The following is a 144,179-nucleotide window of genomic DNA, read 5'->3' as shown; positions in this document are numbered from 1 at the left end:
GGAATAGTGGATTGTGGATTCGTTCTTCTTTGGCACAGCCCCAAAAATCCATAAGGACAGGGAAATATGACAGAAGTGGAAAGAGCAAATGGGATTTGGAACCACTTCTAAAAAGGATGTTCCACCTTTTACCTATGTTCTGAAACTTGACTACATTAGAAAATGGTGTTTAAATAGAAACTAAATTAAGTAGCATTTAAGTAGTATGTTTTAAATACCATCTGAAGTATATTACCAGTAACAAAATTAATTTAAAATTCTTCATTTGTGTTAACTATTACTTAATTTAATGTCTTTGAAAAAATCAATTGCATTTTAAAGTACTTTTTCATTCCCACTGTGTGGTTTAAACTGCCCAGTGAGATTGTTCCTGCCCAAAAGATTTATCAATCTATATCAATCTTTATATCAAGCTAAAGAGAGCAGAGAAAGTGTCATTATCGCCATTTTGCAGCTGGGAAAATCTGAATTCAAACATGTGAAAACGTTGTCTAGAATGAGACATTCATTAGCTAGCACATTTTAATGAAATCTGGTTTTATTCATCTTTTGTTGACCAGAATGTACAAACAGATTAGTATTTAAAACAGGCTGTGGTCTGTGATATAGTTACTATTTTGTGAGAAGTGGTGACTTCTATTTTTCTTACAGCTGCAATTTGCTATCATTGCACTATATGGGTGTTTTCAGCTAGTACTGACATATTTGTCTCTATTGTTACTTATATGTAATACTGATTTTTGCAGCTTAGATTTTTGTGAGAGTATATATGCTATGTCTACATTTGAACTACAATCCTTTGACCAATGGGAACATGCTAGTAAAACTGTGAAAATTATAGCACAGCTGCTCAGTTCAGTACAGTATGTTTAATTTAGTAAAGAGATGATCAATACATCAAGAAAACCAAATTAAATGGATTTGCCTGATACTTTTATTGGAGTGGTTAGAGGAGTTTAACAAATGCACTTATTATTTAGGAATGCTGTCGAGTATACTCAGGAGGTTTATTGAGAGATGAACAGTTAAAAAATTCTGAAGCACCTGAGCAACTTAAAAAAAACAAACATGCGTAACCTTGATTCTTTACTGCAAGAAAGACTTGTGAGCTTGGTTTCTGTTGGTTTTTAAGGAGTCCTCTGGCCATAAATGCCCTTTTTTAAAAAAAATAGAGACTCTAAAGAAGGATTTACTAATGGCTTCCAGAAGAAGATGCTAAGTTGCACTTGTGATGTTTTTTTCCAGTTTAAAATTCTCTGACACATAGCTGTTCACAACTTGCTGGGAAAGTTTCTTGTCCTCTGGGTTAAGGAGTTGTCTTCTTCCAAATGTAGTTTTGATGAAAAGTCTTAACTCGAGTTGAAATAACTCTTCAAATAGCCATACCCAAATCTGTGAACTATTTTGGATGTGACTCTCAAGGCCTTTCATTTGTCTGTGTTCAACAGAAAGCTGGTGAACAGAGAAGCATCCTTGGTGAGGTTTCAGATCTGGTTTTATTATCTTCTAGCACAGCAGTTCAGTGACAATAGCTGAGATCAGTGCCTGAGAATTTTTCCATCTCCCCATGCATTTTCTCTTCAGAACAGTCCTTACCCTGAAGATCCTGTAACAAAAAAATAGGATCATATAATGTACAGAGGAGGAATTGACGATCAAAGGATTTTCCAAAGGTCATAAACAAGTGAGGGAAGATATTCTATCCTTCACAGAGGTGATTTTCCAACAGCAAAGTTTAAGTGCATCACTGGGCAGCTGACAGAGGAATTTCTAACACTGAACATTTTTCATCTGCATCCATTTTTCAGACTAACACATGATGAAATCATTACTCCCTGTGGATCAATGGGTATGCTGCCACTGATTTAAGTGGAACCAAGGTTTCTATCTAGAACTGTTAGTCTTGTCCCAGCTTTAAAAACAGAAGTGTCTGCTTTAACAAAAAATTTGGTTCCTTACTCAAACATTCTTCTTTCCTTCCTGCTCATTAGGACAACTGATTGATTTTTACAGAGGGGCTGACTGCAGCCAGCCAGTTGCACTGATAGGTAACTCACTTTTTAATGGCCTGAAGCTCTTGGTAACCTAACCTCAGTCAGAAAGTTGCAGAATCATGAAGGATCAGTGCAACTTTTCAGTAAGGTTATACTTTCACTAGTAGTTTATTTTCTGCTTAGTGGAACACAACAGTAAATCTAGAGCATGAGGGGGAGTTTGTTGGGTTTTTTTTTTTAAGTAAAAAATATAACAAGTCAATAATATCATGGAATAAGTAATACTTTTCTTCAATACCTCTGTCAAGTGAAATGAGTGATACTTTACTGGCAGTTTAGATGAGTAACTGCTAGGACAGGATCAGTGTCTTGTGCTTAAAAAATAAACTTCTTTGCTCTGAGTCAACATCTGTTTTGCCTTGGCCTTCATTTAGCAGCAGGAGACCATTATCCTGTGATGACTTTCTATTCCACTGACATCTCATCTGGTGCACCGATATTCTTAGTATTTTACTCCCCTGCTGTGCCCCTTCCCCTCAGCCACACACACACAAACACTCTTTATCTCAAGCCTGTAGTGTACTGTGTTCTGCTGTTTCCATGAATAGGAGATTGCACATAATGTAATCCATCAGTTGCTTCTACCACTAAGGAAAAGTGTGTCCCTCCAATTAACTTCTTACATCTCAATAACACAAACAACTGTCCAGGATAGGTGCCTAAAATCAGGAACATTTATTTAAACTGCCCTGACATTCAGAATCTAAGGTGGTGGACTAGACCATCTGAGTAGGCAATCATGCAAAAGTTCTGGCCTTTTAGATCTGGTCTGGTCATTGCAAGGGTTAAGAAAATGAAAAATAATTATGGAATAAACCAACCAAATTTTTACAAAGACTTTGCTTGTTTTGGTTTTGGGGCAAATATTTGGAATCAAACTAGTTTCCCCAGACTTACATGAGATAAATTACTATTCAGAGTCACTAAATCTTTTAAGTTTATTGTTTTGGGACAGTTAATTCCTAATGCTATGTCCTTTACTGTAAGAGAATACATCAAAGCGGGAATTTCTTCACTTGATGCAGCAGGGTTTTTTCCTCCAGAAAGGGAAAGAGAAGGACAAAAAATCAAAATGTAGAAATACTTGTATTGGAGCACTCCAGAGGTCTATTTAACCCAAGATGTCAACAAGAAGATGCTAAGGGGTTGTGTGATTCTACAGCTTTCCTGCTTTTACAATGGTGCAAGGACTTGATGAACCCTGGGGGCAGGGCAGGGAGGGAAATTGCTGTTATGGTTTGCAGAGCTTCTGGAAGCACTCAGTGCCTAATGGGGTGAGAAGTTTCCTCCTCCTGTGTCTTTTTCCCTGTCTCCTACACAGCCATGCATGTCCACAGATGCACTAGTGTAATGGAGGACCAATATGTGATGGGAGCAAGGGCATGCTTTTCTTTAAGTTGGTTTTTAGGATGCACCCAGAAAACCCTCTGGATGAGTCAATCAAATTCATCCTATTTCTTTGCATGTCCTTTTGAAGTGCCTGCAGGGTGTACCAAAGCCAAAACCTATCCTTCAGTATTATTATTTTAAATCTAAGTAGGACTAAAAGAGGATGTGTTATATGATGGGTTTACAGGCATGGTTTGAACCTGTCACCAGCAGCAAATTACATCTCTCACATTAGAATAATACCTCCTCAGTACTGTTTATTATACCTGAGTGTAAGCTGATTGTGATGGTCCATGATTGTCAACTGATGCAAGGAAGCAAGACAAAGATGGCTTTGTCCAGTTTTCTTTTTTTCTGTGAGAAGTGTAAGCTAATGTGTCTGTATGTGGCCAACTGAAAACCTCCTCCATTTACTTTTCTCAATGTGAAAGTATGATCTGTACACTTTCTTTTCTATTCTATCACCTTAAAAGAATGACTGTGGGAACTTGGAAGATAAAGCTGCTATTGCTGCCTACTGCTTCAGATTATGTAGTGCACACTGCAGAACCGCTGTGTGTATTTTTCTTGTTCATGCGTTGTTTCACTGCCTCATACCTAAACAACTGGAATGAACTGGCATTCAGGGATAGTAACTTATTCTAGGTGAAGTTAACCTACAAGTCTTTACAGTAATTTTGATGAGTTTCCTTTGAAATGGCATTTTCCTAGTTCAGTTTTTTGACTGTAGATTCCTACTTTTCATTCCTACTTTTAGTATTGTAGATTCCTTCTTTTCATCTATTGCCAATTGTAGTTTATGCTTTTGCAAAGGCAATTAAATGGGGAAGGGGGGAAAAAAGTACAGGCTTTAATATATTTCTCACAAGTATGTCCTGAATTTGTTTGAAATGTTTTCAGAAATGGTATTTTCATCTCGTGCTTGAGTAATTTGTAGTTCAGAATGTTTGCAGTCATGCCATGGTGCATATTCTGCCACATTAAGTGACCACATCAGGAGGAAGATCACCCTATATCATCCCTTTTTGTGCTCTACCTTGGGGTAGGTGTACGTGGTATCTTTTGAGATACAGGGAAAACTGTTGAAAAGTGCTGATTTGTGTTTAAAGACAACTGAAACAATTGAATCACAGGCTGTGTTAGAACTCCATGTGGAATGCCCTATTTTTTGAATAATTTAGAGAACATCCCAATCAAAGTATTATTTCTGTTAGTTCTCACTTTTTTACCGTGAGTAGAAAAGAGAGTAATGTGGCAGTGGCATTGCGCCAGCGTCAAACTGTGACACAGTGGGTAAAGGATACTCAAATTTTGGACTATTTCCATATTGTCTTGCCATTACCATGTTGAAGAATACATTTTCTGAGCTTAACCTACATGTTTCAGAGAGGTGAGCTCCTTGAATTCATCTTGGGGTGAGGTTCTAATACTTACTGCTCAGTCATCTGATTCATGGGGCTCCCAGCTTTGCACCTCTACTGGAGTTTTCCATGCAAATACCAAGCATTGGTAAAGTATATGTGGCAAGTATTTGATTCAGGACACAGCAAAGAGTTGCACAAGAGTAGATCTAATGTGTTTGAGAAGCAACTTTCTACCCTCAAATATTTATGTGCTAGCATATTTCATGGAGTACATGAGTTTATTCTGTTCTTTTAAAAAAGTAAGATTTAATATAACTTGTGGTATATTCATTATCCACGGACTTGCCTAATCCTTCCCTTTCTTGAATTCCCTGAGAATGTAGTTATTTCTAATTAAGCAATGTTGCTTTTTAAGGAGGAGGACATCTTGAGAAACTCCAGCAAGCTCTTTTTTCTTTAAACTTGGGATGGGACAATCAGTGTAGGAAATGTTAAAAATGCCAAATCTGTGAATCCTTAATTTTAAAATATGTCTGCATAGAAAAGGTATATTTAAGGACCACACAGTTTAAGGTTCAGGGTTCCATAGCCATAGGATGCCTTGTCAGATGTGTTTCAATAGCTCTGTTAATGCCTTTGACCTTGATTTTGGGAATGAGGAACACCTTGCCAAGCCAATAAAGCACTGGATACCCATTATAGTTCTTTGAACGCTCCAGTGAGGGTATAATGCTCTCCCAACAGGTAGTAAGCCTGCAAGTGAGGAAGGTGAAAAAGTCATCAATATTCACAAACTTGCAGTCTTTCCTGACATGCTTTATAAACATAGTTATTGCATCTTTCCCGTTATATAACTGTAACTTCCAGTCACAAACTTTAAAGGTATTATTGTGTGTTTAATTCTATGTAATAGTCTCAAAAATATTAATGGAGAAATTTTCTTCTCTCTGCAAATGCAAGTAATTTTCATTATTTAGAGTGTGAATGGTGAGGTAAACCAAATACCACCTAAAGCACTTTGTGGTTTTATTCAAATGGCTGTTTGTAAATACTTCTTGCAAAGGGTTTCTTTACCCTGTATTTGCTCAGCATTAATCCTTGAAAAAAAAATCTTGTGTGGTCAATGAAGACATTCAGTAGAAAATTGATCTGCTGAAGTACTTCTCTCAGAATGAAATTTGCTTATATGACATGCTTCTTTAAACCCTTTTTTCTTAAAATCATGCAAACTTCATATGTAATCTTTTCATTCAACTTCTCTGCTATCTTCCATGCTCTTATTTATCTGCCTTGTTCCTTTTCTCTGCCCATTTTTGCCTTCATGTTTTTTTCCATGCTGCTGGTTGAACACAGGATATCAGCTAATTCATGTGCAGTTGCTGTGCCTTAGCTCAGCTGACTGCGTAACATGCATCAAAAAACGTATTTTCCCAGTATTTTCCTGCGCAGATTCTTTTTCAATGTTGACAGTATGCTAAAGGATGTGTGTAAGCAACAGCTCTGCTGGGACATTTAATGGCCTGTCTGGCTACAGCTCTGTCACACACACAGACACACTCACACACGGCCAGCAATCACTCACAGAAGTTTTAGTCTTCTTCAGCAGTCATCCTTTGATGGGTCTGGAATGCAAAGGATTCATTTCTAGTCCACACAAGATATATTGCAGAGTATATAGATGTACGGAAATCAGAGCTTAGCTGTTTTTTGAGACTGCCAGAGTTTCACTGTAAACACAACTTCAAACAGAGCTGCTTTCTCTAGACTTAGGTTTATCCTGAAATTCGCAGCTTGTTTTCATTGTGAGTGTGCTTGTGGGAAAAGTCTGTTATACTGTAGATAATTTGCACGGCTGCCCAGAAATCACTGCTGTACAGCTTGGTACAAGAAGGCTGTTTGGGCAACACAGGCTGTTCTCTCTGGATTTTATTTGAATATGTTGGCGCTGGAATGGAGCCTGGAAGGTAAACTTGATGGTTGGAGTTATAAGGGCCTGTTCCTGCTTTTGCCGAGGTTGCAGCTGAGTAACTGTAGTAGTCCATAAACTATTGAAACTTCTAGCAGTTCCAACTCCTGGATCCCTGGGTTTGCTACCCAAAAAGTTCTTCCCAGTGTAGGAAGAGCAGCATTCTTCCAGAGCCTCGGCTGCCATGTTGTTAGCTTGAAGCCACCCGGATTTGTGGAAGTCTTGCCTCTGTCACTCAGCATCACCAATCTTTGCTTAGAATGCCCTTCTCTGACCTAAATTTCTCCCTTGTTTGTTACACTGTGTTTTTCATTGAGACTCAGGTAAATACAATCCTTTCAACAGCTTGAATTCTTTGACTTTTTGCAGAAAGGGTAAACAAAGACAGCAAGCTGAAGATAGTTTTGGATTGATATGCCAAATACACCTGTATTCCAGGGCGCTCAGAACCTTCTGATTGATTAACAACCATCATTAATGTTGATAAAACCCGTAATGGACATAGTAATACTTGAATTTTGTCCAATCCTATTACTCAGATAGCTGCCTACAGTCAGACAGTACTGTGTTATCCTAGAATTAACAGATAAATCTTCTCCATGCGCTAAGGACTAAGTAGCTGGAGTTTTAACAGAACAGTTAATGTGACAAGTCTTATGATGTTAATTGGGGCAGAAAATGAAATATTTCTACTTGGTAGAAAAGAACAAATATCCCAATTTAGGATGCAGACAGATTTCTGAACTTGCCAGCAACTTAAAAAGAAATGCATATGGTCATCTTTACTGTTGTGTGTGTCTAAGCTTGCACTGTGCAAGTTGTCAAAACTGTTTTTCTCAGCATGGTTTTTAAAGGGGGGGAAATAATAATTACCAAGAAAGATTTTGTCTCACACAGTATTAATCTATCTGAGCAGCTTACACATGCATTGGATGATCTGTTGTTCTTCTAAAAAGAATCTGTGATTCTAAATATGATCTTTCTTGCTCAACCATGGATTTGAATTCCTTGCCCAAATATGCATGTGAATGTCAGAACATAAAGTGCATTCATGTAGCATGTAATTTTCTGTTGATGAGCAGTGACGACTCCACAGTAAAAATCCATAGATACAAATTTTTTAATATACATGTGCATTTGTAAAGCTTTTTAAACTATGAATTCTTTTAAATGAAACAAGAAAACATTTTGCTTTTAAGCGAAGTAATCTTCAGAACTGGAGGTGCTGATAGAGTAATTATGTTTATTCTTCCAGTTTCACAATTTCTGTCTTATAAACATTGTTTTGCATTATTGGGCTCCACATTTCCCCTTCTCATCTGATGTTTTACAAATATTTTTCTAATTGCTTGAGACAGTGTGGTCCAATAAAATTACATCGACTTTCTGCTGAACTTGTTTGTCTGATCCGCTGCCAAAAGTTGTAGGCAGCTATGCAGAACACTTGGTCTCACTTTCTTTCACTCCCCCTCCTCTAAGGCAATGCTCTCAGTCAGCCCTCTACCCTTAAAAGAACATGCATGTGAAGACTTAGCATTGTGAACTATGCATTTTACGCTTCTAAGCCATTCAAATGCTTCAGCAGAGCACTACATCCTAGCAGATTTTTGGGACTGAAACAGAATCTCTTTCTCTCTCTGTAGATTGTTATGTGATGAATTTAATAGAGGTAAATGGTACATGATATTTTAAAGCAGAAGTACTAATTTTGGCTCTGTGCGTATTTATGCTTCAGCATGGGAACTATCTCAGCCTCTATTCAGTATTTCTTCATCTGATAAAGGACAAATTACAGCTTGAAGTGTCCAGAAAGTGAGGTACTGTACTGCCTTATCATCCTGAGAGCCCACATAAAGAAGGTACAAGGGGATATAAGAGTGACATACATAGCTATAAAGCATTCTATATTTTTATGGTGACAGGCATACTCAGAGGAGAAGTGCAATCCTGTGGTTGTGAGCATCTGAAAGAGCTAACAGAACAATGAACTATTATTCTTGGGTCTTGATAACTGAGTGCCTTACAATGAGGGATGAATTGTAACTAGCTGTGAACTGAAAATAGACCCTTCCCTTTCATTGTCATGAGCATGTTGCTGTTTATGATCAGTTTGGCAGACACTTTCTTCATGACATTACATCTCTTCTGTTTTGGGTTTTTTTTTTTTTTTTTTTGCTCTGATATAACGAGATGAGGCTGTAATTTCTTTCTTTACAGTATATAGATTTGTTGGGTTTTTTTTTCAAAGGACAACATGCACATCACACACCTCATTTCAGGTGCATTTTTGAGTGTTTGCTTACCTTGTGCCACATTTTGTGTAATAGAACATGATCAGGTCTGAGATCCCTTAAAATAACTGACTGCTTGATATTTGGAATAACTTTTTTAAGTACCTTGAGGAAGAAAAACAAAGCAAATAGTGTTGGTTTGCCACAGTGGAACAGATACAGTATGTGATCAGTTAGCTGCAGCCCTCAGATAAACACAGACAGACAAGCTAGCAAGCATCAACAGAAACCACATTATTGTCCCACTTAGACTTCTGGCCTCATGTTTGTTAAGTGATCTCTAGAGTCTGAAAAGCAAACCAAAAATTTTCAAGTCAGAGAGCTGAATTTGACATTATTTGATATTAGGCGTCTATGGTTCTTTTAATCTTTGGCATCAGTCATTTTTTTAGTTGTCTTTCTCTCCACTTAGTTAATAAATACATCAGCTGTATAATGGATGGTATTTATTAGTGCAACCTCATGTAATTTTTTAAGAGCTGCATAAAGCATAAACATAATATCTCTGGCTTGGGCAAATTACTTGACATCCTTAGTAACATAAGAATAGCTAATAGTAATTTCAGAGAGAGTTTGTTGAAGCCTCCAGATGTCAGGGGCTATGGAAGTGTAAAGTATTATTACAGATGTTTCTCATAATAATAATACATCTGATAGCAGGGCAGAAAAAGGAATTAAGGGCCAAGTACTTCAGTCATTAACTGAGCTGAACTCCCACTAAGGTCTATGTGAGTTTTGTTCAAATAAGGATTACAGAATTCAAATGTAAGTAATTATTTCCAACATGGAATGATTTATACTGCTTTTCCAGCCTTGTCTTTCTAGAATCTTGAAAACAGAGTCAGAGTATATTGACTCACGGTACACAGAAGGAAAGTTTGCCAGTGTGGGGCTTGGTAGCACGAGGAAAGTTTGACTCAGCCACAGATACACAAAATCAAGGGGGGTGACTTATGTCTGCAGAGCAACCAGAAGTGTGCCTGCGGCAGAAAGAGTCATAGCCACAGCTCCACGGGGTTACAGAGGAGCCCTGTGCTGCAGTCCTGGCTGCTCACAAGGTGGGGGCTCCAGCTCAGCAGTGCCTAAGCACGGCTGGCACACCTCTGGCTGCAGCACGGGCTCAGCTGCCCTTACAGACGCCCCAAAGAACCGATGGGGAGGGAAGCTGCCGTGCTGGTTGATGGAGGGAATTTCCCTGAGAGCTTTCTTAGGCTGCGAGCTCTAGGTTGTTTGTTTGGGTTTTTTAAAAGCTGTTTAGGAAATAAGTAGCTTTAAATAGCTTGTGTACTTGTGGGAAACCACCCCTAGTAAGTGCTTTGTTGCAAAGAGCAGGTACTGTAGCAGTGTACACGTTCAGATGCAGTTCAATCCTACAGTACAGACAGCCTTGTTCAAATGATGGCCCTGAAATTCTGATAAAATGCAGATGTTTAGAATTGGTCTGAAACTCTTAAAATACAACTAGGTACATATACACTGTAGAACTTGTAGGCGTGCCATCTTTCTTGAGCAGTCAAATCCTGCAAAATCCTGGTTTTTCCTCTACTACACAAGTAGAAAATTGCTGTGTATATGGTACACAAGTCTTCTGGAACACTGGTGTGCGAGATGATAGGTGGAACATTATTTTTGGCAACCCTCAGCTTTTTGAAAGCCTCCATATTGCTCCACATCTGTGTCTGGGACACAAAATTGTAGTTGTTTAGTGCTGGTATATCTGTTTATACACATGGAGAACAAAAAGAGGACTGGCATAAACAAAATGTCATATACATTCAAATTTTGATTACAATAAAATAATCATTCTGACATCATCACAAAAACCGAGTGCCAAAAATAGTGGTCTGCCAGCTCATGAAGGGCAAGCCTCAGATTTCTGTGGTTTGGTTCATTTAAGCACTAAGAAATTTAAGCATATTCACAAGACTTCTCAGATCGAGGCTCTGTTCCTACTTCTTGCCAAGTGCTAGAGGCTTAAATCATTGTGTTCCTTTCTGTCCCCCTGCAGCTCCAGCTCAGGTACCTTCTGTAGGATTCACTTTGGTTAACTGGACATCAGCAGTCAGTATAAGACCACTATAAGAACTAGTCATTAAACTTCCTAAGATCAGTTAAAAAAAAATGGGGCATTTTGTAACCCTGATTCATCAAGTCTGTGTAGCCTTGGAATGCAATGTCTCATGCCTTAATAGTCCTGATTTTTCTCCCCAGGCTTAGGAGGGATTCTTGAACTGTCTCACATGTGACAGTCTAAGTCCCACTCATCTGCTGTCTATTTTTCAGTACTCTCAGATTCAGCAGCCCAATAGTTGACTTTCTCTCAGTTTTGCCTTGAAATTATTACTGTTATGGTGGTGATGATCAGCAACAGTGAAGCAATTTGAATTTTAACATTACTGCTGGAATGATTTTTTCCTAATATTCTCAAATATTTAATGACATTTTGAATTTTTATTCTTTTCCACCCTAAGTACTCCATGCCCTATGTCATTCAGTGTAAAAAATAAATTGTCTAGCATTGCGATATTGTGGGTTTTGACAGATATATAAATAAATATATTGTTTTGTATATTTAGATATTTATTATATCAGATAATGATAAGCTTTTAGTTAAATAGATGATGATTTTTGCCTGATCAACTAGAAGGCATTTTTTGTCCAAATAGTAAGGTTTGCACTGTTTCTTTTTGGAGGTAATGTGCTCAAAAGTAAGCCAGTAGAGACTCAAAAATTTACTGGAATGGTGATGCAAGTTGGGGGATTCTTAATGATCAAAACTTTGAAGTACTTTGAAGCAAGACTCAGTTCCCCAATAATGTTATGATATAAGTCAGATGACGAGACCAAAGAGATGTACTTGGTTGTTTCATGAGCAGTGCTGAAAGAAGCTGTCATTAGTTCAGGAATGGCAAAATTACCCAAAACACACAATCTGAGCAGAGCTTGCTGTGTCTGAATTACTTCATGAGTTTTGCTAAATTAACTCAACAATGTAAAAGTGAAATGTGAAGCTAGAATATTGACAGCTGTGATGTTTGATACTATTTGTGAAAAGAAAGTGGTGATATTTAGGGAAGATTTGATATGCACTCTTCATTGAAGAAACATCTGGAAATTTCAGCTACTTTCATGAGAAATTCTGGCAACCCTAAAGAAAACACCAATCATAGGTATAATAGAAAACTCCATGGAAATTTTGGTTCCTCAGCTTCTAGCAGCTGAAGGTTCATAATTCGCCAGAGAGCTATATGGAGTCAATAATGAAGATTTCTAATTGTAGCTCTTGAGTGATCTAATATATTTGTAGCATATTTTTATTTTACTCATTTTCAGATTATTTTTGTGTTTCAAATGCTCACATTGAAAGGTAGCTTGTGTCTTATTTAAAAAACTGTACTCATAAAATGAAAATTGCCAGCAAAATGAAGTTTTCTTGAAGGAAGATGTTGGACCATGTATAGAAATTTGGATGACAAAGTCATTTACAATCATTAAAAGAAAGACGTTATCTTTTATCAAAGTGTTTTAAAATAGGTTTTGTTAAAAACTGCACAATACACTAATTTCATTTAGATTTCCATACGTAGCATCTGTAAGGTAGGTAGTTTAGCTAGGTGCTAATGTTTCTTAAGTGAGAGCAATAGCCTCAGAATTCTTACAATATTTAAGAATAAGTTAATTTTTTGAGAATTACTATTTTCTAAAGTAAAAATTGGGTTTTCAGTGAAATATGAAGAGTTTTACAAAGAGCTTTTTGAAGGCTGTGTTTCAGTTTTTAATATTTCACCAGTAATTTCAGGAGAACAGCTCACTCAGAAAATCTGAAGTCTTCTGTGAGACTTTTCCCCCTGCCCTATAACAGTACTGGTTTTAACCTGGAGAGTTATTTTGCCTGTTTGTAAATGTCTGTTGACACTTTCTCTTCCTTTTTGACTTCCAAATGCAGAACCTTGGGTAACTGTGTCGTCTCCCAGACTGCCCAGATTTTGTTTCTCACTGTAAATAACTTTTGTTACAAGAACGTGCCACTCTTAGAGGTTTTTCTACATATCAGAAAATCTTCTCAGAGCAGATTTCACTGAGTCTTTGGGAATGTCTGTAAGCATTTTTTAAACTAATCAAATGAAGTCCTTTTACTTGTTCTACTCCCTGGCAAAGGAAGGGACCACCCCTCAATAAGTTGTAACTATTTTTTATATTTGGTGCAATGAAATTAAGATTAGATTCCAGACAAAACTGTTTTACTCAACAGAAATAAAACTGTGATCATTATATACAGAGAAGTCTGTATTTGTAACTTGACTGGAAATCAGACTAAAGCTTTGAGTCTTCTTCAACTGGCACTTGAAAGACTGTGTATAGCTGAAATTAAATAAGAAATTGAAAATATTTTTAATATATTTTTGTGGTTTATTGTACCTCTATTGCTCACAGCACTCAGAATTTGGTTGCATTCCCTAATGCTATGGATACTGGAAAACCAGGGCTTTTGATATCTGTTTAAAAACAGTGCTCCAGAGAATCTCCTTCTCCAAAACATGCAAGGCCAGGTGGGAACTTGGTGGTCCATGGCAGCCTTTTCTAACTCTTGCAGGCTGCAGTGGCACTACCTCAGCTGTCACTGTGCCCTTCCACAGCAGTCACAGAGCCCTGAAAGTCTGAGCAGAAGGCACTGTGAGTGCTGTTTGTGCCCTCCATTGGTCCCTCTGGGGGTTTGATGCTGTAATGAAAATAGAGAAAATGCTTGCTCTTCTTTCGTGGGAAATAAGATGATGAAACTGTAAAAATCCCACTGTAAATATGTAAATATCCTCACTCTGGAGATAAAAATGAGGAAGAAGTAGTAGTTTCATTCATCCTATATTAACAAGATTAACTCTGTTAAAATATTGCTTTTCCCATGACTGGCTTCCTGAGTGTAGAAGCCCTGTATAATTCATGTCCTGGAAAATTATATGGGTGGCCAGGGAGAGCATCTTTGACAGAATTGCTCCTGTTTATGGATTATGGTAACCATAATATATTTCTCTTAAGCTAGACTTGGTAATTTCATGTTTCTTCTTATGTTATTATTTCCTCTGAGATGTAAAGAAATCGGAGACTTACTTTTCATATATTACAGTGCTCAAGTAAAATGTTTCATAACAAATCACAGCCTTAGAATGTCACTATATTTGTAATTTTGTCTTCCCAAAGAAACTTCTTGGGACTTTACATTTTCCTGCTCTTAAGAAAGTATTTTGTCCCGTGGGGAGAATCTGCAGAATGTAAATCTCAGAGTGAGATTCATGTTTTATGGTTTCATTTTACTTTTGGGCAAGAGATTGAAACCTTCCTTGAGGACTAACTTTTTAAACTGTCATTTTCACAGAATCATAGAATCATTTAAGTTGGAAAAGACCTCCGAAGTCATTGAGTCCAACCTTCCAGTGAAGACCACCACAGCAACTAAACCACAGCAATAAGTGCCACGTCCAGTCATTTCTTGAACACATCCAGGGATAGTGACTCCACCATCTCCCTGGGCAGCCAGTGCTTAACCATCCTTTCAGTGAAAAAATTCTTTCTGATGTCCAACCTGAGCCTCCCTTGGCTTCAGGCCGTTTCCATTTGTCCTGATGCTGGTTGCCTGAAAGAAGAGACTGACCTCCACTTTGCCACTACCTGCTTTCAGGTAGTTTTAGGGAATGATAATGGCTCTCCTGAGCCTCCTTTTCTCCAGACTAAACACCCTCAGCTCCCTCAGCTGCTCCTAATGTGACTTTGTCTCTAGACCCCTCACCAGCTCCATTGCCCTTCTCTAGACTCACTCCAGCACCTCAATGTCTTTCTTGCAGTAAAGGGCCCAGAACTCTTCTATTCCCCTATTCAGGCTTTCAGGAAAATTTCAGAAAACCTATGTAAAGGGGATAAGACTGAAAAATACAAGTGATTTTTAATTCCTATTCATTGAAGATGGGACTTGAACATAATTCCTGTTACACACAGGCACATAAGAATCAAAGCCAAGCCTCAAAATCATGCTTAAGGCAGAGCAGTGAAGTGAACTCTGCATTATTTGTTATATCTGGGGGCAGAAATTGCTAGTAAAGAACTACCGAAGATTTCCTTCTAGAATGCTGTAACTGACATTTGTGACAAATGTCATTTTACAGATACAGAAATACGTGCCCACGCACATAACTTTCCTTCAGTGTGGGGAATTTATCAGGATCCCATTTCCATGCTTTCACTAGATCTTTTAAAACTAGACAAGGAAACCTACGGAAACATGCCAAGGCATAGCTGGCTTCATGCTCTTCAAGAGGGGTAATATGTTAGCAATATAATACAGAGAATCTCTGCCACATGAACCAGGAATTCAGAACACAAACCATCAGGCCCACAGGAGAGGTTTGTTTTATCCGAACTTGGAAGAAATGGGCCTATGGAAACAAACCAGTCCAAATGATCAGCTGGAGGGATTCTTCAGCAAAAGACCAGAAACAGATGTTGATGCCTTTTCTCAGCAACTGCAGGCCAGTCAGTTCAGTTTCCAGTTTTCTCCCTTTATGATAAAGGTTCAGGTTCTCATGCAGGTCAGGCAAAGGAAAGCCTTGAAGTAATTTGACACCCCTTTGGTTTTGGGTTTTGTCCTTCCTGAAGATGCTGAAGGAGTTACTAGTCATCTTTATGTGGCATGGATTTACAGTATTTCCAGTAAATTCTCTTACGAGGAAATATTTTCTTCCTCTGCAAAAAGAACCTTTCCCCACAGAGATTTGAGAATTACATTCCATGGAGGGTAACTGTCTCTGGCACAAATGTGTCATATGGAGGATCTTAATCTGTATGGCATGTAATATATTACTTGGATTTACAATGGAAGGCTTTAACTTCTAGACTTCAAACCTTCAGTCTCTATTACTGTGTTAATGCACTGGCTTTTCACCTTTTAAAAATTTGGTTAAAACTTATTTCACTGAAAAGTGAAAATGAGTTTAGCAGGCAGGACTGACTCTGTTTTCTCTATTACACCATGTAGCACAATGAGCACAACTGGCAAGGCACCAGTGGAGAAAAAATTTGGAGACTAAAACAACCTCTTCCCTTCAGAAGAAGTGCCAAAAACCACTCCTTTGTATGTAAAAGTGAGCAACAAAGGGAAGAGATACTTAATGCAATTTCAACTACATGAAGAACTGAAGTTTTACTAGTGTCAGTTCATTGTCTTGATCCTCAGTTCTACAAGTGTATAATCCTTGTTGTGGAACACAGATTCCAAACAACAAAATGTCTCTTCATAAATAGCTCTTCAAAAATTGGTCACAACTCTGGTTCTTGATGTTTTGCATAGGAAAAGACTTTCTGTTTTAAAAACTGGTAGGGTAAAAAGACATTCCTTAAATCTTTTACTTGTTGTAATAACTAAGCTTTAGTTAAATGTGCTTCCAGTGAGTATTTTTAAAGCATTGGTGTCCAAAGTAAATTTTAAGAAAGAAACTTTTATCCCTGAGAGATACTAGGAACCCATTAAATTAGTAGGAAATACTGGCATTTTATTCAGTGGTCTGATTCACATGTACTTCTTATGATTCTAATCATAGAGAGAAAGGCAGTGGAACAACAAAAATGTTTGTATTGTAATTGTCAGGTTTGAATATTGGCAGAGAAAGAAATGGAGATTTTTATTAGTGTACAAAAATATACCAAATTCTAGAATTTGTTTTATAAAATGTATGTACCATGAAATACATGGAAAGAAGAATACATTTTCATGTGTAGGTTACTTAATACTCTGAAAAGGCAGGAAGGTACTTTTGCAAATTCCTCCTATGAGGCACAAATTGGGGTAGTTTTCTAAGATCATAGATGACCATTGGGCATCCAGCAACACAATCACCCTAGGTCCAGTCCGGTACTCAGTGAATTCTTCTGGGAATTTTGTTGTAGTGAACAGACTGTATTACATTAGCAGGATGCAACACTGATCTTTATTTCATAAAAGATGTACAAAAGTTGCTGTAGTCTAGGAAGAAATATTTTTACTTGCTCTACTTTTGAGTCTGTGGGTGGGCCACTGAGGATCCACAATTATTTTCAGGTTTTGGGCATATTTCTACAAGAGACGTTCTGGTTTTCTGTCTTTATTTTGGTCAAAACCAGTACAGTATCTGTGACAGCTTGTAACCTCTTTAGAAGTGTCTTGAAGTGGCAAATGATGAGAAATGTTTTCTGCAAGGTTTTTCAGAGATAAAAAAAAATTTGGCCAAGTGATTTTTCTTTTGGTTTTAAGGCTTCAAACAACTTATTATCAGCATCCTTCAGTTTTCTGTGTTCTCTTTTTAGTGGAAACATGCTTACTATTTTGATAGATTCAGAAGGAAAATAATAGTCTTTCAACACCTTTGGTTTTATCTTCCTCTGTGGTTATTGGCTAAGTTCAGTGGCTTTACTGTCACTCTTTAAGTCTTAATTGCTGCAGATTTTGTCTGAAACAAATGCCTCATCTAGCATATTGTATTTTGAGGAGTCCTTGATGCCATATGCACAGCAAATCAAATATATATTAATGTCCAAGTGTGATATTATCATATAAATGAAGGAGGAAGGCAACAATGAAAATCTAGAAATATTTGGTTCCTGTGGAAATGAACAGAAGTCCCCTAAGGCTTTAATTCTTGGAGAAATGCTCTGGAGAAGGCAAAGCTACCCAAGCATCTCTCTGTACAGTTGGATTCCTCTGGAGTAGGCCGGAAATGACAGACAGACAGCCTGTAGGGGCATCCCCTGAGCCCGAGAGGAGCACAGAGACACAGACACAGAGAGTTCTGGCGGAACTGTTTTGTCTGGTGGGCTAAAATTCAGCCTAGGAGGGAATGGAGAAACTCAACACTGAAAGGAAATTAAGGAAAAGCTGTTATTTCTCTGAGCTCGTCTGCAAATGGGTCTTCACCAAGTCCCAGCTAGGGACTCCCCAGAGGAGTTTTGCCAGATGGCACAGGGGATGCAGTGACTGATGTTTTTCTCTCTCTGTTCTCATGTCCTCCCCCAGATATTCCTGGATTGTTTCTCCTTTGCTGTCCTCTCTGTCCTAATCACTGGGTCAGTCTGAGAAAGAGCTGAAAGAAGGGCTGGGATGTTATTTAATGGGAGGCCTGTCATGTGAAATGTGTTCAGCAGGGAGCTGGGGTGCTTATTTAGGAAGGGTTAGAGATGTGAAGGGGTGTAGTAGGAAAGAAGAAGCAGAAGACTGGATAAGCAGCTCTTCTCTGTCTCTACCACCAAGCAAATCTCTGGTTTGTCAAGAATTTTGTGCCCAAAGCCAATTTTAATAGAAATTAAAATAGGTATAATGTGTTTCCAAAGAAATCCATCCTCCCCTGCTTATGACCACTGTTGTTTACTGGAGATCTAAAATGAGCTGGTCAAGAGACTTGTTATCAGCTTAGATTTCCTGTGCTAATAGAAAAAAATTAATGAAAAAAATTTTCAGGCGCTCTGTTGCTCTACTTCTGTGCTTTTACTTGGCTCAAGTCTCACAAACATGGATCTTGCTCAGCAAATGGGGTTTGCCATTTTATACCTCAGAAATAGGTTTCTTGATGAAAACTTTCCATTTTGCATGTTGCTATAATACAGTAAACTACATAATCACTGCCGACCTGACACTGGCCATCTTCAGAACTGAGAATGTCATGCTTATTTTCTGTTCTAATATACCTTATGGATCAGGATGGTTCTTTCAGAGAAGCTGTGGGTGCCCCATCACTGGAAGTGCTCAAAGCCAGGTTGGATGGGGCTCTGAGCAACCTGGTCTAGTGAAAGGCATGGAGGCAGGGAGGTTTTAACTGGAGGATCTTTTAGTTTTTTTTTAAACCCAAGCCTTTCTATGATTCTGTGACTGTATTATTTAAATCACCTATTTAAAGAGTTGACCAATATGAACAATTATCTTATCAGAATTCACCAGCTGAGGCATATAAATTTATGCATACATTCATGAAAATTATGGAATTCATGACATCTTTGCTGCCATGACTTCTCTTTTAGAAATCCCAAGGGCTGTCTAGTGCCAGCACAGGAAGGTGGGGTTTTGGCTAGCTTTGAAGTAATGCAGTAATTTATCTAACTATAAACTAACTGTCGTGTTCTGAAACTTATTTTCCAGTGCAAATAGTAAATGGAGATGATAAAAAATCTGAATTTTTAAATTTTATGAATAGAAGATTAATTATTTGGGGAAAAATAGTCAGCTTTCCATAATTCATTCAGGGGAAAAAAGAGAAGTATTATTAAAACTGAATCAATGGAAATCTTTTGGGTAAGTATATTTCCCATTTCATTGTTTACATTTAGTGATCATGATCAGTTCTTACAATTTTTGTGCTCAGCTTGTTTTAATTAGACTCAAAATGGGAAAAATATTTCATATGAGAATTCTGCCTTCATTTCTGATTAATTAATACCACACAGTTTCAGAAAATATGAATAATAGAGGCTGCAATGATACTGGTTTTATATTTTCTCATAGACAGTGTAGTAGTGAGCCAGCAAATGAAATATTGCATGTCATGCCACATGATGGGATATAATTCTGTTGTGGAGCTAAGTTTAAATTCAGCTTGGCAGATCCATTCCTCCCAGTGTCATAAACCAATCTATTTTTATTCTGTCATTGTGTGAACTAAAAAAAATGTTAAGTTTGAATCTGTGTGTGCTCTACCTCCCCATTAACTCAGTGTCTCTAGAACAGTGACCTGCCTTTCAGTCTTTTCTAGCAGGCTATACTCTGATTTCTATATAAAATGTGGGATGTTTCTAGCAAAATAGGAGATTTTAGTTCTTTTCCGGTGTTATTGCTGATTGAGGCCTCAGAAGTTTCCCTACTAAAAGACCACAAAAAGCCCTTGAAAGGTGCCTGCTCTGTGCCGACTGTTTTTGCCTTGGCCCTCTCAAATGAGGAGCTGACATTCTCATTCTGGTAGGAGGGAATGAGGAGGGGAGAGAAAACTTAAACCCCGATGATAATTCCTAACAAGCAATTGTAATGCTGTCTGTGAGAGGGATGTCCAGGCTGGCCCTGCTGGCTCCTGCTGTGATGCTTCCTGCCATAGCCAGGGAAGTCAATAACCAGCTGGCCAGGATTATCCAGTTGTGGCTGGTCAGTCAACACGGTCTGGCATGGAAGATGTGCTTGAGCTTTTGAACAGAAAATTCTACTCTACCTTTTTTGGTTTTAACATTTTCCTCTTTTTTTTTTTCTTCTGAATTTATTTCTTTGCCATGCACAGAAATCTCTCCACATCCTCTCTTCCCACAGTTTTTTTTTTCTGTGAGTGCTCAGCTGCTCCTTCCTGGGTATTCTGAGCAGTGCACAGGGCTGGTCACATTGCTGCCTGGGTTTTCTTTCCTGTGAAATCTCTGGCCTTTTCACTACAAGCAAAATCCTTTGGGACAGAGATTTTCTTTTCTGTCCCTGGCCTTCAGTAGTTTCTATTCCCTTGCCCTTCAGTAGTTTCTATTCTGTTGTAAGTTGTGAGATAAAACTCCAGAAAACTGCTTGCACCTATTCAAAATTAGGATGGATGAAGGATCTGGAAAATGACAGATGTAGCAGAACAAAGAGGAGAAAAGATGAGTAACTTGGCCACAGTCACACAGCCAAGTGCTGACAGAGAGAGGAATAGAAACCAGGAATGCTGGTTCTCAAGCCCGTGTTCAAAACAGTAAACCATGCAATTTTTCCACAGTGTTATCTAGAAATTTCAAAGACAGAATGACATGCTGTTGTAAAACTGATAATAGAAGACTACCATCAGCGAAGCTCTATTTATAAATGGGAGGATGGGAAGGAGCTCTCTATGCTGAATGCCATAAACAAAGAGCACCAAGGGACTAAGGAGAATATTTTTATGTTGGTGTGCTGTGGTTAGCTTTATTTAAACACAAACATTGTTAATAAACATGGATTTATGTATTTTCTTTGATCAGTGAAGTCTGATATATTTTAAACATCCTGAATATCTCATTTCTGTGTGTCCAAAAGGAGAGGAAAAAAGACTTGGGAGCACATGCTTAAATCTGTTGCAGTCCCATTTTTGTACAAGTTTATGCTGGTATTAAATAAACAGATTTTTCAAGGACAATGTGGAACTGCCTTTTCAAGCAAAGGGGACCTAAGTTGCTCCAATTAAAATGTGTCTAAGGACACTTTTTTATATTCACTTTCCCAAAAGAGATAAATAAACAGGTACAGAATGAATGTTTGGTTTTAAAACTTGATTCAAAGCCTACTTGAAAGGTCCCAGCATAGGTGCTATATGAAAAAAATTCCACCTTGAAGCTATATTTGATATGTGCTAAAATCAAAGTGAGTAACTAAAACAAAATTTTTCCCCTACAGTATGTCCTTCTCTCGGTTTATCCACAGAAGCAAAACACAGATGTATTTTATTTTAATAAGTCCCTTAACTTTCTTTTGTATATATTTTTAATGACTCCAGACCAGTGGATATTATATCCCAGGGATGTTGTTACTATTTATTCTCTGACTCTCACTCACAGACCTTTTATTCTTTTGCTTAGCATGCTGCAAATTGCCTGCTCATCTGTGTCCTTCACTGCCTGGATTACTTCACGGTGTTTACATAGCAAAGCAAACTCTACAACATCCCAGGGGCCCAATGCTGCTGCCCCGGAATACCGGTGAGTCTAATTGACAACAGGATGTGCCTGTGTTTTATGGCAGGAGAGCCAAGCCCTCAGCACAGCCAGCCAAGCTGGAGCTATAAAACCCAGACTTCATATTCTCCCACTCCTTGGTTCTTGAGAAGCAGAAATCCCTGGTTAGCACTATGTCAGATTACCTCTAGCATGATTCTTATTGTATAATAATGCAAATTAGGATCCGCATTTATACGTGTTAGTTTGAGTCACTGATCCCTTGAAACTATTTTCAACAAGTTTAAGGTTACTTAATAATTTCTAAGGTTTAATGAGAGGGTGTCACCTTATTTTGAAATATTGCATGCTGTGAGTGATTCAAAAGTGCCTTGAATGAATGAAATCCTTGCCTAAGTCTAGTGTTTAGAGCAATTTATATCTGAATTATTTTCTATTGTTCCTGCCATTTCTCCTCTTCTCTGTGGAAGGTGGGGGGAGTCTTGTTTGCCACTCTCTTGTTAATGAGGGAACCAGAAGATAATGCAACGCTAAGTAAGCAGGCAAAAGCAGTTTAGCTCTTTCCTTGAAGTTCTATTTAAGGAAAAGTTTTTATCTTCTTGGGAAGAATGATCCTCAGGAGCAGCATCTAAAAAGAATGTCTAGTTTAAGCCTGTGGCTATTACCTAGCCACAAAAAGGAGCAATAACAACTGGCTTTCTAGTTTGGGTCACTTCTGCAGAGGAAGCAGCATTTTATTCCCCCATGAACAGAAAAGGGCAAGAGTGGGTGCACAGACATGCAGTAGATATCAGACTGCAGGAGACATCCAGGAAAATCGACTTTAGTTGTTTGGAGGAAACCCACATCATCCCTCATGGGCCTTTGGAAGGCAGCATCACAGCCTGACACATAATCCTGCCTGACTGCACCAGCACTGTTTCATTCCCTCCAGTCCCTCCTTTTCTAGCTTTTTGTTCCCTCCCACCCATAAATTTACTCTTCTGCCCAAGAAAGCTGCAAACTTCTGAGATGTGAGATCTGTCTCCCAGAGGGAGGTCAATAATAAATTATAAAAAGTGGCCAAGCAAACCCAGTTCAGCATGCTGTATACCACATACAGGGGGAACAGGGCAGCATGGAAATATCACTGACTCAACTGTGACAGATTGCTCTAACATGAACTCTGACCCTTTGCATGGAAGAAATGTCCTTTCAGCATTCACAGCTTGTTTCTTTGAAATGAAACAGTGAATTCCATAGGCATTGACTGTTTACTCCAACAAAATTGTTATTCACATGTAGGTGATGCAACAATTGCTTGGAATAACCTCAAAATAGCAATATTAATATTAATCTTTCCTTTTAGTGTGTTTGATATGAAAAAAAGGCATGAGAAAGTGATGGTAGTGGTATGCTCTGTATAAAATACTGCTTTTCTGCTCCCTAGTAAGAACCTTCCCTGAAAGTCAAGTATTTCATCTCATCCTCTCTTTGCAGCACTCGAGGCCAGGCATGTGATGATAGTGGTTTTGCTGTGCAGACTGCCATGATGGGCAATGTAAGACAAATATTCCAAACCTTTTTGAGCACAGGAGTAAGTTTACCATGAGAGTAACTTGTGTGTGTTACTGTTTAGTGGCTATAATAGCATTGTTTGCTGCAGTGATAATCCAGGTGGGTGAACTGCCCATAACTGGGGGCCATTTCATCAGAGTGAGGCTAAACACTCGCATTTTTCTATTTTGGCAGCAGCACTGACAGAACCCCCTGCTTCCTCTTTCTGCCCTCCAGCCTGGCAAATGACACCATAGCAGCATATATGAACTGTCCAGGGAGAGACAGAAGTAGGCAGGGCTACTTCATAGCCTGAAGAACACAGCTACTGAATGTGTAACTAAATCCCATGCCTGAATATTGTAGGTCCAATTTAGGGGCCGTGACAGTTGTGATGACAATCTTGGTATGAATTGTTTCATTAAATATGTGTTGGATGTGTGTTTCATCCTCTCCTTGTGGAAACAAAAAAGGCGCGGTGAAATTGTGTAATGCTTCCCATCCTGTTTTTTGGCCTTTGCTGTTTCTTCTGGAGAGGATGAACGTTCAGTGCCTAGGAATGAGCAAGCCCATCTGTTCCACCCTGCTGCTTAATACCCAGTCTAGCTCAGCGAGCCTTGTTTCTAGCAGCTGGTGATTAAACTGTACCAGTCTGAGGTTTTGAGGGATGGTGTCATGATCTCATGCCACATGCATGTTGACATGTTCCTTTTGTCCCCTGATCATCTGTTCTCCTGTTCAGCTATGTCAGTGATGACAGAGGTGTGGGTCCACAGTGGAAAGGGAGCAATAAGTGTTGGAGGGCTGCACTTTTTAAAATTTCAGTCCCTTCTGTTCATAGAAACAGAGCTTGTGTATGAAGGTAATGCATCACTCAGCGGCTGGCCAGAGAAACGTCCCATTGGGCTATGACTGAATGGAGATACTATTGCAATAGTTTTATGTCTTTACTTCACAAAGTAAAAAATACAAGTGTACTCGTCGTGCCCTCTTTATTTTGCCTGTTGAGAAAAGCATATTCTGTCAATCAAGAAAAAAGCTTCCAATTGTGTAGCCTGTTAGAATCATTTCATTAATAACATGTGTTTACTACTGGGAGAAGCAGGCTCAGTGTGCTAAGATTTTGTTTGTCAGTCAGTCATTGGAACCCCACTGTTAATCGCATACAATGGTTTGTGGTTATGCCACAATTTAACCCAGGTTTAAAAATACAAACTGGAGCCTTGGTGGTCTGCTGAGAGCAGTGAGTGAAGCAAAGGTATTGGTTGAACCTGCATTGTGGGCTGCTGGCTTGGAGAACTGTAGGAGCTAATCAAATTTATTAACTCGAGCCATGACCAGAATGCGCACACGGGTGAGTGTGGGTGGGTGCACCCAGGTTAGGCTACATTTTGGCTGCTTTCTGCAGCGAGGAGGAAAAGCAAGGCTTTGGCTTCCCTTCCACAAAGACAAATTGGAACCAGATATCAACTAGATTTTGGGATCTCTGGCAGTCTAATAGCAAGAAGGTATTTCTTTTTTTGTTGTGGGTTTTATTTATTGATGTAGGGAATGGCTCAGAAAAAACTGAGGGAGTTTCAAAACTGAATGCTGGTGTCATTTGATGCATGTGTGTATCATTGCTAAATTGCGCCCTGCGTGCCACTTTAATGGCAATATTACAGGCACAATCTCTGACTACACAATAACGAGGTCTGAGTGCGGTTGCCAGAAAAGGGAGAGGCATTAGTCTACTAAGAGGAAGAATACTGGAGAGGCAGTTGTGTATCTTTATGTGAATCTTGACCTTCTGGCAGAGGTAGGAAGAGACAAAGTGACTAAGCCATCTTTCTTAATTACAGCTAGAATATGGTAAGTGAAAATTCCTGTTTGCCACAGCACTGTAGAAAGTATCATTCATAAACTGCAGGACTTGTAATATTCTGAAAAGAATATATTCCTCTCCAGAGATAATTATATCCGTTTCTCCACGTTACCCTACAGCCCAAGACATTTTATAGGAACCTCTTCCAGATTTAAGGCAATGTAAGTGATATTTTTAAATAGCAGTGTTAGGATAAAGTCAGTTCCATACATTCTTATTCAAATAAAGCACCATTAGCCTCAATTCTTTTATTCTAAATAAAGATTTCATAGTTTAATTCATCCTAATCACTGAAATGATAACTGGCAAAATTACTGTAATTTTGAAATGCCTAAGCAGATTCATTCATGAAGGCAGTGAAAAATGTATACTTGTTTTAAATTTATATAGATTTGTTTTTTTCACATTTCTAATTAACATGCAATAACCCCTCATTGCTAAGTTTTCCTACTAAGAAATTAAGTTAAATGGATTGAGGTTTGCTGAACGTTGAAAATGTGTGTCATATTCAGGGCAACATTGGGTTTAACTCTAACTAGCAGTGAGTTGAAACCACCCTTTGCTCATCAATATTCTACAGAGAATCCTTCCCCTTTGCCCTCCTGCCCCATCTCTACCACTCACAGTGTACTCCACAAGATCCTATTTTTCTGGTTTTATGGGAGCTAGAGGGGAGCTTTGGAACTGCACAGCATCTGGGACTATTTAAACTGTGGCAAGGAAGCAGAAGACAAATGCTAATAAGAGGTGAAGAGGTGAAGACTGAAACATCCTTATACCCAACCATAAATCTGCACCTCCTATAACTATTAAAGTCACTGGGAATATTGTATATGTGGTGGCCTTTAGGATAAGACGACCATAAACATCTCCTCCCTCCCAATTATAGTGAATTATAGTTTTAAAAATCTGTCTCTTGGAGCTTATTTGCATTTGTCTGCATTGCATCTATCTGAATGTCCCTTCCACAGGTACTTAACTGATTTTTCTGTGTTGTGATGATGATGTTTCTAGTTCAGTGGCAATATGCTGGTTAATTTCAGACTTTTAAGTATTTCTGAAGGAAAGTTTTTAGTAATACGGAGAAGAAACTTCTGCAGGCTAATTTCTTTCAGAGGTGTAATGCTACTTGTATGTCGCCCTCTAACTTCAGTGTTTAAATGATGGCCTAGCCATGGATGACTGAAATGTGGTAGTGGCAGCTCCAAGTTAGAAGTCAATCTAACATTTGCATATCCTGAATGCACAGTGTAGTTTGCAAACAGACTGCCTTGGGCAACATCATGAGTGCAGTGTGATAAGAGGTGACATGCAGAGAAATTCTGTCGCCAGAGTTAGCAGTGGTACTTAGATACCAGGAGCCTTTATTCATCAGTTCCCAAATAAAAGCCCCATAGTTGAAAACAGATGTCTTGCCAGTAAGCAATGTACAGGATCTCTGGTACCCATTCCACCAGGGTCAGTCATTCTTTCCAAAACATATGCTGACCATTCCTTTCCTTTTCTTGTAAACAGTATTAAACCAGGAGTGAGACAGTGGCTTGCAAGCAACTGCAGCTAATGTCAAATTTAGGAATTTTTGTATTTTAGACCCTGCGTGCCTCTGTCCAGTCATGGAATTCCCTTTTTAAGGATCTAACTTGTGTGTTAGAGCATGTTCTAAGTGAAGAGAGGAGAGAGGTTGACAGAAAGAAAGAAAACAAGGATCATATAGGCTTTGCCAGACTTGGAAAAATGTGGATGCATTAATCACCACTACCTTTGACACTTGAGCTGAATCCATACTGCAGAGAAACAGAGTCTTATCTTGGACTGACTGACTGAGCTGAACAAAACTGTGAAAATAACAAAAAAACAACCAAAGAAAGCAGGGAAATATTTCAACCAAATGAACAGCTCAAGTTCAGCCCTGATCACTTTATAGACTCCCAAGTTTTTGGCAGTGTGTCTTATGGTCCAAACTCTGAAGTCCATGAGTTTGCATTTTTCAGCAATTTAGGTTTTTCTTTTTTTATGATCACTTTTTTTAGAAAAATACAAAATAATGCTTTGTGACTGCGAATGTCTTTAGTTTGCACATTGTTAATACTTTGGAAATCACACAGTATTGGCAATGTGTACCTCTGAAAGATGCAAATGAGTGTCTGCTTAGCCTCAGTTAAGTTGTAGCTGCAGACAAGGCTAAAACACGTTCACTTGCATGGTAGAATGTATGCTAGGTTGGTACTCTGTGCATATTGTCTTACTCTGCACATGTAGAGCACAGGCTCAACTGCACATGTTTGTCCCTTGTTGATAAGTTTTATTCTAGTCTGCACAGATGTGTCCTTTAGAATGTTTGATAGCAAGGAAACAAGAATGCTAATTAGAAGATATGAAGTGGCTCTGTTGCAGATCATACTTCTGGGGGTGGGGGTTATGTTTGAGAAGCTGAACACATCTCCACTGTCTGCCATCACACAAAATTAATTCTCTTAGTTGTGTGTCAGAACTTGCCTTTTGATAGTGCTAGATAAAAAAAACTTTGAGTATGAGTAGAGAGAGACTGTGTTTTCTTCTTTCACACTGCCACTGCCTAGAAATCCAAGGAAGGCAGATCTCCACTCAGACATATGTGCATCTTTTAAAGAGGTAACACAGTTCTGACCAACCTTTCTCTCCTGAGAGGTGAAAAGAATTAAAAGTGGTGTGGAGTTCTAGTTATATAACAAGGAGAATGTTCAAGTCATTGCTTTAGCACCCTACTCTACATGAGAAGTTGCCCAACAAATTTTGGCAAGGAAAAGTTGCCACTAAAGATTTACCACTTGTTCAAGTTGCCTTTTAGCCTTGTTTCTATCAGCTGCTGTAGCAAATGCTCCAAAGAGCTGTAAGCTGACCTTGTATACTTTTTTTTTAAATACACACACACCTACATATGTATATAGAAAGCTAAATGGAGAACTTTTGCATAAATTCCAGGCAGTTTGCAGCTGTCACACACTCTCCTTCTAATGTGACTGTGAATAGCATAAACATTTCTAATCTTTCTAATATCTTTTGCCAAACACAAAACAAACAACATATTTCAGGTTGCCGTGTAAAAGAGAGTGAAGTCCTTTGGCTGAAAGACATATCAAAGCGAATATATTTAGTTGGTTCTTAAATGAAATTTAGTTTGGGGGATGGCAAGTATAGTTCTCTGTGGTGTTAAACTCAGTGCTAGTGTAAACAGGAGTTTGATTTTAGTTTCTCCCCCCCATTTGATCTTTAGATTTGTCCGTTGTTTTGCACATTGTAATAATTTTGTAATTAGCATTCCTAGGAAAAGAGCAGAATGTACAGAATTTGGATTCTATCACACTATAAAAACTATGGGTCAAGGAAGTCATTCTCCCAAAGCTGTGAATTTCTGTTTATGTGGATAAGACCAAAAAAAAAAAAAAAAAAAAAAAAAAAAGTTTATCAGAACCAGTCTGATGCAAAATATAATTACCAAAACTACAGGGACAGATTTTCACGTGGCACTAGTACAAAAGATACATGTTCCAGTTGAAACTGAAAGTGGCCTAATTTCAGGGCATCAAGAGCAACTAACATGGTCTTTTTCTTTCACATTTGATGACATTTCCCATTCTGTGTTTCAAACTTTGAATTTTGGAGGTAGAGAGGAACCCTGGTTAAAAATTCCCAATTTTTACAAAACTTAATCCATATTGGGTTTACATTATTAATCCCTTCTGCATATCCCCAGAAACATTTTTAGGCAAGAAAGTGCCTTCAGATAGTGGGCAAAGGGGCTCTGAAACTCAGCCAGATGTGGAATGACAAAAAAATACAGGGTTGAAAATATTTGAGCCATTTTTGCTGTTTTGAATGTTCTGCAGTTGAAGACTTAGATCTACACCTGTCATAGAATTTAGCACTATATATATTTATATGTAATTTTACTCATGCTAATTGGATGAACAAGGAATTTGGAATACAAAGGGAGTGGGGGAATCTGTGACATCTGAGTCGGGTTAGCACAGCCACACATGGATGTACATAAGTGCCTGCCAGCTTTCATTTTCTGATCATTTCAGCCTATTGTCAGTAACAGAACTTTCCTGGCTTGGGATTTATGGCCATGCACCCATGAAGGTCTCTCCCCCTCTAAATGCTGCTTTCAGCTCACCCCTAGGGTGGGCATCCTGAATGCCTGGGAAGGGCAGGGTGAAGCACTACTGGAGGACTTGTGCTGTGATTAAGGAGAACAGCACGTTCACCCAGTTTTACCTCTTTAACCTTTAATTTGCTAATGTGTCCCTGTTCTATTTATCACAGAGAGAAAACACAAGGCATTTGCCACAGAGATACGACACATTTAAATGGAACTTGCCAAAGCCTTGAGATGTAAGAAGTTTGCTTTTATTGGAGATTTGTAAATGTTCTGTGGACAACACAATGACTAAGATATGTTAGAGTGCATGTCAGGGGTAAATTGCTTACATACCCTTCTGGTTTTGCTCTGACTACTTCTCTCTTCTGTCAAAACAACTTGCCATAGTTAGAAAGGTGGTTCCATGCTGGCCCTATAGCCCAGTCTGTAGGAGTTTGCACACACAGAGCAATGTTTGACTAATAATTCTAATTTACAAACCATCAACAATCCTAAAAACAGATTAGCCAGTGAGGACTTTTTGTGACAAATACCATGGCACTTTTCCATACCGAACCACATAAAAGGACTCTGGGTCAGAAAAATGCATTCATTTAGGATCAAGTCTAGCAAAAGTCCCACGATTGCCAATGGAACAAGAATAACACCCCTGTTGCCAGACTTTTCCTAGGCAGTGGGTGGCCATGGATAGAGCGCTGTCCCTTCCCCCACCAACATAGTCTGTGTGTTACAAGTTGATTTCTGTTGAAGTCCAGCAGCTCCACGGTCCCAGGGTAGCTGGCTACCAGCCTGTGCTTGCATTCCTGCCTGGACTGCAGGGGCTCTGACAGTGAAGGTAACCGTGATGGTTAACTTCACTTCTGGTATGGCACAGGCCTGGTGGAAAACCCTGACAGCTTTGGAATTGCACACTAAGGTTCAAGAACAAAGCACACAGGGAATTCTAAACCGCCTGTGCCACCTCGCTGACACCGCTGTGTGCTCAGATCTCGAGATTAAGCAATTTATTTGTGCCAGGATTGAGCCTGAGTTATGCAGCAAGCCAGAGCTCTTGAGAAACACGAGCAGCCAGGTTCCTCTGAGCCAGTGTGGCAATGGGTGCAGCCTCTTCTCTTTGGGCACAGAGCCAGGCCCAGGTGAGGGAAGCCGCTCACAGCTACAGAGAGACCCCAAATGCCCAAGTGAACTACTTGTCCTGCAAGGTCACCCCAAAGCAGGTAGAGCAAGGCTATAAGGACTTGAGAAACACATTGATCCTGTCAAACCAATGAGGGTTACAGCTGCTTAGAGAAAAGGATCAGAAAACTGATGTGCTTGGCCTATCTGTTGGGTTCACCAACCTGAGTTTGTATTCTACCGATGGGAATGCTGTTTTCCAGCTGAGCAGAGCTTTCTCACCAAGAAGACATTTTGGGGGACAAAGTGCAAAACAACAAAACAACTGAATAATTGAAATAGAAACATAATTTTGGAAAATGATGAAAGAAAATGGGAAGGGACCAGAGGGATAAAATATTATTTTTGCCAGTTGCAATATTTATTTCCTCTAGTTACAGAACTCTATGATGGGTGGATGAAGGTAAATGAGACTTGTTTATAGTAGATTTATGTAAATACAGGAGAGCTTTTCCAGGACCTACATATATCCACCAAATATGAAAACTGTAATAAATTATTACTGTAAAAATGTCAGAAGCTTCCCTGAGATCAGCAAGAAAAATTCCTTGATTCTTCAAACCCAGCTACACAGCCTGTCTCATGTGCTACTACCCTTACCCACATCCACGAAGGCATGAGATGAGCTTAGCAGCATACCCTGGATGTCAACACCTCTGGATGTTTTACATTAAAGGGGAAATTGAAGGCCCACTCTCATGCCAGCTTCTGTCTTTCATGTGCATATTCATGAAATACATGCAGCAGTTCAGTGATTGACTTTTCAGTGAAGCTAGTTCAGATTTTTGCCAAAAGGGTTGGTCCCACCTGTCCCTTCCTGTGTTTGCTGTCTCATGCCAGCACCAGCATTTGTTTCTGTAGAACACACACTTGCCCAAATACAGGGTACAGGCAACAGAGAACTGAGCCAGGTGAAAGCTACATCTCTGCATAGCTGTATCTCATAATCCAGTGTCTAAATTTCTTCACTAGTACCAGCCTTTTCATGAGTGCACTAAGTAAAAAAAATAACTTTCATTTAGGTAAGTCCATTTTGGAGTTACTGGGTAAATCCTGTGGGCAGTAAAGACCATATCTGACATGTATTGATGCTGTGCATAGATGGGGTGCCCAAAAGAAGCCAAAAGCAATGGTGAATTCCCCCAGTTCTCAGCTATTGCTGGTGCTTTGTTCTTCCAGTGTGTGTTGGTGTAAGGGATATCCTGGGCTGGGCTCAGGCATGGCAGTACTGTAGGTGTGCCATGTTATGCTCTGCTGACACTCAGCTCACATTTGCTGCACGCTCCTGAGAGAAGGGGGAGGAGAAGGGAAAAAAAGCCCATGAGCAGAAGCTGCAGGGGCTCACAAGAAAAGACCCTCCGCAAAGTTCTGTGTCCCAGATCTGATGCCTGACTCACAAAGCTTCACAAAACCCCTTGATACTCCTCCCTGCTGAGCTGAGCTGTCTTCCCTGCTTACCTTTGATCATAAGTAGTGCATTAACTTATATATTGCAGTTTTCTGGGTTTGTGTCTTGCTCATACAAGAATCTATAAGATGTGGGCTAGACTCACATGTGCTCTCACATTCCTTCCAGAAGAATGCAGAAAAATCAGAATGTAGCCAAAAGTCTCCATCTAGTTTGATTTTTCTTTTCTTTAGCACTATCTAGGAGTTGCTACATGTAGGGTATTGTAGGGCAAAGTTTATAACACTGCATTTAACTGCACCTTTCACACAGCTCGTAAACCAGATTTCCAATAGCTGTAATTTTAAATTTCTCTCCTTGGATGCAGTGGAAAATGTGACTTTCATGCTTTTCTGTATGTTTACAGCATCATAAATAACACGCAGATCTGAAGTGTTTTAAGTACATCAATATGCTGTTTTAAACAAAGTAGTGAAAATATGTAGCATATAGTGTCTAGTTGTTTTTATTTCTTTCAAGGCTAAGATTCCTCCTGCCTGCATAATTTTTAACTTTGCATCGTTCAAGACTTCTCTATGTGCTGCACCTCAAAGTAAATGAAATTCAAAGTCAAATGAAACTTAGGTGAAGAAAGCAAGTGTGCAAAAAGTCTGTGTGTTATTGCTACTTCCTTTAGGTTTTAGGATTTATAGAGTTCTGATAGACTTTTCACCAAAATTTCAATCTGTGATAGGTTTAACATCCAAAATTTTATGAAATCTTTTGACAAAACAATCCTTGATATTTGACACGATAATAACTTTCAGTGAACCAAGAAGTCTTTCTGTTGGCAGAATTTCTTGATTATAATCAGTTTCCATAACTGCAGCAGTAAGTTTATTACACATTATATGTTTATTGCACTGTACCAATCCAACACTTTTATAAAATGAATCATTGCTAAAAAAACCTGCTTCTTATTTAGGATTATGTTAGTATTGTGCATTATATAAATAACTGATAAGTATATAAACCTGGTTGTTAAATTTAGCTACTGATTTGACAGAAACATTTGAAGCATATTTTTGTCTTTTAGAGGTTAAAATCTGGATATATTTTCTCTAAAGGAATGGCTGTGCTCTAGCATGGATTTCTAAGCATTTCCAACCCTCTCTATATGCAAAGAGGACTTTGGGGTTTTTTGGTCATAAGTGTCACTCATAGAAATGGAAAGCCTTGAATGTATTAAAAGATGGTGTGGTCTCTTGGTCAAAAAATGCAACTGATGTTCTTGAACGTTCTGCTTCAGTGCACCCCTCACACAGCACACATGGAACCAGTAAAGGAGCACTGTTTCTTCCTTGAAATGGGCCATGCTGTTTCGTTTGAAACAACATGTGTTTCTGCTGGGTGTTCTGTGGTTCTGTCTCAACAACATTACTCAGAGCTCAAATACAGCAGGTATCAGCCAAGGAACTCTCAAGTATCAGAGGGATGAATAAATCATATTTTCAAGAAACACCCATCCCTTTCAAATAGATACACATCTATACATCTGAGACATAACTTGCTTGAAAGAAATATTTTTATCTCACTCTTCCAAAATTCGAGTTGCCAAAGGACTTCCAGTAACAACTTAAATGAAAGTCTCGGGAGAGGGATTGAGGCCTCAGTACTACTGGGGACTATAAAAAACAATCCCTTTCCTCGTGTCTGTTCCACTGGTGACCTCTAGTGCCCAAGAAAAAGAACACGTATTCAAAGTTTCTCCAAAGCACTGCTTTGGGAGAGCGGGCAATAAAGTAGCGACCTTTCTTTCAGTGTTAAAAATTCTGACATGGGCTTTCAGTTCACAGTATTTTAAGTGCAAAATAATATTATATAAACTTAGTGTACTAGGGGAAGCAAAATATTTATGCTAATTATATGACTAGAAAGCTTCTTATTTGTAAAAATGGATCTTGTGCAAGATTATTCACATTTGGACCATCTGTTTCAGGCATTTGTCTTTTCTTCAGGCTCTGAACAGGAACGAAATCTACGCTCGAAATATTGTGCTTCAGCCAGCACATACTACTGAGCAGAGGACCTTCAAGCATAAGGCCTAAATAGGTAACATTATCAACTAACTGGAATTTAGCTGAGAAAATGGGGTGCCTAGGTACCCACTCAAAGACCACAATGATTCAGATCTTGATTTTTTAGTTATTATGGTTATTTATTTTAATGTAGCACACTCTGACATGAGACCAAGCTGTTTTCTATGGGAAGGCATACATTTAGGAAAATATATCTTGGGTATTTCCTTCACGACAATATTGTTGAATGGAGATTGAAGAGAAAAGCAGCTCTGAACTTCACTGCTCTCCTGTCAGCTATGGAAGTGATGGGCAGTTACAAAGGTCCAGGCATTCCATGTTTCTTGGGAAAAGTGCTTTGGTAGATCTAACTTCCATGAAGTCCATCTCTGCCTGTGACTCAGACTTTAGGTAATGAGAAACTTTCTTTGGCTAATGTTAACTCAGTGATGTGCAAATAGCAGACAGCTCATGTTTAACAGTGTTAACCGGAGTAGATTAAACTGTGCTCTGAGAGAAGCACGCTAGAGAGAAGCGCTAGAAAATTGTGTATGAAGGAGCTAATCACTGAATGCATGCATTAGCACTTTTCAGATAGATATTTTAATAGAAACAAGATAAGGCACAGCAGTCATGCTTACAGCAAGGCTGGAATCTCAGCTCTCTCCTTCCAAGACAGAACCCCAGAATATGCTGAGTTGGAAGGGACCATCAAGTCCAACTCCTGGCCCTGCACAGAACACCCCAAGAGTCACACCAAGGGCCTGAGAGCATTGTCCAAATGCTTCTTGAACTCCATCAGGCCTGTGCTGTGACCGCTTCCCTGGGGAGTCTGTTCCAGTGCCCCCCCACCCTCTGGGGGAAGAACCTTTTTCTAATGTCCAACTTAAACTTCCCCCGAGGAGTTTTGCTCTCGCATCCTGCCCACCACTCTTAAGTATTTTGCTGCACTGTAACTGAGTTTTAAAAGACTCCCAGTAGTCTCCCAGTTAGTGGTGTAGGACATTGGGAATGTGAACTTAAGCCACTCTGGCAGTCACACTTGCACAGCCTTAGCTCGGACCAAGGCCTTTTGTAGTGACACTCCCCAGACTCACAGAGACAGGTTTCCGCAGCACCACCAGGTTTCCCATAGCAGAGTCTCAGATCCTTAAATTGCTTTAAGAATCCTTAAATTGCTTTAAGGATCACATCTGGATCCTTAAAGCAATTTTATCGTGGTGCAACAACGAAATAACAGCTCAAGCTAGCACCTCCAAGGAGGGACCCCACACAAAGGAATCCCTGGGCTTTTATATTCCTCAATATTCATCATATTGATGAAGGAATTGTATCTCTGGGTGCTCTGAAATGTAATCTCTTACAGGAGAGATGGGCAGTTGTCCTCTTCTCTGATTGTGTTTTAAAACAGAAGGATGCTGCAATGGATTCTAAATTGAAAGTCCTGGATGAATGAAGGCATTATCCTGCAGCTCTGTACCAGGAGTCTGTGTCACAGGGAGCTCAGCATTGTACTGCTGTTGCAGAACAAACCTTTGCTGTGATGTGGTGGCACACAGCTCAGCCTCCAGGCAGGCTCCGTAGGTTGCCACTCTGACCTGCCTTCCTCTCACTCTTCACTGCACGGACATCTTCTACAAAGTTCTGATGTTTCCCCCAGAGATCAAATGCCTGAAGCCCTTTGCTGTTTCAGTTGTTTATTGGGTGTGTCCTGAGAGGGCTAATGGCCTAGGGTGGAAGAATTCAGCCTTGTAGTTATTGAACATCTCCTGAGTAAAAGCATGTGTATGGATGTGTAAGAGACAGAAGAGAGTGTGGGAATGGGAAGGAGAGGAGGTGTGTACAGAAGCTGGTCTTCCCTGTAATATAAACCGTGACGAATGCTCTTACACATAGAGAGATCTAAGTGCAATCTTAAAATCTGTGTGTTGGGTGGCAAAGCCAATTACATTACTTCATTCCTGATGTCATTTGATGGCTGTGGGCAGTGAGCACAAGCCACCTAGCTGCAACCTTGTAAGCTTTCTGCAGCTTATATGAGAATTCAACAGGAAAGTAAATTGCAGGAGCTGACTGCATACAAAGTACAGGAATGCTTTGGAATGGGGAGACTTTTTGTATTTTAATGAAGGCATGGGAAATAGCTGACATCTTAATTCAAACATGAGCAGAATACTCTTAAGGTAAACAATTTTACCCTGTTATCACATTGGCTGTCCAGCAGCAGTCCTCTGGCCAGTATCTGTAAGGTGTTAGTGACCCAAAGTGCTGCACACACTGCCTGAGGAATTCAAGGAGCATTGGTACTCAGGTAGTGAAAGTGTAGTGCTGGTGTTTAAAAGAAAGCCAAAGTACTGCTCTGCTGGAGGCATCACTGCTCAAGCACCTAGAGGCTCTAAGTACCTTTCTGACAACAGCAGCCTGTTCAGAGGATTCAGAGGAGGTATTTCCTGCCTTTAAGATTGTTTTTGTGGCTGAATCATCCATAGTCTGAGCCAGAAAGAGAGTAAAAATCATAAGATGACTCATTATGAGTGTAAGATCTACTAGTTCTAGAACCTTTATATGTGTTCAGCTGGAATCTAATTTTCTTTCAAGTGCAGTTTGAGAAAAGAAAAAAACAAGTAAAAAAGAACAACTTCAGATGGCATAGAAAATGGGTCAGTCAACATTTTCAACTAGCATAAAAACTGTTTCTATGTTCAAACTATATTTACTTGTATTAAAATGTATAACTATCCTCCTACTTGGCCAGAAAGTTGGAGGTATTCAGTTACATCAATTAGCAAGGTAAGATAAACATTTCAGATAAAATTTGCTGCTTTAAATTTTTAATCATAATTAAAATTTGAAGTTTAAATCAGGGTATAGTTCCTGCTCTCCTCCCCTATGGCTCAGAGCAATACAGACCCAGTGCTGGCCTCTGAGCACTGGGGTGAGCGCACATAAACAGAATCCTTTCAGGGATCTCTGTTGTGTTTTATTCATCTGAATAATAAGGGTACCCAATAATTTGAAACAACTTTCAGGCCATCAGGAACTGTGTAGATTTGCTAAACTTTGGTTTTATTATTCTATTCCCCTGATACAATTGGAGAAAAAAAAAGGTAGAACCCTCCAATTGAGAATAGGTTAAATTTAAGAATGTTGCACCCATCAGAAAAATTAAATGCTTTACTCTCTAAACATTTCTACTAAACATCTGGGAAATCTTAGCTTAAAAACAGTGCAGCAGGCACAATGGAAAATCCTTGAGAGTGATGACAGCTCTGATTTCACATGTATTTATAATCCTGCACTTCGTTTATTTTCTTGGGATTTCTGAATTTGACAGAGACAGATATCTGAAAATAACTGACATGCTAGCTGTCAGCCTGTCCTTAAAACGTGTGGTCAATAGATCAAGGGAACTAAAACACAGGGGGCACAATGTTATTCTCTGTTACAAAATGTAGAGAGGATGAAGCATTTTATAGTTCTTGAGTGAAATGCTCATATGGGAAAAAATAAATAGCTGACAGTCTCTCACTTCAGCAACTTGTATGTGGTGCTGAAGGCAAACTACTACCTGCAGTCTGTGAAGGAAGGACTTTGCCACTGTAGCACAAACATAGGAGCACAAAAATGAGAGCTGTTGCTACAGGAGGCAAACTTTCACCTGGTTTGGGGGTAAGATTTTCACCAGGCCTGTGAAAGGTCCTTCCTCAAAACGTGGGATCATTTTGTGCAGTAGCTTTGAGATAATTCAAGTCAATGTGCAGCTCAATCTCCTTTGCTGCTGTAGGCATTAGGGGTAATCCATAGTTTTGGCAAGTAGGAAAAGCAGGAGAGCCCTAAATGAAACTAAAGCTGTTTGAGACAGGAGTTTTGTTACACGTCTGCAGCTCCCAGTACAAAGAGGACAGTTTCTTCAAATTAAACAACATCCCATACAGGCTGATGTGGCAATGAGTTAACATAAGAGGCCAACGTCTTACTTTTAATTCAAAAGGCAAAGATAATAAGATTAATTTTTAAATTCTCCAAATATGAGGTGGAAGACAGCAGTGATTGCTTGCTGTCCACAATACTGAAACTTCTTGTGTGGTGTCAGTAGTTCTGCCAAGGCAAGCAGGAAGAGGAATGAATTACTTACCTCCACTTCCTATATCTACTAGGTGCTGCAAAAATTTCAGAGAGAGAACCTACCAGTGAGTGGCTGCAGATCAGACTAGACAAAATTTCTTCCACATGTTACAGCCACGTTTCTCATTAACCAGAGAGATCCATGAAATCTGCCCCATTCAGTTATCTCAGTTGTGGGTGATGGCTTTGTGTAACAAGAGATGTGCACAAAGGGCAGCTAGGGCTGGGAAAACCTGCCAGAGAGGGATCCTGGCAGCTTGTTCTTCAGAGGGATAAGCCCTGCTTTTCCAAGGAAAATTCATCAGGGGTATTCCTGGAACACCTTCTTGCCTAGAAATAGAGCTGTAAGTGTGGATGTGCATTTATATATGTATGAGGACCAAAAAACAAATGGTAGGCTGCAGTGTGTATGACTGAATCTGCAGGAGCAATGGGTTTGAGTCCCCTTAGAGTAAATATCTTGTTACAAAGACCTTTTGGCTTAGGAGATATGTCACTTACTATTTCATAAGTAAATAGAATCTGTCTTGCAAGGAGATAATGAAACATAATAGGGTTTTAATGTAATGATTATTATTAATCATTAATTAATCAGTCATAGTTCTCTGTTCATACCACAACTCCCAACCACATACAATAGTGTAGACATGAAAATTAGTGTGTGTGACCATCACATCCCACTCCTAAAAGGAAGGGACCACCCAACATTCCCAGATGCCAGTGGTGGAAAAGGAACAACAAATTTCAAAGGGTCTGAAAAAACTTATCAAGTATTTTTAGTATATTTGCTGTCACTGCAGCAACCCTGAGGTGCCTCTATTTGGATGTGTGAGGACAAGAATAGGACTGCAAATGAGAATACGGAGTTGAGAGAGATTGTCTAGGGGTTCCAGATATTTGGGCAATTTCCCTGGGGAGAATCAGGCTGACAAAATCCTTCTGAATTTTGTAGTTTCAGTAAACCTGTTTATAGCTATCTTTCTAAATTTTCTCTTCTACTTCCACTTTTTTTTTAAATAAAACACTATTATTTGTTGTACAGTGCAACTATTGCTGTTGTGGCACTTTGTAAAATTAGAAGACTGGATTCACTCTGGCATTCTTGCTAGCAAGGGCAATGACGGCAGATTTCAGAAATGCAGAATATGGCAACCAGGGCAGGGAATTCCAAAGTATTCTATTGAGAATATGGGCTCCTCATACTTGTCTCTTGCATGAATACTTTTTCTGTGTACACAGGAGATTCATGATGATATTAATTTCTTACTCCAGTGAAAATGTTTGTAAGAAGGCTGAGAAAAAACCTAATTGTTACTGGAGTTAGTCTTCAAACAAAGTCTGAGCTGAAAGTGTCTGTTACACAAGCAGTATTTGGGAGAAAGCCTTTGAAAGAAAAAGGATGCATAATTAAAGTGGTTTTTTATGCTGGTTAGCAATGGACTTGGAAGGCAGAAAACATTGTACCAGCATTTCTTACTGCAAAAGTCTGCCGTAGCCTGATAAATGTTCTGAATAAAAGATAAGGGTGTGCACTAAAAAAAAGCTGTTAATGACACATGGCTGCAAGCATTATGCTGTCCTGTGGAATGGAGATATTTGTCCAAATGCTTGTTATTCCTGCTTGCTTGTCACTCCTGAAAGTCCAGCTGGTATCTTTTCATGGGTCCAGGGGAACACAAGTACTCCCTGTTGTACTGCTGAATATCTCAAAAAAAATCATCTCAGCAGAGAAAGAGGGTGAAATTTTGATGGCAGGATGATAGTTTGCTGAGCAATTTCCTTTTTCTTGACAAATTAATTTCTTTTAAATTCAAATTATCAGTGGTTAACTCAGCATATTCTATAGTATATCCTCTGATGAAGTTGACGTCAACCCATCTGGAGCACTGACCATCAGTTTTGAGATGGACTTGGGAAGCAGCTATGGAAAGCACAATATCGTTTCTTTAAATGATCCTAAATATTTTGGTATGTGAATAGTCATTACACTTCACAGGCTGGCACTGCTTTTGCCTTGAATACTTAATTTTGCGGCGCACTAAATATTTGTGAATATATAATGATCTGTGATCAGTGCCAAAGAAAATGCGTGGCTTTTGCGGTCAATGGGCATTTCACTTCCATGTGTCCAGGCTTTTCCATCTGGCTGCATTTTCCATACTTACCAAGAGCTTTGAGATCTACACAGTCTCTTTGCAGGTGTGAGATACAAGAATATCCTCATCAAAACTGGAGTGTTTTAGGAAATGAGCAGTTCAGAACTTGTCGTACATATGAGTAGGACTTGCCGTTCACCTGTTGGTCTCGTAATTTCTGTGCTCACTGCACACTTGGTGAAGTGGGAAAATTCTTTTCAGCAGATCCAAAACTGCTGGAGTCACAGAGCCCATTTGGCATCCCAGCCCTTGCAACAGCTGTTTCAGGAGTCAGTCTGATTCAGCCAATAGGCAGCACAGCAGAATGATAAGCACAGCAGGGGCAGGCTTTTGAGGTCTGTGGCTTTTGGTGGCACTCCTTTGCTGTGGGGACGGTGACCCGGGGATTTTTCCCTGGTGCTTTTGCCCTCTCCCAGGCACAAAAAGAAAAAATGTTTAAAGAAAAGAAGATGTTTAAGAAAATACCTGTGTTCATTCTGTTGTTTACAGGTGAGTGAACATTTATTTATAATTTTTCCTCAGCTAATACTTCCTCTTTAATACTTGCAATTACTTTTTGAAAATATCCCTAGGTACATTCTAAATGTTAATTCATATGGCTAGATCTATAAGTACAATAATTGAAAGTGTTTTGTCTGTGTATTATTATATTGTACCACATGAATGGTTACTTTAGTTATATCTCTAACAGCAAATTAAGCTTAATCAGTAAGCTAATGCTTAAAAAGCACACAATTATTTTGCCATGTAATATAGGCACTCCTAATAATAAAACCTCAAAAATAATTTAGGTTGTATTTTAAAGAAATCCTCTGCAGGTACAGAAAAAGACAAGTGTCTGTATAAAAGGTAAGACTTGTTGCAACGTTAGTCATCTTAGACTCAATAATGAATTACAAAAATAAATGTTAATATCAGTTATGATCAATATTCTAACAGTCAATAATAAAACTAGAGAAATGACAACACCTACAGCTGCACTGCTGGTTACAGGTACACAGGTACAGTGGCAGTATCTCAGTGATGCTGCAAGGAAACAAAAAAATTTAATTATTTCAGGCCTTTTAACAATAAGCACCAGGCTTTCCCACCTGCCCCACAAAGACTTTGTAAATTTACTGAGTAGAAGTGAGAATGGCTGGGATCTCCCTCTGCAAGTTTCATGAACTTCCCCACTGCACCATTTGCACTACTCAGGAGCCCTTGTATCAGTTCTGTCTAACAAAAATGTTTATGTTTGATACTCAGATTTTGTGACTGAATGTTGTATTAGAGAGACCTTACATCATTTGAGTATAATACTAGACAGTAATGAAAGGGGTTTATGTTTGTGTGTTAGAATTTGTGACTAATTGTATCAGTTTCATAAATTTCCACTAAAACACTGTTTCCTTGTGAAAAAGAAAAAGATTAGGCTCAGTCTAGTGTGAAGACATAAAACGCTTTCTTCTTTACACCTCTAAAGGCAGCAGTCGAGGGATAATTTAAGAAAGTGCAAAGAGGTGGAGGGGGTTGGCTGATGGACCTTCTTATCATGAGGGCACACGTGTTCTGAAACAAGCCTGGCTGAGAATTTCTGCTGTCCCTCTTCTAAGGAGTCCATGGAAATACATAGATCACCCCTCTCTGCTGAGCTGTGCCCTGCTTGGCAGAGTCCTGGGAAAGCTTCAAAGTGACAAAGCAAGTTTCTCTCCTAACCCTGGAGTAACTTCAATGCATTGCTAACAGGTGCTGCACGTTCTCAGAGAGAGGCAACATCCGCCCATTAGTACTGCTGGGGGCACAGGTTTGCTCTCTTCCAGAGAAGCTGTGGATGGATGTTATTTCTGGAGGGGATGCTATCCTTCTGGGAAAGACTTTGTAGATAGCAAATCTCAGGGGAGACCAGAATTAAATAAGAGATTTGATAGTGCTGATTTTTTTAAACTTATGTGCCCAAGAATCTCACGGGGCAGAGCTTTGCCCCCCTGTGATGTTTCAGAGTCCATGTGGAATCTCCTGGAACTTCTGCTTCAATAGGGGAGCTTTTGTTTTTGTTTGTTTTTTATGTCACAACTGTGGCTGTGAAAAGCATCTCCTTAATGCTCCAATAACTTATAAAAGGGTATAGTTTTCCTCTCTTCCTGTCACTAACAAAAAGTTCAGGAAAAGTATCTTTCACCCCTCCCCAATTTTTTTTCATTAATTTGCAATTGAAGGGGAGAATAATGTGAAAGAAGGGATGTTAATTATATTTGTTAATTAATGCAAGCGAATGAGTGTCATCATCTCCATCAATGTGGTTGCTTCCCATTTGAGAAGCATGAAGGGAAAGAGAAGTGAGAACAAGGATGAGCATATCAATAAACATCCCAGGTGGGCTGAGCTGCTATATCCTATCAACCCCCATCAAAGCAATGGGTTTGGTAATTTTTACAGAGTGCCCAAATCTAGTAAAGGCTCTGCTACTGTTCCCTTATGGATTTCAATTTTTTACTCCAGAGCAAGGAAATAATAGCTGAAATGAATATCTGTGATTTGCTGTGTTTTGTTTTTTAAGCAAATGGCAGTGAGGGGAATTTTTCTAAGCTTTTTTTTAGAAATATCTTAACAATTTCAACTGAAATGTTCACACAAAATAAAGGGAGGGAGGGAAACATTCCAAATGTAAAACAGCAAGCAAGATTGTCCAAGTTACAAGCATTTCAATCTTATAACTGAAATTATCAAACAACCTTATTAATAAAGGGTATGGCATACTTCAGCAATAATTAATTGAAATGTTTTAATTTTAGGATATCTTTGTAATGCTCAGGAGGGAGAGACACCATCATATCCTTCACCTGTTAAAGAACTTGGTCCACCAAATTCTACAACACACTCACTGTGGAGTGATCATGATCCAGGTCTGGTTTTTAAGTTGTTGCTTCCTTTAAATCCCGAGTCAGTTCTTCCCTCAGGTGTGCACATCTGAGTCTTGGGAATATATTGTTCCACTTTTGTGCTGTTGTTTTCCAGCCAATGACTGTCCTTAGAAAAATTGTGAGCACAAACCAATTTAACAGCAGTATAAGCCTGTGATTGTTTTAAACAGGTTTCCACCATTTTCTACAGAGGTGGAAGCTGAAGCACAAAGAATATTTCAGACATCTCAAGTAACACACCTTAAATAATTGTCTGTCAAGGGGCAGGAAATGTATCATTTATATAAAATGTCAGGCATATTCCATGATCAGTGGCTAGCTATTTTGTGCCAAGAAGAGAACACTAATGAGGACTAAAGCAGCAGAAAAGGTCCCCCAGACCTGTGAAGTGTCTCGATTTTTCTGTGACACCTCTCTGGGCAGCGCCTGCCTCTGGGTATGTCTCAAATGCCGCGCTGCTCCCTCTGGGCTTCCTGGAGTGACTGCTTTCTCAAGCCCACCTGAGCTCTTGACACCACAGCTACAGGCTGCATGACACTTCCTAGCTGCAGGCTCAGAACACTAATGCTTTCTCAAATCCTACCTTTGTGGGGCTTTGGGTTGTGGTGGTGGTCTCCACAGCAGCTGCTGGGGTAGTGTTAGTGGCTGAAGTGCCAGGGATTTCACCTGCCCTCCCTATTTCCTCCTCCTGTAGTCTCTCTGCTTCTTATACTGAGATAGGAAAGCCAGCTTTAGCTTCATTGCACGTGGCTGTGCAGTTTTCTCAAATTTCTAATTTTTATTATTTTCCCTTTGGCAGAAAGAAGTCTACCAACTCCAGACGGTAAGTTGACAACTTCAACATATTGTACTTTTGTTAAATATTTTTTCTTTACCTAAGGTTTGAATTTTTAACTTCTTTTACTTCAGTTGGTTATAGAATACAAAAGCTATGTATGGACTTGTCATTGGCCTGAAAACTCTGTTTTCATATAATATTGTTGAAGACACTCCTTAAGGGCAAGTCATAGTATTTCTCTGCTGATTTAAGTAATGACAGTATTCATTACACATGGCTGTGCAGTTTTCTCAAATTTCTGATTTTTATTATTTTCCTTTTGGCAGGAAGAAGTCTGCCAACTCTAGTAGGTAAGTTGACAATTTCAACATATTTTTTTCTTTACTTAAGTTTTGTATTTTTAACTTCTTTTACTACAGTTGGTTATAGAATACAAAAGCTATGTGTGGACTTGTCATTGGCCTGAAAAACTCTGTTTTCATATAATAGTATTGAAGACACTCCTTAATTGCAAGTCATGGTATTTCTCTGGTGGTTTGAGTAATGACAGTATCACTCAACCAGACTAAACCAGAGTAATTTGCTTTCCTATTACTATTACTTTGGGCCTTTTTCTTTTAATAAAATCTGTAACACTAATACTAATTTTTGATCAGCAGCAACTTGCTCACAAAAAAAAAATTGGAGATTAATTATTTGGAGATTAATTATAGCACATATTTGCACAGCCAAAAAGATACTGTAATGATCTGTGACATGATTGGCTTATTTCTGTACAAACCCAGACCTGAATGAGATTTTTGTTTGTAGGAAAAATCAAGACCTATATTTTAGTGCCACATATAACTATTTTATGCTGCATAGTTACCCACCACAAATGTAGGTATTAATTATTTCCTTGTCTTAGTGGCTTAGAGTCATGGTTACCTTTCTTTTTGCTCTTCTAGTGGCAGGAGTCAGCATTGCCCTTGTGTTGCTTTGTATTCTTATAGTTGCTATTTTTTGGTATGCATGGAAAAAATCACAGGTAAGTCCAATTTTTTTCTTTGGGTATTTGTCACTGTGTGTATAATAGGTATATATTATAGAACACGAAATGTCAGCTTTCCACTTGTCACTCAGGTTTCTGATGTTCATTTGCACTGTAGTTGTTTTTCCACTGGGAAGGGTTTTTTGTCACCACTGAATGGCATTCTTAAAGTTAGGCAACTTATAATCAAAATTTAATTTACCTCAGCTGACCTCCCTTCCTGGGTAGGACCTACTTACATTTTTGTAGGAATGGTTTCTGGTCTGCAGGTTTTTTTCCTCTAAGATCCTGCATCAGCAATGATAATTGAAGTGTTCAAGTGAGTTTTATCTGTCTGAGTTATTTTAGATCCTATAATTACTTATCATCATTTATGCTATAGTAACTTATCATAGATAGTCTGTGATTAATATTGATAAAATATTAATATTGAGTTAATATTGATAAAAATTAAAATACTAGGTAACTTAGAATAAATGCAGTAACACTTTAGAAACAGATATGCTAAAATAGTCTGTTAATGAAACAATTTAATAATAAGGAAAAACATGAAGAGAACTAGTACTATATTGACATGACTGGTTTTCCATCTGTGTAGCTCAGTGATGATGATGCATTTGTGTTTCTTTCCCAGGAAGGTTCAATTGAGCTCAATCCCATCCCCTACGGTGAGGCTGGAGTGTCCCTACGGAGCCTTTCGGTGCCTGAGAACAAGCAGGAGTGGCCTTTTGAGAGAGCAGTGCAGTGACAGCAGGGGAGCTGCTGCACCACCCCCTGGCAGGAAAGGAAAGCCCTCTCCATTGTACATAGTTGAACAGCACTCTCAAAAGAGCTATATCTGCAAAAAAGTTACGTTCTTGAAGTTATAAATGTCCTGGTTAGGGAAAATGCCGCACTTAGACTATTTTCTAATAAATTAAACCTGTGCAGGAACATGACCACTGTTGAGATTAGCTGGAATGGCCACTGACTGTGCTTGTATACCTGTGAATTTCCTATTGGAAATGGCTCCTGGAAGGTTTTAGCTTCCAAAATATGGCTTGGGCCACAACTAGTTTACCAGCATAAACAGTGCTATTCCAAAGCCTGGGAGTTTCCTAGGCACTGTTTCATTTGCTAGTCTAGATATTGTTATCATTTACAGTTCATTTGAAATTACACAGTTGATACACCCACCCACTCCTGGTCAGGGATTATTCAAAGATGGCCACTGCAAACCTTTGGTTGCTCATTGTGCTACTCAGTGAAAGAAGAAGTGTGACAGTAACATCCAATACAATTCAGGTTTTTGGGCTTAACTGATTCTTAAATTTAAAATCAATTTAAATTTAAAATCAATTTAATAATAATCAAGAGTCGTTCTTTCACTGTTTCTCTGACTAAGTGGCACTAATGTGTGCCAGGTCCCTTCAGCAGCCAGTGAGTGCTGTGGGGCTCTGGCTGAGCAGGAGCTGGGTAACCTGGGGCCCTGCAGTACCTTGGTACAGGCAAGAGGAGCAGAGGGGCAAGGGGGTTGTCTGAGATGGCTCCGTCAGAATATCCCTGTGTGACCTTTGGCAAGTGGCCTTTATTCCTCAGGCTGAGCTCCTGATGTGGAGTGCAAGACCAGTAGTATGTCCTTAGCATATATTTATCTCTGAAGATAAATACATTTGAAATCATGCAGTGTGTGAGCCCCACAGCAATGAAGGTACCCTAGAACTCTAAATTGGCAGGAAGGCACAGATTCTGTTTTTATGTAAATCATCTCAAACCAGTATTAATTTACCCATTAATAGTGAAGAACTCTATGTCAGCTTTCAAATTCAGATGCCAGCTGACATTTTCTACAAATAAAGGCAATTTCTCCATGAGACTCAAGAGATTTTCAGATGACTTCTGTGCAATAAAATGCAAAGGAATATTTAAAAGCTTTTCCCTTTTTCCATCAGCTCCATAGATAACAATATCTTTTTCATTTCTGTTCATTTACTCTGAGTTCAATAATGTGGCAATTAATTTTCTATGTTGCAATATTATTTAGGGTGGGAGAGTTTGCTAAATCTGCTTGTATGGTATATTTTTTTAATGTGCATCTTCTTTTCATATTTCATTTAAGAGAAATTTTGTAAGTGCTTAAATGCTTTTTTAAATATTAAATTAAGAGTGCCCTGGGCAACAAACAGCATTAGTTGAATACAGAGGAAATAAGAATAACAAATATTTGTGAGGAATAATTAATATAAACAATGTTTACAGTGCTTTTTAATTGATGTTTCCCAGCCTCTTTGTGAATAACTTTGCTTTTGAAAACACTTTCAGAGTGGTTGTATTTTTTTTTCTGAGCTTTTACAGAACTTGTGTGCTAGAAATAATATTTAGTATTTGTTACTTGGTGTTCATGTTGGTTATTGCACTGTTGAAGAGGTTTGTGATTGCTGAAAAAGTTTTCCTCTACCTTGGGTGGCCAGTGGCAGAGGAGTGGATGCTGAGTACGTAGGAGATAAACTACCTGTGGGCTTGAAATTACTTGTGTCAGTGAAGCCTGAGCAGCACCTGGGCTGACACAGGTGCTCACAAATTGGGGGCTTTTGGCCCACAGCTCTGCAGTGCCCTGCAGTTCCCTGCCTGCCAAGCCGGGGGGCTGCTCCTGGGAATGATGGAGCTGTGGAGGAGAGGGCAGTCCCAGATTTCTGGGAAAGAGGGGAGATGGTATGGCCAAACTTGAGAGACACGTGTTCTGTGGCTCTGATTTGGAAATGAGACAGGAAATAAATGAAAAGGGAGAGCTCCGTGGAAATCAGGAAAGCCTGATGAGCAGAAGCTGTGGATGTGGAAGTCAGAGCAGCAGCACATCCTACCTGTGATTTGATTGTCCTTACACTCAATTGAAAGGTAAGCACGTTTTTAGTTTTTTCACATTTCTTTTGCGCTACAGGAAAGATGAATAGGAATTGCCTCAATTTGAAGGAAATGAGTTTTATATAATTTAGAGATGAGTCTTTTTGAGTTCAAGAAGAGAAAAGCAAACTACTCAAAGTGGTGTTGGAGCCTTGCCAACTGGGGATTACTTTTAAAAACAGATTACCCAAATTATCCTTATTACCAGCACAGTGTGAAGAAGATTGCATTGAATAGTCTCTGCAGGTCCCTTCAAGCTCTGAATTTCCAGTTCCCAACAACTACCACAGCTAGATAGTTGTGTTTGTACAGCAGCTTGTGTCAGTTGTGGGTAACTTGAAAAAGCTGTGAAGCCCTGTACACTGCAGCCAGCAGCACTAGGAACAGGTGCCTTAGCAAAAAAATAAGCATAGGGCAGATGTGGGTGATCTTCCTCACTTTGCATTCAAACCTTTTCAAATTTACTGCCTTTCTAAGCAGTGCAGACTTGACCAGTACAATGTGCTGGAAACATTAGTTCCACCACTCAAGATCTCTTCTCCCTCTCTTTAAAAAATCTTATAGAGCTTTTTTGTCCTTTTTATCTTTTTACTATGAGACCAGTGGACAGTTTTCTTTCCCTTTTCCTCGTCATTCATATTACAGAACCTCTAGCACAACTGGTTTGGTCTTCCAAACTAGCAGTGTAACTTATTCTCCATTGATTTCATGTTTAGCACTTTAAAAATGTGAAAGCACATCTGCTTTTAATAACTGGAGGTTAAAAATTGAAAGCTTACTGTACTTTCTGGGGTAATAATGGCAATTTTTACAGTTTCTACAAAATTTTTAGAAGTTGGTGTCTGCATTTATGGTGTGAAACATGAGTTTGAAAGAAAAATGATGTCTGGCTAAAAAATATGGTCAGTATTTTACACAGTCACTGGTATTAGTTTTGTACATCCCTGGATTTATACACATTAGCCATCTTGGTCACAGCAAAAGATTTACTCTTGCTTACCCTAAGGATGAACATAAATTGAAAGGTTCACCACAAGCTACATTAACGTCTGTCTCATAAACAGAAGAAGAAGAAACAGGAGAAAAAAAATCAGTATTATTAAAGCCAGGCTCTAAAAATTTAGACATCTTTAACCTTTAAAACCTTTCTTATGCAAAGTCATCCCTCAGGACTTCAAAATTTTATTTGTATCCAGTTGTTTTCTATTCCTCCTCTGTATATGCTAGGAACAAACCCAGCAGCAGCCAGTAAGTTTTCCTGCCTATAGAGATTTAACTTATAAAAGAAACCAGATAGAATATTGTAAAGGGGAAATTTGATAGGGGGTGATAAATTGTGTTATTAACAGTATGTGTCTTTATTTAGACAGAGAGTAGGTGCAGCCACTGCTGCCAGGCCATTTCACACCACCTTAAACAAGAATGTGCAAGCACCTTGCTGTGAATTGTCAAAACTCTGTAGGACTGCTCTGTTCTTCAGCAGTCCTTGCCAAGGAGCAGAGCATCCAACAGGCACACAGACCAACACATGCAATACTTTTCTGTCTCACAAACCTTCCTGCTAGTGAGCTTTGGGCCAGGCTGAATGCCTGGAAGCGATGGTGCTGGACACAAACTGGATGTTTTCTGTTGGCAGCACTTTTGATAGAAAGACATGAGTCCATTGGCAGGGAGTTTCCAAGCAGCTGATTTCAAAGCACCAAGTCTTGCTGTCAGACACCACTTTAGAATCATGTTTTAATAGTATTCAAATAATTGACCATGGCTTTCTGTTCCCTCCTGTGTGTGCCCAAGCACAGTATGGATGTGTGACAGAGGAGGACATCTGTGCTGTGTGATTTGGGGACTCCAGCCCTCATAAAGAGCGGGAATGGGGTGTATTCCAATGTGTGCCAGTGATAAGGCTGGTGTGAAATGCCCCTGCAGAGATAGGTTCTCCTGTGCCCCTCCCTGGCAACACCCTCTTTTTAACTTCATGCTGGTCCTAACTTCATTTCTTTGGGTATTGTTTGTTTGCATAAAAAGGATGTTTTGAACAAGAAGCAGCAGAATTCCTTTTGCCATGTTTGTGCCATCAAAAGTACACCAGACAAGGAGGACTTTTTCCTGCAGTTAGGGAGAGATCATTTTGTGTAGCTGTTGTGTAGCTTTAATAAGTGGAATGCCTGGGCTGATTTTAATGGAACAACTTTGTGCGTATTTGAGGTATACCTGCCTCCATTTAAACAAAAATGAAAAAGAAATTTCTGGAGGACTATTTACTTAAAATTTATATCAGACTAACTCCTATACTTTGTAGCAAGCTCCAGCAAAAATTCTGCAAATTTAATAGTATGGACTGGACAGGTAAACATAAAGATGTATAAACCATGTAGAAAAAATTGTGTTTCACATACTCTGGTTAATATAGTTCTTGAGTATGTAAAATCATAGACTGGTTTTAGATGGAAGGAACCTTGAAGATCATCTATTTCAAACCCCTTGAAGGGTAGGGACAACTTTCACTAGGCCAGGTTGTTCACAGTCCAGTCCCACCTTGTGCAAATAATTTGTTTTTTCATTATTAAACACAGCAAAATCAACTCTGAAACAAAGCAAAGGCCAGCTCTCTCTCTTCTCCACAGAAGGCAGAAGAATTGCTGCTGTTAGCAGAGAGTAAAAACATTCAGAGGAATCAAACCTGTTTAGACAGTGAGTGACGGTAACAGGCTTTCTGTAACTACTAAGGAGACTGTTGTTTTCTAGGGGAAAATAAAACCATTTTTACATTGTTTATTCCATCAGCTTTAATAGTTGGTAAAAATCTGATCTTTGCTCAAGGAGCCCTTCTTCATCTAGCACAGGTTGTGTAATGTTCTGCAATGCTGATGTCCATATAGACTGTTAAGCAACTTAGTGACATTTTGAGAAGCTGGCCCTGATGCTTTGTGCTTGTGGGGCTCAAGCCCAGACCGTTCAGGAGGTTTCAGAAGTGTTGCTGATCACCTCTAAACCAAATTAATTTTTGTTGTAATTGTGAGCCAAATTGTGCAAAATTTTCTCGCACCAGTAATTGACTGGAGTTGTCGAAACCACGCACAGGAGCAATTTACTGAGCTTCATTTCACTTGCTCTGTGCTACAGATACTGTGGTGCTATTCTCTTCTACCATGCCACTTCTTTATAACTAAAACTCTAGATTCAGATTCCCTTAACAGAGGAATTCCTTTTACAGTTTCATCCAGTTTGGCATATTCTTTTATGGGCTATAATTCCACTAGTGCATGTTCCTCTGAGCTTGCAAAGTGCCTTCTGACAGTAAAAAGTTGCTCTGGGATTCTTACAGAACAAATGAGCACAGACCTAGTGCCTGTGAGTTGTGTCAGAAGAGAAGTGCTGTCTGAATAATAGGAGAGAGAAATAATCTGGCATTCTTCAGTCCAGATCTGCAGTTTCAGCAGCAGATGGCTCGGATGCTGCAGGGTCTGGGTAAATGAATAGGGACATTGTTATTCCTCCCTCAGCCTCATTACACCTAGGCGGTCTGTCTGTGCCCCATTGTCACCCCAGAACAAGCCTTGGTCCAGATCTATAAGGCTAGCAGTAAATAAATCCATTTCTTAATGGGATTATGGTGAGGATGATTAACAAATCCCAAATTCTGATCTTACTGCAATTAGAAGAATTTATTAATCACCTCTGCATTTTGAATCTTAGCATCCTGAGACATTCTAGTGACTCAGGAGGCTGAAATTTGTTTCCTAAGTATATATTGAATTCCTAGATAGGCCCTGATGATAGAAAAATACTCTGTAATCATCAGAAAAATTCCCATTAAAATAATGACATTACAAAAAAAATTCAAAGCAAAAAAAAGAAGTATCAAGTTCTTGCAAGTGCATAGATTCGGCATTAGAGGGAAGAGGTTACAGAATCATGGAATGTGCTGAGTTACAAGGGACTCATCAGGATTATTGAGTCCAAATCCTGGCCCTGCACTGCACCATCCCCAAGAGTCACACCCTGTGCCTGAGAGCGCTGTCCAAATGCTTCTTGAGCTCTGTCAGGCTTGGTGCTTCCCTGGGGAGCCTGTTCCTGTGTCCAGCCACCCTGTGGGTGGAAAACCTTTTCCTGATATCTAACTGATATCCCAATGCCCAGCTTTAATTTAGGAAGAGGACTGAAAGGAAAACGGGGAACATACACAACCAAAATTAGGGCAAAGCATGTTTGAGGTTTTGAAAGAAGATTAAAGATATATTCCATTCAGGATTTGCATTTGTTTTACCCTCAGAAAAGGTCTAGAGCTGGGGAGAGGGCAGGGGAAGCTACCTTTCACAAGGTAAGGTAAAATACCTGCTACTTCTAGATTTTATTAAACCCCTCAAGTTTCTGTTTCAAACATATTTGTAATACTTCCGTTTAAGAAGCTGAGTCCATTTCTGGGATTTGTAGTGACTGAAATTTTTAAGGATTTGCTTTCAAACATGTATTTTCAGGAACACTCAGTATGGGTGAAAACTAACAAATTAGGGAAAAGACAAAGACTGAGGGAAGTATTGCCATGACATAAAAGAGAAGGTGGTCACCAGCTGCAGTAAAACAGGACTCTACAGAGTATTTGTGTCTGCTGTATTTGATATGAGCCATGACAGAAAGCTAGTTTTCCCTAGAAATCCTATATGGATTCTTTCTTGCAGTCAGTGCCTGATCAGCTTGTGCTGGTGGAACTGAGATGAAGAGACTTTGTTCTACACATTTTATACTAACCAAGCAAAAGAGAAATCTGACCCCTTGGTCATAGGCTACTTATTTATCAGGAAAATTAAACTGATTCTAGAAATGTTGGCAGGAATCACAGTATCTTTGGAAAAGTGGATCTTATTTCACACATTTTACTAACAAGCATTTTGGTTAGTGCCAATAAAGGCCATGTTTTTTTCCCCACTGTGCAGGTATTTGCTAGGAAGCCAGCTGAGAGAATGAAGCAGATGTGCATGTGCTCATTACAGATATGGCTGGGACCAAAACTGGGTTGCATGTTAGTGGGGAAAATAGCTGAAAATTTGACTTCAGGTGAAAGTTACCAAGAACACCCATAGATGGTTGGCACCTTTTTATGGCCTACTGGTTCTGCTCCTCAGTTTGTTTCCATACCAATGCCAGCTAAAGCCATCAGTTTCTCTCTGATGATGAATTAATGACAAACCTGCAGCTTGTGAGCCATGCTGAGCTGTCTGCTCTTCTCTTGTGAGCAGGGTTGTGACATGCACAAAAATGCTGTCTTGTGCTGCAGCTCTCATTTCATGAGCAAAGAAAGGGAATTCACTGAGAGTGCAGGAAGTGAGATGGAAGCATGGGTGCAGCCTAGCAGGAAGGTCTTGGAAGGAAGTCATGAGCTCAATGACAATGTTGTAATCCCTGTCTCTGTTCTTCTGCAAAATATTTGCATTGGATTCAGGGATTCTGATAACGGAACAGATAATGTCTGATCCCAATCTCCATGGACTTCATTAATGTTGCAATTAATGAGTTCTGTTTATTGCTCCATTCTGGGCAGAACCAGTCAATGAAGAAAAGTAAAACTCACATGAGGGAGTTCATCCTTATTCATCAAGGGTGAATATATCTTCATATCTTCCCCTACTAAGGCACTTCATTCTCTGCCCACTGGTGCAAATGGGAGGAGAACATGAGGAAGTAGTCCAGGCTCCTCCAAGGCGCTGTCTGGTGGCAGGATCTGTCTCTCTGAGAACGTATCTGCTTTTCACAGAATCCTCAGCTTCCTGTCTGTAGGATATATTAGGCAGATTTTAATGACAACTCCAGACTAGTGGAGGTTGGTTCTCAGCGTTTTGCAGCCACGTAGGTTATGCCAAATTCAAAGAAACCACAAGTCTGGAGCTGAATGGCAGGTTAGAGGTAGATGTGGCTGGGCTTATTATTAACCAAAGAAAGTGGATATAGCAGCAGCCCTTTGAATACTAGGGTTAGGTTGGCTTTTACTACAAAAAAGAATTTCATTTGGATTCACAGCTAAAAATGTCACTGTTGTGTGCACTCACTTCAGCTCAGAACGAGCTGTCAGTGGAAAATACGATCTTCTAAAAAAATTCCCTTGTGCTTTCTTGCCACACAGAATCCTGGAACCCTCAGAGGTGGTGCAGAGGAAGAGAACAATGAGATTTTTATGTAGTCACACAACGTGCATGACCAAAATGTCTTCTGCATATAAATAATACAGATACAGATGCCCCCTTTGTGAAGATGTAAGAAATAAAGAAGTGCAGTTCTGAAATGCTGCAGCAAAAAGCTGTATTTTCAATTTGGAGTGAGAGCTGGGAGCATGTGAAGAATAAATGAAATGGAGAGATTAAGCAAGAGTATAAGGCTTTAGTGACAATGTCAGATACCCAGGGGACAAGAATGAAGCAAGGACAGAGATCAGGGATAGAAATAGCTTACATAAATTGAAGTAATATGTCTAAGAAGTCCAGAAGATTATAAAAGCTAAAATAGCAAAAAAAGTTTTGAAAGATCGGTGACTGGAAGAACAGATGGGGAATTGAGATTTGAGGGCTGAAAGCAGCCAAGATAATAAGCAACCAACAATGATGAAGTCTCTGAAGTGAGGGAAGACAATTGGAGGTGGTGGCTTGGAAAACTGAAGGCATTGGATAAAAGGAAGTGGAAAGTAAATGCTGAGATTTAGAGACTGAAATCAAGAAATTCAGTGTTCAGCCTTGTGAAACCAAAGGTGACTACAAACCAGAGTCACAACTGTTGATTGAGGTGTCAAAATGTAAGGAAGGACCAGCATGTTTCAGAGTAAGAGAGCTTATGTGTGAGCTCAGTACTGTAACCAAGGACTGTCCTTATAATGGGAAAAAAAACCCTGCAGCTTGAAGTACCCCTGAACTTGGAGTGTTTTGGCCCAAACATTGGTGATGTAAGCATTCTTCTTTTTAAAAAAAACAGTGTTTTGTACCTTCAGCAGATTTGCAAACACAGCTGTTGGGCACAGGCTTTAATTATATTTAAGTCAGTGTATTGGTACCAGCTTGATGGTTAGAAGATACCTACCAATTTTTTTTTTTTTACTTGAAGGCCTTTGAGTTAACAGAGAAGTCCAAATGAACTGGTATTTCCAGTTCAGACTGAAATCAGCTCAGTAAAACTGTGTCCTTACAGGTGTTTCTTCACAAGATAGAATAGAATAGAACATCTTACAGTCTCTGAATGTTACATAATGGGCAAACAAGGAAAGAGGATTTTTGTCTGAAGGATGGTTCTAAATATGAGTTGTTTTTCTCCTAGTGATAAAAGCCCTTCCTATGTTAATTCCTACTCAACAGCCCTGCTGTCTGGTTGTGTGAACACATATATGGGTTTCAATAACCATGTGCAATGCAAGTTAATGATGCACACTGTAGCCCTAAGGGAAAGGTTAGTAACAATCTTTTGTTTCTCCTCTACAGGAGAATTCTTGATGAAACTTTGTAATTGGGGGGTTAATGGGGGAAGTTTTGGTTGCTGTTGGTTTTTTGTGGGTTTTATTCACCAGGAGCCAGCTTCTGTTTCATCACTCATTTCTGTGGTGAACTAACAAAAATCCCTCCCAATGAAAAAACTCGAATTCTAGAATGTGCTCAAATTTTGAGAAGCAGTGTCCGAAACAATTCCAATATGCATGGGGCTTCAAAGGGCTAATAAATTTTCTAAAAATTGGAAAATTACCTTTTAATGGAGATTTGCATTTCACCTGCTGAGAATTCCTTAACACAAGCACCCAAAGAAAAATGGACTTGAATACTATGACAGTGCATTTCCAGCAGCAATTAAAGCACCATGGTCTCTTCAGATGACAGTCAGGAAAATTAGCATCTCCCTTCAAAAAAACACAGTGAAACCAATGGACAGCCAGAAATTTCAGCGAAATCTAATTTTACACTCCAGTGTATGAAATACAGTGTGATGGCAGTGGTGAGAATGACATCAAGGTGACATGCTGCTGAGGAAGAATTCAGAAAAACCTGACTAGATGCTTGGGCAAAACACTCTGTTTTTAGTAATTCTTCCCATCAGCCTGCTGTGAACTTCTCTGAAAATTTTCAGAGGTTTTTGGCTATTAAGAAGTATATCTTTTTTGCTTGCAATGGGATACATAAACTATCTCTTTAAAAAAGAAATAAACATCAAAATTATTGTTTTTTTCAGGGAAAAAACCAGTCATCCTCTTGCCCCTACCCTCCTGTAACTCTAGAATAAGAAGCTCTTATGTGTGATATCTGTGATACCTCATTAATGGGGTGAGAATAAAAAATGGGACTCTATTGTAGGGGGGCTTCTTCCTAGGCATGTAGTCAGATGCCAGTTTCTGCTTTAGTAAAATGAAATAAGTTCTCTCAGTGTTTCCACTATTGTTCCAGTCAGCTACTGGAATTGTTTTCCCTCTTGGTGTTGGAAGGTGTGGTGAGTACAGCAGTTTTTTATAACTGCCTTCCATTTCAGTGTTTGCCCACTAATGCCTGCAGATGAAATTTCTCTTATTCCCAAAAAAACTGTAGGCCTCCTGCTAAGGACCCTGACTCCCTTTAGGGGTGCTTTGACATAAAAGTGAAAAACGTTAATAACATCTAGATAATACTGGGTTTGTTTGTAAGACTCCTTCCCTCAAAAATAACCCACTTTATGTGCTCTGAGACAGCATCTCCTGTTCTTCTATACCAGTCCATAGCCTTTGACAATGCTAGACAAGATTTCATTATTAACTGATCATTCCCACTTCTGGTCTGGGAAAGGGTAGTGGATAATAGAGCAAACTAACTACATAAAAAGAAGTTTTAAAATCATGGAAAATAATATCTGAATAAGTTGTGTTTGTTTCATCTTTACTGATTCTTAATTACATTTTATCAATTCAGGTTAGTTCACTTTCTGATGTGAAAAATTTCTTGCTTTCTTCTGCTGCTTCCAGCATTTTAACATCACTGTGAGACTTTTTGGTCGTACATTAGGGAAATGGAAGTACTTGCTGACATGCAAAACCATGCTCTATATGTGCTCTGGAGGCTGTCTGCTTTAGAAGATGCAGCAAGGATGAGGCAATCATACATAATTGCAGCTCATTTTTTTGGTTGTCAAGTTTTAGTGTCTCCTTTTAGGCCTATTGTTAGAGTTTTGATAGATTTCATTGGAAGATTACAGACTGGTGCAACAGCTTTTTGATCAAAAATTGCCTTTACTTGGTTGGAATGGAATTCAGGGCTTAAACAGGCTAAAACTCAAATTCCAAGACAAGTTCAGAAAATCATGCAGTTCTGCAGCTAGCACACTTTGTTTGAAATGATAAAGACCACACAAATCGTTTCGTGAAAGATCTTCAAGCAAAGCTTAATTTTTTCCCTTTGGAGAACTGGAATTTCTTCATCTTAATGAAATCCTTGTCTATGGCACTGGTCTTTTTCATTTCCTCCCATAAAACAAAAAAAATTCCCTTTTTTTTTTTTTTTTTTTGTTTTTTTCAGCTGTAATCTACACTGCAAATACAAACAAATGCACATGCTTATTGAACTCCTACCAAAGTTAAAAACCCATCTTTGAGCTGTTGTAGCACTGGAATCTGAGGTGAATGCAAGAAGGGGAGACTTTGCATCCAAGGAGGCTGCTTGCAGCTGTGCTGAAGTTGTCCAGCAAAACAGAGAAAATGATCTTTTGTTAATACAAAATATGAAGCCACTCCTTTCAATGTTTGGTTCAATCTGAACTGCTCTAACAGTTGTACAAAATGAAGTTTTTATACATACACCAAAAATTCAGATGGGAGCTTAGAGCAATTTGGGTTTTTTCTATCTGACCTCAGCGATTAACAGGTGGACAACATCTGACTTTCGTATATTTTAAAAAATCTAGAAATGTTTAGTCTGTTGGTGTAGAGTCTTAAGAAAAAAATCCCCTCATTTTCAAAAAAGGTTTCAGCAGGAAATTTTGATGCTTCTGTATATGTGTTGTTTTGGGGTTTAGGCAGAGCAATTTAGCTTAGAGCTGCCAATTGAAACATGAAGTGTTTAGCAAAAAATGTCCATCTCTGGTCTGACATGGTTTTCAGAGTAGTGTCTGCAGTTTGTTTTGTCATGGTATTTAGATACATATTCGACTTCTTTCCTAAGCAAGTCCAATTTTTCTTTCACAGTTAAAACTGGCCTCTGAGTTAACAATATACAGACTGGTCTGGACAAGAAGCACTACAGCTTAATTTGGACTGGAGATAGCTGGATCTGAAGAGATGATCATAGAAATGTGTAGGTAAAACCCCTGACCATGGGTAGGATACATATTTTCATTTGGTGCAAAAAGCTGAATGTTTCTAAATGTTTTATAAATATTTGGGACTTCTGCTGTATTTTGCAAAACTGTTTGTAGAAACTCTCCACAACAGACACACCCAGATCACCAACCCTGTCTGCTGGACTCAGAGCCAGGAATCCTATGCTTTTCCTGCCTGTGCCCTAGTTTCTGATTAGTTTTAACTTCCTTTTTATTTTCCTTGTAAATCTCCCCAAACCTTTGTATCCTATGTCTTACCTCGTCCATAGTTTAGGATATACCTGCCTCACAAAAAAATCCAGCAAATGGGGTTAATTTTAAGTAGTTCCTTGGTCCTCAGAACTCATGGTTGCAACTACTAACACCCAAGTGTGCCCACTTCGCTTTGCTCAGCATGGGAGGAAATGCACCAAGCAGCGTGGCACTGGCTGCAGGGATGTTGTTGGTCCATCACTGCTGTTCAGCAGGAATCTCTTTTCTCAGAGAATCTGCTGTCTCTTTTGGTATAGAGCTAGAGGCTCTGGTCCTGCTGAGGGCGAGGGGCTGCTGTGTGGGCAAACACGGAAAGCTCCCAGCAGGGCATGGCTGTGGGGAAGGGGGGAGGGCACCACAGAGCCTGGAGGGCTGCCAGGAAAAGGGATGGGGCAGCTCTGGCTGCCCATCAGCTTTGGATGGGGCAGCAGTGTGGTGATGTCCCCTACAGAGCAGCAAGGCAGGAGTGGTGGAATGGGGAAGGAAAAGCCTGCAAATCTTTCATGGAAAAACACCCTGCTCTTTCCAGCTAATGAAGCTCATTGGCTTCCCCTCATTAACTTGGATCATTTGTTTCATCCCATGTGATTTTGAAGATGAAGTGCCATACCTGGACTTGAGCTCAGTAAATCTCAAACTTATCTCAGTTAGACTCGTGGAACAAAATCATTTCTATATAAAGCAGCATTTTATGTGCTAACATGAATGTGGAAAGCTGGGGAAGGAAAGTATGACTTCTGATACTTGATCTCCTTGAAATACTACAACTATAGCTGCGGTGTATTTCAAATAACTGCCTCACTGAGAAAAAAATGTATTTTATTACTCAAACCCTTGCTACCTGATTTGAATTTATGACTGTCTAAATATGCTGTGTGGCTGAATTACAAGGCATGTGTATTAAACCTGGTGACTGTGGGAAGCAAGTAACAGTGATATACAAGGTAAAGAATGATCAAAACCAGGAGCTGATGTGACCAGTGGACTGTAATAGATGTAAGCAGTTTGCTTGTCATCTGTCCACATGATCCCTAATGCTGGCAGCCTGTGGAAAGTGATGCGTGGGAAACTAGTGCAAAGTGCTGATTTATTTTATGCTAATGGGGAGAAGTCCATATTGTTCAAATTAAATCCTAAAGCAGAAACAAATCATCCAGCCAAAGCCCATCCTATGGAGTTTCATTGAAACAGTTAGTGGTCTTTTTCATGACCTCAAAGTAAAAATTAAACAATGTTAGGGGCTGCTGTTTTCAAGTGCTTCTGGCTGCTGAAAGCAGCTGAGATTCTCCTACAGAGGGCTATTTAAGTTAAAAGCCAAATGGGGGGATCACAGCAATTAGTGTGCATTGGCTTCTAACTGCACCAGAGTGAATAATGTGGGAGAAGGGAGCCAGGACTCTGCCTCGGCCCATGCTTTTTCCCACCACAGGCTGAGTACCAGCAGTTCTTCTCAATTAAAAAAAAAAAATAGAGAGCGGGGGGAATTTCTTGCTGCTGCTTCACTTGAACAAAATAAAAGAGATTTGGAACAAAATAAAAGAGATTATGCAAAGATGGACTAAAGTGGGAGTGGGAGGAAAGAAAAAAAATATTTCAAAGAGAACAGCCCACTTCAGGGCTCTCCAACTGGATCTGTAGTACAATGTTTCTCCTACTTTTGCCATAAACTGCCTCCCCAGAGGCTCACTGCAGGGTTGTTGCTCTCCCAGGCTTTTTTAAATGTAGCCTGAGGCCTAGAAAAGTGTAATAGGACTTCAGCATTTTTATTTAAAAAGAACTGAAGGGAGAAGTGATTTATCAGCTTGGAGATTTAGAATTTCCTAAGGAAAAACAGAGGGTCAGAATGCTTATGCATAACTTTTTTTTTTTTCTCATTTGTGCAAGAGATACAAAACTATATAATAGTTTTGTATTATATAATAATCTCCCATTTCACTAAAACTCCTACAAGGTTGTCCTGTACTTTTACCCTCACTCCTGAACATCCCTGAATGTTCATTTTACCAGAAGTTTCTAGCTGTCCACTGGAATGGCTTGGAGCAGTGAGATGACGTTGGAAGATACTGATCAGAGAACTGGGCTCAGATTTCAAGTCGGAAAATGTCTCTGGAGAATGGTGAAGAACAAAACCAGCATTTTTTCCTTCAGGTCTTTTTCTTAGGGTGAATGGAAAACAATGGCAACATGTTTGTGTGTCATGGTCTTTGTTGAAGCAGACACTCAGCTTTTGCCTCTCCCACATGGAGTGATAGAAATGTGATTGCCTTATGCTCTTTCCTGGCTTGTCATTGCCACCTTGGGACTAGTAATCTGTAAATTAGAATTTATTCTGTTGGTGCTCCAGTGAAAAGGTTTATTGGTGAAAAATTAAAAATGGGGATTGCTTTCTACACTGCTATTATAGCCTCCTTAAAAATGAGGAATGAAGAGCCCACAGCTAATAAATCCAGAAGAGGAAGGCTCCTAATATTGTGTGAAGGGTGGCTAGGGGCCATTGCTCAGTGATCTTTGAGTGGTCATGGTGACGGGGTAGATTCCTGAGGAGTGGCAGCCAGCAATGATTTTTGCTAAGCCAACCTTCACCAACCCATCAGCCTTTTCCCCTGTAATGTCTGCCTTGGTGGAGGAGAGCAGAGCAGTGCATATTGTTTACCTCAACCGGAGCAAGGCTCTTGCCTCTGTCTCCCAAACCATCCTCATGGATGAGATGATGAAATACAGACTGAGAAAGGGGGTTGAGAACCAGCTGGGGCACCAGCCTGGAAGCCAGGGGGTACCCCAGGGCTTCTGGGGCTGTGTCGGTGCAGAATTGAAGATGTGAAATGTGTCCTGCCCCTTGATGGCATCTGACAACTCTGTGTCCCTACACAAGGGTGGTGCAAGGGGACAGAAACTGAGAACAGATCATTTCGAGTCAGGGTTGCTGGGGTCACAGGGGGAAGCAGCATTTGTGCAGCAGAAAGTCTCAAGGTGATTGTAAATGGAGAAAATAGACTAAATGGATGCCAGCCAGCTGTGGGAGCTGGTGACAAAGACAAGAGGCTGTGGAGCTGACCCTTGACACTGGCAGTTGCAGTTGCCTGGCACAAAACCTCCCCTATTGCTGCAAGAGAAAGACTGGGAACAACTGCTGGTGCCAGCAGGGGTTTGGGGAGAAGCCAAGCTGCATTTCCATTGGAATTTATTTACTCACAGATCAGATGACATACAGACCAGGGAGCTCAGTGTGGCAGTGGGCACTAGAACTGAGGGGTTTGCACCACTTCATGCAGCACAGGAGGCTCTTTGAGACCATGGCTGCTTGTAGGGGCAAGTACAGCATCACAAACCAGCCTGTTGTAGTGCTTGGAAGCAAGGGGATCATTCACTGTTCTCTGGACAATCACAGGTGCAATCCCAGCCTACCTGCCTGCCCTCTAGATTGGAATGTTGGTGAATGAAGGGCCAGCCACCTTCTCTAGTATGTTTTGGTAAAGAATTACAGCACCTTGACCTTGACCTAACCATTTCTTTGAATAATTCTGGGAAGTATCTTAATTTAGGATAATAAATGCTTTTTTTATATTAAAGAACATCCCATGTTCACAGAACAGTGTAGTGAAGTGCTTGCCCAAATTCTGCAGAAAGCAGTCCCTGAGGTGGACAGTTTTGAGTAGGACTTGTACACACACATTTTGGACCAGAAATTATTCTCTACAGTGCAAAACACAGACAAACACACAGACACATCCCCCAGCCCCCCACCCCTTCTTTTTCCTATGAAGTGCAAACTCCAGTGGCTGTTCAATATGTTAATAAACATACAGAGACTATGGGGTTAAATAAACCTTTCTGCAGCTTGGTGTTTGGGAGTATTGAGCATCCTCTGTGTTAGCACTGAAGCTCTCTTTTAACGCAATTTGGGATTGAAATTCAGATGAATGATACAAAAAAGATGATTCGGTGAGAAATTAAAATCAGTTATGCCTGTAACACCAGCTGTTTCTAAATGAGATTGAGGTGTTTGTGTAATAAAAGCAGTGTGTTGCCTATGAGATGGGTTGTAGAGATTAACAGTTTCTTATGCTTTGAGGGTGTTGGAGGGAATTTTTGATTTGAAATGTAGATCCTGTTTTTAATATGTATATATACACTACATGGACTATCAGAAATCTGCAGGGAGAACAGTGAAATAATATTGACTTCCTTTATGTGTGTTATAACTGCAGAAAGCAAATCTACAACATGTTACACATCATCTGTGAAGGTGAGCCGGTGGGTCTGTAGAACTTTTGAAAAAAATACTAAATACAACAAAACAAATATAAACTATAAATCAAATAATAATGTATTTACACATTCCTTTTTATTTTTGCAGTAGTACATAGAAAGGAGAACAGCAGCTGATAAACAATAGCTTTTAAAATTATTTTATTAAAATAAAATCAATATTTATCTTAAAGTTAAATGAAGTCATGAGATGACACATTCAGCAATGCACACTGAATCCATTTATTAACCCTGAAGAAGGAAGACACTGCAGAAGGAAGTCAACACAACCCACACTGGAGGGCAGTGTTGGCTGCCAGAATTACTGTCAGTTCCTGTTAACCCAGAAGGGTTTGTGCAGCCTGGGATTTGGAAAGGCTGGGTGTCCCATTAGGGGCTTCTGTGTTTTGGAAAGTAAAAGATAGCAATCTGTGAGGCATCTGCCTCACATGCTTAGACATCATATGTAAAAAATTTTTTTCCCTTTTAGGAGGAACTTTGGTGTGAGTATTGTCATTATCCAGGGCAGTATCTGAAAGATTTTTGTGAAATGTGGCATAAGCCACTATCTTGTAGTTTCAGTCATGGACTTCAACCTATGTTTAACACAACTGATGTATGGAAAAACAGCAGCCAGATGCAAATGTTTTGGAGGAGCACTTTGATACAGGTGAAGAACAACACAGATTGTAACAACACAACCCCAGGTTACATGGATAACCCTTATTTGTTCTTGCTGAAACAAGTTGTTCTTCTAAACATCAAATGTCTGCAAAACAGCTGAAGGCAAATATCTTGGTATATAACCTCACGTTTAAAGGGCAATGTCAGTGTTTAGAAGAAGAAATAAAAATTCGAGAACATAAATGTCCTTATCAGAGAAAAATGTGCAGCTAAGAAGCAAATTGATTTATTAAGCAAACATTGTTGTTACAAAAGTAGTAACGTTCATACTAAAAAAAAATAAACCAGTAGCCAAAGAAACCAAAATGGGAGTAAACATCTTGTTCTGTGGCTTTATCAGCTGATGACTGATGGTTGATTTCCTTCTCCCTAGACATGTCACACATGATTTGTACTTCTCAGCCTGCAAGTCAGAGGCAGGTGAAAGTCTCTGCTGAACATGTTGTACTTAGATATTTGTCAGAAGCTCTCTTGCCTACCTCTACCAACAAACAGAAATTGGCATTTCCAGGAAATGGGCCAGCATAGCTTTTGCAGTATTTTTATTATTTGTGTAAAGAGGTTGAGAAGGATATTCTCAGTAGCATTAACAATTTTTCCTTCAAACATTTGGCATCACAGCGATACAGGAATACCCACATTTACATATCAACCTGGCAGCCAGCTCTACTTACACCTTCCCACAGCTGTGATGTTGATGGTTCATTTTCACCCTTGGTAGCATTTTGTGAAGGTGTCAGTGCCAATATCAATTTCCCTTAACAGCAGGATTCTCTGTAAATAGAATCAAGCAGAATCTGTCATAAATCAGGGGTGTTTGGGGGTTTTTTGAGAAACAATTTGTGAGATTGTGACTTTTCTACCCTTTTCACAGTCAGAATGTTTTGGGACCTATCAAATGAGCCATGGAAAAATACAGGGAAGGCTTTCCAGGTAGCACTTCATATTCTGTTAATACACAGGATTTTTGGCAGCAGTTATCATAGTAAAGAGGCTTTTAAAATAGCTTTATATATATATAGCAGAGCTCAAGAGATTACCTTTCATGTTTCCATGTTCTTGTTGCTTTTGGTGGGCATTGTAGTGTAAGACCTTAAAGATCTGTGTCCATCAGGAATGGCCAGAGTGCACTGGTAGGTTATTCACTGGTTTAGATGGAGATTCTCTCTTCCCTAAACTTAGAAGAGGTGGTCTCTGTCCTCCATGTATTAAACTACATTTCAGGTTAGGCTTAGGGCTGCTTATGCTCATTTGGAAGTCTTTTCTATCATTTTCACACAGACCCTGGTCCTAGCCTTGGACTGGATCTCTGATTTCTCTCCTCTCTGATCTTAATTCTTCAAATGCTTTTGCCATTGGAAAGCCCACTTTCAATTGTGAATGAAGATGAATTTCCTTACCAAAAGAAACTTGTGCTCACAACAGGACCCCACATGTGAATCTCCTTACCAAGTTTATCCTTATCTCAGCACAAGCTCTGCCCCCTTCCCTGGGGCAGAAGGGACAGGTTCTCTTGGTCTTGGTGTAACCTCAACTCTGCTGACATCTTGCTTATCTCTTTCCTAAGGCCACTGACTCAGGAATAACACACCTCTGATCCTGGGGTCTGATCAGGAAATAAACACTTCTCTCACTAAATTAGTCCCAAAATAGGTCTGAATTCCTTTTAAAAAGGTTAATTATCTATCAAATGCTCTAACCTTGTCCTTGTTTCAGTCTTGGCTTTAGTTCATCTGAGTAGATACTCATCCATCAGAAACAGGATTCACCATTCCTAGTCTGCCACTCCCTCTTGTGTTCTTGCACATGGGATCCAAATGCCCTTTTCTCAACTGTGGACATTCTTAGCTGCTTGTATATCCTGCTGCTTTGTGTTGATGTGCCTTTGAAAATAACAAAATATAGTAAGGATTGTTAGAAGACCCTTTAGGGGAATTCTTCTCCATTTCTATACACTAAAACACTCACTTCAGATCCTAAGAGCAGGGAAATGTCATTCCAATGGAGTTAATTCAAATGGAGAACTGAGCTGAAAACGTTTTTAATCTGTTTTACTCTGTTGTGTCTTAGTGCTCCATTTGGATAATTAGGTACAGCTTCCTGAAGGAAATCAGGTGCAGTCATTAATGGCAATCTGGGTGTCTGCTGATTACCAAAACAGGTGTAAAAGAGTAAGAGAAACTGAAGTTTTCAGTAAAGAGAGAACTTTGTTTTTAGATGAAATCAAGCTTTCTGGCTTGTATATACAGAAGTTGTTTCCATGTTGAAAAAGCTCTCCATTCCCTGTCCCTCTTGTATGAAACAATCTGTAGTTTGCTTTAATTACTGTGTAATTTATTCCTAAAGATAATACCTCCTTTATGGTCACTGCCTCTGCTGCAAGTCAGAAAGAAGCCTTTACACTAAGCTAGTCCTGCAAAAATCTTTTTGATCCTTCTCAAGTCTAGCTGTAAACAATGAAAGAATCAAATATTCTCAGACTTCAAATAGTCCAGGACAACCTTCCTTTCCTTCATTATCTGGAGACAAGTCTTTCATTTTGTAGCCAAATAAGCATCAAAGCATCACAAACTTGGAAACAGCAGGTTATGGAGGATTATGTGGAACGATTGCAATGAACCCTTTTATTGTTATTATTATGAGAGTCAGTGCAATACTCCTTTGGCAGCTCCCAGTTCAGCATTTGTAATAGACAGAGACACTGGTAAGTGAAACATTATGGGATTCATTAAGTGTAATTTTATAGGTTGTAACTAAAACCATTGACACTCAATAGAAATTTTTAATACAATGCCTTTTGTTGTACATTATATTGAAAAATGTATGTATATCCAAGAGAGTTTGGTCATGGTTATGTTTCTGTTAACAATGATTAAGGGGAAACTAACATTTTTTTTACCACATAGTTCAACAAATTAACTGCACAGAGAGACTGAATTCTAATCCAAGAACTAATTCCACGTAAGCAAGGAACAATTGCTAAATACTGCTGAGCCAGCCAACAGAGAACGAGTGAGTGCCAGAAAAGCAACAAATGAAAGCCTGCCCTGTACACTGCTGCAGGAGCCACTGGGAACATCACAACTCTGGGTGTTCCTAATGGGGTGCCAGAAATCTTTCTTCTTGCCTGGTGGTCGGGGAAGATGCAGAGCACTGCCTTGCTGGTCTGTACAACTGAATGAAAATGCAATTTTTCTCCTTTAGATAAACTGGGGAACACATGTTTTGCAGAGGCAAGAAGAGGAGGAAGAAAATCAGCATGGGAGTAGACAGAATCTTGATTTATGTAACTCCCTTTTAAAGAACAGGAACCCCTTAGGTTCAGTTAGGGCCTTGAAGTAATTTCTTATGCAAACCAACCTAAGCTCAAAGCCAATAGAAAATAATCCTTTTAAAAAGCCCTCTAGCTTTTTTAGTGGGATCATGACATTTGCAGGAACAGGTGAGTTGATGTGAGAAGAAAACAGCTTGGTATCAATTGCTTTGGGGCTTGTCTCTCTAAGTGCAATGTACTGAGAACCTGGAAAAAACATCCTGGCATCTGCAGGGAGAACATTTCATTCCTCTCTAGAAATTTGTGATATTTTAGCAAAGCACGGTGCAGAACTGAGGAACATCTATACTGTAGCCTGAGACCATTAGTGAGGATGACTTGGATTAAAACCTTCCTCTCCCTCTTAAGCCAAGCAAAATCTAATCAGAAGGGCAGCTGAGCCTTTGCCCTACCACACTGCTTCTTATCTGTAAGAGCTGGCATTTGTTGGACCTGAACTGAAATGGTTTGTCTGCTTAACAAGATGGCAGATGACAATTTCTGTAGTTCCTAAGCTTTTAAAACAAATGATAATCACAGTGTCCAGTCCCGATGAAATGCTCCAGACTGCATCTCAAAAAAGAAAGAGGAAAGATCAGCACTACACAGCAGAGCATTTGCAGAAATACCATAAATAAACCCCTGATGGCACCTGGAGGATGAAACAAAGTCAGCCTGCCTGGGAGAGACAGTGCTCCCCTCCTGACCACAAACTGCTGCTGATAATCCACCTGCACTGTACCCTGGTGAGCCAAGTTCTGTTTGACACACTTGGGCACAATTAATCCAGACATTCCCTAAAGCTGAGGAAGGGGACACCTGGCAGTACAAGAAACTGTCCACACCTGCTCCTAACCCTAGGTGAGCCAACAATGCCTCCTAATCCATGGGGCTGGGGATGGTGTTTACTGAAATTCCAACCCCTAAGGTGCAGACCTCAGGAAAACAAGACATGAGAACTCCAGCAGCTTGTCTTCCAAAGACTCTCCCCAGCTGTTTTGGGGTTTTTTTTACTGTTCTGTATTTACCCAAACTGTTGGACTTATCCCTTGGTTGGATTTATTTGATTCCTCTTCTCTCTGCCTTTCTTCACCAAGCCCCAGGCAAACAACTGCTCTAATGGAACATGGAAGCTGCTTGGAAAAGTTAAACCTTAGGTACCCTCCTTTATGAGCTTCCCTTCCTTTCAATGCTGCTGTCACTAACATTGAAATTATTGTGGGCAGAACATGATGTCTTTGCATACATTTAATTATTTGAAGAGATACCTCAATGTACAGTCACAGAAAACGTTGGATTACTGAAAATAAATAAAATAATAATAATAATAATAATAATAATAATAATAATAATAATAATAATAATAATTATTATTATTATTATTATTATTATTATTATTATTATTATTATTATTATTATTAAAAAAAAACCAGCTTTGGCTTCACTTCTGAAATTTGGGTTTTTCCATGGAGGCTTTGCCATCTTCCCCTAGAGTCACTGGCTGTGACTGGAGTCAGGAGTTGCCTCACTCAGAGTGAGCTCCCTGTCCCAGCAGCTCTCACCTCACACCCCTGTGCAGACAAGGTTCTCCTCAGCTCAGCCTCTCCCAGCAGCTCCAGCCTTACCTGCAATTTCCCTGGAGAGAGGACTTCTTACTCTCAGTTTGCAGAGGCAGTAGTAAGAATTGGGATTTGAAGCTGCTCCTGTTGACCTACAAGGGATGGAAGGCAGAGGAGACATCAGTGCCTGCCCTTTCCCCGCCTTTCAGACAAGCAGAGAATTTCCTTGCACAGACACGCTTTCTGACAAGGAATATCACCAAACCCCTGTTCCCTGAGAAGGAGCCATTCAGGGAGCCCTCAGGTACCAGGGCCAAACTGTGCAGCTACTTTGTCCAAAGGCTCCAGCTCAGGCATTAAATGAAAAGAGGTGGCAAGAAATTCAATTTTGTGACTTGTGCACTTTCAGCAGTGATGGAAACTCAGGGAGGCTCTTTACCAGTCCACACAGGAGAACTCCTGGAGCAGGGCCTCTGCAACAAGAATTTTACATGTAAATTATTAGTTGATGGGATGAGAAAAGCAAATTGACATTGGAGTGCTGTAGCAGCCTAACTCATCTGTATGACTCACAGATTCTTTACGTTTCCTTCAAAGTACAGCTGATTCCTGAAAGAATTCATGTAAGAAAAGGCTTCTACCCATCAGATGGTGAATGAATGTGGTATGAAATCATCTCAGTCAAAGAGACACAATCTTAAAAAAAAAAATTAAAACAACACATCACTGATAAGGTACAAACCATCAATTCCAAGAATTTCTAATTTGGTGAACAAATCAGTGAGATGATTTCTTCACCTCAATGATGAAAAATAATCTCCAGATGATTTTTTTCATGAGAGCAGATTCCTGCAGCCCTGTTGCTCTACCTGTCAGCTGCATAATCTTCTTTCACATTTGATTGCTATGCTGCAACTCTGTGTCTTAACCTTTTCTGTGAAAAGAGGAAACCCCTTATTAGATTCCTATTTAGGCGAGTTCTCAATCACAACAGTAACAACACATTTTGCTGCCCGCCCTAATCCACGACACAAGAGCTACTCCCAGCCTCTTTCCACCTAACCCAGTTTCCCAAGCCTGAACTTCTACTATCATTGGAAATAAAACCAGACATATTTTTAGCTTTATGATAGAATTTTCTACTTCCTCAGCTTTAAACGTACATTTGTGTTTTAAAGGATGTAAGCCCTTGTGTCCCATTTTCCCATACTTACTGCTGGATTTATTAGGAGAATTAATTTGCCCTTGGAGCACTTAAAAAAAAAAGATACTTTAAAAAAAATCCACATTTATTTCTTTACCAATATTCTTGCAAACAAGTTTGCCATTTTCCAGTTGCCACCAGTCACTGCACTCTTGTGGTGCATGGTCTGTTCCACTCACACAGTGCCAAGGAATCACCAGAGAGGAACAGGGATGCACCAGGACCATGTCTGAACTATGCTGTGTCAGCAACCAAATTGCAGTGTGGGATTTTCTGTTTTCCAGGGCAACTCTTGCCCTTACACAAAGTAACAGCAGGGGGAAGTAATGCCTCTGCCTAGAGTGATTCTTCTCCTCCACTGGCTACAGAAATACAATGAACTGTTTGCTTCTTGTTTGATAATTATTACAGAAATGGCTGTCAAGAGACAGGTTTAGGGTGCTAAAATAAATGCTGTGCCCGTGATCTGCAGATTTCTCTTCCCCTTCTACCTCAGCCAGACTGTTTATTCTAATCTACTCCACTCAGCTTGCTATTCCACTTAGCACTGAATAGGATCAAGGTAAAAGCCTCATTTCTCTCAGCTGTGTGGGACAAAAATCTTAAAAAAGATTTTGTGCATTGACTGCAAGATTTACACCCCTAATGCCCCTCAAGTTCTGACCTGCCTGCCATGTCCTGGGATGGAGCCCAGCTACCTTTTGCCCACAGCCTCCCTGGTCCAAAATATCCCAACTTCTCTCAAGGCCCTAAATTGTCTAAGTAATTACTCCTTTACAATTGTTAAGCTGACAGGATTTTCTGATTCTTTCAAATGAAAATTTAAACAAAGACTTGAATTTACCACAGCTGTAGTTTCCAAGTAAAAAGGTACAGCATACATCTGGGAAAACCTCACATGGAACAAGTGAAAAACAGATGCATTTTATTACTTGGAAACTGAAAAAAAAAAGAATCTGAACTATTTTTTCCATTTACAAGTATTTCTTTGTACGGAACTGCCCAGCAGCAAAATCAAGATTTCACTAAACAATCTACAAGTTTTACAGATGCCTCTAACAGTGTAAAACAGTCTTAATGCTGCAACATGAAGGGCTAGATCCAAAAAACCCCTCAGCAATACTGAGCAGGAGAGGAGGAAAACCCAGTGGGAACTCTGGGAACTCCACACCTTGACAAAAGACATCACAAAGCAGCAGTGAGTGCACACTGCTCCTGCAGCATGCACAAGTTTCAGGAACACAAAAGTTATGGAAACACATTCAGAAAGGTTGATGATAGCCCAGGAACAAAGTTGGTGTTTTGAGACAGGAGTTGCTGAAACTGCAATTAATGTAAGGAAAGCACAGGCTGCCAAGGGGCTATTTTAGTGTTTGGAGAGCAGCACAGGGCTGAGAAAGTGCAATTGACTTTAACTCAGCTGTTTTGCCAAAAATGATATTTGTTTTGAAAAGGATAAGCCAAGCCAAAGGCGAAACACAAGCTCATCTATAATCAATAAAAAAATCTCAAAATAAATTAAACAGGATTGCAAAATTAGGTTTGGGCAATAAAGACTCAATAATTAAAGAAACTACAACAAACTATTAGTGGAAAAATATTTTTGGCTGTGTTAGCCATGGGGGGCCACTGCCCTGGGCAGAAAGCCAAGCTGGGCAGCCAACACTTGCTACAGCCCCACATCCTGCCTGGCTTCTGGATGCCCTCCCTGCTGGCATGTTCAACCCCATTTCCATCCCACCCCCAAAATCAACCCTCCCTGCTTTGCCCCAGCCCTGCACCAAGCACAATCCAAGAGTGCATTTCTGTGCCCAGCACCTGGAACAGCAGCAGCATTTCCAGGGGCATTCCCAGGTGTCAGCATCCCCCACAACTCACACAGTGCATGAGAAAACCACATCCATGATTAGCAAACATCCTGGGGGCACTGCCTGCTGCAGAACAGACCTGAATTCCAAACTGTATCCCAATAGTGCACAGAGATGCCAAAACCATTCTTCCAAGGAACAACTTGGAAAACAATAAGCGGGAAAAGCCTCCAATGAGAAGTACAAGGCTGTGGCAGAGATCCCCTTGCACAAGCAATGAGACCACAGCTACCACAGGGCATGAAATCCTGTGGGATTCCCTGAGGGAAATCCTCCTCACAGCCCTTCAGAAACCAACCCACAAACCAAGCCCTGCAACACCTTTGTGGCAAACACAGAGCAGGACCCTTCACAGCCACCACTTCTGTGCCTTGTCTCCTGCTTTTCTAATTACCTCATTGAACTGTACAAAACCAACCTGTGGGATGCTCCTGCCAGGGAGGGCTCAGAACCAGGCCCGGCTGGCTGCAGCAACTGGCCCAGCACAGCCTTCCCTGCATCGGATTTGGGAGGGCAGGAGGAACATGTCCAAGTCATGATGCTCCTGTCACTCTGAGCATCTACATTTGCACCACTTTGGTCATTAAGGAAAGGGCAAGGGGTGACAAATGGGGCAGCAAAGGGAACAAGAGACTTCTTGTACAGAAATTCATACCTAAACCTCATTCAGAAGGGAAACACTGAGTCCATTCAGAGAAAAACGACACTAGAATTTCTCTGCAAGAAGCTGAGAACACAAGGACTCTTGAAACACCTCATAACAAACATTCATTTATTGTTTATTTCCCCCATATGAATCAACCATCTCAGAAATTCCATCACACACAGGGCAGAAAAAGGTTATGTACAAGAGGGACATACATCCCCAAAATAAGATGCACAGATTTATCATGGAAACCAAGAGGGAGGGGAGAGGACAAAACCAAAAACAAGGACATTGCAGTCAGACTTTGACTTTCGGTTACACAAGAGATCTCTATCTCCATGTAAGTGGGGTTTTCAACTATTAAATAAATGGCATCTTAAAAATAGAATATTTGACAATTTCAATGCATGTATTATTATTTCTTTTAAATAAATATTGCATGGAAATGACGCTGCTTTGCCACCATAGCTGCCTCCATTCTTTCTGGGATTAAACAATCACCCCTGGTTTTCCTTGGATTAATGGTTTGCTTCTGAATAGCAAATGCTATTCCCTCCACTGCTACGTTTTGATTTCTGTTTTTATTTAATTTTTGTTTGTTATTTTTAAAGGCCTGAATAGGCCCAGGTGAAAATTATGAGCTTCCTTCCGAACCCTCTGCAGGCCTCTGACCTGGCTCAAGGTTGAAATATGATGGCTTTTCTTAAAATTTCCTATTATGTGAACAGTCTTTCTCTGTGTCCTGAAACAAAACCTAGCTTCCTGCTGTGGAGAGATGCTCCCACAGATTGCTTTTGAACTGAGAGCCCCCAAAGAGCCCCCACATGCCTGTGACACAAACTGCCTGTGATGCTCTTTCCCTCAAAGCCCAGGGGAGTTTGTCCTGGGAATGGGAGCAGCCCTCACACAGCCACTCCTGCACAGCACAAGCACCTCTGCTGGCAGCAGGGAGGGACATGGATGCACACAGAAGGAAAGTACCAGGACACCCCTGCCCCTGCTGCCCCTTATGCTTTCCCCTCACACTCTGCTACGGTTCCTGCAGGCTCCCACAGTGGTTTCCAAGTTCAATAAAGCTTTCATCTTTCCTCCTCCTCCTCAGTTGGTGATCCTAGAAATAGCTTTGTCTGAAGACAAAGTCCAAAGGTGGCATCGATCCACCAGCCTGGGATCAAGTTCTAAAGTGCACATCAGCCTCCAGGCTGGCTGCCCATCCCCACACTTCCTGAGAACAAAACAGTTAATGCTGAGCCCTTCTCCCACCCTGCTCACTCTGAGCAGTCGCTGCTCCAGGGGGGAGGAGTGCAAGCAAAGCTTGATAGGTAAAATGGGGAGGGGGCACATGGATCTTCCTCCCACTTGTTAGGACAGCTCATCCCTGAAATGCTCTGAGGCTTTTAACAAAGTGAACATAAAAGGCCAATCCCTTCAAGGTGCCGAAAAGCACAGCCATGATCCCGGTGGTCCTGCCCTGCCAGGGAAGGTGACAGGAGAGATCCCCTGTGCTCTGGACCAGTACACTCCCATCACCTCTCCCAGAACCAAGAAGAGCCCAGGCTTCCCTGTGGCAGGAGCCGCTTCTACAGAACCTACTTTTGGAAATGCAAACCTTTTGCTGATATTTATTCACTGTCCATTTTCATGAGTCTCAAATCCATGAGGAGGTATTTTACAAAGGGGGTACTTCTGCACATCTGCAGACCTGTTCCTCCCTAACCATGAAATTATGTGGAAAAGAGAGGTGATTCTTTCTCATAAACACAATTATTTTGGGATACCATCCTTCTCCAGTCCCACGGGTCTGTGAGAGAGGGCGAGGGATGTGAGAGGGGACCAGCGGGCTAAGGCACACTATTGCGCATGAGGACGGCAGGATGCTGCTGTCACACCACTGGGAATCCTTGGGGAGAGAAGGGTGTCATCTCACTGAATACACAAATGCCACGGCTGCTGCCTTCACTGATACTGTGACAAGGAAAATAATGCTTGGAAACAGCTCATTATTCCCTTTCTTGTCCCCTTGACAGATTTCTAAGCCACTGGGCCCATCCTATAGCATGGCTGAGAGAACACAGGAGTTGTCTCCCACATGAAGAAGACCCTACTTTGGTACAAATCCTGCTCTTAGATATTCACCAAGACACTCAATGGTTTCAGGCAAATATCCAAATGCAAAATTTATCTTATGTTCCACATTCAGCCACTTAATCCCTCCATAATCAGAAGCAATTCCTTCCCATGGAAGCTCTTAGAACAATGTCCAAGCAATCACAGTGAACCAGCGCAGCTTTCCACCCCCACCCACCGAAATGACAAAAAATCAGCCCCACAAAGAATCCTCATGGTGACATCTCTCAGCAAAGAGGCAGAGCTATTCCAAACACACCATGTCATTTTGCCACCCCAACTGTGTTTGGCTTGCAAGGCTCGAGCTGAGCCAGCCCCTCAGTAACACAGCTGGAGCATGGATGCGCATGACAGCAGAGCAAGGAGGACCAAAGCAGTGATGACTTGAAAAGAAAACTTGCAGCACTGAAGGCAGTGGCTTCCTCAGTTTTGTCAGCTGGCTGACAAAAGCAGGAGGGTGAGGCTGGAAAGCAGGCAGAGCCGATCCTTTTGCTGCTTTTCGTGTAACATAATGCTGTTGGGTGCTTGACGAGGCTGCTACTTGCTCTCTGAGGAGCAAAGACACCAAAGATTGCAGCTGTGCTTGCAAAAGCAACTCCTCTGGCATGTTGTCTGGACACACAACTGCTGCAGACTGTGGGATGTTGCATAACCACCTCTGGAGGCAGATTTCCTTCTTGTCAGCATCATGTGCAATTATTGTCCTGCTGGTTATTTGTAAAAGAAATGTTTATAGACCATCAATACATCGGGCCATTCAGACAATTCATTGCACTTTGTCGTTTTAAAGGAAGGTGCCATCCTCCGTCTCTTCTTTTTCAAGGTAGCAAAGTGCTACCCTAGAAAAACACAGTTCAGGGGTTTTCCAGTGTAGCCAGATAACTTCCAACTTTATTTAAAATATTTTCCCTTGCAGGTGCTTTGTATTGAACAATTAAAACAAAAATTAAACTGTTTCTGAGGCTTCAAAAGTGCAAAAAAACTTCAAGGTATTTAACCACCTGGAGAACCAGTTAAGGCATATTTGCTTCCAGTCTCAGCCACTGTAATCCCTGTCTGATGTAGTGTACCAGGTCTGTCAGGCTGCTGGTCAGTGCCAGAGCACTCGTCGCTCTGCTGAGTTCAGCAAAAAACTCTGGGGAAAAAAGGGAGAGAGAGAAGAAAACATTTGGTTGGTTTCATACACCAGGCACACCTGACAGGTGAGAAGTGACAGCAGCAGCACAGTCAGCTGGCCAGTCCTGTTAAACAGTGCTAGTGCAGAGAGCCCAGCAGTGTCCCAGGGCTGGGAAGGGTGACCAGCACAGCAGGCAGTGCAGGCAGCAGGAAAACATTTACACACACTGAGACACCTCCTCATGTCCTCACTTTAAAGGACACAGAGACTCCATGGTAGGGCAGCAAAAGTTTCGGTGTTTGTACCACAGTCCCTGCTTCAAGTTTCTCCCAAATTCTAAAGAGGACAAATTTGAGTGTCTTCCTGAGCAGCACCCAGAAGCACATACAGCTGTGGTCCCTTTCCTTCACCCATCCTCAAACCTTGGAGATATCGGGATTTCTCTATTTGTGCAGCTTGCCAGGCTATATACAGCTCTGGTTTGGATTGCTTTTAGCCGAGCATGTCAGAGCATTCCTGCCATCCCACCACCAGCTCCAGGCATCCCACTCCTCTCCTCCTGCACAGGAGGTGGCTCTGGCAGCACAGCTGACCCTGCTGTGAGGGGCTGGCAGGCTGCAAGCCCTGCTCTGGGCTGGCAATCATCTGTGCAGGTGACCATGAGCTGTGGGACATTCTCACATCTGTTCCTTTGCAGCCACCTTTCCAAGACATTCCTGCATGACCTGCCTCCCACTAACACAGGCTCAATCCCTCACTCTTCAGCTCAACCATGATGCTAAATAGCTTTTCAGAAACTGGCCATTCTCAGCTCTCCTTTTTGACATCCAAAGATTGAAGCTAGAGGTGGAAAAATTCTACTTGGCTGTGCAAGGAGCTCTTCAGAAGCCGAGTGCACAGCACTTCCTTTCTAATACTTGCCAATGCAGATGCAGGGAACACATTCCCTCTGATTTTCCTGCTTTTGTTTACAGAATCCATGCCCTCCATGGGGAATAGAAGGAATTCAAAGCCCCTGTCTGAGCAAACAGAAGATAACCTGATCTGTCAGCACAGCATCATGTGAAAGGAGAGGGACTTCACGTCCACGCCTGGAGCCCCAGCTTGTCCTTGCAGGGGGAGATCAGAGCACGAAGACAAACCTGTTACAGCCTTGGGATCCACAGTGCTGCTCTGAATTACAGTGAGGAGCTGGCACCTGGCAAGGGACCCTCCAGAGGGCACTTCAGCTCTGCACCAGTGACTTGGACAGCAGTTACAGCTCACTGCTTCCCAATAGCTCAGGACTTTCCTGCTTATAAGATCCTGATAGCTAAAGGCAACTGCTCTTTCTTCCTCTTCTTATGTCCTATGAATTGCATAAAAGAATCAAGGATGTGGCCTTTTTTATTTATTTTGTGTTTTCACTCTCTGTACCTCTTTGTATATTACACTGATTATCAGTAAGTTCCAGGTCTGAAATGCTCCCAACTGTCCTGAACAGTGACACCACCAGCTAAGCCTACATGAGTATTTACAGGTCTCTGCACAGATCCTCTCCCTACAGAGTATTTAGTACCCCAGCCATCATCCCCCTACGTCAGGACCAGCCAACAGAGCACGTTTTGAATTTAGTCTTGACTGATGCAAGGCTGTGGTCAGGCTGCCCTCCCACACATTTTCCTCCATGACTCACTCCTCTGGCTTATTAGCACCATCCACTGCTTCTATGTGCCAGTCTTTTATCAGCCTTTTGAGGACAGAATGCCACACATGAACTGCTGCTGCAGGCACGTATTTGTTCAGAGGGCAGCCAACAACCAGTTTTTTATTCAAAGGTGATTGGAAAGCCTTTTGATTTTCAGCAACTGCCTCATTAGTGTGAGGATTTTTACAGTCTTCCAACAATCCAGCCAGGCACATTGTGCTTAGTTTCTTTTGCAGGTTTGCCAACAGATCATGGCAATGCATCTCTTCACCCACACTAGCTCACAAAACTTTGTGTTGTGTGGAAAATGACACTGCTGAGGCCATGTGGGATGACAAGGTCACAGGCTGGACTGCACCCACCCTGTGGCTTTTGTGTATTCACCACTGCTTGGACCAAAGGACAATACAACATTTTTAACAACAAAACTGTAAAATAAAAAAGTTGGAGCAATTCTAGGAATTGCTGCTGGCAAATACTGGGCATGTGCCCAGCAAGAACTCAAATTCAAGTGCTGCTCAGATTCTCTGTTAGGCAGAAAAGCCAGCTTCACCATTTTCAAGACAAAATGACCTGGAAATTTAGCAAAAACTAAAACACAAGGCTACAGGCCAAAATGATACTTTTAAACCCACTCAGAAAAGCTCAGTGCCCCAAAGAGAAAGACAGAAAAAACCCAAACCCTTTACACTTCTTGTGTTACCACCAAGCAAGTTGGCTGGTTTCCTGCACTCAACACCCTCATGCCTTAGCTCTTGGACATTTGAGGATGCCAAGAAAACCTTTTAATGGGAACACTCATCAATATATCACCATCAAGCATCTCTGCCAATATGCCCTGGCAGAGATATTCAACATATTTCACACATTGAACTTTAGGTATGATGCTTGCTGCACTGAGTGTCAGGACTGAAGCAAATACACACATAACCATGACACATGAGACAGAAAAGACAAAGGGCAAAAAAAACCTTACCTTTATTCTTCCTGGCCAGTGCATCAGCCTTTTCCCAAATTTCATATGCATGGAGGATATAGGAGGTGATGTTGACATAGGAAGAGGTGACACTGGAGATATGACAGGAGACAGTGACAGTAGAGCCAGTGCTGTTGCCAATGCTGCTGTGGCCAACACCATTGCTATCATTTGATCCTGGCTGAGAACTCACAGATCCAGCAGGAGAGGGTATTGGAGAAAGAGGAGAAGGCAAGCCTGTGCTTCTGCAGCAGAAAAGAAACACCATCATAAACATTCAGCTTCAGAGCTAAACATCTTTCCACAAGGCTGCCTCATGCCAGGAGCTATCCGGTGTCACCCAGGCCTGCAGCATGGAGTGGACTGCTGAAAAGTGAGATGTGTTCAGCTACAGCACAAGCAATTGTACTTTGAGGGCAAGGCCAAGTTTTTGGAAGTGATTTAGAAGGACTCTACTCAACAAGAGAAAATGTGGGACCAGACATCGAAAAGGGCCACCCATCTGTCTTCCAAAACCTACACCTGCTTGTGAAAGTCTTCACCAGATTACCCAAGTGTTTTCCCTAATGCCTTCCAAATCAGGCACACTGAAGCTCCCCTCCTGAGGAGGCTGGAGCTTTTGGCAGCTCCTTAGAGCAGCCAGGTCAGCCTACACACATTTATTTATAACCCAGGGCAGATAAATGTGGTCAGCTGGCCGCCTTCCAGACACAGCCTGGCTCAGCACACCCCCATCACTTCAACCAACCTAATTTTAGTCACTGGTATGACAGGGCTTCCACCACTGCTCTCAAGAGAACACTCACTTCTCAATGAACTATCCTGTGCAAGATGGCCAAAAAAATGTAACTGGAATCAGCACCACTGTCAAAGTCCAAACAACCTTCTCTCGGCCAGATTTTGAAAGACAAAAAAAATATTTCCTGTCTGCCACATGAAATGACCACAGAGCACAGAAAAGCTCTTACTCATTGTCATTGAAACACAGACATACAACAACAAATTTTTAGATCTTACCTTGCAACACCTGGAGAAGGTGCTTGTATTACTCTGAAATTACTCTGCAGCAAGGAATAAAAGTCTAGTTAGTTTTGGATTGTTCAGCTGACATCAGTAACTACCACAGCCATCCAGCTGGCAGCTTAGTGATACCTGTGCCCTACCTTGAAGTGGTCATTCAGGAGTCTGGAATACCTCATTGCAGTGTCCTTTTTGTAACCAAACATTGCCATGTGCAGAATGGACTGGCAGCGCATGCTGTGGACAGAAACACACCCGAGTGTCAGTGTTTGTGCCCAGCCCTCATCAGCCTTGAGGGATGGAGGCAGGCATACCTCAGCTCTACTGCAAGGTCAGGAAAGCTCAAAATTTCTCCTCCTTCTGATCATGATCAAAAAAGACTTTGTGAAAAAAAAATCACAAGGGAAAGAAAGAAACTCCAGGAAGAGCCTTCTCTGGTTTTTCATACAAACAGCTGCCCAGGCTCTCAAAGGTGCCAAAGGCTGAGTAAGTCCCCATCCAGAAGTGCCTCATCCATGTTCAGCTACAGTTTCACTTACACAGCTCAAACATGGACAGCCAAATCACATTCTTTCACCTTAGGTGAAAGCCCTTATGTGCTCTCAAGTTACCAGGAGATCAAATTTTAAAGTCTGCGCCTTCTACATGTGGTCCCTTGTGATCTCCCAGCTTACTTTTAGAGATGTTTCAATTCATTCTGGTTTTTATACTGCTTTTTTTTCTGTTCCTTTATATTGGTTTTTTTCCCTTGCATACCTCTAACTCCCATTTAACTCATTCCTTCCCCCCTGGAAGCAATGGACCTTTCCCTCAGTTCCAAAGCAGTGCACAAAGGAACAGAAGCACAGTTACTCACCGTAACACAGCAAAGATTTTTCCATGTGAAGAGACTGAGGAGTCTGCAAATGGTTTCAAAGTCATAATGAATCTAGGGAAAGAAAATAAACAGGACCTAGTCAGCTACCAGAGCACTCTGAAGCCCCACAGTTCATGAAAAAACAATGCACACCATTTTCTTAAAAACAGCTGGAAAGTGAGGAAACCTGCCCCAAGTCCTTAGTCCTGGCACAAGGAACTTTGTAAGATCTTGAGCAGAGGAGAGTGTGCCAAAATGCCCTCCCCTCCAAACATGCCAAACTGTCACCCTCTGAAAGCCACTTACTTGATGAGAACTATGGTGTCACTGAGTATGCTGTAAGCTGATTTTGGTTCCAGCACATCTGATTCCAAGGCAATCCCATATTCAATGAATAGAAGGGCAGCCTCCAGGTACTGAAAGGCCTTTCCAGTCTTGTCAGTCTATTGGGAAGAAAATTCTCACTTTTTTACAAAGACCAAACACACTTCTCTCAAGCATACTTGAACTCTCTTTTCTTCCTAGTTAGGCAGGATTTGAAGAAAGAAAAAGATTTCACTCTGGTCTCTGGGTAAAAATTAAAAGAGTTCTCAGCAGAACCCTTAATGTGATCCCAGTCTTCAGCTTTGTGTGCTCCATTTGCTCAATGGTTTCCTTGAGTAATTTATTATCTTCACTTTTTTTTAGATACTGCTGTCTGGTCTTGGAGGCTTGCCTTGCAGGGGGATTTCCCACTGCAGCATTCCCTCGCTTCATTTTCACAGGTAAACACAAAGTAGCAAATGGACATTATCTGAGATAATTATCTGCCATACTTAGCAAAGCAATATGTTCACTTGTGCACACTGTTAAACTGCACAGAGCAGAGAAAATCAGATCTGCCAAAGCCATTTCCAAGTCTCAGTCACCAGCAAATCAATAACTGCCTGACTTTTCTGACTTTTTTAACGGTCTTAAAACTAACTGTTCCATCTGTTTTCCAAGGATGCTTTTAGAGCTCTTAGCAAAGCCCTTGACAATGCCAGTTCTGAATCCCATTTTCTAGATGTGTTTGCATACAAGAGAAACATCTGGCAAATAAAGACAGCCTCCCAACACATGACTGACACACTCCATGTATAGAGTATGGAGTGAACCTCATGGTAGCCAGTGAACCTCATTCCCACCCACACAGCTACCAGGGCTGAGAGCAGGAGCCAGTCAGGACTCCCAGCACAAGGTCAAGACTTACCATTGCATCAGCTTTGTGCTTCAGCCTCTGGGCCTGTTCAATGTAGTATTCCTTTGAATGTTGCCTAAATTTGGGACAGAGAGGAAAAACAGATAAAAAAGGATAGGATAATTATAAGTTTTACTTTCTTATCTAGAGGATGCTATGGGTTGATTGATCTCTTAAAAAATATATGTTGGAATAATATTGAAAATTTACATCTAGAAATAAAAAAATACCAGAGGTTGGGCTTCCATGGGAATAAGTTAAATTCCTCATTTCAATGGAAAGACAGTAGTTACATCATCTATCATTCCTCAAGTACAGACCCATAAATAAATTTTAATTGAAACAAAGTAGATTTGGCAGCAACCAAATACTTATCTGAGACCAAAACTTGTATTCAAGTTACTTGCTTACAAGAGAGAAGGTCTCTAATTTCCAGAGCAGCTTCCCTCCAACCATAACTGTTGTAAAACTTTGCTTTCTTGTAAATCTTTATTTTGATGGTGGGTGGCATGAGAAGGCAGTACAGGGCAGATCTCACACATCTCTCCCCTCTCTTTCCTCCCAAAGAAGCGCTCATGAAAAAGCAGAAGCCAGAGTGGCCTCATGGCCAGCCTTGCCTCATGCCTTCAGAAAGTAAAGATGAGGGGTGTCAAACAAAAACTTACTTTTCAAACTTGAGCAGAGGTCTGCTTGGCTTAGAGGTACCATTTGGCATAGAAGGCACTGGGAAAGGCTTTGTGACATCACCTGCAGATCCCTGGAAAAGGACAGAGATAAAGCTGGTTAGAGAGACATGCCTAAACCAATTCCAAAGCCTGGCTTTCCTAAATTTCAAGTGAAAATGTTTATCTGTCCCAAGCGTAGTCTATTCTCCAGGCTCTCTTCCCCTTGCTTCTCACCTGACTGCTTGTCATGCTAACACCACTCAAACTTCTCCCAAGCTCAGTGAAATTCAGCAGCAGGCTTCCTTGCACAATGACTAAGACAGCAGTGAGGCTGCAAGCAGCAGTTTTCACATCCTCTAGCCAAGGCAGAATGATAAGATCTATTCACACTTATTTCCACCTTAACCACACAACAATTGCTGATTCCCCATTACTAACTACAGGGAAAAGGAAAAAGCAAGCAGTTAGAGCCAGCTAATACAGTGTCCACAGTCTGGCTTAACACACAGAGCAACATCCCAGACCACACGCCTGAGCCTCCAGTAAACAGCCACATAATCAAACCTGTAACCCAGAAATGCAAATAATCAGCTGCAAGGATCATGAACCATTTTGTAAACAAGCTATAAAAGCTTACACCCGGGTTGTAGTCAATGCCATGGGTTGCTTGTTTTCCTATGTTTAAGCAATCCCCTATTTTTATAAGCACACTTATTTTTACACCAATACACCAGTATTGTATTAGCAGTTGCTTACAGTCTGAAATGGTAATTAAGATAAACATGACTGTCATGCCTTTGGAGCTTACAGAGTGTGTTTCTGAAGAGAATCACATAGCACCCATGCTGGAGGAAACATCCCACCAGCTATCCTGGATACCTACTTTGATGCCCTTGGACAGTTCCGTATGATTTCCCTCCACTTTCCTGCGCTTGGCAAACGAAGGATCCTTGTGGTTGCTCTTGTTCTTGGCAGGGTTATCCATGGCAGGCAGCTCATCAGTCTCATTTCTGGGTCTCTTTTGGGTCATCTTGGCTGACTTTGGGGCAGGTTGTGCAGCAGACATGGATGGCAGTGGTGGGAGCACTTCTTTCTTCTGGGCTTCACATGAAGCTTTTGATGCTCTGGAAACGGGAAGCAAATTCATGAATATGGTGTACACACAATGTAGGGATTTTTTACAAACTTAGTTACATCTTGAGCCAATTCTGTTAAACTGCTCTGGAAGTGGGAAATGACTTGTTAATACAAAGAAGTCAACAAAAGTGAAACAAAACTTTAGGGGCTTCATTGTGCTTTAGACAGCAAATGTTCACCTACCATCAACACACAAGCAAACTGCTTTTCAAGTAGGAATAAGTCTCAGAACTTGTCCTTGGAGCAAACACTTGTAACCAGAACATCAGGACATTGCAAAAGAAGCATGTCTCCAATACAGTCCCTTTTCATTCAGTGAGGGAGGTGATTACAGTGACTAAAATCCCTGGGACAAATCACCCAACAAGGAAAATGAACTGCAGCACTGCCTGCCTCTCCCCCTTTTGGCAGATGGTATTTTCTGTGGTCAGAGATACTCACCCTGACACTTGATCCTGCATGTGCTTTGACAGTATTAAGCTGAGTTCCTCCTTTAGACTTGCTAGATCAACTAGACAACACTCACAAAGTTGAGAGAGATTTAAAATGCTATGCTTTAAATGGCAGAGATTATCACATTTAGTAACATTAGATTTCTGATCATCTGAAGTTAGGACGAGCAGCCCTAAGTAGCACCAAATAGTTCTAAACTTCATTTCACCACTACTCACTTACATATTTTAATTCAGTTTCTCAAAGTTTCCAAGGAAACACTGAGCAGGGAATCCCAGCTTGTGGACTGCAACATCAGAAGAGGAGGAAATGAAGTTTAACCAGTGAGGAGACTGAGGTGTGATGGTGCACATCCTGCCTCATTCTGTTGTGCGTGGGACAATCCTCTCCCCTCTTTCACCAGACACTTTTCCCATGGTTTGGTCCCCACTCACATCACACACATACTCCCAAACTTCTCCACCTTGGCACAGCTGATGCTCCACAGAGCACAGAACCATCACCTGACCCACCCAAGTGCACTCTCTTCCCAAAAATGCATGCTATCTTTCCCGGTCCAAAAACCAGAACATGACTAAAACAGGTGCTCATTTTCACAGACAAAAAGGGAGGAATAAGCCCCAGAATTAAAGTTCTTGCATGACTACCACAGTTCAAATATCCCTTCACCCAACTAAATGGTAGTCCCAATTTCTCAGTGCTTCCAGAGTGTGTCAGTGTTTTCTCTTCAGAAAAGCAGTTTACATCTATTGTCAGGACACAAACCTCAGCACTACATACCAACCCAAGCCAACACCTCAAATTCAAGCCACAGGCAAGCAGGAATTGAATGCAGTAGCCCATGACTGAGGCATGAGTCTCCCTTCTTGGGAACACTGCCCAGTTGGAAGCATGCTCTTGGAAGCAGTCACTGGAGCAAAGGGCTAGCCAGAATGCTGGCAGCGCTCTGCTATGCAAATTACAGGGGAAGCTCCAGAAACACTGCAAATGCTGCACTGGGAAAAAAGAGGAATTCCTGGTCACAAAGGCCACCTGAAATTCCAGACAGTCAGGACTCAAGAGGCACACTGGTTTTGTGTCCATTGGGTCACTTAGGAAAACAAGACAAAGCCAAGAGGATGACTTTAGTGTACTTCCCTACCCACACCTACAGACCTGCTTTCTGGACTGGTTGCTTCCAGGATGTAAAGGCAAATCTGCTGTAGACCAGGTTTCAGAAGGAAAATTATGTTAGAAGCAAACTCATGAGTATAAGGACAGGAGAGACACTTCCTTGATCTTAGCTCTTCAGGAAAGACTTGGATTTATACATCCTTCTGCCATTCCACCACTGTATACTCACTTCAATTTACTGGAGTCTTTGTTAGCTGAAGACTGCAATGATTTGGGTTTTTTTTCAGATTTCATTTTCTTCCTATCAGTATCCTCCTTCTCTCTCCTCTAATAGGAAGAAAAAAAAAGGGAAACATAAAATCACTTAGGTTTTCAAAGTTCACATAAAATACAGACCAAGACAGCTAAGTCTGATTGAGTCTGGTTAAAAAAAGAAGAAAAGATACCTTATTGGAACCAAAAAATTCCAAACCCACAGCACAGAAGATACAGATTGCAAGTTCACTGACAAGTAACCTAAAATGACATTTTATCTAATTTTGCTTGGATAGATTAATTGTTTTGCAGTGGCAGGGATGGAACTGCTAAACCTGTTGCTACTAATGATAATCAAAAGCAAAACACTTTCATGTGAGATATTCCACACAGGTACCCCAGATGTGCAGAGGGTTTGGTTTTCATCACCAAGATGCTGATATAGGTGAAATTTTAAAGCACCAGTAACCTGGGGACCCCAGAGCTGATGCAGCACTGCAGGTGGGGTGGCACTAGAGAGGAGCAGAGGGGCACAATCCCCTTCCCCAGCCTCCTGACCACCCATCTTTGGATGCAGCCCAGGACATGTTTGGCTTTCTGGGCTGCAAGCACACACTGCTGGGTCATGTCCAGCCTCTCATCCAGCGGGACCTCCCGCTCCTTCTCCGCCGGCATGCTCCCAGTGAGTTCTTCTCCCAGCCTGCCCTCATGCCTGGGACACAGCCAGCTTTGTGCCACTCACAGGGGTGTGCTGTGACACAGAGTCTGTCTCTGGCAGGGTGCTCAGGACAAGGCTTCAGCACTGGGATCACATCCCTACACTGTGTTCCAGGTTACCTGACCCAGATGGCTGCATGAGACCTGAGCCCCCGAGGGTACTGATGCACTGACAGAGCTGACAGTGAGGCCCTCAGGGGGTTTCCCTGCAGTCAGGCACTGAGATTGCAGGAGAAGACATGTCTAACATCAAATAGCTCCTCTCCTCTGTCTCTTTGCCTGACTGCCTGTTTCCCTTTGTCCCATTGCTCTGCAAGAGCAGGAATTTCTGAGGTCTCTCAAGTTTCTTCATGATTTTCCTGCTCTTCTCAATTCTCCCTCACTACAGGAAATTCATAAAATGGCAAAACTAAATGAAACCCAAACCAAGGTTATTCACCCACCCATGCTGAGCCACCTGCTCTGTGAGGACCAAAAAGGGACTCAGAGACTGAAATATCCAGAGGGAATACCCATTCCCCACAAGGTCTGCAGCCAACTCTTTGTGCAGCTGACCCAGCTGGCTGGAGGTATATTCTCCTTTGGGAGTCAGCTTTTCAAAAAACCACTTGTGAGCAACTATCACCTCAGTTAAATAAAGGGCTGTCTTGTAATTCAAGGGGAAGCCACTGTTACAACTGGTTTTATTCTCTGAGAAAACCAGGATTTCAAGAAAACAGAGCAAAAATATATTCTAAAATACGAAAACATGTTGGACAGCTTACAGGGCTTTTCATTTGCTCAGGAGGGGATTTGTGACCAACAAGAAACATCTGCAGACAGTTTTGATTCACATTCCCCTTGATAATAGCTTTACAGAAGGATAATAGCTCTACTCCCAACCTATGAAGTGGGAAGTCCACATAGACTTTTCAGACATCACATCAGTCCTTGTACAAACCCACCTCCCACTCTATCTCTCACCTTCTTCTTGGCAAGGGATTCCTCAGGAGTTTCTGTGGCTTTCCTCTTCAAGTCCTGCTTCCTCACATCAGGAAGGTCCTTGGTCTCTGCTTTCCTCTGGTGCCCATTTTTCCTGGGGGGCTGAGGGACTTTTTCCAGGTGGCAGAGATCTATTTTCACCACGAGGTGCTCACGGCTTGGGGGATCCCTCACTGGTGAGAGCAACTTCTCCCCGAGAGGCAAGGGAAACTTCTCCTTGTGCAAATCCTGAGGCCTGTGTCTGCTGGTCCTGATGGGGGCTGTGCCCTGGCCCTGAGGAAGGGGACTGAGAGCATCCCGTGCCTGGGCATCTCCCATGAGCCTGGGCTCCAGGAAAGCTTTGGCCTTGGCCTGGTGGGAGCCCTTGTCCTTTTTTCTCTCAGAGGGCTCTTGAAGTCCTGATTTTGGGTCTTTTCTGTCATTGGATTTTGTCTTCACTGGTTTTTTGACTTTTGGCTTGTCCCTGAAAGACTGGTCTGTGAGCTCCAAAGGACCAGGCTCACTCTCCACCTTGAGGCCCCTCCTGGGCCCCTCGTGCACCAGGGGCTTGCTGGGCCCTTTGATCCCCACGGTCTGCCTGGGTGAGGGCTCCTGGGCGCGCGCAGGAGCCTTCGGGCAGCTGCCTTTGGTCGGAACAGGAGCCTCCTGAGGAGCCCTGGCCGCTGGGCTCTTGTGAGGAGGCTCCCTCAGCTCAGTGTGCTGCTGGCAGGAATTGCTGCTGCTGCCCCGCTGCTGCCCCTTGCCCTCCTCAGGCCCATCCCCTCGGGCAGTGTCACTGGGGCTCTCTGCTGGCACTGCTGCTGGGTTCACCTTGGTCAGCCAGTTGTCCAGCTGCCACTTATTAGAAGTTGGTGGCTCGGGCTGCAGACAAAAAGAGAAAGGGAGGATTCAAACCTGATGCCTTTATGGGCTGTTTCCATCCTAGCACAGCTTACCAGAGCCCAGAGACTGTTGCCTAAAGGTCTCAAAGCATTTGCTTTTGCAGGTGAAGAACTGACTACAAACAAACAAGCCATGTGCACTAACTTACTCCAGAGCATCTTAGATGAACAGTTGGCTGAATAAAAAAAAAAGGATAGAAAGGTCAATGGCAAGTAGCTAGGACTTCATTAGTATTTTCAGGACAAACCAGGCAGAATTTAGTAAAAGAGGAGAAGTATAACATCTTCCTTCAAAGACACCATATTGCAGTGGGCAAAGTCTGTAACTCAGCTGCTGGAGGACAAAAAGTATTAGAGTGAGATGGAAAGATGGGCTGTCTCAAAACTTGTTTTTGGCTTCTCCACTGTTCATGCACTTCTAAAATGAAAAGAAAGAGAACTAGAGCTGAGGGGAGGGAAAATAAATTACAAGGGGCTTTGTAAGAGGACCTCAAACTGCCAGTGGATATTTTTGCATTGGCTGTGGTCTGCAGACACAGCCATGTACTTCCCAGTGGCCTGAGAATGTTTTGCAAGCTGGAAGAACTGTTTGAAAGCATGGGACATGAGCACTTCTGCAGCAGATTTTTTAAAAAATGCATGGTCTCACAATTATGAAAGTTTAAGGCACCAAGTTCTGTTTCCCTGCTTTTCCCAATAAAAGCCTCAGAAATGCAATTGCAGCAGTATCCAAGCCAAATTCAACAGCAGCAAGACTTAGCATATTCCAGCCCTTCCTGCAGGTCTGATCCCTTCAGCAGCAAACTGGAGAAGCTCTTCAGACACAGGAGCTGCAGGGAGGCAGCAGCTCCTCTTAAATTATCAGGAAACTGGTCTCACCCTGACACTGCCCATAAAGGCACCCAGAAATCCTGCACAGGCAGAGGTGGGCCCCACACAGCCCAGCTGCGCTTTCCCTCTGTGCCTTCTCTTGTCTCCCCAGTGAAGGCACTGATTCCTCCAGGAGAGCTAGACAACTATGCCAAAGGACATGGGGGATGCAATGCCCCACAAAGGTTGGGCATCTGAAAGTCTAATTATGTTTGTAGTAAGGGTAACGAAGGTCGACAAACTCTAGAATGTAAGCAAAGGGCAAGAAAAGCTGAGTGATGCAGCAAAGATGTCAAGGGGACACCTGATCAATGAGAGTGTTGCAGGTGTCCTGCCCTGTGTGTATTTGACAGCAGAGTGAGGCACAGGGCTGTGGGAGCCCCTTGCCTCCCCTTTGCATTCACCTCAGGCGCCGGCGCTCTTGGGGGGTCACTCGCGTCACTGTCACTCGAGGGGCTCTCTGTCTCCGAGTCTGAGGAGCTGTCTGAGTCACTGGTGCTCCCTGACTCCGAGCTGCTGGAATGTGCTGATGCCACACTCTTGGGCTGGGACTGAAAGGAACTGCAAGGCCACCATGAGATAAAATTAGAAAGCAGCATGGCTGAAGGTTACTTATTATATTGACAGTTTTATTCAAAAACAAAAACTGAAACCCCATTATTTTGGCACTGAGATGAGAGGGGAGAAGGCCAGAGAAATACATTGGCATACTCAAAAAATAAAGCACCAGAATAGAAAATTGCTGGAAATAATAAAATCTTCAACTCCAACCCAGTCAAATATGTAGCAGGATGCCACTGCTACAATGTGGAGCTGCATTTTGCCAACCAAAGTTTAAAAAATACTGAAACTGCCCAGTGCTTTTCTGAAAAACCCAACTCTCAAAATGAAAACTTCCAATAGAAGTGAACAAGGCAGGAACATATATTTCAAGATGGTTTCTGTTTTTTCTGTTCTCCCTCTTAAGTTTTCACTTCATCTGTGTTACTTGGTCATGCTGCTGTAAGCACTTCATTAATAGCCACATCAGGCAGCATCATTTCTTGCAACACTCTGCTCTAACAAGAAGTGGTTTTCTTCACACTGACAATGGAGTGGATGAAATCAAGGAAGAGCTGTCCCTTTTATGCACTGTGTTTTTCTTTTTGAAATTGGCTCACAAAATTAAAATGTAGATATTTTAATTTATTTTTTTCTACTTTGGTTTCCCACATCAGTATCAACACATTTGTATGAGATGGAAGCAAACTCCTTGCTGATGCAAGACAGATATCATGAGAACACTCCTATTTTAAGAGTGTGCAGAGACATAGATCATGCCAAGTATTGGTGCATGTCTGCAAGTCTGACTTTGTAGACCACTCTTGTGCTTGAAGAATATACATATCAAGCCAAAAAAATCTATGTCAGTGCTCTCATATAGGAAAAATTTTGAGCTTTTCCATCTTTCTTCCTCAAATGCTGGCATATGGCTGTTCAGTCTACCTTGAATATTGCCTCTGACTAACAATACATAGCAGGAACTGCTTACAATCAGCTTCCTTATCAAGAGGAGCTGAAACAGCCTCAATGAGTCTTCCTAACCCTTTCCTGTTCTTTACCCACTTGGCTGTTCTGGGCTTCCTTCTGAGCTAAAACTGGACTCACATCTCACCCATGGCGACTACAGCTGAAAATCCCATTAGCTGCAGGGTGATCTACATCCACACTGGTGGAGGGGAGGAGGAGAAGAGAAAGGAGCAGTTGAGGAAATCCAGTTCTGGTTCATAGGCAAGATCCAGCATGCCTGGATAACCCATTTCTAATTGGAGCTTTCCTGAAAACCCCACACAACTAAAGCTGACTTTCAAGAGCAGCCAGAAACCAAAGTCTGTAGCTACAGGAGAAACCAGGAACCCTTACCCTCCTACCCCACATATAAAAAGCAGTTTTGTTTTTCTCCTCATGGAGTCTAGCTAGTAGTTTGGGAACAAACCTGTACCTTGGAGCAGCAAGTGAAGAAGGTGACTTTTCAACAACCTGTTTTGTTCACAAAGACAAAGAGGAGAGGGGGAGGAAAGGTTAGCTCAGAACTCAGAACAATGCAACAAGTGGTGATGTTTAAAGGGAAGTCTGTGTGCCTAGTGTATAAAACAGCTAAAACCGACTTGATCGTCACCACTCTCTTCACTGTCACTGAGCTGCAGGTCGTCCTGGAGCATTCTGAAAGACAACCAGAAGATAAATATCAGCCAAGGCAGACACATTTTGAAGCAGCAGGCAGTGATAAAGATTTGGTTTGTACTTGCCAAAGCAAAACAACCTCCCCCATATTTTCTGAACATTTGGCATGCTCAATCTACTAAACCCTGTCATTACCTGAAATGAATGGTTAAAATGTTTTACTTTTTTTTGGTTTTTTTTTACTGGTACAGTAAGAGACACTCATGCTGTCAGCCTGCACTGGCTCCCCAAGGAACAGAAAGTATCAGGAGCACCAGGAGATGTGCAAGGTTACACACTCTGCTCTCAGGGGCAGCAAATTTTTCTTCTGCCCCAGGGGTTCTCATTTTGCTGCTCAAGTCTCCTATCACACATGTGTAAGTCAATGCCAAGGTCAAGCCTATCTTCCATCTCTTCTCTACTCAAGGAACTCCATTCTCCTGCACATTTCAGCAGTACCGTCAAGCAGTTCAGGTACTCAGAGCAGTTTACAAGTGGAGAGGCACAAGCTCTGTTTCACTATTGCTAGAGAAGAGAGCAGGCTGCCCACAAACATTTCCAAAAGCATCATTTAGTCCTGCGGTTGCAGGTGGTAACTACTGCTTGCAATTTTTAATTAAAATGCTGGAAGGGAAGGAGAGGGACCCAATGCTCTCTCCCAGATTGTTATCCCCCTCTCTGGCAATTGTGCAGACATCCCAAAGGAGTTGAAAAATAGGCAGGTAAAACCTGGCTATTCAAAAGTATAGTTATTCAAATCTTGAAACTAGCTGGCAATTGACTCCTCAACCCAGATGATTATTCAAGTGTCCTTCCAAAAATGGGATCAAAAGCTTGGGAGCTGAGACAGAGATTTTAATCCATCAGGACAAAACTCGACTCCGCTTATTTCAACCTCATTTCAAACCAAGGGCTTTCTGTGAGAAATTTTTTTGCGGCCAAAAAAGAAAAATAGGACTCTGACCCCTCATGACAACATGTTTTATAGCAAGAAAACAACTATAAATGATCCCCAGTGAATCACATCACCCTGGAAAAAGGGGGAGAAATTAGGAAAAAGTCGGTGCTTTCTTTGTTCATTTTGACTGCCATTCCCCTGTGATCTACCCTCCACTGCCTCATTTCCTCACACACCTTCTTGCTGGAAATCACCTCTTGCCTCTTCATTTAGAGTAAACACTGAAGGGAAGCACTATGAGACACCACCTTGGAAAAGGAGAGCTCCAAATTTCCTACAGAAGGCAAACAGCCTGCAGCAATCCTGCACGAGCCAGCTCTGCTGTGGGCCAGAGCCCAAGCTCACTGCCAGACAGATGAGGCACAGAAATGGAAAAAGAACAGTCACAGCACAGGCACTCTCCACACTTCTGGGCAGTTTGGCTAAGCATCTACTGGTATCTCAATGAACCCTTTTTATTTTCTTTTACAACTCCTAAGGGGAAGGAGTCCTTCAAAGATGGTCGTCAAGAAACTTTCAGGGATGCTAAAACATGCTGAAAGGTTTCAAGTTTGGTTTTGGGGTGTTGTTTGTTTTTATAGTTTTGTTCTGCTTTAAGAATTGTGGACTAAAGACTTATTTCATTTAGAGGTAAGAGGATAATCACAGAATCATAGAATGGTTTGGGTTGGAAGAGACCTTAGAGATCATTTAATTTCAAACCCCTGCTGTGGACAGGGACATACAAAGACACTACCTAGATCTCCTTAAATCTGATTTAACTGTTTGTAATAAAAAAAGACTACCTTTTCTACATGAGCTGCTAGTAAATAAAATATATCAACATTAAAGAACGCTGCAATTACTTATGCCCTATTTGGGATCAAGGAAGAACTCTAAAACTTCATGTCATACTTCTGCAGGGGTAGACAAAACCAGTTTCCCCAATACAAGATTTTGACAAATTGTTAAATAGTCTAGTTAAAGAAAATAAATCTGCCTTAATAATTTTAATGCTCCAGTTAGCTCAGGAATAATAGATGCCAAGGTTGCATTTGCAGGACCTGTGCATTTGCAGCTTACGTACACACCATTAATCTCCCTAAAGCTATTTAAAAAGAGTTCTTTTAGTGAGAGAAGCAGCACTAAAATTATTATCACTTGCCAAACAACCTCACTGAAAGCACAGGCTGGTCCCTCCCTGCTAGCCAGGTTAAAGATGCATCACCAAGAATGAGCTGGCATGTCGCCTTTTCAAAGAAGGGCTGCTTCCATTCCAGCACTGCCAGGTGCAAACTTCAGGGCTGCATTCAAGAATGAAATCCATCTGGGAAATCCCTGCACGCTCTGAAAAGCTGAATGCTTAATTTGGGCACACAGATGCCCCGGGATTTCATCTTCTAATTAACCAGCACAATCACTGTTTGTTTTCAGCCAGCTACACTTTGCAACACAAGCTACTCCAGGCAGCTGAATTTTCAGACAGTCATGTGCACTTTGAACAGCACAGAAAGCCAGGCCTGTTGTGCCAGAGAAAACAAACACAGAAAAGAAGGGATGTATCACTTCAAGGGAAAGATGTAGAAGAAATCCTCGGGCAAACTTGACTCAGACACAAACCCAGGCCACCCTGTTCCTCCTGCTTCCACTGCCTTTGCTGACCATGGGCTCATACATCCCTTGCAGATGCGCACTGGCTCTGAAGTGCCCAGCAAGGACACTGAGCAGAGAGGGGATCACAGCTAAGGACAGAGCTCCAGACAGTGCCAAATTTACAATTCTGGTCCCGTGGGCTAAGGAAGGAGTCCCTTCCAATTCCTATCTGCTGGAAAAGTCTCTTCTCTCTCTGCCGCCTCAAAAACTGACTAAAGGGCTAAAGGGATTTTTACAAGGAGCTGTGAACTGAAATAATGATGATGGTCATGGAGTAGCTGGGGAGGAAGGCACAGCCTGGAGCAGTTGGAACTACTAGTTTTAGTAGTGCAATGAAAATTTTCAGACATTATTGAGGAGGAACAAACTGGGGTGGATGAAAGTGAAGCAAAATAAGGAAGAGATTAAGGGAGTAGCTGAGTGCTCAGCAAGATATTCTCCATGCTCCCCGTGAGTGAGGGCTCCTCTGGATTATGCTAGAACAGTAGGAAAAGGGATGTTTAACAAACCCTACAGGGCTTAAGTGAAAAATTCTACAATCTCAGCCAAGATGGCGACATGGTTTTGCTCTTGGGACTAGCCCAGTTTTGTTTGGTTTTTAATTAAATGATTTGTGATAAGGAAAAGGCAAACAAGTGGAGTAAGCATTGTAGTCTGTACTTTGCAGCCTTCCATGGAAGAACATATCATGGAGTAACAAGATCTTTATGTATCATATGAACTGACAGACATTTAAATTTAATGGCTCAGCAAGTGCCTTGCGCACAGACCCCTGAGCCCTCCAGACATGGAAAGATTTCTGTTTGTTACTGAGGGCTCAGAACCTAGCAATGCTGCATTTGGCCAAGTAAATCCTGAAAGATTAATGTCAGCCCACACAAAACTGCTTTAAAGCAACTTCTGTAATTAACCTAATTAACAGATAACCACTCTCACCTACAAGGACAGCACCAAGTAATCTACCTTTTTTTTGTTCTCTAAAACTTCAGCCCTATTTTTTATAGTTCTTGTAGATGTAGCTTTACTAGCCCTCCCTATTGTCAAAACAATATCCAGGATCAATCACATTCAGTTTGGATCTTTTGTAATTTGTGTCAGTTGGATGCATTATTGTAGGTCGAACAGCACAAAATTGTGATGTTAAATAGCCACAGATAAAAAGAACAAAATACCTTTAATCTGGTGCATTAATAGTTGGGCTTTTTCTTCAGTTTTGTTTTGGTTTTAACACAGTCATTGTAATCATTTCAAGTACACTTGGCATCGTCAGGTTAAGAGTTGACTGGATGATCTTAAAGGTCTTTTCCAACCTAAATGATTCTATGATTCCATCATGAAACAATAATGTTTCTATTGGTGAAAATTCCCTGCATTGGAAGTTTTCTAAGAAAAATCAGACTGATGAAACCTAATCTTCAGAAACATCGAGTAACCCCAAATCTAGTTCTTCCCAGATTCTTTAATTAACTGCACAGTAGAGATGTGGGCAGGGTCTGGTTACTTACGATGTTCTTGGCTGAGAATCTGGCAACGTTTCTGAAGGTGCTCCATACTGCTCTGTAAATCAAAAATGAATAGGTTGGGTTTATTTGCCTCCTTTGTAGCCTATTTTGTCTTATGTTCTCTGAGCACCAGATTAGACTCATTACTTTCTTCTAGAACATAATTGTCATCAGATTATTCATCATTCCAAATGGGATTTCCTAATGAAATACCATTTGTCCTCTGATGAACAGCTGCCTTAATGTCTAGGTAATAAATGTACACAATCTCTTATGCCATTTCTAAATTCATCACTGTTCAACACAGCACAGGAAATCACACCTCTTCATCAATGTCAATCAATTGACATGTCATGTATAACACACAACACACAAAACTATCTGTCAATAAACATATTGTGTGTGTTTCCTTTGGCTATCTACTTACTCTGATCCTTTGCTACAGATCCTTCAGGTTGCAATTCCTAGGAAAAAAGGACAAAGTGCAAATTGAGAATAAAATAAATGAGCTCTCTCATAAGAGTTGTGTACTGACAATTTGTTTTCCATGTGTCACTTTACTGTAATAAACATTTCAACTAGCTTGTCAAAGTGTCCAATAGTCTAAGCTGGCCTGACATAGCTAAGCATGGACAGAAATGATAACGTGCTATTGTCACCAAAAACCGGTTGTTAGCACATTAGGAGTATGTGCATTCTTGAAGAAGTATTTTTAAAATTTCATAAGATCTGCCAAGCATGTCTGTTTAACACAGTCAGCAAATATTTCTGTTGACAAAAAGATAAAATATATTTTGTGCTTCAGCAGAGACACTTAAAATGTCTCAGAAAAGTAGTTGTATGTGAAGACCACAATTACAACAAATGTCTAAGTTACTGAAGCACTTTTTATTCACCCCCATTGTGCTTTAATTTATGTGACTACTTCTGAAGGTAACACCCCCTAACAGCCCTTATTTATAGAAGGGGGACAAAATCAGATGGAAACACATGCAAGAGCCAGAAAGCTCTCTTCTAGTTTATCAAAAATCCTGGAAGAAAGAGGGTATCTTACCTTTGTAGGGAATGGAAATTTGGAAGGCTCTGCTTTAGTAGGTGTGTTAAGAGCTGTCAGGGGAGGTGGCCAAGAGCGGGTCATTTCCTGGAAAGAGATTGAGAGGAGCAGCTGTCAGGAGTTTTGCTGATAGGCACAGAGATTTGGATCTACCTCTTCATGCATTTGAGCACGTTTCCCCACGGTTGCTACAAAAATAGTGATATGCATTACTAACAGGCCAGAACACAGGATATCCCTGGTGAAACACAAAAACATGCCAGACTTCTAGGAGAAGTCCTTGTGCTGCAACCCCAACCAGCACGGAGTAGCCAGTGGGCACCTGTGCGCAGCTCCTCTCCAGCTCAAACACTGCTGCAGCAGCAGCTTCTGGAGAGCTATCGAGGCATCAGCATTTTGTAACCTCAAGCAACAGCACAGGAAGTGAATTGCAGAAACCAAACTGTTCCACCAGGACTTCAGCATCTCAGAACAGCATTTGACATCAAGGAACCCTCTCCTCAGGATCAGCACCACTGGCTTGGGAATCCCAGGGCATTTTCACACTGTGCACAGGGAAGGGATCAGATGGACTCAGCCACAGCCACCTGGAGCCTGTGCTGCTCCAGAGGCAGTTCTGACACAAGGTTACAGCATCAGACGCGGCTTTGCTCTGCATGAGCAAACTGGAATTACAGTGAGGGAGCAGCAGTGCCATGCACAGGCAGGTGAGGAGGACACAGGTGTGTTCCTGCTCAGAGCCACGCTGCTGGGGCTGGCAGCACAGACACAAGGCAGCTTCTCCAGAGCCTTTGGAGGAAGGGCACTTGGGAATGGCCAACCCCTGACTTGATGCAGGAGTAGCTCATGGCTGTCTCGGATGACTTGTCAGTCTTGAACTGCACCAGAATGTATTACACTTATGTACTGATAGAAAGACTGATCTTACAACTCCTGCTGTATTCGAGGCTGACTCTTATCTCTACTTCTCCTCAGCACACCCCAAAACTAGTGACAGCTACATCTGCTGAGTGAACAGAAGCAGAGAGGTATCTTTTCCCCAACCATTACCTTAAGGCATGCAAAATCTAAGCAAAGACAGAGATCTATTATTTAAGAGTACCTACCCTCAAAATTTCTTCAATGGACTGCACATCAATGGGGTTGGTTTGCTGTAAGAAGAAAGAGAGAAGCAGCATGAGTTTGTTTGGGTTTTTTAGCAACTGACATGAGATAGGCACACACTCAGTGAACATTTGCTTACCAACAGCTCAATAAATTTAATGGAAGCCCATTAGTAATAAAGTGCTAGTAAGGATTAAAACCCCCATCAGAAGGACAGTTTATAATGCAGTTCTGAAATGCCTCATTTTCAAGTCCTGGGCAGAGGTGACTGCAGATTCTGCCAGGACACTCTGCCTGGAATGAGGTAAAATGACTTGAGCAATGCCACCAATGGTAAATGGTATTTGCAAAGCTACTGGTGGTAAATGGAAAAGGGGGCATCACAGGACTTTTGGTGTTGAATAAAGCTGAAACCAGTCTGACTCATCAGTCCCAAAGTTAAACATCCTGACGGTGAGATAAAGATGTGGTAGACCTGGTAAAGTACTTGATAAAGGAACAAACATTCTACTGATACTACCAATAACTTATCTAAAGCTGCTGAGCTGACACAGCTGGCCTGCGGAGATCTGACAAGTCAATCACTTGATACTATAAAAGCCCAGTCCCAAATTTTAATGGCAGGGTCTTCTAATGTATCCTTTCTCAGAGTGGATGTGTGCTTCCACCCACTGATGTGCCCCAGCCATGGGGAACACCACTTCCCTTCCACACATCAGCTTCTCTTCTGCTAACAAGGCATGTGTTTTAAAAGTATCTGTAATTTATGTGTCCCTTCCTAATTGATATCATTAAAAGAGTCTGAAAAAGAAAACAACCAAAGAACTGAGTAGTTGTAACAAACAAAATGCATGCTAGGTCAGTTTCTTGTCTATAAACAAGAAATTCTATGGAAGTGTTCAGTCATCAGAATAATTGCTGAAGGGGAAAGGCCAGGAAGAATTCATTCACATTTAAGAAAGTGGACAGTGAGCTGCAATGCCCAACCAGAAGGATCTTCCCCAGAAAAGAGTAAGGAGCAACGCAAGCAAACACTTCAATAAAGTCCAAAACTGTCATCCTTGGCCCTTTCACAGGAAGTCCACTCATCTGTTTCCCATATGCTGCACTATTTACATTGGAAGGAGAAAAGGAGATGAGGAATGCCTTTTCCTTGTAACCTCATTTGTCTGAGTCTACATAAAGCTCTCATTGAAGCAGTGCTCATTTGACAAAGCCTTGAATTTCTTCAGAAAATCACACAGGGAGAGCTGCCTCTGACCTTACACACCCGAACAAACGAAAGCTGAGGCATGGCCAGATTAGTCACACAAATGAAAGCAAGGCCTGCAGATGTGTCCCACAGCAGGCAGGAGGAGGGGACAGGGAGGGCAAACTGCAGGGAACTACCACATGGCAAGAGACTGCAATGCTTCATAACTCATGGTGCCAAAAAAGGCACCCCTTTTCCTCTTTTCATTCTCAGCAGGCTTAACCTGGTAGCTCAGCCTAGTTTACTTCTTAATTCAGTAAGTGGTGAACAGCAGACACATTCACTTGCATCCTCCTGTGCAAAATGCTTCAGAAACTCCTGAGATATCCCATGATAACACCACAGAAATAAACTTCCCACAAAATTGGTAAGAAATTAAGATCCTGCCTGGACAAAGTATTTCAAAATTCTCTCTATAATGGATTGATTGCAACAAACCAAAGCCTGTTTACTTCACCCATTTCAGAAACTTAAGTTTTATGAGGTGACAAGTGATGACAGAGTGGAATGCAATTAACCTGAGAATAAGAGAATATCTGTAACAGCCAGTCTGGACCTCTCTTATCCTTGCCAAACAACCCACATCTCCCTTCCTGGTGTTCTTTCTGATGAGCCTAAAAAGACTTTGACATTGATACAGGTTTACATACACAGAGTATTTATAGTTCAATTGTCAGGAGGATTTATCATAACCCCCAAGGGTTCAGTGACTGGTTCTTCACAGGTCCAGGGGCTCAGCAGAAACCACTTTCTCCCTCATGGCTCAAAATTTAAAGGAAAACAAACACATGACACTGAACAAGCACCACACAAGTCTGCATCAGCAACATAAGGACCTCTGGTTTTGTTGGGTTTTTTAGGACATCGTAATCAAATACATGGTGAAATGATTGCTCTAGAGATTACAGTCACAGATTATTTGGAACAAGCAGAGGGTCAACACCACACCAAAACTGGTCAGAGTCAGCTGACTGCACAAGGGTTCTGCTCTCGGCTAGGACTGTGACTGTCTCTGTGCCCCAAACCTGTGGGGCACACCCCCTTTCCCTCCATCCCAGCCCCAGGGACTAAGGACACTTCATCTATTACAAAGCTATACAGTACCTGAAGGAGCTGGGCTTTTCTGCATCCTGAATATTTTTACCCCTTTTGTTTGTTTTGTTTTGTTTTTTTTTTTTTTTAAAGCCACATCTTGGCTGTGTTTCAGCTTGTTAAACCACTAAACCACCATTAAACCACAATTACCACCCAGCAGCAAGGGCTGTCCTTGTCAGCCTTAAGAGAAGGGTTCGGGGGAAAGGAAAAATACCATGCTGCTTCAGGAAGAGCTACAAAGCCATAAAGCCAAAGAAATCCCTGAAAGAAGCTCAGGTCCACTGAGGACTGTGGGTGTGGGAGACCAAATATTCCACATTGCTGTCTATCCTGCTAGCTCTTTTACAGCCTTTCCTGGGAACACTGTAATGTGCAGACAGACAACTCCAGTTAAGCCTGGTGCATATTTGGTGTCTGACACTGACATCTGTACAATCCCAAGCTTGGATTTCCTTATGCCATATCCACACTCTTTCAGTTTGGAAATGACACAGGCGCCTCCAAACATTGCTTACAAAACATTTTGATGGTCATGGTCAAGCACAATCATGGGACACCCAGAATTTTTGGCTTGCTGGGTTTGGTATGGTGTTTTAGAACCAGTGTTCCCATCCAAACTGATGCTGTACTTCTATAACAGCTAGTTCCTGCAGCAATAATACTAATTTAATTACTAATAATATTAATAAGAATACTGATTTAAAAGTAAAAAAGAGAAAACAGCTCCTGAAGGATTCATTACTACTTTGATCATGAACTGAAAAGGACTTCAGGCCAAAATAATTTCAAGCATCTACACAAACGTAAGAAGCCCTAGAAGTTACTTGAGGAATTAGTCTGTCTTTACTACAACAGGCATGCAGGAATGCACAGGTGCACATACCCACAAAAGAAGAGAGGGAGCTCTTAATTTAGAAAACAATTTAAAATCTGCACAGGCAGATTCACACTGCATAGCAAGTGTGTGACAAAACTCTCAGAAATACTTCCATGTCCTCTCCTCATGAGCAATTCCAAAATCCACACACTGTCATGAACTCATGCCCCAAGCCTCGCTCTGCTCCGTTAGGGAATGAATAAGGAAATCAGGATAATAAACTAAAAATCAAACCCAAACTAAACTGCCTGAGGAACCACCAGGCACACAAAAGAGATGCCCCACTGGCCGCAATACTATGTGGGCCATAGATACTACAAAGGATAAGGAGTGGCTGTTTTGACGGTTTTTTTCATAAGGCAAATGGGGTTAGAGAGCTTCTAAGGTTATTTCTTTTTAAAAAGATATTACATTAAAAATTACAGCACACATTTTCATCCCACTCTGTCACATGTGCCAAGTGGAGCTGAAGAACCGTATGGCTCTTGTGTGTGCAAGAAGGAGGCTGAGGCTTTCTCTCTGGTCTTTAAATAGCTTGCCTCATCAGGAGGCTGTGCCAGAGGAGTTTCAAGCAAGATGTCAAAAAAAATCACCTCTCAGAGAGAGTTGGCCGTGCATTATTTCAGACACCACCGTGTGACACCACTGAGATGTGTGGGCTCAGACAAGGCCAGGGGCAGCTAGAGCACACAGAGTGTGCAAGGACAGGGACAGGAGGTCTGGAGCAGGCATTAACTGGAATGGATACAGGCAGCCTCTCGGGCAAGCGTTAAGGTGTCACAGACCTTTCTGTTCCTTCTCATCTCAGTAATTTCCACCCCACTGCTTATCCCTGATATTTGCAAGCCTCTGCTGTCACAGCCCATTTGGAGCTGCCCCCTGACATCCTGTGCACAAACAAGCCCCTTGTTTCTCCATCTCCATCTTAAGTGAAACTGGTGCTGCAGGTACCCAGGCAGTGTAGGAGAGGAACAGCTACAGCATGAGTGCATTCCTGGTATCTCCTCCTAATTAAAACTGAAATGTGTGTGTGTGTGTGTACAGCTCAAGCATGCCAGCTATTGCTCTTTGCCTGATCTTAGACTGAGTTATTAGCACCAACAAAACCCAAGCAAGTGGTGCAGCAACAATGAGAAAAGCCAATTATGAGTTCCGTGCCCTTCATTCTGCTGTCAGGTTTTCTTTGTTTCCTAATGAGAGCTTTGCCCCTACAACTATCAGCAGAGAAGGTTGCCAGCTCTCAAAACCCAAACAAACAAACCAATCACATTTTCAGCTGCTTCCCATTTAATACTATGCTTTAATAGATTTGAATAGGAATGTCTAGTTTTAAATTTATTTTTTCATGTCAACTGCACAGTCATTGCCACTTGAATGCAATGAAGACCACAAAACCGCATACTTCACTGCATGAAGGCATAATTTGAAAACAACAGGCAGGACAAAAATCAGACTGAAACCTACCATCCTGTCCTCACTTCACCCATCTGTGCTCAGCCAGCCAGAGCAGGAGGAGATCTATCTTTCACATTAGATGCCTTCTCCTCCTTGCACACAAGTCACGCTAGCGATATCAAGCCAATTTACTCTCCAAAGCAACTTCCCTCCTGTATTTTTGTGCAGTTAAAAATCCGTCCTCTCTGTGCTACAGACGGACGCAAGATGGACACACACAGGGCATGTTTCCAGAATGACCCAGCCAACAAGAGACAAGGTATATTTTAACCAAGCCTCTACTAATCCTGATGATGGATGCAATAATGTTCTGCCATGTATTGAAAGAGGCTGCCAAAGTTTGAAGCTCAAACCATATTGCTGATTGACACAAATACATAAACATGAAAATTCATAAAGGCTTTCACACGCTATCTTGAGGAACACCAGACACCAAGCAGATTCTCTGCCAAGGCTATTTAAGTGTTCCATATCACAGAACATAAGTCCTACAACTATTTTCATTTTACAAATCTGTAACACCTCTTATATTGTACCCAATATTTGCTAGTAAATAACTGCTAAATAACCCATAACTAGAAAATAGTAATTTAAAAACCTTCATGAAGTTGGTATTTTAGATTATGAGAAAAAGATAACTGGTCGTGCATTCAATGTATGCTTTGCTACCAGCAAAATTTTCTGTTCCCTAGAAAGCACACAAAGTCCATGTACAACGTGGTATTTTCCCATGTGCACTAACCCAGTCCATGGCCTTGTATTCCCTGAGCTATGGATCAGGGATATTTTAATTGCTTGTAGCTAAATGGATTGGAAACAATAGAAAATGACTTGGTTTTGAAGCACATCCTGGTGAAACTTAGTAACCACAACAGCTTCCTGAGGCATAAAGCCACACTTTCATTTCTGGCCCAAAGATTCCATCAGCACCCAACTCTTCTAACAAAACACAACTTCCTCAGCTCTGGCATCAACAGCCACTTGGGTGAACCTGGGAAACATCACTGCTGCAGCTACTGCAATTAAAAAAACCCTGCAAACCACTGGAGAAGTGACTACACAGGGGAAACAGGGATGAAAAGTTAACAAAACCATCAAAATTGTGTCAACTAAGAAAGATGCAGGCAGATAGTCAACACGAGATTTTCTTCTGATTTCTTTCATGTTAAGAAGTTGTAGGGATTTGGGGTTTTGCTTGTTTCCTTTTTAAAGTTCATGCAAAAAGTATTAGTGCTTTTAAAAGGAAAAAGGTGGAGTTTGAGCTAAAGCTTACAAGTGTAAATCTTTGCACTGTTGTCTGTGAGGATTAAATCAATAACAAATCAGGCTAAAGTGTGTGCAAACACTTCAAAGCAAACTGTATTTTAGGGATGAGACCATCCCTTCCTTGACTTCACACTTCCCTCATATGCAAGTGTGAGAATACTTGCATATATTTAGGTTTTCCTTGGTGTTATTTTTCTATTAAGCTCAAAAACATTTCAAAAATATACAACAAAAAGGGACTTCCATTACACTAATGAAACCTTTATAGACATAATTTATTTAAAATCTCAAATCATATGGAGCTCAGTATGACTTAATGACTGACCATAAACTATGGCTACAGATTTTAAAGGCCATTTTATTACAGGGAATATTGTCTGAGGTTTCATTACTACTGTAAAATAACACAGAGGTACTATTTGGCAGAGTCCCTTTAACAGCAGCTTTAGTTGTTCCAGAAAATTCAGAAAGCTGCTGCCACAGAACAACAAATCCATGAGAAGGGAGGGCAATTTTCTCAGCAGGTTGCCCAAGACTAGGATTAATTTTCACAGGAGAAATTACTGCAAGACACATCATTTTTGGCACAGAAGAAGAAAGCTCACTCTATTTCAACAGAAACATGACAACCACAACAACAACAAAAAAACCCCAAACATAAAGTAGAATACAAAAGGACGAAACGAGAAAGTTAAACACAAATAAAACTGAAATAGCTGAAGTTTTATAAAAACCTTATATCAGATTCTCTTTGTGGAAAGCAGAAACAAGGTAGCACCCACTGCAGCAGCTGTAAGAAATACATGTTTGGGGATGCACTTGCTTGAGTTTTGTGCCAGCTGCAGGTTGCCAGATGGGTGGGTCAAGCTATGGACAATGAGCAGCAACAGGCAACACATCCTGGGTCTCCCCTCTCACCAACCTAGTTCTTCAACCTCACGGAGAGAGGCTGGAATAATTCCAGCAAATCAAAGCAAAGCTAAAGTGGATCTGCTTGGCATTGCTTCCAGTGTTAAGTTTCACTTCTGTAGTTCATGAAAAACAAAACCTATTTATGCTTTTTGCTGTATGCACACTAAAACAATGCTGAGGCACTACAGAAATTTACAGAAGGATTCTGTCTTATCCAGCCAGATAAAGTCTTTGAAATTACACTACAAAAGCATTTGTTTTCTCATTTGTGTTTATGCTGCTTGCTTGATGTCACAAGACTTCATTGTAGACTACAAATCCAATCTACCAGTCTCAGAGTCCACAGGAGCCTTCTAAAATAAATTCTCTGTGTTCTGTTTCAGGTCCTCTGTGGGCACCAGGGTTTCACCAGCAGCTCGCCTGTAGCCAGGTTCCCTGTGGACAGTTCCACAAGCACACTTAACTCCTTTCAGTCCACTCCTCCCTTTTCCAAGGTAACACCAAAGTTATTCCACTAGAAAAATGCCACACCACCTTCTCTTCTGCTTCTGCCCACACCTCAACCCAGCAGCCCAGTTCCAAGTGAAGAGAGAGGCTCCAGCCTGTCACTGCCCTTGTCGCAGGTTTGAAAACAAACCAAACCATTCCCATGAGCTTTCTTCAGCCGACACTGAATGATCCTGGCAATTTAAGCATTTTACATCAAAATACTCAGCAAACAATGGTTGTACTGTCCTGTTCCTGCGTGGGTGCCTGCAGGAAATAAAACATTCTTTAAAGATTTTACACGCTTTTCTAACCCCGAGATGGATTATTTTGCTCAATCTAAAAATAAATACACGGGCCTCCTTGTGTTCAAACAGCGTAAGAAAAACAAATTGCTGTTTTGTCTTTCTTTGACTGAAGTAGCCAAGGGGGTTGTGTCCTGGGGGAACAGACTGTTGATATGTTTTAATGAAGGATGCATTACAAATCCTGAGCTGCTGACAAAAATATGTGCATCTCTTGCTAGACTCCATCTAATAATAATACAACTGAAATCCAGACAAAGTAAGCGTGGAAGTTAAGTGCAGCATCGCCTGTACATTGCCATGCAGATCAGGACTCCAGCCAAGGCTGATTATCTCTCTAGTAAATTACTCTGCATGAAGAACCTCCACACAAGAGCACCTCTCCACTGCAATGACCATCTGTACAGTAGCTCTCAAAAATCTAGTTCTGACGCCTTGATTCCACAAAACTTTCTTACCTGCTGTCCCCTTAAGGTCTCTCTAGTAAATAATTTTTAATACTGCTTCATGTGAATCTGTAAGTATTGTGTCCATAAAAGGCCGAGGTTGTGTCCCCTTGCTCCCTACAGAATGAATACACAATTTTCTTGCAATGGAAGCATTTGAGTGAGAGCAACAAGTCACTGTTTCAGGACATTTTCTCATGTCCAGTACCACCTCATTGCAATATATGCTCATAGATATACTTTTACAGTATTTTGAATAGCCTGACTCTAGCCTGCTCCAGAAAAAAAGCTGGCCACTGCAGCTGAAACAACAAAAGATAAGAAAATAATAACTATGCTCGTTAAGACCATCAAGGAAATTGGGGCTTTTGGTGGTGAGAGGTATCCTGTGGCTCTGAGGATCACTTCAGATAATTAACTGCTGCTATCTCTCAGAAATGCTTTCCATTTCCAAAGACCACTTTCCCCTTGGAAAACAAGCAGAGTTAGATTTATCATGGCAGCGGTGGCACTTGGTGCACCTCCCCTTAAAGACTCAGTAAACAAGACCTGGAGATGCAGCCTCTCCCAGCTGTTTGAAAGCACCTTCAGCTCCTCCCTGCATTACCAGCATTGCCAATAAAGGTTTGGGAAATAAAACAAATTGAAGAGGCAGGCTGGAGCCTGAAGCAACATTACCAGTCCTCTGCCAGCACCCAGCACATCTCTGTGCTGCTGCTTGGGACAGAGCACACAGCCTGGGGGGATGCTAAAAGGCATCAGTCACCAGGATCAGGGCATCAAAGGAGAAGGCAAGTGGGAGGGACATGAATAAAGGGATCCTTGTTAGTACATCTAAGGATGGTATTCCCAAAGGAAAAAAGAGAAGAAAACACATGTGTTGAAAGGATAGGAATTGTATCTCTCTCCCTAAGAAAATGAAGTTCTTAACTCAGAAAGAGCCTACATGCTATTTTTAAACTTTAGTGCAAATGGAAGAAATATCTTTAAATGCTTCCAAACCAAGGAACTTAACTTGCAAGGGAAAAAATAGCAGGATATCCTTTTGCTTGCAAAGGCAACTATCACTATTGTTTTATAATTGAACTAAATGAAAAAAAACCCTATTTCTAGATTTTATGTTTTGTGGATGGAACAGCAAGGTGCCTTATTATTATCACCATTATCATGTCTACACAGATGAAAGTTATCCTCAAGACAAATATTGGACAAGTCTCTTGGAAGCCCCCTGTCTTGCTAAAGACAATGGGAAACCAAAGCAAGTCCTGTCCACCAGTCACCTGGTCACTCTTCAATTTTGTATGCTAAACACAGTGACCAGGTAACTGACAGTAGCCTAACTTGGAAGCAGTTTAACTTGTACTTTCAGCTGTAAAAGCAGCATCCAAGGTTGACACAGTCTGCTCCCAGGAGATGTTTGTTATTACTCAGCTGAGCACACACAGACACTTTCATCCTGTCCTCAGAAAACAGCTTTGTGCACTCAGGAAAAAACTCACAGTGCCCTGAGCTTGTTTGCCAGGTGGGAACAGAGGCCAGGGCTGGACAGAGCCTTCTAGAACCTTCTTTGCTTATGCTGTGCCTAGAACAACCAGTCCACAATATTTTAAATCTGTATATAGAAGACTCTTGCTTTTGTCATGATTCAAAATGCAAGTTTCCTTAAAAGACATTTTTATCATTCCCTAAACTCTGCATTAAAGGCTGCAGACAGTGTTCCCCAAGTCCCAGAAATTCCTTATGGACAGGCTTACACTGCAGAGCTGTCACACACAATTTTTACCTGCAGCTAAGCAAAGCAGGAGGTGCTGAGCTAAGGTACCTGGCTGGCATTTGAGAAGTGATCCTTGTCACTCAGGAAGGCTACAGGCCATCAGCCTCCCAGGTTCAAAAAGTTATCAGGAAACAAAGCAATGCTGAGAGGATGGGAGAGGATCAGTTCACTGTTTCTTTCCTTGTTTGTATGATCTGGAGGGAAGAAATGGCTTTTTTGCTTATTTAACATACTGTCTGAATGGCTTGGAATTAAAATCCAAACAAGGAGAGATGGTTACAAGAAGTTCCAAGACACCAACAAACCTCTGCCTAACGAAAAACTTTCTCCATCTTTTCTGGATGCATCCTAGGGACAGCAAAATGGACAAGACTACAGACATTTCCAGATTTTCTGTATCGCTGTTTCACTGCCCGCAATTTCCTTCATGCATAATTGCTCAAAAAATGCCAATGTTCGTGAAAAGTTCCCACAAACCAATGGCAAAATAGCCAAATAATTTAAAATACCTCAGGGATGTGAGCAGGCAGGCCCATGATGGATAGGGCTCACCATCTTCACCACCTTTGTGTACTGTGACATTTTTATGTCCTCTCAGGCAATGTCTCTACATTGTAATAGTTTCACACACAATCCTTAGACTCCTGAAAGCTGGACAAGCATTTCCCTGTGTGTGCACCACAGAAGGCTCTGAGGAAATGTCTAAGGGAAGGGTAGGACATACCCAAGGGGTTACTGCTACCATAGCAAACAGAAAAATAAATACCACACTGCTTCTCCTCTTGCTTTCATTATGGAAAAATGTGCAATATTATTATGGTAACATCAATACTGTGTTGGCAAAGAGGGGCAGGAATGGAGCTGACCTGCACCAAGAGGCAAGGGATGTCCTTTGCACTGGTAAAGCACAGATGGCATTCCTTCAGCACACACAGCCAAAGATTAACAAAGCAAAAATGCAAAGAGACAAGCATTGTGACAGCCCAAGAGCACCTTCAGTAAAATGCCTACTTCAAGTGAAAACATTCAGGCTGAATATACCATACCTTTCACCTCTAGAGAACAGATGGTGTCCAGCCAAGTCTGAATTACAACTAGGTCTGAACAGCAGTGAGCTGACAGGTTGATGAAAGAAATCAAACTATTCCTTGTCTGAGGAGGAATAGGTTGAATCTAACATAACTTTGTCTCCTGTTACACTAATTCACTCTGTATCTTACCAAACCTCGAGCATTCTTCATAAGCCACTGCTATTCAAAACACAACATGCATAAGTCATGTTTAAAAAAACTTATGTTCTTAAACCAAGTTAAAAAAATATAAGCTTTAGAAGAAATATATACCACAGAGTTAATAGGGAATCGTTCCACACACTGTTTATTTTACAACAAACTTGTAAAATGCTCAATCATTCTGCCAGTGTGCTCGTTCTACAGACACAGAAACATGCAAACACATACAGCAGTTAACCTTAAAAAGCATGGGGAAGTGCTCACTCACTTCTCCCCTTGGGGGTGCTTTCAACTCAATAGTGTATTAAAACAAATACTTGCATTTAGGCTCTAATTCAAGATAAATGCTCTTAAAATTACGCTAATACAGAAACTGAATTCTCTCATCTCCCAAGATAAGGAAGAAATAAATATTGTTATGTTGTTGCTATTCTTTCTAACTTTGAGCAGTGAAAAAGATCTGAAAACTTTAAGTAGGTTTTTTGGAGTTTTTTTAATGGTCAATTTTTTCTTTTCACTTAGTGAAGCTTAGTAAGCCAGCCAAGATAACATTTCTGACTGTGGCATAACCTAAGCTACATGGCAATCTCTTGAATAGCAAAAGTTACTGTTTGTCTTCAAAGGAAAGTGCACATTTGAACAAGTCACCTAAACTGGAGTTTCTGTAAATAATGGGAGTTTAGGTCAAGTTTCGTAACTGGTTAAAAATTAGTCTACAAGCCAAGTACTATTGAGCTCTATTTCCTCAGCAGCCAAAGCAAACATCACCCTTGTTCCTTCCTCCTTTGATCCCAGAAAAGCTCCATCTGAAGAATAGGCAGAAAGGCCAAAGTGGTTGAATTTAGAATCCTAGAAAGGAGGGACTCATAGAAGGCCATAGTGTCTTTTATTAGATGAAGGAGGCAGTGGGGAAGGGAGGGGACAAAGGACATTTCCAGCATCCAGCCCTTGTTGGGTTTAAAATGAGCACAAAGTGATGTCAGCTGCAGTTTGTCTCCCTGTGGTTGGGTACATGCAAAGGAAGCTGGGCTGATGGCAGAGCCCCTCTGGGAATGCACCCAGACCTTTGGCTTGGAGTAGAATGGACTGCCAAGATACCCCTGATTGCGTGCAAAAAGAACATCTCAATATCTAATGACATTTATGAACCATTTGACCCACAGAACAAATTGGCAAGAAAATGTAACACCGCTAAAGCAGTTTGGAGGAGAAATTGGTGTGTCAAAAAGCAGGAGGATCAAAAAATTAGGAGTATCACCTTTTCCAACAGGGAATTAAAATATTCTGCTGGCTTAAAACAATACAGCACTATTTTATTGTCCAAGTAATAAATGCTTATCACTATGAAGATAAAAACTGGCATCTAAAGCTTGGGAGAGAGAAGGATGTTAAAGATAATTCAGACAGCAACATTGTTAGACATCAGAGAAAATGAAAAATGAGACCTGAAACTACAAAGCACAGAATAACAACACAAGGAAACAAATAAGAGAGGCATAACTCATATAAAAACAGACGACAGTGAGTAGTGTGCCGGGGCAGGAACACTACTACTTGCTGACTTCTTTTCAAAAATTACCATAGTGCTGTAGGCCAGCTTTGGTGAGCTCTGGTAATCTCATGCCCTACCCAGGGCCATCAGAAGCCCTTCTCCATGCAGGACTGTACTGGCTCATACAAACAGCAGGGGAACTCCTCTCCCTTTGATGCTGGTGCTGGCTGAAAACCACGGAGCTGACCTCAGTGAGGCACCGTCCTGCTGCAGCACCCACATGGGGCAAGAGCACTGTGAGCAGTGCCCAAGAAGCAAAAGCAGTCCCACCAGACTTGTCATAACCCACATCACTGGGCTGATCCATATTCCTATGGAGCATCCTTAAGCTGCAAAATGCCACTTCCACCAAGGCTCACTGGTGGCCAGTAAAAAAAAAATCCCATAAAGTAAGAAATGCAACGCAAAGCACATGCTAGCTAAACATTTTCCTATACTCAAACAAAGCAAAGAATCAGATCAAAGTCCAGGAGGTGCTCAAAGTAGCATTAGGAGAGTGCTAATGTGATGACCAACATAGGAAGATAAATCTTGTGTTTCATTCATGAAAACATATCTCTTGAACCAGGAGCCTACAGCCAAAATAATTCATTCAGAGGCTTGAAACAGGAAGATTCACTCTCTGAGGAAACATCTCCAGTGGCATTTGTGACCACCAAAACAAAGACCTCCAGGCTGGCACTTACCTATGAAGTACTGCTTGGCCAGGGAGAAGCACAACCACACCCAGGTGTTTTAAGACTTGGCTCGTTTATAAGCTTTTTCACCCTTCAGTAACTAGAGAAGTTAACTCCATTTACATGAGGCAGCCTGCAGTTATTACAAGACTCACTGGAAACACTCCCCTCTCCCTACCAGCCCGTCCTTCAGCGACCTGCTCCCAGGCAGATGTGAAAGGCAGACCCAGACACGGCCTCCACTGGACTTCACAGGGCTGGGTGCCTGCCTGGGCTCCACCTGGTCCTGCTGAAGACAACTGCTGACCCCACCCTGGCACCGGCTGTGTGCTGCACTTACCTCTCTGAACATGTCTTACTGCCTTCCCACATGGCAGGGCAGATTTCCTGTTTTCATACATTGCCTTGTCAGCCCTAATCAGTGTCAATAGGTTATGGTGTCTTTTGTGCTGGCGGCGTCAGCCCTGACAGGAAAGAACTTTTAATCTCTTCCCTCACACCGAGCCATGAGAAGCTGCAGGCGCTCCCAGACATAACTCCCTTGGCTCCTCTCCGAAAAATTCTCTCAAGCACTCGGTTGCTTAGCAATATTTGCCTTCCCCCTGTACAGTTCAAATTGGCAACATCTGTCCCTTTGGCACTTTCCACTTGTGCAAGAAACAGCGTAGAGAGTTTCAGAAATCTACAGAGAGGTTGGTGGAGGATGATTCGCGTGAGCCATCAGAGCTGCTTTGGCATCTTATTGCTGGTTTATTTCCAGCCTGGGTAGAAAATGTGGCTTCTTCCAAAGGAGATGCACACAAGGGAAAATCCTCTTTTGCATCTGGTGGGACTGACCTATTAAATCAAATACAAGTAGCTTTTGCTGTTTACATAACTACACCCGCACGCTCTGGCTTGGTTTAGCTGAAAAACCCAAACAAAACACAGCACTGACATACAATTCTTTCCTGTCAACTGGGATTGACTGTAACTTCTCCTAAGATACTGCATGCTCATCGAGTGAGGGAAAAACAAGAGAAGCCAAAATGTGTTTATGCATTTAAAAATGCAGAAGCTGTGTGCAATCCCGACCTCGTAACCACTAGTCAAACCCCCAGACTGCCTGGGGTCCATGCAACCATCCCAAGAGGCAACAATCAAGGTCATTGCCTCTGGATGTACCTGCAACCCAGCAAATGAGGGGAACAAGAAATTAAAATAATGTAAGAGCATAAAAAGTACCAACTGCTTCAGTTCTGAGAGCCAAAAGGGAACATGGAGAAGACCCAAGTGAAAGGATTTGTCTTCGGGCACTTGATATGACAATGAGCAGCAGAGAATCCCACAATAAACCTTCCTCTGACTGCAATTCATTTCTGCTCACACCACAATGCCCAAGACTTGTGAGAAAGGCATTGTATAGCACAGCTTCAGATATTTACATGCAAGTTATTAGGGAAGCCTACCAAAAATGACACTTTCAGCTCTTATGGTGAGGTTGAAGCTTACTTTTTTTGCCTTTACAACTTTTTGTATCCAAAACAGTCAGAAAAAGTAACAATTCTCATTCATGTTTGATCTGCTTCTTTAGCAGTCACACACCAGCAGCAAGACAAATTGATACAATGTCCATGGGGAAGCATGGAAACCCTTCTCCAATCACCTAAGGCACTTCTGATCATAAAAAGGGCAGCAGAGGCAACACAGAAGTAACACCTTGTTACCTGTCTTGGTGCAAAGCAAGGAAAATAAAACAGTCAAAAAAGAATTCAAGAGACAAGGGGAAAAAAACCCCCAAAAAACCCACAGTCTCCTTCTATTCAGTAAATGAGAAATACATAAAAGATCGGTAGAAAGATGACAGTAGCTTAATGATGACTACTGCGTATTCATTATATAAGGCCAACAGTGCTACATGTGTCTTTAAAGATTTTCATTTTGAAATTATGCAGAATTAAAACAATATATTTATTTCTACTTTACAGGGTTAACCTGTCTGACAGCTTCTGCCAGTAGAAAAACTCAGGTGCCATGAAGAGAAGTCCAGTGAAATATTATTTACCTAGAACAGACTTTTTATATTTGCCATCCAAACATCTTCATAGGTATTTAGTAATTCCTATCTACTACATAAAAATCACATTTTAATTGGTGAACATTGATAAATGTTTACTGAGGAAAACACAGCTCAATGACAGCAACTTGAACACAAGGATAAAACAGTGTTACCAAAATGACTTTACCCATCTGGGCTGCTTCGTTTTTGCTTAAGGGTTCTAAATTGGCTGCTTCCTTATTTGCTTCCCAGTTCACAGGCAGGAGAGTCTGATGAGGCCTCATTACACAAGGTAGAAGGAGCTTTGCCCTAACACCCCCAAAATTTTTGGGAAAACAAAGCCAAATATTCAATGAGCATCAAGGGCTGTACATTCCTCCACACCCTATGCCCTTAATAATGCTTGAGGATTTATAAACATTCTCCCTCAAAACAGCCTGGCTGCTTCTTCCCCTGCTGTCAAACTGATTCCCTTTCACACATCACAGTCTGTGTCAATGGAGGCAATACAAGGGTCTTTGTTGGTGCTGCAGCCCTCCTAGAGACATGGAGAGGGAGAATGGCTTTGAAAGCATCTTTGTTTAGGTGCTGGAGAAGAGGAAAAACCTGGCACATGAAGAAAAGGGATACATCCAAGCTTCTTCATGTGTGCTATATTTTTAAGCCTTCTCACAACAAATTCGGGAAGATGCCTTAAAGGGACAGTGATGACATTTGAAAGTGAAGGCTTTGATTTGGGGAAGAGGGGAAAGAGCTGCTCAGTGTCTCTGTGAATGCAAAGTGAGTCACTGCACTGTTATCCACTGTGGATTCATTCACTCTGCAGTGAAACTGCATGTCTATTTGGCCTGGAAGGCTGAACTTTTCAGTGTTCCCATGAGCAGGAGCTGTCAATAATGAATTCACAGCTGCAGGTGAAATATGCTTTAGAAATTCAATTAACCAGAACACATGTTGAGGAAATGGCTTTCCTAAGTCATGTCAAGGGAGATCACAGGAAAAACTGTATTTGGCATGTGGCTGTTCAGTAAACTGGGGACAAACAGTTCAGGGAAGAGGAGGGAAGAGCAGCAGAGTTTCTGCTAGTCTAGAACCATTCACTGTCAGGGTCATTGCAGGGCAAGAGCCTCCCCACAGCCCCTGTTTCACCAAGAACTAAAGAGGGGGATGACCTTCCAGCCAACAGACCCCCAGGCAGCCTCTCTTATACAGGACATCCAGCACACAGGCCATATATCCAGGGGTGCCACCTCACTGTTTCTCCCTCTTCTCCCTCCAGGCTTCAGCCCTGGAGAGCTTTATTATCAAAGAGATGTTCATCATTGAGACCAAACAGAGGTAAGCAAATGGGAAAATGACAAGACTGAAAAAAGCAGAAATCAAAGTAATGTATTTTTCATTAGAGCTTAAAGAGCCATTATCCAAAATGCCTGTATTCCTCCCTTGCCTATGCACAGAAAACAATCAGGGGCCACAGCCCAAAGATCCCTACTGCAAAGCAGCATCATTCAGCATATTCACAAAAAGGGTTTCTCTATCAGCTTCAAAATGGACTAAGCATATAATTAAAACCAGGGTCCTGACTTGTGCAAAAACATTTTTTTTTGTTATCTTCAATTCTCTTTTTACTGTGTTCTTACTTTGCCACAGATGAAACAGAAGGAGCGTGAGCAATGCTACTCCTGCAGTGGCAACTGCAGGATTTTCATGGGCATTTGGACTCAGACTCACGTGCTCAACAGAAAGAGAGAAAAAGGTCTCATCCAGCACACAGCATTATATCTAATGCTGCCCTATCAAAATTCATATTAAACCAGAGTTACATGAGATGACAGAAGAAGCATGGGGATGGGAAAAGAGATAAGACAATAATGCAGATGAGACAATAAGATAATGTGGAAGGTGATGCCCTGCACTGCTTTCTTTCTCTCCCAGGAGTAAAATCTGGTTAAGCAAATAAGGTAATGTGACCTCAGTGAACTTCCTGTTTTGAGGTGTGATGCGCAATTGCCAAACCTACTTAGTAGCAAATAAAGTCTCTCAGCATGAAAGTATTTTCACAGCTTCTCAGCAATGTCATTTTGACAGTTTCCTCTCATTTCCCACAAGATGCTGCCTACAGCCATTTGCAGCTGATCCACACCCTTTTCCATGAAAAACAGACTGCACCCACACTCTTTCTTTTCATTACAGAGGTGGCAAAATACAAATTGAAACAATCTCGATAGCTCTCCTTGCCCAGCTGCCTTAGGACCATGGGATCCTACATCCCATAGGGCATAGCAATAACATCAGGGCTGAAGGATGAGCACAATAAATCCCCAAAATGTACCAGGGAACCAAGTGCCATTGAGCTCACAGGAGGCCAAGTCCTGAGGCAGGCAGAGTCAGCGTGCAGGTCCCTTGGCACAGCTGAAACTGGGCTTCAGCAGGCACAGGAAAAGGAGCTGTATTTGCTGAACAACACATGTACAACACTGCTCCTCCTCTTCCACTGCTTTACCTGCTTTCTGCCTCCATCCCACAACACAAATCAGAGAGGTGGCTTTGGGTCAGCAAAAACAGATGGAGTACAACAAGGAAACTTGCAATATCAAGTCATACTTTCCTGTGGGTCTACAGTGAGATTTTACTAACTTACAGAGGAGAATCTGTGCTGTTCCCAGTCACAAAACCCAGGTGACCACAGAATCCACTGCACTGTTGGCTGTCCATATTCAGTGAGGATTTGGGGCCTCCACCCACCACTCAGAGTCCTAACACTCTGCACTTGATCTTCTCACCATATCATTTCCCTTTTCCTTTCAACAAGCCTTAGAGGAAAACAAAAATTATGGGCATAAAGGCAGGTTTGAACCATAAAACCTGCTGTAGCCTCACCGAGAAAACAACAGAAAAATCACAAGAAGTGTCACATTTTGACCATTCAAACAGGTATCTTACACCCAGGTCAACCTCAAAATGCACCTTCCAAACACACACAGTCATCCCTGCTTCTGGCAGTCACTGCTGTTTAATGACCTGTTCTCTCACAGCCAAACTTACCCTGCTCCAACAGACATCTCCAAAAATTGCACTCACCTCTATGGGCTCAGAAGGGGTTTCAAATTTGGATAGTTCTGCTTTGGCTTTTGCCTTCAAATCTGACAGATCTTCATCAGTCTCTTCCCTGGGCTCAGAAAGGGTTTCCAATTTGGATAGTTCAGCTTTAACTTTTGCCTTCAAATCCGAGACATCTTCATTGGGTCCTTCATGGTATTCCTCCAGGAGAGGTTTGATCTCCAGGGATTCAAACGATGCCTGATCTTGGCCATCCATGGGTCTGACATAGGCAGTTGGTTTCTGCTGCATTGCACTGGCTTTTGATGTCAAAGAAGGGGGAAAAGTCTGAGAGGAAGGCTGAGTGGTGCTGGTCAAGGTAACGGCTGGGCTGTCCCGACTTTCCTTCTCCTGTGATCCCGTCACCAAGTCCTGTAATGATTTAGTTTGACTGTAAGTTGACCCATGACTTTTGCTGCTGTTCTGTGACCTGGAATTGATATGCTGGCTGGAATGTAGAGGTGACAGGGGTGCCACGGGAGAAGACAACAAGCATGGCAGGAAGGGGGAAAGCGCCAGAGGGGAGGCCTGCAGGCCGTGAGCCCGACCTTCCCTGCTGCCAGGCTTGCCATGGTCGCTGTGGGGAAAACCTGCCTGAGCGTCCCGGCCACCCCGGCCGTGCTCCTGGCCGTGGCTGCGAGCGCTGGCTGAGCTGCGGCTCTTGCTGTGCAAACCCAAAGATGGTTCTGTTCCTGGCTGTGCCTTTTGGAAGTGGCTGGAGTGGCTTGGAGGACGAGGGGGTACAACCATGGGTCCCATGGATGGACGGCGGGTCAGGTGCTGGAATGAAGATGGCAATGTACGGATGGCCTTCTCAGGCTGCCCGGGGGGAAACTGAGGGGCAACGCTCTTTGGAATCCCTATAAGGTTTTGACAAGATTTGTTGCTCATGAACTCCTTGACCTCCTCATAATTGCCCAGCATGTTCTGAATTCGGCTTGACAACTCATCTCCTTTATTAGTCTGCAACAGAAGAACAAAGAGGTGAACATTTCAAAAGCCCCTCAAGAGATCCAGCTCAGGAAAAGACATTCTTCAGGATCTTAACTTAAGCACTACACATCACCATGAGTGAAGTTACGTAAGTTCATCTTGATCCTGCAAATCTCTCCAAAGCAGATGGGACTGCTTGAGCCATTATCAAGCCAATCTTGGTGCACCTGCAGCCTCCAGGAGCGTTAACATCAGATTCATTTATTACACCCAGAGCTGCAGACAGACAGGCAGCCAAGCTACTTCTGAGCACCCTCCCTCAAACTACAGGAGGCCAGCCTGAAGTCCATATTGCTCTTGCACAACCAACAGAGATTCAAGCACATACTCTGAGGAATTGAAATTAAGCAGATGGGAAGATGCTGTGTTTGTATTTATCATGCTCAAGTCTATGCAGAGCCACAGCTTTCCTCTTCCACCTCAGCCCTCTCTCCTCCTCTCTTCCCCTCCCAGCCCCCATTACCTTGTAGGGTTCTGCAAAGAGAGGAGTTTTCTCAGAGAACTGTTTTTTGTCTTCCAGAACCTCCTGACTCCGTCTCTCTTTCTCTCGAATCCGCAGCAAGTTTCTGTCCTCATTGCACAAGCTTTAGGAAGGAGAGAAAGGAAGGATGATTAACATGGTACACGAGTGTTATCAACAAGTATCTACCCAGTACAGAAACCCTGATTTCAGACAATGGCTTACATCCAGAATGAAAGCAACTTTGAAATCCATGGGATGGTTACAGCTGACAAATCAGTTACATCAAGAATTTGCTGCACAACACAGTAATGTGGCACACAAGGTATATGCATCCTTCTCAGTGATTTCTATCCTGATACCTTCAAGAACAGTGCGAAGGAAAAAGCTATCCATCCATTTCATTGTGAAACAAATTGAGGAGCAGTCAGTGGGGGTGACAAGCACACCAGCTGGTAAATCCATTTGCAACAATAACTGTGAAAAACTAACATTCTTGCTGTTCAGACTTCCACCCCAACTCTTCACTGAGGAGTAAAAGAATCCATTATTTTGAAGGTGTTGCCACTTTCAAAGAACAAACTTTGCCTACTTGACAAAAAACAAGGCAACACTACTTGGCAATAAAGAGGCTTGAAAGCTGCTCACCAGGAAACCCAAGTAGCTGCATTTAAAGCAATCACACAAACGTATTTAGAAAGGTCTCAGAAACTCAGAAAACACCAGGTCAAATCCCCCTGTTCCTCCTCAACCACATCTGCATGCACTCAACTCCAGCAGCCCCACACCAAAGCACCAATAACCCTGTGTCACATGCACAGAAGAAAGACTTCATGGAAAGCCAGATCCTTTAAACTACACTTTGCCTGTGAAATTCTACTGCAAAACAAGACTCTTGCTCTAATCTTTATAGACATTGGGGAAGGAAAAGCATGCAGGCATCTCTCTCCTGCCTTATTTCTACCCTACTGCACAGTCTACTGTATACATACAATTCCTAAATTCTTCTTCATACTCGCAAATTCTCAAGTGCCCACTTTGCAAGGGAAGAGCCTTGTCCTCTCCAGCAGTGGCATCTTCCCAAATAGCCACCTACTGAAAGTTTAATCATCCAGAGGAGAGGCAGAGGACTGGCTTTGCTGTAGCAGTTAACCAAGAGGTCTGACTGCTGCAGAGGGGGTTTCCTGACGCAATGGGAGCTCTGGAAAATGATGCTGACAGATGGCAAATTTCTATATATGGAACTGCAGTAAGGATGTACTTGTACCACTAAGGCAGAAAAACATATTCAGGGGTTAGCACGTTTAGCATAGTTTCCAACTTTGCTAGTGTCAAACTGTTTCAAAATATAGCAAAACAGAAGTGCCCAGTAATAGCTATGTACCCTACTCCTGCAAACAATTTCAAACGTTCATAAAAGAGAAAAGAAGAAAACAGGAATCACTGACCACTGCTTCAGTAAATACATAGAATCCTTCTGTAATAAACTGTATAATAGAACCATTTCCCCTGTACATCTGATGTAATTTTGCACATCAGCAATTTCCTATCTATAAGCAGTTAGCTGGGCAGTTGCACTGTGTGTGCCAGAAAAGCTTTGTGCAGTCAGGTGAGGGAAACACCAACTGCAAAACACAAAAACTTAGGAAAAATTATAAGGCAAACTAGAAGCAATATTGGCTAGATTTACTATCTAAAATGGTATGCTTGCAAATGTTTTTTTTTAAGTGAATGTGTTTCACAAAAAGGCAGGCCACATATTATGACCCTGAAAATTGTTTTTTCCTAAAATACTGTGCTTACATCCATGTGGATTATGGATGTCCTTCTATTTCTAGGCTGGCAAGCACCCAAACTCAGAGTAATCAAGTTGTTTTGCTCAGAGGTTCTGATTACATTCAAACAAAAGAAAAACCCTAAACCACTTGAGTCTCTCACAGCAATAATATTTATGATGAGAAGTAGCTATGTTTCCTATATGTACCCTGACACTGAATGTAAAGCAACTTACATGCTGCTTGCTGCTAAGACAGCAGCTGTAATACCTCTAAAGGCCTTTTCTTCCCCTGAACCTTCCTTGACCCCAAGCTCTCTTCCCAGCAATAAATTCTTTCTAAAGAGTGTGGAGGGGGGGTAGAAGGGAAGGGCAGGGACACTGCCTATCTGCCATAGTGCCAGTTCCTGAAGGTTTAAGAGACAAAGGTGTCAGCTCAGGACCCTCCCAGTGGACACGGGTGCTCACACAGGTACAGGAGCACCGGGCACTGCTCAGTATTCAATACCCTCACGGGGTACCATGCCCGGGCTGCTGGCCATGCACAGCCAGCTGCCCCTGCAGCCTGGCCAGGGGTCACTCCCCTCCCCTTTGCTGCTCGGGATCACCACCCACCCTCTGCCTCCCTGTCTGAATCGGGTCAATGTAATTTTCATTCCGAGTTTTTCTTCAACTTCATTGAACAGAAGGAGCTACAGTTTCAAAAGCAGAAGGATAAAGGGAAAAAACACTGAGTAGCTACTTTTTTAATAATGCAGTTGAGAGCAGCAGCCTTTCCCTCTCGAAGCTGCAGACAAGACCTTAAACTGCCTGAAGACAAGAGCTAAAACCCCTTCCCATTTTATTTTATCATATAGGTGTCACAAAAACCTTTTGAAAACCGGGGCTATGCTGTAACTCACAGGGCAGCTCCCTAAGGTCAAGTGTCAGGAAGCCAGGCAGAAAGCCTCTGAGAACCACGGTCAGCTCAGGCCCTGTGTGGCCCTGTGCCAAGAGGAGAGGAGGTCTCCATGTCCTGCCAGGCGCCAGCAAGGAAACCCACGCGGAGACGCCGTCTGCCAGGCTCCGGCAAGGCGTCCCTCGTGCACGCACTGCCCCAGCCCCGCTACTGCCCAAGCTGAGGGGAGAACCCCAACCCCTGCTCTTCAGGAACCTCTTCAGACTCACAGCTTTGACACCCAGATTTTCCTAGAATGAGAACTCAAGAAAAACCTCAAAACCACCCCCAGCTCTTCCTTACTGGCTTGTAGAAATGCTTTGGGAAATTGAACCTCGAGGCTTGGCACCAACACACCAAGCACATGGGAGCCTGGGAGTCAGGGGGATACATGCACAGATCACCCCCACCCCCCAAAAAACCCAAATAGTGCTTTGATACAAAGTGAAACAGCAGAATTCTGCTAGGGTCAAAGAAGCCCAAGGTGAAGGCTCCCATAATAAGGGATTTGGTTCAGGAAGTTCAGCAAAGCACACACCCTGATCCACAACATCATCCAGACTTGGGTCTGTAACAGAAGCCATAAAATGCCGACGTGCTCTGAAGCCGCTCTCAGTGACATGCCAGCCCTTACTACATAGGTTCAAATGCTGATATGTGACAATCCAGACCATGACAACATTTTCGAAAAATAGACTGGTGCAGGAAGAAATTCTGCCTCTCCTGTCCCATGTGTTCTCCGAGTGAAAATTAAATGAAAATAAAAATCTGCTTTAATTGTAATAAGATCTAGTACCGGCTCCCAAAAGGACTTATCCAGGAGCAAGGAAGGAAGGTGGAAAAAGGCTAAAAAGCAAACACACAGAAAACACTCACTTCCCTCTCAACATGCAGAACCTCTTCCTCTGAAACACTGAGACACAACATTTCATTTTAGTAGAACTGCAGGAAAACACAAATTTATTGAAGCTGTTTTGTCATTAACATTGATTCTTTTTTTTAATGTGAGAAAAAGCTGATCATGATTGAGAGACATATTTTTACTTAAGGTAAGACACATCATCCCCAAAAACAATTAAACAGAGATCACAAGGATGCATCACAACAGCCTTGCTGCAGCACCCCGGCTCGGTTCCTATTAAAATCTCCACAGAAAAATTACCACAATTTATAGAGCCAAGATCACATCTGCAAAGATTAACTATGCAGTTTCATTCATCAGCCCATCAGCCTGAAAAGAAATGTGGATAAAGTCTAGCACAGAAAGCTCCTGAGCATCACAGCTGTGCTCAGCTGTCACGCTGGTATCACCTACACAGCCTGACAGTGAGTGCAACACAAGCAGATGGAAGGACAACACTACAGCTAAGACCAAACAGCATCAAAAACTCCCTGTCCCAACCTTTGCTTCCTTTCCTTTATGGAGACATCGACAAGTTGTGACTTGCTGAATCTTTTAAGTTCTGTTTCACATCAAACACTATTTCTCAGAAAATACACAGTTTGAACATACACAAGTGGTAAGAGAAAAACATAGGGTAGAAGTACAACAGATGGTACAGTTAGTCAATCATTCTCTGCAACATCATCATCAATCAGCTTTGATACATGCTTCCCAAAAACACATATCTTCACACTGAAGTGATATGAATTGGAATTAGCTTTTCAAGATTTTGTTTCCTCCAGCTCCTTCAACTCATCACATCTATCCAGCCCTGTTTACTGACTATATGACAGGGGCATCAGACCCACTGAGCAAGAGATCAAGGCCTCACAGCCCACCTGTTTATCTACAATGACTGTAAGAAACCTCTCGTCAAATATTTTTGGACAAAAAATGTGTTCCAAGAAAATGCAGCATTTCTGCAACCTTTCCTTGAAAGCATATGGAAAAATTATCCTGAATACACCTCTTTTTGTTTTAAACACGTAGCCCTCTAGGTTACACAAAAAAAAAAAAAAAAGCAGAGAAGGCTGGGATGTTGTAACAGGCAGAAGGGAACTGCCACTTTGCTTAAGTAGAAGCTAAGTTGGCCTTTGCCAGAAAAAAAAAATAGTTCTACTTTTGTAACATTAATCATCTTCTCACTCAGCCTCTCCTATGGTAATCTTTGGGTTCAAATTCTTACTTATTTGTTTCCTCCCACTGTTGCCAAGTTTAAAATTATATTCATTACTCAGCCATTAAAAGGCTTTTGCTTCCTTTCAGCATCAATAGGCCTTTGATCATCAAGCAGTCCCCAGGAGTAAGCCTGATCTTTCCCTAAGAACTGAGCCCCTGCAGCGCCCAGCGACTTTTGCAGGAACTGGGAACTCTCAGATGTTCTTCAAACATGACAGATCCTTCATAGACTCAACTTAAACCCCAGTGCAAATGGCTATGCACTAAAAACACACCCCAAGATTTCTCAGCCTGTGGTCCAGGAACCACTGAAGTCTCAAAGAGGAAAAAGCAGATTTGTCAAAACATGCAAATAACTGTCAGTAACAACCTTTTTTGTGCCTACTCAAGAAAGGCAAACAAGTGAAAAGTTTATGACTTGGACTTTCCCTCACACCCTGAAATGTTTAAAATCTATTATTTAGTCATAAACTGCCACGTACAACAGCAACTTAGGAAATCTGAAAAAATGTGACAATTATAGAGCACATAACTATGGTGCCACAGCCGAAGACCTGCACAAACGAAGAGGCAGCATCTGCACTTGTGTTGCTGCAGAAACGAAGTCTCTAAAGTAACCCAGGCTTTCAGCCTCTCCCCATGCAGGTGACGTTAATAGAACAGTCAGAAAAGATGTTAATTATAAGTTAGACGGGACACGAAAGCTGTCATTCTCCATTTAAATGCAAATATATTAGAAGGGCTTTTAAGAAGGTGTGATTGTGTGAAGTGTAATTACAAGGAAAGCAGACAAGGAGTTGATGAATTTAAGGTTTTGTTTGTTCTGGATGCGGCAGGCAAAGCAGGAAATGTGAAAAATTTAAATCACCGGGTATGTGCAATGAAAAATCCTGACCACTTCGCCAGTGCAAGGCGTTCTGTACGCGGCAGGCTCAGGCACACATCCCAGGATTTCCAGCAGCCACGTGAGTGGTCTGACTGCCATTCAGCCCCGAAGGCATGCGTGTCTTTGTGGGTAGGTGAGTAAAGATCTGCAACTCCGGTGCTATTTCAGGGATCGGGTATGCAAGAAAGAACCCAAGCTGCTGGCGCCTTGGCTGCGGCTGATGGAGCAGCTCTAGAAGCGCAGCGTCGGATAGGACCCGAGTCCAGAACGAGTTCTCCAGATTTTAAGAGCCCTCTCATAGCTGCACACTAGGCAGCCTTGATTGCGGTGACCCAACCGTGACAAGACTGAACTTCCATGTGAGCAGCGTTTGCAGGCAAGAGGACCCCATCCATGTCTCTTGTCACCTCATCAGACAGGATCAAAAAGTTGCCTTTGCCAGATAAAACATCTGCCCCAATGGGTTTATTTTGCAGAGGTGACAGTGAAAAATAAGTTATTCAAAACTTCACTCTCTGTATCAAAATGGGAAGCATCAGTTTGCCTCTAACTCATTTACAGTGCGCTGTTGCACAGCTGAGCAAACATTTTCACGCAGCCCCAAGTGCCTCCTCGCACAGAGGAGCCAGGGCCAATCTGGCCAGGCTCAGCTGGTACACCCAGATCCCTCTGACAGCCTGCTACATCCTGCCTTTGTCTGAGAATCCGCTTCCACGGAGAATCAGCATTCCCCGCTGAGCAGGTCCTGCTCCAACTGAGAGAGGACTTTGACTCACCCACGATTTTCTCAGAAGTGACCTTTTCCCATTTTTATGGATTTAAAAGCCAGCTGCAGTCACGGAGTCTCTCATCCACAAAATGCAACCTGGCATTATTCCCGATTGCCAGAGGACGAGCGCAGGGATGCTGGCACAGCAGGGTCACCAGCCCTGTGCCCCAGCCGCTGCTGCACAACTGTTCCAGGCACCTTCCCTGCCTCTGCAGCACCTGGAGCTTGCTGCGAGCTGGAGCTCTTCCTTAATGAAAACGGAGGTAAAGCACTTGGCAACTGCCGGGAACTGAGCGTGTAGAATTGAACTCACACGTGGCCATGTCAGGGCAGCACGGGGGCAATTTGGATTAAGTCAGTGTTCAGGTAGTAGGCAGGCAGCAAGAAAAATTACGGTGAGTAGACCCATTTGAGACTCAGCTTGACACGTTCTGCTCTCCAGCAGGATTAACAGCACCTGGAACACCTCTCACTACTTGGGAATGGACTGCCCTGCAGCATGACTCCCTCCCACAGGGCTTCTTCCTCTTGATTATCTACATGTCACTTACAATAAAAAACATCATGCATTTCTCCTGATTGTTTAAGTCAGCCTGAGACATGTAAACAAATTTAACTCATTGTCTTACAAACCCTAGCTCAGGAAAATTATGTGACTGAAGTAAAATCGGTGGAAGAATGCCAAATCTCAAGTTTTGTTAAGCCTGGCCAGATCCTCCAGCACTCTCCACTTCAGTGCCCGGCTTCAGCTGTTATCTCTAAGCCAAGTCTTTCTGGCAGGGCTCTTTAAATCAGCTGCATGAGCACAGGAGCAGGGTAACCACCACATGGTGAGCAGCAACCCTTTCAGAGCATGTACATGTGTGCACAACCGCCCAGCACAGGGAGAAGGTGTTCCCCAGTGGAAACAGAGGCAGAATGGTGATATTTTATTAACTCACCCACCACCAGCAAAATATCAGTGTCTCTAACGCTGAGAAGGCACACTTGAATAGTCAGAAGTGGTTATCAGCTGCTGCCCGAGCAGCCTGAAGGCTTTCTTCAGTGAAGTGGTGCATGAAATCTCCCACTGTACCCATCTGCCTCTGAATTCCTCATCTCAATGGCAGAAATCCAGCACCTGGGATAAACTGTTGTAGGCTTGCCTGGGAAAATGCATAGGGTACAACCTACATTCTACCTTATATAAAACCTGTCCTACCTGCTCATTTGCTTTTGCCTTGAAATACCCTTTTTGCTCTTCTTGTTGTTCAGTAAAATCAATACGTTTAAAGGCAGCAAGAGAACTGTGCATTTGCAGAATAATGCACAAAAAGCAGAATGTAAAAATGAAACCAGGCTTCTATTTCTTTAAAGTATGCTCTAAAACAACATTCTTTACTGGCAAACCATTAGGTAAAAAAGGCTGTCACAAACTAGTATTATCTGAAAAGGAACCAAATAATTAAGGGATCAACAAAAAACATTTCTACCTTTCATATTAATTTCCCAGACCTATTTTCATTCGTTTTTTCACACAATTGCAACATTTTGGTTCACACATATTTCCACCTTAGTGGTTATAGGAAATTAAGCCATGCTTGCTGCTGTTTCTTCCCACCCGATATCCAAATATTTAATTCCTCATGTAGCACAGAAATACTCAGTCAAGCAAAGCCCAATGGTCCCCTCCAACCTAGTTACAGTTTCTCCAGTATCCTCACAGAAATGATAAAGCTTTGAAAGAACTCTCAGCTAAAAGGCCTTAAGATGAAAAGCAAGTTACAGCAATGTAAAAAAGAAAAGAAACAATCCAGGTGATATCAGCTGTTAAATTTCAGAAAACTAATGTTTAATTTTCTATGTAAAATAATTTGTCAAGTTAAATCAAAGATTGAAATCTTACAATCTATTTTACTACCTTACTTCTTTGAGAGGATACTGAAATGCTTACTGCATGTGCAGGAAGTCAAAAGCAGTAAATATTCTATTTTAGGACTACATTAAAACTATTCAAGTGGACATGCCTTTTGTTCATTGATTTTATAGAATTTCCTAAATGCCACTAAAAAAACCCCAACATTACTGTTCTCCACTACTGTAAAAAAAGAATTTCAACAAGATACACAGTTTGTAGAAGAAAACCCGAAATGTTTAGTGAGCAGTTGCTTCATGGGTGTGCATTTTAAATCCCTTCTCACACAACACTTCTCCCCACACAGCTACCATCCCTGCACATCTGGCCAAGTGAATATATCACTGGTTTTTCCCCAGGAGCCTGCTATCAGCTGACCTTGTCCATGCTCTGACAAGCAGCTCCTATTCCATCAGTCACTCTGCCATGTAGTCCACAGGTGCCACAACCTACACGAATTGCCACATTATCGCTTCACGCACAGCTCAGCTTAGCTTGGTTCCCTTCAGCCATCCCCAAACCCCCATTTCTTAAAGAGCTGACTTCATCCAGCTTGTTATAAATGCTGTCAGACAGCTTGAAAGGGCTGGCAGTGAGACCTCTGCACAGCCCAAGAGCCTTTCACCTCAAATTTCCTGCACAGTCCAAAGGGTTCTCCTTTCTTCCCTCTGTGACCATCCCAGCTGAGAGCCAACACAGGCTCCTGGAGCTGACAGCTCAATGCAGCTCAAAGCCCAGTGTGTAAAATGTAACATCAGCCTGAGAACTTGCTCCTCTCCCAACTGCAAACCTGAAGCCATTCAAAGAATTAACTCCACATCAAACGCTATCTGTGGTTTAATTTGCTGTGAGGCATATCAAAAGCAAAACCTGCAAGTATGAGCATTTGAAACTGTCTCAGAAATATGGATATGTGGAACTCTGCCTCCTGAATCTTTAATTCCCTGCAACCTATAAACACAAGAGCAACTTCTTGTGAAACATTCTTACTGTAAATCCTTCCCAAACAACTGAGTAAATCAAAACTAACATGCTAAGAACAGGATAGTACTGTAACTAAATTGAGATTAAGAAAAGTTTAAAAATATGAAAGAGATTAATTCTTTCATACTTTCATAGGAATTAGCAGCAAACACGTCATGCATTAAAGAAAGGTCTCCTATCCTTTTGAGTTTTTCACTTACATAACAGCATGTACCAAGTAACAGGTTGGACAAGTCTTATCTGCATAGCAAGGACTACGTAGAGATTAGCAATGTTTGTTGAAAAGATCTGTTTATATGCTGAAAAGCCTATTTAAAAACCTTTCCTGCATTCTCTGCCAGATTCTAACTATTCCAAAAGTATTTTCTAATTTTTTTCATCTATACACAGAAGGGCCTGCTAACTTTCCTATGGTTCCTATCTGTTTTTCCATTTTATTAAGAGGTGCACATGCTCTGTAGCTGACTACCTCACTGTGCTGGAGTTTCAAACTGCAATCGAATCATCAGCCTGAACAAAGCAGCTCATTGTGATTCTGAAAGAACTTGGCAAGTGTTCAATCTAAGCAAGAGCAATAATCCATGACAGGGTGCATTAGGCAGGTACTGATGCATGCCTAATGCACACTGCAAAGCATATATCCCTCCAAAATACACTCTGAAGTATCTTATCTTTCCTTTTTCCTGCTTTTTAAGAATGTTTACATAAGCTGTTACTTTTAGCAACTACAAAAACTATCCCTTTAAAGAATAATAATAAACTGGATACAAATACTCTCCCACTTCAGTTTTGTACACAATTATTCAACATATTTCTGTTTTTCCAATTCAAAACCAAAAAACCAAATCAAAACAACTACAATAAAAAAAAAAAAAAAACCGAAACAAACACAAGCCACATGCACCTCTGTTTAAAAAGCACCTATTTTGCCTTGGTGCTGGAAGCAGGCAAGTGCTCAGCTCCGGCACCATTAGCCACACTTGCATGCAGGCAGTGGGAACATCACCCTCTGGCTCGCACCAAATCAACAGCCAGCTCCTGTTCCCACGGGACAGCAGCACGGCTCTGGCACTGCCGACGCCACTGCAAACACTGGAAATCTCTGAGCTGCCTGCTGCTGGGTCTGCCTCTGTGTGCGCCTGGCACCGGGCATGTCCCAGACGTGCCAAGAAAGGCCTGAGCAGCACAGGGGCTTCTGCAGGCAGGTGAGGTCAGGCATCCTTGCCTAAGGCAGCACCGGGAATCCAGGAACTACACCTTGGGAAAGGGGAGTGCTGCTGGGAACCAGCAAGGCCAATTCCAAAGCACTTACCTCACCTCCCTGAGCAGCACCTGAGTGCTCCTGGAGAACGTGCTCCCTGCTAACCATGCCCTGTTCTGGAAAGCACACAGCTGTACACCACATCCACAGCCAGCTCAATACCCACCCAATAGCTATTTCACCGGCTGCTCCTAACCTAGGTGAGACATCTGAAGGATGGACAGAGTTTCTCTAAGGACTACTGTATCTTGAAAGCCATTATCATTGACATGATCATGGTCAATGTTCCTCTGAGCACATCTCCTTGGCTGCCTAAAAACACGAGGTATTTTTTGTCAACCATGTAACACAGCAACCCCATGATTTTCACAGGGAGGCAGAGGGACAATGTGTTTTCTAGCTGAAATAGCAAACTACTACATACCAGGAGTTATCTGCCAATAATTGGGCAATGTGCTGATTAATACTTTTTCTGGGTTGCCTAAGGACACTGCATGCATGAGTATCTCACCACTATTAATTAATCATTCTTTGTGCTTTTATCCTGGTAGAATTTACATGTTGCACACAGTGAATACCCTGAATGAGGCAATTTCTACCTCCAAAAGCACTTACTATTGTCAGTTTATTTGCCCTGCTTAGCCCGATGCTCAGATTGGCAATAAATCATCATTCTTAGCAGCTGAAGTGTTTAGTGTCTTTCATTCAATATTCTTTCCTCCTTGCTGTTCCCCCTGGAAGTACAGTAATCATGTGCTGAAAAGTCATTTACAGCACTGCAATTAAGAGATTATTCCATTAGGCTTTGTATTTCTATCCGGTTTTATGTTTCCATTAAAAGCACTTTGTTAAACAATTGAGCAAACAACTTCATGCAACAGCAGGAGCCTCACGAGCTGATGCTTGTCAGGCAGAGCCCAGTGACACAGCCCAGGATGGGCAGGAGGGGCTCATGGATCCACACAGACCCTCCTCTTAGGCAGGATCCCAAAACCAGGGACAGGATGGGCAGCATGACTGCAGATGGGCCAGTGTGGCATCAGCAACTGGGGGAGTGACTGCTGCCAAGAGATTGGGTGGAACTGGGGAAGAGTCCCTGGCCAGGCACCTGTGAGTGGGTGCATTCCTCTGTAAACACAGCATCATTTCTTGTACCTCTAAGAGCAGAGCAAAATTGTCAAGGAAGTTCTACTTCCATAAAAACTGACCACCTCTTCAAGGAGCAAAACCTGAGAGCCAAAGAAGTCACATTTGCCCAGGCAATGACTGTGGTGATTTCACACCAAGCTCGTGACCAAGGCTGGAAAATCCCACCAAAATGCCTCAGAAATACACGTGAGGAGTTTCACCAGGCATATCCAGCATTCTGTTCTCTCAGTGGTGACTCAGGGCACTTCCAGGGAATAAATCACCTTCTCTGATAACACCCTTCCAAGCCTCTGCCCTTACGAGTATTTTCATGGCAGCAGCCAATGAGTTCCTGTCCTCAACACCATGGTGGCAACAGACTTGGAAGGAGAATGAATCAGCACTGCCTCTCCCCAGGGTTCCTCATCCCTGCCCTCCCACGCTTGTTCCCAACAACAGCCACTCCCTGCCCTCAGGATGAAGCAGGAGGTCTGTGCTCTGCTCACCGAGGGACAGAGCAGATGCCCTACAGGAACCACTGCACCGAGCTCCTGGAGAAGGTTTTCCATTCTTACATGCAGGCTGCTGGACTTTTCCTCACCCCCTGAGTGTCTGCCCAGAGCTACACTCAGTGCCAAGCACAGAAAGCCCCTCCACAACCCCTGTCCCAGCAGCCAGCTTCCCGCATCGTCACAGGGATGCGCTGACTCAGGATTGCTTCATCTCCCTGTACTCTCTCGCTGGCCCTGAAATTCATTCATGAAACATCCACAAACAGAATGAGTAACACCCCCAACAGCAGCTGACACCTCACATAACCCAGGTAACATCCAGCCAAGCCAGCTGTAGAAAGCTAGGTATTTTCAAGAAAATGCAAGTTGATCATAGTAATTTGGAGCCATGGGATAACATTCTCCATACACACTTTTTAACACATTCAGTAACTTTTCCATCTTGCCCAATTTCTTGGTTACCACAGTGACTAAACACGAGCTGAAAAAAAGAGTAAAATTCTGCAAAGCAAAACTTGCCACAAGTATTTCTGGAAGCCACTTGAAAAAAGAGAGTAAGGAAAGAGTCTCACTATTCACGCATTTTTCTATTCTTCTTGAAATTTCCATTAAACCTCAGAACAGCTCTTAGAATCCTTTCCAACTAGCAAATGGTGCCTTAACTCCCCATTTTTTCACTTAACAGCCCTGTTTAGAAATGTGGAGCTTGTGGTAATGCATACAATAGAGAAAGAACACAGGAAATTGTAAGGTTAATATCCCTCCCTTTTCTACATCTCTTTTTCTGTCACTCCTCAGTTTCAAGCTGTGAATCAGGAATCCATTTTGAGCACTTGCTTATACACATGCAAAACCCATTCTCTGTGTAAAAGCTCCAGGTCAAGAATTCTTTTTGAGCACAAGCTCAAGCAGAGCTCTTTACCAGGAACACCCTTTTGAAGTGGACTTGAAAACTTAAAAGCCAAAGGAAATTAGAAAATTAGATACTAGCATAAATTCCTCTTTTCACTAAAGTACAACATTGCCTTACAATACACAGTTTAAGTCTCTCAAAAGATATGGAAGGGGTAGACCAGCTGGAACCCAGTGTACAAGCTGAAGGCTACAATTTGGCCCCAGATAAGGACAGCACAGAAAAACCCAGAGGAACCAATAAAATTTGGAGCAGCAGCTGTAACAACACCTTGTGTGCTCACCCTGCTGAGCCCTGGCACATCAATTCTCACCACTGCCTCAGCTTTCAGCACACCCTTGGCCAGCTGAACTCATACAAACCATTTCAATCCTCCTCTGGTTTCCTACTTTCCATTGAGACTCAGCTGTGTGTAAGCAGGATCCTAGATCTATATCTAGTCAGTGCCTGCACCTCCCTTGCACTCCCATCTTATTTGCACTCACCCACGTGAAACAAAAGAGGAAGGGGTGAAAGAATAGTTCAAGGGCCTTCTAAGAAAACTGCATGGCTTAATTAAAGACCTTTTAAATGTATCTTATTAACCTCAGCAACTGCTACTGGTTGTTCAGACCTCCCTGTCTCTAGGGGAAAGAAAGAAAAATTGAACAAGTAAAACCAAACCATTATTCACTTGGCAGATTACTGTACACAAACAGCCTTTCAAGTTGTTACATTAAAGTAAACACAGCTTATATCAATATCATCTGTACTTTTCCGTCATTAGGCTGCGAGGGAGGAGATGGCCCATTTTCAAGGAAGCAATTTTTACAAAAGGAAACCATTAACTTGATATTTAATCGATGCACAAAGGAACAGGGAAGTAAAGAAGAAATAGCCCAGAAGATGGGGATGGGACGCAGAAGAGAGTTTTCTTCACAATACCTTCTTTTATATGGCGTTTCTATCAGACTTTTCCATGTGGACAGGAGGGATATTTTCAAACAGGATTTTGATGTTTTTTCCTGCTATAGTTGAAAACAGGAGCTTTTCTTCTATTTCTACTGTTTTGACAGGCACAAATGATGGCCAAATCAGAAAGTTACAGGAATAAGCACTGTTAAGGGAGCTGAGTGGAAACAGGACTGAACACAGGACCCTTGGCTGAGACATCGTGAGCTCCATACGTGTCTCTTTATAACCAAGTACAGCACAGATACCAAAGTCAGTTCTAGCTAAGAACTGAAACCACTCTATTTGGCCAATGTTCAGCCTAAAGGACAGAATGCCAACTAAATGTTCATTAGATTTAAAAATTAACCCAGACTGCATCTGGCTTTATAAGCATTACAGGATGGGGGGTTGTGTGTGTGTATGGTCATCGTCTTCTTTGATTTGGGGTGTTTTGGTAGGGTTTGTTTAATATGCACAGCTGCTCAGTTTTCACAACAAATTCTCTCACAAGTTGTCCAAATAGCAAAACATCAACACACACCAATACAGTTGCCAAACCAGATCCCAAGAAGGTTTTGGTTGCAATTACCAGATTGTGCAATAATTACAAACTGCTTTCATTTAGTCAAGAAGTACAGAAGGAGCTTCTGGCTGTGAAACACAGTGCCACACTACATCAGCTGTCTATATTGCAAGAGGAGGAAACAGCAATAGGTTCCCTGCACATAAATTCTGTCTGTTCCTCCAAACATGCAGGAAAAAGGGATGTGTAATGAAAGAAACCTCTTTATTGTCGGTCAGTTCATCCAGTTTACTTAACTGACTTGGAAAGAAAACACCCTTTCCAAATCATTAAGAACCAGACCGATTCACATGTTTAAGTAATGGAAGAACCAGCTTGGGAGCCAAGTTTTAATGTTATCAATTTCTGCAGACTGGCAATTTCATCCATCTGTTTTACTCCACTCTGGTCCCACTTGTGCAGAGCTGCACTGTCAGTGCACCATGGCACCAAACAACAGCAATACTCATCAGTGACATGCTCAGGTAGGTACAGAAACTCACTTGGGGGCTGGCTCACCTGGAACAAAACCAAGGCTGAAGTCATCCCACCTGCCCACTAAGAGTTTGGAACTGGTTTGGAAGGAGGAGGGAAAAACAGCAAATAGTTAAAGGCATCTTCAGAGGGAAATTCTAGACTGAAGCTGCTGATGTTTTTTCTTCTCCCATCCTTGACTAAACTCTTCATTTTGATTACAAATAAATAAAGCTGCAAGGGAAAGCTTTGTGTCACTTAATTCACTAAATGACCAAGCCTTTTTTCATATGTAAAACACTGAGTTACTGAATTTTTCCAGCCAATTTAGGAAGTTATTTAGGTCTATTGTTCTCAATTCCTCATCATACAAGTCAACTTCTGCAATGGCAGAAGTACCCCAGGTCTCCGAATAATAGATCTCATTATTACAGTGTTTCTAAAAGCAGATTAGACCTTCTCAAAGAACAGCACATGATTTTACCTATTTTTCTCTCTCCCCAACGTGGGTGATTGCAGAGAATGTTCTTATGCTCTAGGACTAGTAGTTTTTTTACCCCTGTAGTGCATTACACAGAACCAGGCATTCCCTCTATGGAGGGCCACAAACCCAGTTCAGCAAAGAGAGCCTATTATTAGTTTGCTGAAGCCAGTCCATGTAAACTGGATAAGGGTTTGCAAACAGATAAAGATCACCCACAGTGTTCCAAAACCTCAGCAAAGTGATCACATTCCCTTTAAATATTAAGCCACTTGTTCATCTTGCTTCCAGAATGAAAGCTACAGAATGTCATGCATTAAATCAGAAACCCAAAATCAAACCAATGACCAATTAAAAGTTAACTGCTGGATAAAGCCGAGCACTCTGCTGCAGGGTCTCAGCAAAGAAGGGAGACACAGTGGTCCAAAAGAGCTCTTTGGCCAGCACAGCCTGCACCCACCATCTCACAGCCATCCTCCCAAAAGCCATATGCCAGAAAAAGCAGCCTCCTTCACCAGTATCATGGAGCTCACACTTGGGCCAACACAGTTATCTCACCTCTGCAGTGCACTTGCTGCCTTTCAGCTGTGCCAGCACTTTTCACAGTAAAGAAGGTCTGCAGTGACAGACAGACACACATGGCAGCTTCCAGGTAGTGGCAATTCTAAGGGAGTCTTCTAAAAATCCAAGCAAAGCTCCCTGCTGTGCAGCAGAGAGGGACAGACCAGGCTCTCTTCTGTTAGCACATGTTATTTTAGTAAAGCTAAGAAGAAAAGGTCTCTAGACTGACAGCCTGTTCTCAGCAGAGCCACAGGTTTACTGACATCAGGAAAACAACTTTTCCTAGAACAGCTTGTTCTGCCGAGGGCTTTGGGGACAGGGAAAAGAGAAGAATGTCACCAAAGCACTTCTAAACTGCCAGAATATTCCCTGCCTTCAGATTAGGATGATTTTTCCAAAATAGCCTAGGGGAGGGAGAGGAGTATTGAGAAATAGCTGCATACCAGTTACAAGGGAGAGTTTCTGAGCTCTGCTTGAAAAGATTAATTATGCCAGTAATATATTTTTAAGCAAAACCTTACAAAGTGCAGAAGAACAAAAAACCCAAAAGCAATTTCTTATCATGTCTCCAATTCTCCAGAGTCGTAAATATCCCTTTACTGCTCCACATTTTAATAATTCCTTTCCATTTCAGATGCAAGCAGACAGCTGTATTTCAAAACGCAGTGCCCACAGCTCAGCTCAGGGAGGAGGCACGTGCACTGGAGCTTCTCACACACCTCACATGCACACGCCACCTGCTAAACACCCTGCCATGAAGGAGCTGATCATACACTGCTGAATACATCACTTGCTGCTTACAGCTTATACACTGTTCTGAGAAGCAAAGATATATAGAATAAAAATACTACCATATGCTCAAGAGTTTCCTCTTTTGTTTCTTTTTAAAATACTTATTACTCAGGTTTTGGTTGAACTGGTGATATAGGTGTTTGTGTGGTTTGTTATTTTTTGATGAGTTTTTGGGTTGGTTTTTGTTGCCTTTTTTTATTCACAAGTATAAAAATTAAACCCACAGTTCTTGTAGTTCTGAAAATGAGTTTTGCTGTTGTCTCTGAGGTTAACCATTAACAATTTGCTTGTTGAACTTTCTCTAAAAATTACAGCAGGGACATTATTTTCTCTTAACCTGATGGTAACATTGCAAAAACATCAGTAAAGGAAAACTTTAGGTTCCTAGTACAATAAACATTCAGAACAACTGAAAACGACAATTCTACAAACAATATCTAAGCCTAAACTAATCCAGAAGTCAAACATCTTCCTGAAGCATTTGTGACGAAGGTTGCCTAACCAAGTGTACCTAGATCCCTCAGCTTGACAATTCTGAAGCATTAACAGGAGCAGAGCAACTTCTCAAATGCAGTTTTGTGCCCACACACCTGATCTTTCTCCCCGTTTGCCACCTCCCCCTTCCTAGACAAGAATAAGGCAGCAAAAGAAATGCACCTTTTAAAAAGCCATGCAGTTCAATAGGGGGATCAACAACTTTGCACCTCAGCCGCAAAAGAGCTGAGCTGGGGGCTGGCTCTGCACACAGCAACCGCTACAGCTGAGAGGGAAGATGGGCTACAGGAGTTCTACCTCTCACCACTTTCACAGCTGCTTGATTCTGTACTGATAGAGAATTCAACTTCACTTCCCTGAATTGTCTATGAATAGGCAACTGTGGAAAATCTTCTCCTAGCACACGCAGCAGCTCTTGTCTGTTCCCCACAAAAGCATTCTGCTGGAGAGGCAGCTCTATGTTAATCTACTATGGTAACACCTCATTTGGGAGTCATAATTGCCCCAGCCAGTCCCACACCATTCCCTTTTTTATCATGGACACAGATGAACTGTAGCAGCCAAAACTGCAAAACATAAAATAGCCAGTACATTTTCCACTATAACATACCATGGCGGGGGCGGGGAAGCTCCAGGCTGTGTTCAAGCCTGAACAAAAAAAGTACTTTCTCTATTTTTTTGAGGCTCATGCATCTCTACAGTAACTCTTTTGTCATGCCAGGTAAGCGAACTCTGCACCCCCAACCACCCAGCACCAAAGCCAGGCCCTAGGATGACACCCTGCCCTCTGTGGAGAGCTCTTCCTCACTTCACTGTCCTCCACCTCATGGAAAACAATGTCATTGTAGCATTCCCGCGTAACTTTAAGGAGACACCTTTTCTATTCTATTTTAAAGGCATTTAAAAGCTTCATGTATCATTCACTATGACTCTTCTCAGAAGAAAAGTGCTGAGAATTTATGTACCTCATTAAAAGCTTGTTTCCTGCTCTTCATGCTGCATCTTGCAGTTGTACCAGCAAATGATTTTCTCATAAAAAGCTGTGAGAAGAGGCCTCTCTTTGTAACACAGATTCAGACACAGGAAAATTACATGACCTAAGGAAACATTCCCTTGTATACCAGCTCGAGTATGCCATGACAAATGTACTTCAAAATTTTCAATAGCCTATTGCAAATTGGAATACCCACTGCTAAAAAAACCAAACCAACCTGAAAAATCCACTTCCCTGTGAGCATCTCTGTCTTCTGTGTGGGAGTGTTTCAGCTGCAGGTCTGTCTCAGAGCAACTCCAAGCAATAAGGAATTGCAAACTGAAAATCCCCAGCAGCCCACAGAACCATGGATCATCCAGACATCTGGTTCTGGAGAAAAGAGGTTTGTATTTCTAGGCAGGGCTAGCAGCAATCAAAACCAACAGGGTTTCATGGGATGTTTCAGATTTCAATAGACAAGTAAACTCCAACAAGATATTGTTTCAGCCCTTCTTGACCACCACCAGCTGACTGGAATCCAGCATCACCAATACTGGTATTTGCCACGAAACAAACAAGTTATGAAAAGTGTCTTTACATCTGGCCTGGAAAGCTGTGAAATGACATGGAATGAATTAAAGCTGCATCATTTAATGTAGCTTCTCCTCAGGGAAAAGACTCAGCTTTACTTTCTTCAAAATTTACTGTCTTTCAAATATAGATAAAGCCACATTTTATTTCTGCAAAGCATCACCTTTTTTCTACCAGAACAGGCAGTACAGTCTCTTCTCAAGACTCTTGTGGGTTTAGCTGGTACAACTTGGCTTTAGGGGGTGGAAACAGAGGGTTTCCCAGGCTGCTGTCCATCATTACCCTTCCCTGCAGGGCTGGCTCAGGAGAAAGAGCAGTATGAGCCCAGCAGGGATGACAGCACAACACTCAGATTTCATGTTGCTCTGACTGTGTACTGTATTCACCTGTGTCCAAAGATTTGAAAATTGCATTGGTTCTGCACACCAGAAATGATGCTAACCATGACCACACTGAAAAGCAAGTTATAGATAAGACAATCCGAAATTCTTGGCATCCAAAAGAACAAAGTATTTTGTTTATCCTCCAACAGTAAATAAGTGTAATTGACAGCATCTACAGACAATTTAAAACGACCTCAAGCAGCCTGAGAAAAGCAGCCTGCACCTTAAAAAAAAAGAGGCACATATTCATCTAAAGATCCTCAGCTTGCAATTGCTGCAGCAGAGCAGGTATTTTAATGAAGAAAGAAGCAGAAATGAGATGGGCTCTGTCAGTCTGTCCCACACTCCTCCCAGGGGTCCTGCCATATTCCCAGAGCAGCTGAATGGCACATGATGAACATCACACCACAGTCGACAAGAAACTAAATTTGTCCTTATTCAGATCAGCTCTGCTTCTGCTCACAAGTTGCTGAATATACCACAAAAACCTGACACAAGCCCTGTTGCCTGGGGACACCACAGGCATCAGATCATCTGTGCACTCCAGAAGGGAGCACACAGAAAGCTACAGCTGCAAACCCACGGCTCAGCGAGCAACTTAAAAAACCCCCACAACCCCACATTATACACAAAAAAAAAAGCTAACTGGAGGATGGTTTCTCCACCTAATAGCTCCAGATGTAAGCTACTTGCAGCAGCTAATGGGAGAAGCTGATCATTCTCAAACCATGCCCAACTCGCCCTGGAAGCATTTCTTATTTCTTAAGATCACTATTTTAAAGAATGCTGTGGCATCCATTAGCACATCAGTTCCTCAGTTATCACCACTACAGTTTTTAAAATGCTAAGGAGCAGCAACAGGTAGGTTTCATCACCTTGCTTCCCCTACCCTGTGTGAAGCCCAAATGCCAGGTGAGCTGCTGAGGATCACAGCACTGAAGCTGAGGAAAGGATGCTGGATTTTCTTGTTTCCAAACAAGCATCCTTCCCTGTGTCACATCACTTTCACTAGCTAAAGCAAACAGCATGTGAGAAATAGAAAACGTGAGCAGATGGAGGAGCGCCTGAAGGCCTCATACAGAGTGATACACAAACCACTACTGAGTATCACACCACCTCATCAGTAATTTACTGAGCTTGCAGAAATTGCCTGTATTTTTTGCAAAGCACAAATAAACACAGAAAGCTCACCCATTTCTTTTGTCAGCTGCCTTGCAGAGTAAACCCTCTGACATGTTTTGGCAAAAAGAATTCTGGAGACATGTGGCTTCTCAGTCCCATGCAGCAGAGTTCTCATTATTTATTGTGAATATTAACTCATCCTTTACTATTGAATAAAAGCTTCTACACACCCACAAAGCACATTTTTTTTTTCAGATGGGATGGGTACACCTGCAGATCTATGCCACTGAAACAGAAACATCGCAGGCCTTCTGGCAAATGCAATCTCTGTCCTACAGACTCATTTCTGCTGCTCATATGCACTCCTACTCTCTTTAAATGTCTTAAAACAAACAATCAGAGATCTTAACACTGATCTTCAGGCATACAGAGTAACCTCTGTACTCACTGTGCTGAAATGCTCTGACACAGTTTTACAGCTTGAGCACCTCACAGCATCCTGACAAAAGCAAAAGCCAGCACACAGGATGGAGAAGGAAGGAGGGTACAGAATGGCAGGTGCATGCCTTGTCCCCATGTCTGTCTCAAATGGCAGGTGTGGGGCACAGTCCTTCCACCTGCCCTGCAGAATTCAGCCCCACGGTCCCAGCCCTTGGATCATTTTCCTGCCTTCAGTCCGAGCCACTCAGCGTGTAACACTTGATTCTCTGCACCATTCACCTTAGGGGTCAGGGATGTGGCTCCCTGGCGCCAGCAACGCTCTGCCCTTTCCTGGCCAGCTGGCTGAAGCTGGGGGCTACTGCTGGGACCCGGCTCCCTCGTGGCCTCCTGCCACCCAGCAGAATGGCTGTGCGACCTCTGAGACATCAGGCACGTCCCTGGCCTTGGAGCCAAGCCAGGCTCCAGGGCCAGCCAGCATCCCTAGGATTTATGCTGCATCCAGCATGCGGTCCTATTACAGCAACGCTGATAATGCAGGCCAGTAAATCATGCAAAGGGATGATACAAAGGAAAAAAAAGATGCTAGAAACTCAATCTTTACCTTTTTGTTAAGTACTCTATATGCAAAATACTCCCAGTATTGGGAGAGTAGGCCATGGAAGCTGGAGAAGAGCTCAGCTGTTAACCAAGCAATCAATCTTCCCCTGCTTCTTCCCCAAACCGCAGGGCTCTGTCCTTCTCCAGTTTGTAATTTAAAGCCAGCTCGGCTTCAGACCTGCAGAAAGCACCACTGTGAAAATGCACCGTGAGCGCCAAACTTATGTGTAGGATACACCACCATTTTAATTTTTTTTTTTCCTGCCTGCAGGAAAGGGGAGCAGGGTGGCTGCTTAGTGTGGGACAAAAGAGCAAAAATGAATTTCTCTCTTTGGCATTTCTGAAATGCACATTAAGGCATCGTAAAAGCTAAAAAGCATTTAACAGGTACCTTAAATAGCACTGCTCCATCAAGTACTACTGCTTAAGAAAAGCTGCCTCCCCCATACTGAGTGTGAAATTTACTTTAGGCAGGACACTCCCCCACTCCCGCAAGAGCAGGCAAAATGCTGCTTCTTTAAAACCACAGCAGAAAAGTATTTACCCAAGATCGGCGTTTTCGCTTCAATTTGCTCCCGGACAGCAACTAAGTAACCCATTCCCGTACTCTTCCCTGTTGTAACCATACCTAGAAAATGTAACCTAACATTTTCTGTGCTCGCAGCTATCCAGCAGACACAACCTGCTTCCTCCGGCCCATTCCCCATTCCAGCAGAACCATTCCGCACCCTCTGAGCCAGTCCTGGAGGCAGTGACAGAGACCCGCTCACGCCGGGCTGGTTACAGACTAACAGAAACAAACAAACGCGAGAATCAATTTCAAAGAGCTTTTAAGCAGACAAGTCCACGGGGGAGACGGAAATCGGTTTCAAGGAGCTTTTAACTTGTTGGACCGGGAGAGATTTGACGGGGAGCAATTAGGACTTTGTTTTTCCTGCTGGAAGAAAGTTTACGCTGGGAAGAGAGAGCGGGCACGGCGGTGAACAAAACGCAAGGACAAAACCCACCGGGGGCTCGGGGTAAAGCCCCACAGCCAGCTGAGCCTGAGCAGGAGCCAGGGCATCACAAACCCAGCTCCAAGCCAGATGCACCGGGCGACACCAAAGTTATTTAGTGCCATACCTCGACTGGGCAGCCATCGCGGGGTTATCCTGCCAAACGTCCTCTATCCATGAGCTCCGTCCGCAGCTGTCCAGGCTCTACCCCGCCGCCCAAACCCGCCGTCCCATGTGCCGGCCGCCTCCCCGCCGGTGCCCGGTGCCGCCGCGCCGCGGCTCCCCCCGCCCGGGCGGCCGGCGCAGGGCTGGGGCTCGCTCATTTTGATCGACATCCGGGCGCCCGGCCCTCCCCCCGGCCGCCGCCAGGGAGGGGGCCCGCCCGGCCCCAGGGGACGGCCCCGCTCCGGCCTGCAGCCGGCGGGGCCCAGTGCCGCCGTCCGCCCGGGCCGCAGCCCCGCTCGGTGTCGCCGCGGTGCCCGGGGCGGCAGGACCGGCGGCAGAGCGGGCCCCGCGCCCGCCCCGCGCCCGCCTCCCCCTGCCCGGCCGAGCGCTCGTGGTACGGCCCGGCCTGGCCCGGGCGGGCGACGGGAGGGCCGGCCCGGCCCGGACCCCTCCTGAGGCGAGCGGGCCGAAAGGGCCCGGGCCTGGAGGGACGGGCCGGGGCTGCTCCGGCAGCCGGTCCCTGCCCTCCGCCACGGCCCCGCGGGTGCTCCGGCGGCGTCTGCTTCACTTATCTGCTGGCTTATTTGGGGTTTATTATTTTATTATCGTTATTATCATCATCATTATTTGTATGGGGGGGGGCGGGGGTGTGGGTTGGTTTTAGAAAGACAGAATAAAACGGCACGAATTTTTCAAAATTTCGGGAGTTTCCAAATCTTCGAAGCGAGCACAGAGCCCAGCTGCAGACACGCGTCCCAGGTCTCCCCGCAGATGCGGCAAAGGAAGTCCTGAGCGCGCTGCTGGAGCCAGAGCTGGAATTGCAGGCTGAGGAACCTTTGGGGAAGGGTTTCTTGTGGCAGATGAAGCTGGTTATGCAACTTCTGCCGGGCTCCGGTGCTGGCCGCGGTTTGCAGACGCGGTCGGAAAGCAGCAATACCTGTCCTTTGCTCTGGGTGTTTCTTGGCACAATTATCGAAACAAACTACTCCTGCAACTGCTCTTAACTAGGAATTAACCAAGCACTCAGCAGGCAAAAAACATTCATCCAAGATCCTCTCAACTTTTCTCCGCAACTGTGTATGGCTAAGGTTTCTACCGACACTGCAACACCATTACGTTCCTCCTACTTTTCTGGTTTAAAGCACAGCTTGTGTTAAAGTACTTGGCAGATACCAGGAGGAGGGTTTGTACTTGATTGTTTTCCTATTCCAGATAGCTCAGACTCGAGATTCCCATAAAGGTTATCTCCTCGGAGATTAAATAAAATTTATATCAGCTCTTTCAGGCAGAACAAAATATAACAGAAAAAAATATTCTCTAGATTTTCCACAACAGCTGAGCTTTCTCCAGGAAGAAAAAATTGTTTGCTTTCACCCAAAGTTTCTAGCACTTTTCTACCTGCCCCCTTTCAAAAGCACTTGTACATCTGACAAAACAGCATTTCTCCAAAGAAAGCTTTCTGTCAGAATACGTCCTGTCACCTGTTGGCTTCTCCCTCATGTTTGTTTCCAAAATCAGCTTTTCTCACCGTGTTCTATTCACTGATCAGGGATGCAAGTGTCCTCTTTTTTTACATTGTCTTTGTAGGATGTATTGCAAATGAAGGAAAATGTCTCCCTTAAGTAAAATGCAAACAAAACAAATCAATAAAATAAGCTCTTTGTACTCCTCAGCTCATCATAAGCTCAGAAATGCACCACGAAGCTCTCTGTCATAAAAACCTATCAGGAAAGGCTTCCTACAGGTGATCATCATTCCAAATGGTATTTAAGCTGTATATAATATTTCATATCTACCTATGCATTGGTGAGAATAGAGTTCTCCAGAGATGAAGTTTGTGATTTAAACACTTCACAGAAATGCAAATCCAACAAAAAAAACCAAACAAAGGCGTGCAGGCAGCCTGGATGCCATTTTTACTTAATTCTGAACTCCTGAAAACGCCAGAATTTCACCCTCAGGCATCAGTGGTAAAGCACAGGCTGAGGGTACATTATGTTTCTTTTAAGTCACCTCTCACCTGCTTATAGACCTACCAGTATCTGGACATGTTGACCAGAAGGATATTTCAACAGGAAAAAAAAAAAAAAAAAAAAAGAAAGGACTCAGAAGTTTCAAGAATGAAGCAACATTATTTCCAGATAAGGTGCAGATACTGATACATTGCCACAAAAATTACACACAGCATCTACAGCAGGGCCTGTAGAAGGAAGATGGGATCACTTTGATGACCACTAACAGTGCTGACCATACCCAGGTGTTGGTTCAGGAAGGAGAATGCAGCATCCCTTAACTCCAGAAAAAATAGAGCATGGCATTATCCTAATAAAGATATGGTAATTCATTAGGTTTGTGGGACAAATGCCAGAAGTTTGTGGCATTGTGAAACAATTAATCAAGCATGGAGTACCAATGAAGAAGGAGCACATACCAAGCAATAGTAAAATCATTAGAATACAGACATGGTCAGTAAGCTTTCCCGAAACACATTTGCTGCAGAGTAAAACATGTTATTTGTTTATACACAGAAATAGGTCAAATCCATGCCCTTACCACTGCTGCTGGTCAAAACACCTCATTGCAGTGCATTGCATCAGGTTTTTAAACTGACACACGCCTTTACCTTCACTCTTCAGGAGTCCCTGCTGTCCTTTAATTACCATGTGTTCTCCCAGCCCCGTTGACAAGGAATCCATCTCACCACTGCCGTTTATTGCCACTGATGAGTCCCTCACATTTGGAGGTGAAAAGGGTCCAGTGGATACTGTGTTTCCCGGCCTGAGGGAGCCGTGGGTGGCCTTTCATTTGCAAAGGGCACTTCAGCAGCGGGTCAGGAGGCAAGGACTGTGCTCCACAGAGGCTCTGCTGCCCCAGCCCGGTGGAACAATCCCTGACCCCTGAGCCCCTCTGGCTGTCAGCGCCTTACAGAGAGCCAGAGGCTGCACACCTGCGGAGTTGCTTGTGTTCTGGCAATCCCAAACCCTACACAAGCCTGCCAAGGGCTTGATTCTCTTGTGTCTTTCCCCACGGGTAGGCAAGGAGCCAGCCACACTACAGATGTGTGTGTTGGTGCTGTAAAGCAAGGGCTACAACCATAAAGCACAGGGTTTCAAGAGTTCCACATATTTGGAGGAGTTTGTTAATCTCATTCTCAAATTCCTGCCTCCAAAGTTGAGTTGGAAAGTGAGCAAAACTCAGAAACCCATCCAGGCAAGCACACACAAAAACCAGTTCAACAAGGTAAATGAAGCTGTGAGAAATGATGAGTCTGAAGAAGGCTGAGGCAGCAAAACTCTCAGCTAACCCTGACTCAGCAAAGCACTTCCCTCTAGACTTGTTTTATTGCACCTCCTTAACCGTAGCACTTTCCAGAACCCAAGCTGACTGCCAGGAGCACATCCTTGCTGGGCAAATCCTGGAAAGCGCTTGCATTTCACTGGGTATTACCCACACAGTGTAGCTGCACTGAGGTTCGAGGAGCTGCAGGGCAAAGAAAGAAACAGCTGAGTACAACGCTGAAAAAAGGGATAGGGAAGAATACAACCAAAAGGATATGTTGACTTTAAGAAAGAAGTCTAACTTGGGTACAGTCTGTTACGCAAGTAATTGCTCTACAGATGTTCAGAATCAAACTTTTCTGAGAAGAGAGGAAAACAAGGCTTCATCTTTCAATATCTAAATTGAAGAAAACATATTTTAAAAAGAAACCACCTTCTTGCAGGCACCCGACTGTAGTAGAGGCTACGCCCTACTAGCTTTTGGCAGCCAACAGGAGCAATTTCCATCATCTTACTTGGCATTACTCACTTATCACTCAGAATGCCTTAAAATGTTCTATAACGCCCATGAACTTTCACAAGTTAAGGTTCATTCCTTGCAGATGTATTGCCAAAAAACAAAAAAATAGAATTTAGATGTACTTTGGAGAGTGATAGCAGGTGGTAAAAGTGTAGAGCGCACTGGCAGCTGTTAAGATCTAAATGAGAAACAAATGGAAACTGCATAAAAATTATCCTTGAGAGGGTTGGGCAGGGACAGAATAATAAATTTTGCAAGTTATAGGTGTGTAAAACCCTCATTGTCCAAACTTCCAAAGAATTGTTCCTGCAAGAACTGTACCCTAAGCATTACATCTGCATGAGTGTCCCACTAAGACCCAGTGTCCAGCACTGATAATTTCTCAACAGATTCAAGTTAGAAAAGGTGTCAATTGTTTGGTAAAGGACAGCATGCTAGATTTAAACCTCATTCTACTCAGTGGTTATGCTTCTTGCATTGAGGGGGGGATTATTTTGTTTAAACAGTCTCAACATTTGTCACAGCACCTGGGAAGCCAAGATTTCAACAAATTAATTCCTAGTTATTGCCACTGTTCTGCATATCTGTAAATTTCATTATGAAGGCTCAATTTGGGTCAGCTTCTCTAGAAGAGAAAAAGCAGATATTCAACGTCTCTTTTACAAAAGAGCAGCATTGTACACAATAGATACCACCCAAGCCTTGCTTCAACAGTTAAAAAGGTCAATGCTAAATGCTTTCTTGGAGTCAACAGTGGGAAAAAGGGAAAGTTAAGCAAGCAAACATGAAAAATCTTCAGTTTCCAAGCAGCAAGTCATTCCAGTAATTGCTAAAGTGAACAAAAAATGGTATCCAAACATTTATTTCCTCCCTCGATGTGTGCCTCCTGTGGGTGCACACTCTGCATTTAGGTTTGTGTTACATCTGAAATCTCCATTTTAAATTAACTCTCCAAAACAATTTTGTACTGCAAAATTAAAACACAGAATACTCACCCCCAACACTCCCACAGAGATTTTCATAGTTGTGTGAATCCCTAGATTCTCCCTAGCATTCTAAATTATCATTTAGCTATGATTATGTTCAGTGAAATACTACACAACAGGAAGGTTAGATGGCACCTAAAGAACAGATTGCTTACCTGAGGCAGCAAATCATTTGAATTTTTGATGTGTGCTAGGTTGACAGTGTTTTCCACACACAATTCCCAATACTGATAGGCTGAGGCACAATCTTTGATGCACAATCTGTGCATCAAACACACAGCTCCAGAAGCTGAGTTCCGGGAAAGCTTGTGAATGCTGGGAATTCTCCTATAAACACTCCTTCTG

At 41.9% G+C, this 144,179-nt stretch overlaps 1 protein-coding gene across 1 annotated transcript; it reads right to left on the bottom strand.

The window, feature by feature from the left end:
• Nucleotides 1–72,004: 72,004 nt before the first annotated feature.
• On the bottom strand, nt 72,005–139,173 carry AFF1 (AF4/FMR2 family member 1). The gene is made up of 21 exons (XM_030947606.1): nt 139,013–139,173; nt 116,309–116,429; nt 114,835–115,815; nt 96,389–96,433; nt 95,283–95,369; nt 94,656–94,692; nt 94,232–94,283; nt 90,082–90,136; nt 89,916–89,953; nt 88,339–88,495; nt 86,166–87,044; nt 84,460–84,557; nt 82,411–82,651; nt 81,528–81,619; nt 80,875–80,938; nt 79,950–80,086; nt 79,644–79,715; nt 78,931–79,024; nt 78,785–78,828; nt 77,768–78,012; nt 72,005–75,122 (listed from the first exon to the last, which is right to left on the bottom strand). The coding sequence occupies exons 1-21, from the start codon at nt 139,027–139,029 to the stop codon at nt 75,001–75,003; spliced, it is 3,678 nt and encodes a 1,225-aa protein (XP_030803466.1). The 5' UTR covers nt 139,030–139,173; the 3' UTR covers nt 72,005–75,000.
• Nucleotides 139,174–144,179: the final 5,006 nt, after the last annotated feature.

Source organism: Camarhynchus parvulus, chromosome 4 (assembly GCF_901933205.1).
Source record: "Camarhynchus parvulus chromosome 4, STF_HiC, whole genome shotgun sequence".
NCBI classification, from domain to species: Eukaryota; Metazoa; Chordata; class Aves; order Passeriformes; family Thraupidae; genus Camarhynchus; species Camarhynchus parvulus.
Note: the sequence above shows the minus strand (reverse complement) of the source record. Positions and strands in the feature narration are given on the sequence as shown.

Excerpts from the sequence above, each read along its gene's own strand:
- AFF1 (XM_030947606.1), bottom strand. Across the intron at positions 82,652-84,459 it reads AAAGACTCCAGTAAATTGAA|AGCATCAAAAGCTTCATGTG; the intron begins GTGAGTATACAG and ends TCCCGTTTCCAG. Across the intron at positions 80,087-80,874 it reads AGCACAAAGCTGATGCAATG|ACTGACAAGACTGGAAAGGC; the intron begins GTAAGTCTTGAC and ends TCTTCCCAATAG.